Source organism: Oryza glaberrima, chromosome 3, assembly GCF_000147395.1.
Source record: "Oryza glaberrima chromosome 3, OglaRS2, whole genome shotgun sequence".
NCBI lineage: Eukaryota > Viridiplantae > Streptophyta > Magnoliopsida > Poales > Poaceae > Oryza > Oryza glaberrima.
The window spans coordinates 25242176-25357258 of NC_068328.1; the positions used below are offsets into that span (position 1 = coordinate 25242176).

Genomic DNA, 115083 nt, shown 5'->3' on the forward strand with positions numbered 1-115083 from the left:
GTCTTGAGCTCTCGTGTAGAATGTGTACCCATTGATCTCATATCCCTAGAATGTCGTGATCGAGCCAGATGGTCCCCTCGCCAGCAAGGCCAGTTGTTGGTACCCATGAGATGTTGTCGCACCCACGCGGGGAAATTATCAATGTGATGCCATGTAATCCATGCAACGGACTTACCGATGTTTTTGGCGCGAACTAGAGCCAAGTGCTCCTCGATGTAAGGAGACACCAATGAACATTGTTACAGAACCGTGAAATGGGCTTTACCAAATAAATTGTTGTCTACCCACATTATTGCTTTCTTTCCGAGAGTCCCCTTTCCCCATAGTCTCCCTTCATGGCGTGATTCAGGCACCCCGATTGGGCGAAGGTCTTCAATAAATTCTACGCAGAATTCAATGACCTGCTTCGTTCCATACCCCTTGGCGATGCTTGCCTCTGGACGAGCACGGTTACGAACATACTTCTTCAGAACGCCCATGTACCTCTCGAAAGGAAACATGTTGTGTTGGTACACAGGCCCGAGAATACCGATCTCTTTGACAAGGTGACAAAGCAGATGCGTCATGATATTAAAAAATGAAGGTGGAAATATCAACTCAAAGCTGACAAGACATTGCACCACATCATTCTGAAGGGCTTCTAACCTATCCGGATCGATGACCTTCTGCGAAATTGCGTTCATGAAAGAACATAGCTTTGTTATTGTTGCCCGGACATTGTCTGGGAGGATACCCCTTATTATAACTGGTAGCAGTTGTGCCATCAACACGTGATAGTCATGAGACTTTAGGTTTGTGAACTTCTTCTCCTTCGTGCTTATTATTCGCTTTATATTCGTGGAGTATCCAGATGGTACCTTGATGCTCTCCAAGCATTGAAACATACTTTCCTTCACTGCCTTGCGAAGAGTGTAGCTGGCTGGACTCAAGTAATGGCTTCCTTTCTCCTTTGGTTCCGGGTGAAGGTCACCGCGTTGTTCCATATGCTTCAGATCATTACGTGCTTCCAGTGTATCTTTCGACTTTCCATATACACCTAGGAAGCCAAGAAGGTTTACACAAAGATTCTTAGTGAGGTGCATCACGTCGATTGCGTGGCAGACGTCCAAGAATTCCCAATAGGGTAACACCCAAAATATAGAGTTCTTTTTCCATATCGTCGCGTGACCATCTTTGCTCTCTATAGGCTGGCTGCCAGGCCCCTTTCCAAACACTACTTTAAGATCTTTAACCATAGCAAACACTATTTTCCCGCTGCGATGTTTAGGCTTTGTACGGTGATCCGCCTTATGTTCAAAGTGCTTGCCTTTCTTCCGTACCGGGTGGTTGGCTGTAAGGAATCGACGATGACCCATGTACACAACCTTCCTACAGTGCTTAAGATACGTACTTTCTGTTTCATCCATACAGTGAGTGCAAGCCTTGTACCCCTTGTTGGACTGCCCGGATACGTTGCTAAGTGCAGGCCAATCGTTGATGGTTACGAACAGCAGAGTTGGTAGGTTAAACTCCTCCTGGTTGTCCTCATTCCACACGGGGACACCTTCCTTCTTCCACAATAGTTTAAGATCTTCGACCAGTGGTCTTAGGTACGCATCGATGTCATTACCAGGTTGCTTGGGTCCTTGAATTATAATCGGCATCATTATGTACTTCCTCTTCATGCATAGCCACGGGGGAAGGTTGTAGATACACATCGTAACTGGCCAACTGCTATGGCCGCTGCTCATCTCTCCAAAAGGATTCATGCCATCCGTACTTAAACCAAACCGTATGTTTCGTGCGTCCTTTCCAAAGTCTTTAAATTTTCTGTCGATGTTTCGCCACTGCGAATCATCGGCGGGGTGTCTCAACATCCCGTCCTGTTGACGCTCTTCAGCGTGCCATCGCATCATTCTAGCATTTCGCGTTGTTCCTGAACAAACGCCTTAGCCGTGGTATTATAGGAAAATACCACATCACGTTAGCAGGAATTCACTTCTTCATTAGCTGCCCGTCAACTTCTCCTGGATCATCTCGTCTAATCTTGTATCGTAGTGCTTTGCAAACAGGGCATGCTTCTAGGTTCTCGTACTCCTCACCGCGATATAGGATTCAATCATTCGGACATGCATGAATCTTCTGAACTTCCAGTCCTAGAGGGCAGACTATCTTCTTAGCCTCGTACGTTGTCTCGGGCAACTTGTTTCCCTCCAGAAGAATGTTCTTGACGAGTTTCAATAAATCGCCAAATGCCTTGTCACTAACACCATTTTTTGCCTTCCATTGCAAGAACTCCAGAGTGGTTTCCAACTTTTTGTGCCCCTGCTCGCAACCTGGGTACAACGACGTTCTGTGGTCCTCTAACATATGCTCCAATTTATGGGCCTCCTTTTCACTTTCACAGTCCTCCTTAGCGTCCTGCAACATCTGACCAAGATCATCCGCAGTGTCGTTATCGTCAGCATCCCTGTCCACCTCGCCCGTTTGATTTCCTTCAAATCCAGCATACTGAGCCCAGTCCAGAATGTTCTTGTCCTCCACTTCATCTTCTTCCATTTCAACCCATTGCTCACCGTGGGATGTCCAACAATTATAGCTTAGCATGAACCCCGACTCAAACAAGTGGAAATGAATAGTCCTGGATGCAGAATACTCCTTCTAGTTCTTACACTTATTGCATGGACAACAAATAAAACCCTTATGCTTGTTAGCTTCGGCCACTCTCAAAAAATATTGCACGCCATCGATAAACTCTTTGGACCACCGTCAATGTACATCCATTGCCGATCCATCTACATGAAATGAAAAAATCGTACATAAATAAATTTTCGTACAATAATAACAGTCATACAATAATGATAAAATAATTAAAACTCTTTCAACAGTCATACAATAATGACATATCATTACTCATACAATTAATAATTACAAAATAATCTAACAAACAATTCTTATTTATTATTTTTGAAGTTCTAAACTAATATTAATGTTGTACTTATTTTAATTTTCAATTTAGTTTGTTTTCTATTTTTTAAGATTAATTTTCATTATATTTTAAACTATGAGAATAAAACTTCTTTAAGTAAACAAACAATATTTCTATATATTTTTCTTCCCCACACAAATTTTCTCCCTCATCAACTTACAACAAAGTTTTGGAGAAAAAAAATGTGTGAAACATAGCTCCAAAAGTAATATAACAACAAAAAAACATTGGAGAATGAAGTTACTAATCTTTTAGGCACCTCCGATTTGTATATAATTACTAAAAAAGTTTCACAAGAAATTTTTGGCATGACCTCCCCTCTTTTTAGGAGAAATTTTGAAGCTTTCTCGGATTGGAGGAGGAAGAAGATATATATAAATGGGTGGATCTTTAGTCCCGGTTGGTAACAACACCAACCGACACCAACCGGGACTAAAGATCCCGGGAGGCCTGACAAGGCCTGACATCTTTAGAACCGGAACTAAAGATGATCTTTAGTCCCAGTTTTTAGTGAAACCGGGACTATTGTGAATTTCGGCCGACCGACCAAAGATGGTTTCTCCACCGGTGGCATACGGGTATCGAATATATATGAGCGTCATCGTGGGCTTGGTCTCTGGGTAATGATGCAGGTGTGTAGGCCTCAGCGAACTCCACACATCATTAATTCTGTGCTGCCCTGGCCGCCGCGATAACAGCAGTGACGACTGCTGCACCGGTGAAAGCAACGGGGCAGCTGCACTCCTGTTCGGCCTCGGCCCTCACCGGTGACGTGCATGCCAGCGTTGGCTCTCCAATCAACGGCAGGTTGGCTATGGTCAGGGAGGCAGGGAGTCTCGGTAGATCGATGTGCGAGACTAACTAATTAAGCGTAGTGGAGGAGAGGCGAGGAGGAGGAGCACGAACGCATATTGTGCCACGCCTGCGCGAGGGATCGCGGGTACACGGCCGGTACGATCTGGATATGCATAAGAACGCGGGAGTCATGCGCGGTCGACGCAGACGCGAACGACGCGCCCGAGAAAGAAATAGGAGGGTCGGACGACGGATGAAAAGAAAAGGTTGAGAACAAAACCGCTTTCAATTTTTATAATACTAGCTAAATGCCAGTACGTTGCAACGGAAAAAAAACTAAAATTATGCTAAAATTAAATTATGGTTTATTTTTTTTATCTAACACATATTTTTCAGGTGGACCTGGTAGATAACCTGTTTGAAACGGTCTGTTTTATGTCCACCAACGTTCAACATCCTTTAAAGTTTTGCAGGAAAAAAAGCTCTCACACCATATAAAATGGGTTTAGTGGCATAATATCTATGGCCTACATATTGTCACTCGTCTTATATCCATTTACCATGACCTCATCGCATCAAATTCGATAGAGATGATAATAAAATGCACGAAAAAAGAGAAAAAAGAGAACATGGTCGACAGGGTAGTCGAGTGAGGTGGCGATGTGGAAGAAGTCAAGAAGAGATGTTGGTTGTTTGATGGTAGCACACTGAAGGCCACATCGTTTGGCGATTATAAGCATAAGTGAAATGATATATTTACAAATAAAAAATAATTTGCATAAAACTTTTATATTCGTGTTCTTAACGATCTAAAAGTAAAGGCTGAAAAATAAACTACGAAAAAATTCCCAAAATCAACTTTAAATTTAAGATTGAAAGTTTAAACTTTAATTGATAAGCACAAGTATAAGTGAAAAGATGAGGCCGTGAATCTTACCCGGGGAGAGTGAGGGGAGGGCAGACCTAGGTTTACGAGACAAGGATGGTATCTAAGGTTTTGTTTACTAGCATTGGTAGCTAATTTTGATCACAATTTAGAATTATGATGATGAGCGTCCGAAAAATAATTACATCCTAATTAAATAGCTGAAGGATATATATCACACGTTGAAAAACAACATTCGTTTTTTGGTGAAAAGAATCTGCACCGGATGGGTCTATTGCAGTACACAAAATAAACGTGCACGGGTGGAGAAACCATCTTTCGTCGGTCGGGCTATTTCCACAATAGTCCCGGTTGTAATAAAAACCGGGACTAAAGGTAACGGGCATATTTGATCTTTAGTCCCGGTTGGTAACACCAACCTGAACTAAATATCATCTTTAGTCCCGGTTCAAATGCTGTCAGGGCTTGTCAGGCCCCCCAGGATCTTTAGTACTGGTTGGTGACACCAACCGGGACTAAAGTCCCACCCCTTTATATATTCTTCTTCCTCCTCCAGCCCGAGCAAGCTTCAAACTTTCTTCAAAAAAGAGGGGAGGTCATGCTAAAATTTATAGTGAATTTATTTTGGTGATTATATACAAATCGGAGGTGCCTAAAAGGTTAGCAACTTCATCCTCCAATGTTATTTTTTGTCATATTACATTTGGAGCTATGTTTTGCACACTTTTTGTCTCCAAAATTTTGTTGTAAGTTGATGAGAGAGAAATCTTGTGTGGGAAAAGAAAGAATATATAGAAATTTTGTTTATTTGCTAAATAAGGTTTTATAAAATAGTTGAGTAGGAAAATATAGTGAAAGTTAATCTTAAATAAAAGAAAACAAACTAAATTGAAAATTAAAAGAATTTAAAACTTCAAAAATAATAAATAAGAATTATTTGGTGGAATATTTTATAATTTTTGTATGAATAATGATATGTCATTATTGTATGACTGTTGAAAGAGTTTGTGATTATTTTATCATTATTGTATGACTGTCATTATTGTACGAATGATTATTTGTGTACGATTTTTTTTTCATTTCATGTAGATGGATCGGCAATGTATGTACGCTGACCGGCGGTCCAACGAGTTTATTGACTGCGTGCATTATTTTTTGAGAGTGGCCGAAGCTAACAAGCAGAAGGGTTTTATTTGTTGTCCATGCAATAAGTGTAAGAAACAGAAGGAGTATTCTGCATCCAGGACTATTCATTTCCACTTGTTTGATTGTATCCTATATCGCGGTAAGGAATACGAGAACCTAGAAGCATGCCCTGTTTGTAAAGCACTACGATACAAGATTAGACGAGATAATCCAGGTGAGGTTGACGGGTAGCTAACGAAGAAGAGAATTCATGCTAAGGTGATGTGGTATTTCCCTATAATACCACGGCTAAGGCGTTTGTTCAGGAATAAGGGGAATGCTAGAATGATGCGTTGGCACGCTGAAGAACGTCAACAGGACGGGATGCTGAGACACCCCATAGATGGTTCGCAGTGGCGAAACATCGACAGAAAATTTAAAGATTTTGGAAAGGACGCACGAAACATACGGTTTGGTTTAAGTACGGATGGCATGAATTCTTTTGGAGAGATGAGCAACGGCCATAGCACTTGGCCCGTTACGATGTGTATCTACAACCTCCCCACTTGGCTATGCATGAAGAAGAAGTACATAATGATGCCGATTATTATTCAAGGCCCCAAGCAACCTGGTAACGACATCGATGTGTTCCTAAGACCACTGGTCGAAGATCATAAACTGTTGTGGAAGAACGAAGGTGTCCCCGTGTGGGACGAAGACAAAAAGGAGGAGTTTAACCTACGAGCGCTGCTGTTCATAACCATCAACGATTGGCCTGCACTTAGCAACCTATCCGGGTAGTCCAACAAGGGGTACAACGCTTGCACTCACTGTATAGATGAAACAGAAAGTACGTATCTTAAGCACTGTAGGAAGGTTGTGTACATGGGTCATCGTCGATTTCTTGCTGCAGACCACCCAGTACGGAAGAAAGGCAAGCACTTTGAACATAAGGCAGACCACCGTACAAAGCCTAAACATCGCAGCGGGAAAATAGTGTTTGCTATGGTGAAAGATCTTAAAGTAGTGTTTGGAAAGGGGCCTGGCAGCCAGCCTACAGAGAGCGAAGATGGTCACGCGGCGATGTGGAAAAAAAACTCCATATTTTGGGAGTTACCCTATTGGGAATTCTTGGACGTCCGCCACGCAATCGACGTGATGCACCTCACTAAGAACCTTTGCGTAAACCTTCTTGGCTTCCTAGATGTATATGGAAAGTCGAAAGATACACTGGAAGCACGTAATGATCTGAAGCATATGGAACAACGCGGCGACCTTCACCCGGAACCAAAGGAGAAAGGCAGCCTTTACTTGAGTCCAGCCAGCTACACTCTTAGCAAGGCAGAGAAGGAAAGTATGTTTCAATGCTTGGAGAGCATCAAGGTACCATCTGGATACTCCACGAATATAAAGCGAATAATAAGCACGAAGGAGAAGAAGTTCACAAACCTAAAGTCTCATGACTATCACGTGTTAATGACACAACTGCTACCAGTTATAATAAGGGGTATCCTCCCAGACAATGTCCGGGCAACAATAACAAAGCTATGTTCTTTCATGAACGCAATTTCGCAGAAGGTCATCGATCCGGATAGGTTAGAAGCCCTTCAGAATGATGTGGTGCAATGTCTTGTCAGCTTTGAGTTGATATTTCCACCTTTATTTTTCAATATAATGACGCATCTGCTCCTGCACTTAGTCAAAGAGATCGGTATTCTCGGGCCTGTGTTCCTACACAACATGTTTCCTTATGAGAGGTACATGGGCGTTCTGAAGAAGTATGTTCGTAACCGTGCTCGTCCAGAGGCAAGCATCGCCAAGGGGTATGGAACAGAGGAGGTCATTGAATTCTGCATATAATTTATTGAAGACCTTCGCCCAATCGGGATACCTGAATCACGCTATAAAGGGAGACTACGAGGAAAGGGGACTCTCGGAAGGAAAGCAATAATGACGGTAGACAACATTTTGTTCCGTAAAGCCCATTTCACTGTTTTACAACAATCTTCATTAGTGGTTCCTTACATCGAGGAGCACTTGGCTCTAGTTCGCTCCAGAAACATCGGTAAGTCCGATGCATGGATTACACGGTATCACATTGATAGTTTCCCCGTATGGCTGCGACAACATCTCATGGGTAACGAGACGATTAACCAGCAACTTGCCTTCCTGGCGAGGGGTCCATCTGGCTCGATCGCGACATTCCAGGGATATGAGATCAATGGGTACACATTCTACACAAGAGCCCAAGACATGAAGAGCACGAACCAGAACAGTGTTGTTCGTATCGATGCCATGGGACACGATGGTACAACTGGCATGTATTACGGTGCCATCGAGGAGATATGGGAACTTGACTATGGACCTCTCAAGGTCCCTCTGTTCTGGTGCCAATGGGTTTGGTTGACTGGTGGAGGCGTAACGATTTATGACAGTGGGATGACAACGGTTGCCCTTAACAAGGTTGGATACTCGGACGAACCATTTGTCCTTGCCAATGATGTAATGTCACGACCGGAAATAACCCAACGGGCGTTCCTTACGTGCGTGTATTATTCCTTGTCCCAGGAGGCAAGGTACACCAAAAGTTGGTACAATTCAGAGTTTAACAAGCGGAAGCGTAAGTAATTAATTTATTACATGGGCGGCGAAGGCCCAGCACACAAGAAGACAAACGAAAAACAACGGAAGACTAGGGCGACGACCACAGGTGTTTGACGGCAGGCACGAGCTAGACACCAAAGCCTTCATCTTCCAGGAACTCCTCTTCTGGGTTTGGGAAAAATTGAGCAAGACTGAGTACAACCACCGTACTCAACAAGACACACCCATAAGTGCAGAATAAATGCAAGGGAATAAAGGAGGTTATAATATAAGGGTTTAGGGTTTGCGGTAAACAGCATTAAAAGACACTTAGTTGCTCAAAGCTATTTTGTAAGCACGATCCTAGAGCTATACGAGGTTATTAATCAAGGCCGTGAACCCACACGAACCTGCCTTAACCCAAGGCCTACGATGATTCAGATCGAACTGGCAACCCGACCCTGGGTCCCAGCTCGTCCCAAGCCAACCCAGGCCAACCATTCCACATTTTAGTTGTTAAGCAGGTTTTAAGAATTAAAACACTAACTTGGGTACATTGCTCGGCTTGCCCATAACCGAGGACGCGGCTATTCGAATAGGTTATACTCTGATCAGAGGTGTACATCTTTACCCACAAGACAGATCTTTCTCACGTGTAACCACGTGCCACATACCACCACGGTATACGGACGGAAGACGTGACATAGTTTCCAACCCATCGTAGCCATAGACAAGAGTACCGACCCAACCCCACCTACGGCCGGAACCCCCGGGACAGGTAGGCAGGACTGAGCCCCTAGCAACAGGACACCAGCCCTGTGCCATGACATCTCGACTACTGAGCCGCAGCTCGTGTAGCCTTCATTTGCCCTAGAGATGTCCATCGACCCTCGACTTCGTCCATCTCCATCCGTGTACTTTTGTTTATAACCAGACTGAGCCACAAACTAAGCCTTACCCACTAGACATGTGAAAGTACGGTAGTGCTTTGCAACAGAGGCCCGAAGACCGATCCTTATATGGCCGAGGTGCTACTATCAAAACCATGCACCCCGAGCCCAGCCTAAAACCATTTTGAGGGTTTTGAATAGAGGGGGAGGTGTGAATCCAATTCCACAATAATTCAACCATTCCATAATGTCCAGGTGATGAGAATATTCTCAAAGTCTAGAGTTGTAAAACCACCTAATGTTGCCTAATTAACCAGCGAAGCATCTACCTAAATTCATACTAGTGGTATCATAAATAGAGTACCCACTAGTTGGGGTTTTGTTTATTCTAGGGTGAACAAGGTAATAATAACAATAACAACAATAATAAGGTCATAACAAAGGTAAATGGGCATGGCTAAACAAAACAGTGATAACGCGGGAATTTAAGTAAAGCGGTAATGCAATAATTTTAAATCAAAATAATTTTATAAACTGGGATTCAATATGTTCAAGGATGATGTGACTTGCCTTGCTCACTTTCCCAAACGTCGGCTTCAACCTCCACGAAGAGCGGATCTTCCGAAGCTGCAGTGTCTACACGACCAACGGAAAAGAAAAGGCTTTTACTCTAATAAACTCCATATAACAAGCAGGAACAGAGCACAAAAATGGGTTCTTGACTTCTTAAGGAAAAATTAGAGACTTGAATGGTCCAATTCCGAGTTCAAATGGCCAAGTTATGGCCATTTGAAGTTTATATGCTCTTTAAAAGAATATTTGCGAATTTCTTCATTTAAATTTTAATTTAAAAAGGTTTATTGCGTCAGCCGAGGGGGAGGGGTGCGCGGACCGGGTCCACGGGAGTGGGCCCCACGCGGCAGCCTCACGGTCCACGGTGGACCGGGCACACCCGGGCTCGCACCGGCCGGTGCCGTGGGCCCCACGCGTCAGCCGCACCCGAGGGCGTGGGCGGCTGACGGCCGGGCCCCACGCGGCAGCCACTCGGCACGCCCGAAGGCGGCCATGCCGGCGCGGCCGGCGGGAGGTGGCGCCCGCGCCCCTATGGTCGCCGGCGGCGGCCATAGGGACGGCGGAGCGGCGGCCGAGAGAGGGGAGGGAGAGGGGGAAACGAGGCGGCGGTCCACGGCTCACACCGAGGCGACGGTGGCAATGGAGGAGGCTCCCGGAGTGGAGGAAGGCGGCGGCGCGGCTCAGGTCGACGGGGACGGCGGCGCTCCGGCGGTCGGCGAGCTCGACGAGGGGGTGGACGGGGACGGCGATGGTGCGGCGAAGCCGAAGGAGGCGGCACCAAGGCGGGAGGCGCTCCGGGGCGACGACGGCGGCGGACTGGAGCTCGGCAGCGGCGGTAGAGAGAGAGAGCGATGGCGCGAGCTCGATTCCGGCGAGGAGAAGGCGCGACAAAGGGTCGAAATGGGTGAAGGAAGTGCGGGGAGGGTTTAAATAGGGTTGGAAGGGGGAGAGAGCGGCCGGGGAGGAAGGAAACCGGCGCGGGAGGTCCGGCGGCCATCAATGGCGCCGGCGAGATTTGCGGGGCCAAATCCGCCCGTTTAAACGCGAGAGAGAGAGGGAAAAATGGGGGGAAGGGGAGAGGGGATCACGGGGAGTATTTCCCCCCACTTTATTGCACGCGGGGACGGCGGGATGCGGCGGATTTGGCGGCGGCGGCGGCGCTTGGCGCGGGCGGGGCGGCGGGAGCGGCGGGAGGACAGGGATGACAGGTGGGCCCCACCCGTCAGCGAGGGTGGCGGGCGGGCCCGACCGTCAGCGGCGCGCGCGCGGGGAGAGAGGCCAAATGGGCCGCGGGGGAGAGGAGAGAGAGAGAGGGGGAAGAGAGAGATGGGCCGAGCCGGCCCAAGGGAGGGAAGGGGGACTTTTTAGGGTTTTTCTTTTTATAAAACCTTTTTAACTTTGTTTATTTCTTAATAATTATTATTTATGCTCTGAAAATTCCACTAAAATTTATTTAAACATTTTAGGCTTTTAGGAAATATACAAAAAACCTCTAAGCCTTAATTGACTTTTAACTTTGCACATTTTAATTTTTGAAGGCTTTCACAAGGATTTTAATTATTCTAGGCATAATTTAAAGGATATATTTTAGAGTCGTTTTGGGACGTGACAAACCTACCCACCTTAAATGGAATCTCGACCCCGAGATTCGGAAGAACTGGCGAAGAGACCAGGATGGGCTGCCTTCAGCTCGTCTTCACGTTCCCAAGTAGCTTCTTCCTCGGCATGGTTGCTCCATTGAACCTTGCAAAAACGGATTACCCGGTTCCTGGTCCTGTGCTCCATGGTGTCCAGGATTTTCACTGGTCTCTCCACGTAGGTCAAGTCTTCGCGAACTTCAATTTATTCTGAGTCGGCCTGCTCGGACGGCACTCGAAGGCATTTCTTGAGTTGCGACACATGGAACACATCATGCACGTTGCCCAATGAGGCGGGCAGCTCCAACTGGTAAGCTACTTCTCCGCGTCGAGCAATAATGCGGAAAGGACCCACAAACCTAGGTGCGAGCTTCCCTTTTGTCTGAAACCGGTGTACACCCCGCAATGGCGTGACCCGAAGGTACACAAAATCATCCACTGCGAATTCTAGGTTACGGCGTCGGTTATCTGCATAGCTCTTCTGCCGGGACTGTGCCACCTTTAGATTATCCCGAATGGTTCTGACTTTAGCTTCAGCTTCTCTCAGGATATCAGTCCCGAACACTTGGCTTTCCCCGACTTGGTCCCACAATAGTGGTATCCGGCATTTGCGGCCATACAACGCTTCATAAGGTGCCATTTGTATGCTGGCTTGGTAACTGTTATTGTAGGAGAACTCGGCATAGGGGAGACTCTTATCCCAGGTCTTTCCAAAATCTAGAACATAGGCACGGAGCATATCTTCTAAGACCTGATTCAGACGCTCAGTCTGTCCATCGGTTTGCGGGTGATACGCGGTGCTGAAATTTAATCGGGTACCCAACTCTTCTTGGAGCTTCTTCCAAAAATGAGAGGTGAACTGGCTTCCCCGATCAGATACAGTTTTCTTGGGAACGCCATGAAGACTTACGATCCTAGCGAAGTAGAGTTCAGCTAGTTTGTTCCCCCCATAGGTGGTCTTCACAGGAATAAACCAAGCTACCTTGGTTAGTCGGTCCACGACTACCCATATAGAATCATATCCGCCTTGGGTTTTTGGAAGTCCGGTGATGAAATCCATCCCAATTTCATCCCATTTCCATTCTGGTACTTGTAGAGGTTGGAGAAGTCCGGCCGGTCGTTGGTGCTCGGCTTTGACACGCTGGCACACATCACAAAGGACCACGAACTCTGCAATTTCCCGCTTCATACTAACCCACCAGTATTTCTCTTTCAAATCTAAGTACATCTTCGTACTGCCAGGGTAGATGGAATAAGGACTTTCGTGAGCTTCCTGAAGTATCAGCTGTTTAAGTTCCTTGTCGTCCGGAACGCATACCCGATTTCCGTTCCATAGGGTTTCATGTTCATCTTCTATGAAACCAGCGGCTTTACCCTGTTTCATATTCTTGAGGATCCCATGCATATCTGGATCATTCTTCTGAGCCTCGCGGATTTGGTCGAGCAAGGTAGGCTTGGCTTCCAGAGTAGCCAAGAATCCATAGCTCACGATGCTTAGGTTCAGGGCTTCCAACTGTTGATTAAGCTCCGGTGGAATGCCGCAGACGCCAAGAGTGTTGCAATCGCTTTTTCGACTTAGGGCGTCTGCGACCACGTTGGCCTTACCAGGGTGATAGTGGATTCCCACATCATAATCCTTGATGAGCTCTAACCATCTTCTCTGCTGAAGATTCAGATCCGACTGAGTGAAGATGTATTTCAAACTCTTATGATCAGTATATATTTCACAGCGATTCCCAATGAGATAGTGCCGCCAAATCTTTAGAGCATGAACCACAGCGGCCAACTCCAAATCATGGGTAGGGTAGTTGCCTTCATGAGGCCGAAGCTGCCGGGAGGCATAGGCTACCACGTGGCCTTCCTGCATGAGCACGCACCCCAATCCTTGGCGCGAAGCGTCACAGTACACCAGGAAGTCTTCGCGAGTATCCGGTAAGATTAACACTGGCGAGGAAACCAGCTTTTCTTTGAGAGTTTGGAACGCCTTCTCGCATTGCGGGCTCCACACAAATTTTTCTTCCTTCTTCAACAACTGCATCATGGGTCTGGCAATTTTGGAGAAATTCTCGATGAATCTTCGGTAGTACCCGGCCAAACGCAAAAAGCTGCGGACTTGAGTGACTGTCTTGGGTTGCTTCCAATCAGTGACGGCGGTCACCGTTTCGGGATCCATAGCAACTCCTTTGGCAGATATCACGTGCCCTAAGAACTTGACTCCGGACAACCAGAACTCACACTTGCTAAGCTTGGCATACAATTGATGTTCCCGCAACTTTCCCAACACCAGACGGAGATGCTGCTGATGGTCTTCCTCTGACTGTGAGTAAACCAGGATGTCGTCAATGAAAACCACAACAAACTTATCCAAGTATTCCATGAACACTTTGTTCATTAAGTTCATGAAGAAGGCATGCGCATTGGTCAGACCGAACGACATCACCGTGAATTCATACAGTCCATAACGCGTGGTGAACACGGTCTTCGGGATATCTTCTTCACGAATACGCAATTGGTGATATCCGGAGCGAAGATCGATTTTTGAAAAGACGGTGGCACCTTTAAGCTGGTCGAACAAATCATCGATCCAGGGAAGAGGGTACTTGTTTTTGATAGTAACTTCATTGAGAGCTCTGTAGTCAACGCACATCCTCTTTGTCTTGTCTTTCTTCTCCACAAAAATCACGGGAGCACCCCAGGGGGAAGTGCTCGGCCGTATATACCCTTTTTCTTTCAACTCTTCCAACTGTTTCTTGACTTCGGCCAGTTCATTTGCTGCCATACGGTAGGGTCGCTTGTACAGAGGAGTGGTTCCTGGAGCAAGATCTATCCGGAACTCAATCTCTCGCTTGGGCGGCATGCTGGGTAGTTCTTCCGGAAACACATCTCCGAACTCACTGACGATGGGTATTTCAGACAGTCCTATCTGATGAAGTTCTGAACTGCCGGCAGAGGTTGGGGGTGCAAAGAAAACAACCGGTTGATCAGGCCCTCGGTACAGAGTGACAGTGCGCCTTGCGCAATCCACTACACCTTGGAATTGAGCCAACCAATTCATCCCAAGGATCACATCCAAATTCTTGGTGTCCAGAAGAATCAAATCCGAGGGGAAGGGAATTCCCTGGATTTCTATAGGAACGGCAGGGCTATAATACTTTGCTGTCATAACCCCTCCAAGGGTGGTGATGAGCAGAGGGTTCCTAAGCCTTTCAACCCCCAACTAATTTCTCCCCACGAATGACACAGATATAAACGAGTGGGAAGCTCCAGAGTCGAACAAAATGGTAGCAGGAATAGAATGAATGAGGAACGTACCAACGATGACGTGCAGAGTCGTCAGCACATCCTCGGCACTCACGTGGTTCACACGACCCCGAATGACATCCTTACCACCGTTGTTGGGGCGGGGAGGCGCTTGGCCTTGCTGGCGCCTCGGCTTTGGGCATTTATCCGCAAAGTGCCCGGGCTCGAAGCAGTTGAAGCACAGACGCTGCTGACCTTGAGCATCTCTACGGCCTTGACCAGGCTGCACAACTGGCGCAGGAGGACGGGGCGCACGGGTCCCTTGCTGACTCTGTTGTTGCTGCGGCTGTGGGACGCGCACCACAAATTGAGGTCAGGGTGCGGAGCGGGGTTGCTGCTGCTGTTGCGAGGAGGATCCCCCTGGATAGGGATTGGTGTAGCGGACCCTTTGGTTAGCCCCCTGTTGATTGCGGAAATTTGCCAAGCGACGCTTGTGCGACTCCAGTTCCTTGTGCTTGGCTTCCAAGCGGATGCTCTTGTCCACCAAACGCTGGAAATCCGGATAATCCCCGGAGACCAGACGCACGGACAGCTCAGGGTCCATGCCTGCCAAGAACTTCTCCTGCTTCTCCTCATCTTCACGAACATCCTCTGGGGCATATCGGGCCAAGTTGTTAAACTCATGCAAATACTCCATCACAGAGCGGTTGCCTTGCTTCAACTCTTGGAATTCCCTTTTCTTGAGGACCATGACTCCGGCGGGCACATGGGTCCTCCGGAAAGCGGCGGTGAAGCGGGCCCAGGAGATAGGCTGCCCCTCTGGCTGCGTAGCCTGTAAGTGGTCCCACCATAGAGATGCGGGCCCCTGCAGCTGGTGGGTGGCAAAGATGACTTTCTCCTTGTCATTGCACTGCATGGTATCCAACTTTTTCCCCACAGCATGCAACCAATCCAAAGCATCAACGGGGTTATTGGAGCTAGAGAAGGTAGGCGGGCGGATGCGGAGGAACTCGGCGAATTTAGAATGTTGCGGGGGTGGTGGTGGAGGTGGAGCATTATGCTATGGCGGATTTTGGATGTGGTGGAGGAAAGCAGCCATCATGTTGGCCTGCTGGGCAAGGATTTGGGTGAGGATGAGGTTAGTGTCAGGTGGTGGTGGTGGTGGCGGGGGAGGAGGTGGAGGTGGGCTGCCTTGGTTGTTGTGGTTGCTGCCTTCGGGGTGACTGCCTTCACCGGTAGCAGCACTTCTCCTGGTTGTCACCATCTGAAAATCCCACACAGAACCAGCAAACAAAGAGAGCTGACTATTAAAACTAACCACCCACGACTACCATAATTCTTGAATTTATTTCTGCTATTAAATTGGTTCATTAAGGTTCAAGTTGCTTAAGCAAATAAAATAAAGACAGGCTCCGACACAGTTATACCACACACCGGTATAACCATGCCCCACACGACTCAAGCAGAGAAACAAACGAGAAGAGCACACGCGCAAGCCTACTAACTGCTCGTCTACTTCTGCAACAGGCCAGGGCGAAAGGTGAGCAGCAGCGCATCCTCCGTGCTACCAACGCCAGAGGCTCCCTCCTCCTGAGGAGCCACGGGCGCGGGCTCGGCACGAGGGGTCTCGACGAAGCAGGTCCACGCCAGGGACTGACGAACAAGCTCAGGCCTGGAGGTACTCTTGCGGGCGGTGATCTTCAGGGTGCGGCAGACGCAGCGGCGCTTGGGGCGATAGACCTCTCCCTGGGCGATCCTGAGCTGACACAGCTGCGCCTCCACCGCGTCCAAGTCCTTCTTCAGCTGCAGATTCTCCTGACGCAGCTCCAGGATCTTCAGGTTGTTCTCGACCAACCCGCGGCGCACCATATGATGGAAGTCGATACGGGCCGCGTTGTACGCCTCCACCATGCGCGCCAGGTGCATGATGGTAGCGTCATCCTCCGAGCTAGCATCCCTGAAGGTGGCGTAGTCGCGGGCTCCTCCTCGACGAGGGTGGTAGCGGTAGGGCGAGTGCTGCAACTCGTCCGGGTAGCGCTGGTGAAGAGTGCCGATGGCGAGGAGTGCGGCGTTCTGGCAAGCGGTGGAGAAGGAATCTCCACCCGCGGTGACTGCCAACGAAGTCCGCTCGGGAGAGCCGGTGAGGATCACTGCAGTGACCTCCCAAGCAGCGTGGGGCTCTGCATCGTCACCCTCCTGCTCCGGGAGCTGCTTGCCCTGGTACTCCACTCCATGCGGATACCCCAGGACAACGCACATGCCCCGCAGCTCCAAAACAAAGCCAGTCAGGTCCAGGCCACGACGGTTGATGCTGCCGGCCATCTACAAGCAAAGACAAAAGAGAAAAAGAAATAAACATTTTAGAGATCAGCTTTTGATGCTAAATGAAGCAGCAAGACGGAGAGAGACTAGAGGATTTTCACAAATAAGAAAGGATTTTTATTTCGAAAATATTGCTAAAGCTTGGGGTCTAAGGCTCGTCCTAGGGTCAATGGGGCTCTGATACCAACTTGTCACGACCGGAAATAACCCAACGGGCGTTCCTTACATGAGTGTATTATTCCTTGTCCCAGGAGGCAAGGTACACCAAAAGTTGGTACAATTCAAAGTTTAACAAGCGGAAGCGTAAGTAATTAATTTATTACATAGGCGGCGAAGGCCCAGCACACAAGAAGACAAACGAAAAACAGCGGAAGACTAGGGCGACGACCACAGGCGCTTGACGGCAGGCACGAGCTAGACACCAAAGCCTTCATCTTCCTGGAACTCCTCTTCTGGGTTTGGGAAAAATTGAGCAAGACTGAGTACAACCACCGTACTCAACAAGATACACCCATAAGTGCAGAATAAATGCAAGGGAGTACAAGGGGGTTATAATATAAGGGGTTAGGGTTTGCGGTAAACAGCATTAAAAGACACTTAGTTGCTCAAAGCTATTTTGTAAGCACGATCTTAGAGCTATACGAGGTTATTAATCAAGGCCGTGAACCCACACGAACCTGCCTTAACCCAAGGCCTACGATGATTCAGACCGAACTGGCAACCCGACCCTGGGTCCCAGCTCGTCCCAAGCCAACCTAGGCCAACCATTCCACATTTTAGTTGTTAAGCAGGTTTTAAGAATTAAAACACTAACATGGGTACATTGCTCGGCTTGCCCATAACCGAGGGCGCGGCTATTCGAATAGGTTATACTCTGATCAGAGGTGTACATCTTTACCCACAAGACACATCTTTCTCACGTGTAACCACGTGCCACATACCACCACGGTATACGGATGGAAGACGTGATATAGTTTCCAACCCATCCTAGCCATAGACAAGAGTACCGACCCAACCCCACCTACGGCCGGAACCCCCGGGACAGGTAGGCAGGACTGAGCCCCTAGCAGCAGGACACCAGCCCTGTGCCATGACATCTCGACTACCGAGCGCAGCTCGTGTAGCCTTCATTTGCCCTAGAGATGTCCATTGACCCCCGACTTCGTCCATCTCCATCCGTGTACTTTTGTTTATAACCAGACTGAGCCACAAACTAAGCCTTACCCACTAGACATGTGGAAGTACGGTAGTGCTTTGCAACAGAGGCCCGAAGACCGATCCTTATATGGCCGAGGTGCTATTATCAAAACCATGCACCCCGAGCCCAGTCTAAAACCATTTTGAGGGTTTTGAATAGAGGGGGAGGTGTGAATCCAATTCCACAATAATTCAACCATTCCATAATGTCTAGGTGATGAGAATATTCCCAAAGTCTAGAGTTGTAAAACCACCTAATGTTGCCTAATTAACCAGCGAAGCATCTACCTAAATTCATATTAGTGGTACCATAAATAAAGTACCTACTAGTTGGGGTTTTGTTTATTCTAGGGTGAACATGGTAATAATAACAATAACAACAATAATAAGGTCATAACAAAGGTAAATGGGCATGGCTAAACAAAACAGTGATAACGCGGGAATTTAAGTAAAGCGGTAATGCAATAATTTTAAATCAAAATAATTTTATAAACTGGGATTCAATATGTTCAAGGATGATGTGACTTGCCTTGCTCACTTTCCCAAACGTCGGCTTCAACCTCCACGAAGAGCGGATCTTCCGAAGCTGCAGTGTCTACACGACCAACGGAAAAGAAAAGGCTTTTACTCTAATAAACTCCATATAACAAGCAGGAACAAAGCACAAAAATGGGTTCTTGACTTCTTAAAGAAAAATTAGAGACTTGAATGGTCCAATTCCGAGTTCAAATGGCCATGTTATGGCCATTTGAAGTTTATATGCTCTTTAAAAGAATATTTGCGAATTTCTTCATTTAAATTTTAATTTAAAAAGGTTTATTGCGTCAGCCGAGGGGGAGGGGTGCGCGGACCGGGTCCACGGGAGTGGGCCCCACGCGGCAGCCTCACGGTCCACGGTGGACCGGGCACACCCGGGCTCGCACCGGCCGGCGCCGTGGGCCCCACGCGTCAGCCGCACCCGAGGGCGCGGGCGGCTGACGGCCGGGCCCCACGCGGCAGCCACTCGGCACGCCCGAAGGCGGCCATGCCGGCGCGGCCAGCGGGAGGTGGCGCCCGCGCCCCTATGGTCGCCGGCGGCGGCCATAGGGACGGCGGAGCGGCGGCCGAGAGAGGGGAGGGAGAGGGGGAAACGAGGCGGCAGTCCACGGCTCACCCCGAGGCGACGGCGGCGATGGAGGAGGCGCCCGGAGCGGAGGAAGGCGGCGGCGCGGCTCGGGTCGACGGGGACGGCGGCGCTCCGGCGGTCGGCGAGCTCGACGAGGGGGTGGACGGGGACGGCGACGGTGCGGCGAAGCCGAAGGAGGTGGCACCAAGGCGGGAGGCGCTCCGGGGCGACGACGGCGGCGGACCGGAGCTCGGCGGCGGCGGCGGAGAGAAAGAGCGACGGCGCGAGCTCGATTCCGGCGAGGAGAAGGCGCGGCAAAGGGTGGAAACGGGCGAAGGAAGTGCGGGGAGGGTTTAAATAGGGTTGGAAGGGGGAGAGAGCGGCCGGGGAGGAAGGAAACCGGCGCAGGAGGTCCGGCCGCCATCAATGGCGCCGGCGAGATTTGCGGGGGCAAATCCGCCCGTTTGAACGCGAGAGAGAGAGAGGGAAAAATGGGGGGAAAGGGAGAGAGGATCACGGGGAGTATTTTCCCCCACTTTATTGCACGCGGGGACGGCGGGATGCGGCGGATTTGGCGGCGGCGGCGGCGCTTGGCGCGGGCGGGGCGGCGGGAGCGGCGGGAGGACAGGGATGACAGGTGGGCCCCACCCGTCAGCGAGGGTGGCGGGCGGGCCCGCCCATCAGCGGCGCGCGCGCGGGGAGGGAGGCCGAATGGGCCGCGAGGGAGAGGAGAGAGAGAGAGGGGGAAGAGGGAGATGGGCCGAGCCGGCCCAAGGGAGGGAAGGGGGACTTTTTAGGGTTTTTCTTTTTATAAAACCTTTTTAACTTTGTTTATTTCTTAATATTATTATTTGTGCTCTAAAATTCCACTAAAATTTATTTACATATTTTAGGCTTTTAGGAAATATACAAAAAACCTCTAAGCCTTAATTGACTTTTAACTTTGCACATTTTAATTTTTGAAGGCTTTCACAAGGATTTTAATTATTCTAGGTATAATTTAAAGGATATATTTTAGAGTCGTTTTGGGACGTGACATGTAACGAAAGTTTTTTTACGTGAAGGACATGTCTAGCAAAGGAAAGAAGGGCAAACGGCCTAACGAGCCGAAGCGCCACGTGGTTCTCCCAGGCAAAAGAAAAATCGTCGGAGTAGAGGACAAGACTGATGAGGATTACGATCAGTTTGATGGGCAACCCCCTTTCACAGTGACGATTGACCCTAGCATCCTCCTATCAAATGAAGACACCCCTTACTCACGTAGCGATCACAAGGAACAATAGTGAGGAGAAAGTACGTGCGGACAACCGTCACCGCCGATGTATTGCCGTAATTGTTGTAAACTATTTTGGATGTATTGAATATGCTAGTTATATATGATTATTAACAAATTTAAATCATGCATATGCTAGGTATATATAATTATTAGAATTTTTAAAAGTTTTAAATCATGCATGTGGTATTTACATATGTTAATTAGAATTTTTAACAATTTAATATCATGCATATGCTAATTATATATGCTTATTAGAATTTTTAAAACTTTTAAATCATGCATGTGGGATTTACATATGTTAATTAGAATTTTTAACAATTTAATATCATGCATATGCTAATTATATATGATTATTAGAATTTTTATTAATTTTAAACCATGCATGTGGTATTTACATAGGTTAATTAGAATTTTTAACAATTTAATATCATGCATATGCTAATTATATATGATTATTAACAAATTTAAATCATGGATATGCTAGGTATATATAATTATTAGAATTTTTAAAAGTTTTAAATCATGCATGTGGTATTTACATATGTTAATTCGAATTTTTAACAATTTAATATCATGCATATGCTAATTATATATGCTTATTAGAATTTTTAAAACTTTTAAATCATGCATGTGGGATTTACATATGTTAATTAGAATTTTTAACAATTTAATATCAAGCATATGCTAATTATATATGATTATTAGAATTTTTATTAATTTTAAATCATGCATGTGGTATTTACATAGGTTAATTAGAATTTTTAACAATTTAATATCATGCATATGCTAATTATATATGATTATTAGAATTTTTAACAATTTTAAATCATTCACGTGCTTATTATATATTATCCACTTAATTTACTACAAACAACAATAATTTTTCGAAGGTTTTGTCATTAATTTTTCGACTTTAAATAATTTTAATACATTATTTACTATTTTAGAAACACATATGCAACGAAATTCAATATTCAGTGCTATTATCTTTAGTCCCGGTTCTTAACCCTAACCGGGTTTAAAAAGAATTTGGAAATAGCGGGAAAATATACTCCTAGATCTTTAGTCCCGGTTGGTGAGAACAACCGGGAGTATTTACTCCCGGTTGTTCTCACCAACCGGGACTAAAGATCTAGGAGTATATATACTCCCGATGCGCCCTCGTCTTCTCCACCAACACTTAGAAGTTTTTCCTCCGATCCGCGTCTCCTTCGCCGCCACTGCCTAGGCATCCCCGCGCCAACGCCACCATCGTCTCGCAGTCCTCGCCGCCTCTGCCTCCGTCGCCGACGCCGCCGCCGCATCTCTCGGGTGAGAGCCACCGCTGCCTCTCTCTCTCGATCTCGATCTCTCTCTCTCTCTAAACCGCCGCCGCCTAGCTCGTTGCCGACGCCGCCGCCGACGTAGACGCGCCGATGCCGACCCCTCCTCCGCCTCCCGCCGATGCCAACCCCGACTTCCACGCGGCCGCCACCGCCGACGCCGCCGCGTCCACGCGGCCGCCACGGCGACGCCGCCGACGCCCCCGCCTCGAGCTCGCCATGCCGCCGCGCCGCCACGCCGCGTCCACGCCGCTGCCCCCGCCTTGAGCTCGCCACGCCGCCACGCCGCCCCATCGCCGCCACGCCGCCGCTCCGCTGCCGCCACGGCTGCCCGAACGTGAACGAGGAGGGGAACATGGAGAGGGATGCGGAAGGGAACGTGAACGAACACGAACGACGTAAACGAACGCGAACGAACATGAACGAAACGCGAACGAATGCGAACGAACGTGAACGAAACGTAAACGAACGCGAACGACGTGAACGAACGTGATTGAAACGCGAACGAACGCGAACGAACCTGAACGAAATATGAACGAACGCGAACGAACGTGAACGAAACACGAACGAACGTGAACGAACGCGAACGAGCAAGAGCGAGAATGCACTTGAACTAAAAGTGTGAGAACGAACGCGAGCGAAACGTGTACGAACGAGATAATTAAACTATTGTTGAACTTAGCATATATATATGATTATATATACTTGAAAACGTGAAATACATTATATGTTCCTTTGCGTTTAGACTAATACATTTTTTTTGCATGTTGCAGAGAAGACGTCATCGTCGTCTTCCCTCAAGCCGAAGTGGTAGCTAGCCCTCGAAGGAATTCGCGCAGGCAAGTGATGTAAAGATGTGATTGTTAGAGATATAATATAAGATTGTTAGATTTCTAATATAAGATTATTAGATTATTAGAGTTAGCATATGTGAGTGTTAGAGATTATTACATTATTAGACTTAGCATATTTGAGTGTTAGAGATAGTTAGAGATTTAATATAAGATTATTAGAGGTTTAATATACGAAACTTAATTAGACTTAGCATATGTGAGTGTTAGAGATTGTTACAGATTTAATATAAGATTATTAGAAGTTTAATATACGAAACTTAATTAGACTTAGCATATTTGATTGTTAGAGATTGTTAGAGATTTAATATAAGATTATTAGAGATGTAATATTCGAAACTTAATTAGACTTAGCATATATGATTATCTAGGGTTCTAATACACGACACTTAGACTTAGCATATATGATTATTTGAGTTTTAATACAAGATTAGTAGAGTTTTAATATTACGCTTAGTAAATATTTCTTGTATGAACAGATGGCTGATCGCGATGAGGAACAGATACTGTACGATACAATCGCAGAGGGAAGCAGCTAGTACTGGAACGAAGAAGAGGGGAACGAGGATCCAAACCAGTACTTGAACGAAGAGGGGAACATGGAGAGGGATGCAGAGGGGAATGAGGAGGGGAACGTGGAGAGGGATGCGGAGGGGAACAAGGAGGAGGCTAGTGGAAGTTATCCCTCCGCTGAACAGAAGAGGGCACGCGGACAACGAGGTGCCGCGAAGAAGATAGAGGGTCGGCACATCATAACTGAGGTGGACGCAGACGACCGACCTAGTGCCCCGGCAGAAGCAGCCAAGAATTTTGTACGCCACAGCGGTTGGGTTGTGAGGGATAACGTGCCTGTCAGCAAGGTGTACTGGCGCAGAACAAGGGCACGCGGGGATAATGACAGCTTTGTCCCGGAATCAGAGAAAGAGATGCTGTGGACCACAATGCTCGAGACGTTCATGCTCCCTGCGAGTACGGAGAACATAGTGAAACAGTGGACTCTTAAGAAAATGGCATAACAGTTCCAGAGCTTCAAGGGAGATCTGTACAAGAAATACATCCTGAAGGGACTAACACCGAACTTCGACGTATTCCCAAAGCTAAGGGATCATTGGGACAAGTTCGTTGCTTACAAGACAGGGCAACAAGGGCAAGTGATGATGGCCAAAAACAAGGAAAATGCTGCCAAGAAGAAGTACCATCATCACTTGGGGTCAGGCGGCTATAGCGTCGCAATGCCGAAGTAGGAGGAGATGGAGGCAGGCTTGATTGAGAGGGGTATCGAACCGACCACCGCTAAATGGCCGGATCGATCGAAGTTCTGGTACTATGCTCACGGTGGAACGCTTAACCCAGTTGATGGCTCCCTGGTCTTCAGCGATCAGATACGCGAGGCTGCTAGTCGACTAATGGACGCAGTGGAAGCCTCTTCTCAGGGCACGTTCCGACCCGACAGAGAGAAAGACGAGCTGTCACTCGCCTACAGACTCCCGAGCATCCAAGACGAACACGAGCGAAAGGCGTGATTCCCTGGAAGATTGGATTCAAGGAGGACATCCACACGTACAGGAGTCGGATAAGGAGCAAGAGAGATACCGAGGCGAAGAATGCAGATCTTGAGTACAGGGTATCGAGCTACGAGCTCAGCATGCAAGAGGAGGTGGCCCAGAAGGTGGATGAACGCATGGCAGCACATCGGTCACACGATCCCCAGCCGTACATACCTCCTCCAATGGTCAGCCCATCAGGCAATCGTAGCAGCTGTGCCTCAACGGGGCAGGTAGGATCACATAGCATGGACGCCATGCAAACCCAGGACGAAACCACCTGTCGCGTTGATGAGATCACGCAACGGACACCATGTGAGCTGCATATTCCCTTCAAGAACTTATCAATCAAGGTATGCTCGATGTAATATATGATTTTTGACTTGTACTTTCCGCAAGTTGCTGCTTAGGTTGATTACTAATAGATAACCTCTCATCACGTGAAGGTGGCATCGGGAATGACCATCCCAACGGACATTTCAGGGACTTACCACTGCAGATCGATTCCAGCAGGATACTCGAGGGTGGAAGTTGAGCTGTTGGAAGCCGTGTACGAGGACCTCGAGTTGGACTACCCAGGAGGAGACGGTGAGACGCATCTACGAGACATAGGCCACGCCATTATACTATGGCGCAAGCGGTACATCATCCTCCCTGGGCGACAAGCGGCATCTCATGCACCATCTCCTCCGGCTCCTCCGCCACGTCCTCCTGCACCATCTCCTCCGTCTCCTCCGCCTCCTCCACCTCCACCTCCACTGTGTCCGCCTACACCTCCCAAGACAAGGTCTCGCCAAGCTCCACCTCCTGCCAGCACAAGGGCAACGAAGAAGGCCAAAGTTGACACCACCAAAAACAAGGAACCGCCGTACGATTGCAGTCAAGAGGAGCTTGACGCTTATGTGGCAGGAGAAGTGAAGAGGCAACTCAAGCCTCGGAGTCCTGAAAAGAAGATACCTATTGACCCGAGCGTGATGAATTTCTTCAAGGGAATGTCCACCACAAACAAGGAGGCCTTAAAGCTATCGGACTAGGACCGAACACTTAGGAAAGCCTATTACAAGAAGTCCAAACCAGTTCCTCAGCTCGGAGAACAACCAAACCAAGTGGTCGAGCCATTGGTGACCGGCGAAGACTTTGGCATAACGGATTTCATTTCGGACACCGGTATAACTGTGGCTCAGTTGGTTGGAGGCGCACCAATCCCGAAGGCGGAAGTGGCATACAAGTTTGAACTCGATAAACCGCTTGTCAGGCCTGAGCAATTGCAGTCCCTACCGACACAAATGTACAAATTCCATGAATGGTACATGGAAATGAGCGCCAAGGGTAGAGAGATGTTTGGAGCGAGGATCAGAAACCCTGACTTCTTGCAAGGAGAAGATGTTCTATGGATCCATTTCAAGGATGTCTTCGATCTGTACCATCTGGACGCCCTCGACGTCTCTCTTCTTAGCGCATGGATTTTGTAAGTATCTTTGAGTTCGATTTGTTTCATTCAATAATTAGCTCCTGGCATATATGTAAGCAATAATAATTTCCTTTCATTGTTGTAGAATGGAGATTCAAAGGGCCTAACGGCGGCGGGTTTACGATACTGGGTTCATTGACCCTCGGAAAATCAACACCGAAATGCTCGACAAGTACAAGAAAGACACAGAGGACAATCTCGTCCATCTCCTAACGCAGCAGCATTTCAAGACGTTCATACTATTGCCGTACAACACAAAGTGAGTTTTTATTGTTGTTTGAACAAATTTCATTCCCATACATATAACATGTACATTCTAATATTTATCTCATCTCACGCATATTCCAGATTCCACTGGGTCCTGTTCTTTTTCGACTTGGACGCATGCAGAGTCACTGTGTATGACTCAATGAATAAAGAGGAGAAGGTTTTTGACAAGGTCTTCCAACTGATAGATAGGTAATATAATGCCATCTATTCCAAAGTCGCGGAACTCTGTTGCTATTACGTTGATCTCGGATAATAATTAATTAATCATAGCTTGCAACTGCACATGTAGGGCTTGGGATCGGTTCTGTCAATTGGTCCGCGGGACTTGGAAAGAAAAACTTGGACGGAGGTTTCATTTTCCAGTGAGTACATGCATGATCCAAAATTATATTGAATTGAATCTCTAATTACAGTTAATATAAAGAGTATATTAAATCGCTCATCGTTTCTCATGTAGTGTGCAAAGCAGGACCAGGGAACTAACTTATGCGGCTACTACGTATGCGAGTATGCCCACTGCCTATCAAACCAAATATACACCACATGAGAGCTCGATGTACGTATACATAAACCATTCAAAATTTCATTGCGTGTCGATTTGTTAAGTTGTTTATTAATTTCATATATTGATATGTCATTATTTTTCGAATCATAGCGTATTCACATAAGGGAAAATCTCCCACACAAGGATTTTATCATGGCTATTCAAGAACAACTGATGAGGTTCATCAACGAAGAAGTCCTTAATCCCGATGATGAATTCTACTATGACGGATCGACAATCCATAACGTCGGTCCTTCCTCTTCTGATGTAACACCGGCGTCGAAGTCGTAGCTATAGCTAGCGAGCAAATGAATTGTACTATACATGCATGTATATATATATATATTTATATATGTACGTATATTTACTTTAGTTTTAATATATATTTTGGTAACATATATGCACATAAAATGTTAAGTGCTTTAAATTATAGATATGTGTGTAATATATGTATTTATACATATACACATACGCACATACATACATACATACATACATACATACATACATATATATATATATATATATATATATATATATATATATATATATATATATATATATATATATATATATATAATCAACCATGCAGCAAATAGGGCCATGCAAATAAAAAAAATGGTACCAACCGAGACTAAAGATGGATCAGCCAGCCATGTGGCTGACCGATCTTTAGTCCCGGTTCGTGTTACCAACCGGGACTAAAGATCGATCTTTAGTCCCGGTTATTTCACCCGGGACTAAAGATCGCTATCTTTAGTCCCGGATTCGTAGTCCCGGTTGGACAACCGGGACTAAGGGGGGTTACGAACCGGGACTACAAACGGTTTCTCCACCAGTGGTGCATATACATGAGATCCGCGTGTTTAAAATTCGATGCATTTTGCATTTGGATGTGTGGAAAATTCTTGAATCAAACTCAAACAAATCTGAACGTAGGAGGCCAGCCCAAAATAGGCTGAGAACTGTGTTATGTAGGATGAGAAGATGGCTTTGTATTCATCGAGACATCACATAATAGGGAGCTGCCAATCTCGCATTACACCTACAACGTTCTGAATCAATCACGAGCCCATCGTCTTCTCGCGGACTGAGTCGGACAACTGCCATGTGTGCATTGCGAACCGATATAGATACAGAGTCGGATGACAATCATTTTTAATTTTTTTTAAATGAGTGTATCAAATCTCTTCTTTTCAACCTCAATATATGCTAAAGAACGTAGAAATATATATATATATATATATATATATATATATATATATATATATATATATATATATATATATATATATATATATATATATATATATATATGTATGTATGTATTTATTTATTTATTTATTTATTTATTTATTTATTGAAGTGGAGAAAGTGTGAACAAATGTATACATATCTAGTTGTATCACCTGGGACGATGGAATCATTGGTGTAGTAATATTTTTATATGTTAGGGGAGCCAATAGTACCATTCTTAAAATCTACTAAGGCCTTGTTTAGATTTCAACTTTTTTCTTTAAACTTTTAACTTTTTTGTCACATCGAATTTTCCTACACACAAACTTCCAACTTTTCCGTCACATCGTTCCAATTTCTTCAAACTTCCAATTTTAACGTGAAACTGAACACAGCCTAAATTCATCCCAAAATAACTACAATTATCTCAAAATAAGTGTAATTCTATAGGACTATTTGACCTTTATTTAAATTTCTCGCTACTCTGGCCCCTATCTATACTCCCACTCTCAGCCACATGTCAACCCCACGTTTAGGGTCTATTTGGATCCAGTGACTAAATTTTGATTCCTATCTTCCATCAGATATTTAGACACTAATTAAAAATATTAAATATGGACTGATCAATCAGAGACTGTCAAAACACCACCTAACGCCCAGTTTGAAGGCATCGCACATCCGTAACTGTCAAAACACACATCACTTTATAAGAGAGAATGATCAATCAGAGAGTTCAATCGTACTATATATTGCAAACTCCGTTGGCAAGGAGTAGAGGCATGCACGGATCGATCGGCTCCCGCTCACCAAGTATTGACGACATTAAGCCGCATGGGATTGAAGTTTTTGGACAAAACGATGGGAGTCAGGTACGTACTCTCAATGACTCAATCCAATACTCCTCAACTGGTGTTTGAATCTCCTGAAAATGAAGATAAAGATAAAGATTAAGTATTTCACGTAAAACGAGGTATTAATAACGTATGATTAATTGAGTTTTAATTATTATAAACTTGAAAAATGGATTAGTCTAATATTTTAGAGCAACTTTCATATATAAAGTTTTCGCACGAGACACACCGTTTAGCAGTTTTAAAAGCGTGCTGCGAGTATCCAAAATTTAATTACCATCTTAAAATTAAAATAGTTTTCGCCCTAAATTATTTAACAAAAGTTAAGGTTTAAAAAAACTATAGTGTCATTTATTAAATGATCTGTGGTAGATAGTGGGATTGCCAATGAGTGTACGATAAAGATAATTTTAAATTGAAGGCAACTAATTGATATGATAAAAAAAAACTCTAAAGTAAGGAACAAGTTTTTTGGATAAATTTTAAAAGCTAAAACATTTTTTTTTGGGTGGGGGTATCATACTATTATGGCTACAGGACAATGCTGATGCTGATGCTTTGATTAGAATCTTGCTACGAATCTTCAGGGATTTGTTGGCCTAGTCTTCGAAGATACTCATAGGGTAGGATTTACGTGTCTGCGTTCATAGAGGTGAGTATACGTGCGTTCTGAGTGTCTATGTTGTGTTATACTGTGTAATTTTTTTTTAAAAAAAAACTTGCTACGAGAATGACAGGCCGCCGGCTCGTATGTCCCTTTACATACTAGAGCCAGCCAGTCCAAACATTAGTACATTACCACTCATATAGTTGGCCGCGAGTCGCCGTCACAGCTAGCTCTCAGGATCAACTCAGATTGGCCGTGAGTCGGGGTCATAGCTAGGTCTCAACACACCAACAGGTCCCTAGATATGTTTGTCGATAACTATATATAGAACCGACAGAAATTAAATTAATCGTTGGTCACACCAGCAGGAACAGGCAACATCTCCAACGAATATGATGGGCCTAGCTAGGGCCCAGCGCCCTCTAGGGCTAACGATCTGCTCTTCTTGCACATACACACACAAAAATATAATAATTTTGTGTTTTCACTAGTCGCCTGATTTTTCACTTACTCCATAGGGACTAGCTAAAAAACTGTCGAGTGTTTTTTAGGAAAACTTTCAAATCTAACTATAGTATATAATTTCACTAGAACTATACTATAATAATAATAACTGGTACACATATTTATTAAAATAATATATGCAACTTTATATCTAATTTATATAGAGATAACAATATAGTTATAGTGTAGTTACACTACAGTTACAATATAATTAAAATGTAATTATAGTGTAGCTATAATATAACTAGCATATAACTGGAATGCAATTTAGATGTAACATGAACAAATTTATCATAAACATGTGATGATGTGGCTAGCTTGTGAAAAGAGGGTTTAGATCCAGTAGCAAAATATCTCAGTACAAATCTTAAAGCGGAATCGACGGCCTAAAAATTTTGACAGTTTTCACTCAAGAAAACTGTCGAGTTTCGTACTCGTTATCAAGTATAGTCACGTAAATTTCCATAAAAACAGTAATTTTCAGTGCAACGAGTAGAGGCATGTATGAGTTATTTGGAAAATGAGACTACGTTGCTGTAATATTATTGAAAGTAAATGTATATTTTTTAAAAAAAATTGTTAGTATTTATTAATTAAGCTAATAGTGTGCATAGGATACATACCTATATTAGTGTGAGTGTTATTTATATTATCTAGTTCTCAAGAAGTGATTGATAGGTGAAAGGGCCTGTAGCCTAGTGGTTACAAGAGCCTCAGTAGCACCTGAGGTCCTGAGTTCGATTTCCCATGGGAGCGAATGTTTCAGGATTTAACGGCGTTGTGCTTTCAGTGGTAGGCGACGTACCCGTTGACAGCGAGGCGCCTGTGGTGACTTCGTCAATCTCTCCAGAATTTGCCGGCCCAGTCTTCGAAGATGCTCATAGGGGTAGGGTTTGCGTACGTGTGTTCATAGGGGGTGAGTGCGTGTGCGTTGTGAGTGTCTGCGTTGTAGTTAGGTTTCTTGTGTTGGAATTAGCCCACCCAAGTTTAATTCTTATACTTGATATGGGTGCTTGTATTTACGACTAATTATTTTTTTCAGTGGTAGACGACTATACCTATCAACAACGAGATGCTCGTGATGACTTCGTTAGTTTCAAAGTTGTTTTCCCCAGCCCCAATATAATAGAACTGTCCAAACTCATGCATATGCTATAGTTTTTGGGTTCATACTTTTCCAGTTTGGGTTAAAACCTATAACCACCAACAAATTGGATGTTGTCCGATTCGAGTTTAAGATTCTCCGATTGACGGAAAGTTGCATTTGTGCAACTAAATATTAAAGCAAGTACTATAGTAAGCATCCAAGTGCAAGCTACGAGATATCACATATGATTAAAATGTGAGGTAGAGGAGAGAGGAGAGGAGAGAGAAAGAACCAACCCTTATGCAAGAGGAAACCTCTCCACAAACTTCAAGGTGGAAAAGAGAAAGAGTAGTGTGTATTGGATGAAAGTAGATAAACTAAAAGGTTATAGGCAATGTCTTGGAGGTAGTGTTTTAGAGGCAATACATTGTATAAACTACCTCTCTTAATTGATTAATTGATGATATCACTATAAAATAACTGTCTTGTAGAGATATTTTTCTAGTACTATAAAGACTTTTTTAAATGCCTCTACAATATTATAGAGGTATTTTGAAGAATGTTTTGCAAGTGTCTTTTGGCGAATTATCTCTAGAAGAGAAGAGGCGTTTCATAAAATGTCTCTATAAAACTTTCTAATATGCATAAAATTGTGCAGCAACTATAACAAATCAATGTAAAAAGAGAAAAAAAATTATTAACCCTTGCCAATCCTCTTGAGTAGATAATATTTATCCTCAATGCCCCCAAACATCTTAAATTTATGCCGGTACTTGTAAAGATATGCCTTGCGTTAGTTATATCTCGTTGCTTAGCATATATTAATATATCTAGTTGCTTAGCATATACCCCTCCATCCTAAAATATAAGAATTTTTAGCATAGTGATAAGTCAAACATTTTAAACTTTGACCATTAATAGCAAAAAAATAAAAAAGATCAATCATATAAAATTGATGTTACTAGATTTATTATTAAACAAACTATCATAATATGCAACTTTTTTTATTTAAAACATCTTACTTATATAAATATTGTTGGTCAAAGTAGCATCTCGGAGACCGTGTCAGGTCCAAGAATGCTTATATTTTAAGACGGATGGAGTAGTAATATATATTTGAAAAGTATCTCTATAAAAGTTACAACGTATGCCTAAGCAAAAGCCCTACATATCAGGTAAATTTTAAAGTGGCGTGGGTTTTTTCTGCAAAATTGCACGCTGGTGCGAGGTGGGAGCGCTCGGCTCCATCCTGAGCATCCCCATCAAGGATCGGATCTGAGCATTTTGAGTATTGTTTGCGTTCACCTAATATGTTGTCATATATAACGCCCACCTTAAATTCCGCATCAGTCCGCTCCACATGTATGTTAAGCTGTCTACTTTCATATATAGCACTTAAGCTGACTATCACTCCCACTTAAACTTTTAATATGATACTAATTAAATCACCTACTAATCTTAAACTTCTAAATATATCGGCTTAAACCACACCATTGGTTATCACATGCTTCAAATAGGTTAGGTCGTTACATATATAACTTTAAAACCTGGCGAAATTAGTTCGTTTTTTACTTATAAAAGGTACTGTCCCGAGGTACCATGCATAGCTTAAGTGTTTTTTTTAATAATAGAAATAAATCTCAGCCTTTACATCCAAAGAAGCTAGAGCTATAACCCCTTACTACAAAATTCTCTCAAGAGAGCAGAATATTCCAACAACATCAAAACAAAACCAAGTAAAAAATTATTGAAATCTATTTGTAAATCTCCATCCGTAGTTGGTGAAAATAATCTAAATAACCCGTAACTTCTAAAATCTGCATAGCTTAAACTTTTAACGTGTGGTACCTATTAGTACGTTTGTGTTGAGTACTGAGAAGATACAGCATATCTATATCTTTTTGGTGACAAAAATATCCTGAGGAATTCAATTTTCATTTCATAGAGATCGATTTATTGAACAAACAAAATCAATAAGTCGGTCGTTATATATAGTTGGATGGACAGACAGCATGAAAATACACACAAGAAGCTTTCACGATATTCTCTCCGTCTCAAAATATATTAAGAAGCTAGTATTAGATAGAATATTTTATAACACTACGAATATGTACAGACGATATATGAGTTCTTTTAGAAGTATGCGTGCATGATACACACTCAATTTGGCTTGTTTGCAATTTAGTTTGGCGTACTATTAGCTATAGTGCTGTACCGTTGCCATGTCTAAATCATCACGTCCTTTTACGTCTTAATTTGGTGTGTGTGTCTATATATATATATACTCAATACGTTTGTGTTGAGTACTGAGAAGATACAGTATATCTATATCTTTTTGGTGACAAAAATACCCTGAGGAATTCAATTTTCATTTCATAGAGATCGATTTATTGAACAAACAAAATCAATAAGTCGGTCGTTATATATAGCTGGATGGACAGACAGCATGAAAATACACACAAGAAGCTTTCACGATATTCTCTCCGTCTCAAAATATAAGAAGCTAGTATTAGATAGAATATTTTATAATACTACGAATATGTACAGACGATATATGAGTTCTTTTAGAAGTATGCGTGCATGATACACACTCAATTTGGCTTGTTTGCAATTTAGTTTGGCGTACTATTAGCTATAGTGCTGTACCGTTGCCATGTCTAAATCATCACGTCCTTTTACGTCTTAATTTGGTGTGTGTGTGTCTCTCTCTCTCTATATATATATATATAATATATATAATATGCGTGCGTGTATTAAGTTGCGGTGTACTTATTGTTGGAATGACGGAGTATATAAGAATTTGGTATTCAAATATTTAATCATATAAACAAAAATATGTTTTGCGTGAAGAAAAAATAGTATTACGATTTGTTTCGAAAAACCTCTAGGTTTTCGGGCAAAATTAATGTTTCAAGCTGAAACCCCATGTTTAAACTTATACATTTATTTTTTTCGTATATTTATGCATAATAATTGCAGCAAAATAATAAGAGGTATTTCTAAGTAAATATATACATGTTAGCCTTATTTAACGAGCATCAATATGATTGTTTATATATATACGTATAAGTAACTGATTAATGTGTAACTATTAGTAGTCAGATTGTGTCGTGGTTTCTCAATCGTGCAATGTAAGAGTAGGAAGAAATAAAGTATATACGAGTGATATATATTTTGAGTCTACTAATGTGAATATATACTAAAAATGTTGTATAAAATAATGAAATTATGATATTTAATGTAAACATGGGATTTCTAGAAACATTTTACCTCATACCCTAGGGTTTCTCGAAACAAATCATAATACATGCACTACTGGAGAAGTGATCTTTGTTGGGTCGGATGATTTCCACAATAATTAGAACCGGGACTAAAGATTGTTTTTAGTCTCGGTTAAAAAAATTTTGATCTTTAGTCCCGGTTGGTGTTTCCAACCAGGACTACGGTTCATCCAATATCAGAGGCATGTCAGGGGGCCGAGGATCTTTATTCCCAGTTGATACTACCACTTTAGTCCCGGTTGGTAGTAACAACCGGGACTAAAAATCTATCTTTAGTCCCGGTTGGTAACTCCAACTGGGAGTAAATATTTTCTCCCATCTCTGATTGGTTAAGTCCCAACAAGATATTTAGATAAGATCGGATCATGCCCTCTCCTCCTCCCCTCAGATCAGATCCCCTTCCTCCTCCATTGCCCTCTCCTCCTCCCCTTCCTCCTCCTCTTCTCCCGTCTCCTCCCCCTCCTCCCCTCCCATACGGCGGCCGGTGGGCAGGCGGCCAGCGGCAGCAGGCGGCGGCGGCCGGCGCGCATGCATGGAGGCGGCCGGGCGGCGTCCTTTTTTTAATAATTTGTGATTCACTGAGATGTATAGTTTCTTTTTTTAGAATTTGTGATTCATTACATGGATCTGAGATGTATAATCTGTGGTGTATTTGATTTGTATGTAATTTTTTTAAGGATTTGTGATGTATTTGATTCGTTTGTATAAATAACTTAGAATTTGTGATGTAAATGATTTGGAATTTGGGATTTGTGATGTGAATGATTTGAGATGTTACTTTGAATTGGGGATTTAGGGTATGATTTGGGATATGCATCCCACTTGATTTGAGAGAAAATATAGGGATTAACCCTGGCCAGTAGCAAAGAAACAATGAAAAAAAAAAGGGACCAACCGGGACGTGGCTCGGTCATCTTTAGTCCCGGTTGGTAACACCAACCGGGACTAAAGATGGAGCTTTACTCCCGGGTATTTGAACCGGGACTAAAGACCACCGTCTTTAGTCCCGTATTCTTCCTCCTGGTTCGCTACCCGGAAGTAAAGGGGGTAAATTAACAAAACCGGTACTCCTGATTAGCTTTGGATTCATTAGACAATAAATTAACAAAACCCGCCCTCTTCTGAAATCGGCACTATATAGCAGTCTAATGAATCCAAATTAGACTGCTATATAGTGCCGATTTCAGAAGAGGGCGGGTTTTGTTTTAAGTTAGAGCACCTTTGAATCGCAGGATTGAAAAAACGGAGGAATAGGAAAAACAAAGGATTATGATAGGAATGCAAGTGTAAAACAGAAGGGGTGTTTGGATCCCAGCCATTAAATGCCATAGCTATTGTATTTTCACCATGCTACAGTGTTTTATGAGGCGGACAAAATGTCCGCCACAGGACCTGTGGCGAGCCACGCCGTGGCGTGGCATTCGAAGCCACCAACCAAGCAGCCCCAGAGTATTGCAAAATATAGGAAAAATACAGGAATGACCGTTCGATTGGACCGTAGAAAAAAATAAAGGAACCAGATGAGAGAGATAGACTCAAAGAATATTTTTCAAGAGGTTAGGCCCCCTTTGATTCAAATGAATATCATAGGAATTTTAGAGGATTTCATTCCTATAGGAATTTTTCCTATATAGCCCTTTGAATCAAAAAAATGGATCCTATGTACTCCTATGAAATTTCTATGGAATGCCTAATATCATGCAAGTTTCGAAGGAATTCTAATATGAGGTTCTACCGTATGGAAATTTTCCTTTGAGTCTTTATCTCTTCTCTAATTCCTGTGTTTTTCCTGCGGTCCAATCAAATGGTCATTGCTGTATTTTCCTGTGTTTTGCAATCCTCTGTTTTACACTTACATTGATATCAAAATCCTGCGTTTTTCCTATTCTACGTTTTCTCAATCCTACGATTCAAAGGCGCCCTTAGAGTGGATGTTAAATTTCCTACGTTTTTCCTCTAGAATCGTAGGAATAGAAAAGTTTCGTACGTTTTTCTTTTTTTCATTCTCACGAATTAAAGGCATCAATGGTATAGGATTTCAATTCCTGTGGTTTTCCTCTATTTTTTCTCCAATTCTAAGGGCCTTGTCTAGGGTGTAGAAATTTATGCTGAAATTTAATTGAACCGTGTGTCTCACAGGTGAGAAAAGCTGGCGAAAAAAAGAGGTCTACCTATAGGCTATAACGCATTCGGCAGTTCTAGCGTATGTAGTTATAACGTAACTATGTTGTAACTTCAGATTACTTATCAAAATTTGTCAGATTTTAATGGTCAATTGGTGAACTGGCGAGTAGGAGCGTGCAAGATCGAGTCCTGCGACCAGTACGGCTATTATACATGGCCATATGGCCCGAGGCCCATGCCTGGCCCGAAGCCCGTAATTTTGGCCCGATGCAAGCATGGCATGGCCCGACTGGGGTCGTGCCCTTGCCGGCCCGGCCCAACAGCCGGGCTGCGCCTGGGCTGCACCCTCGGCACGGCGGGCCGGCCCGATCAAATAAGAAAATATAGGGATTCAAAATAGACTAATATAATCGTATAAGGCAAGGCCCAAGACAAGAGGTATATAAAATAGTCTTATTTTCCAGCCATTTAACACAACCCGCAGAGTTGAGGGACCAAAAATAGACTTTTTCTGTGAGCAACCACAATGGACCTTCGTGCCTTCAAGCCTGCCCGGCATGGCCCGAGTAGTATTGGGCTGTGCCTGGGCCGTGTATGCCACCCGTGGGCTGGCACAACATGGCCTGGTGCGACGGTCGGGCCGTGCCGGCCCGACAAGCCTCGGCCCAGTCACGGCCGTGCCGTGCCGGGCGGTCCAGATGGCCATCTATAACAGCTATGCCGCACAGTCACATTGTTTGTTTTTTTCATCTTGATTATGGTACTGGAGGCAGGGTTGTATTTCCAAATAAATACCGAATTATTTCAGTGGTCGTTGGAATTTGAAGAATTTCGGTGGCTTTTTGCATGAAATTATTTGAAAATTTAACATACTTTTGACTGAATCTGAATTAGTTTTCATCAAATTCACAAAAAATTGAAAAAAAATCGAAATTTTGAGACGACATATTGGCTTGTCCAATTGCCCGGGGGGTCCGAAATATCACACCCTGACTCAAGGTGCACTTCTACCGTGGTTTCACAGGTACATGTCGAATCATGGTTATTCAATAGGCTATCTGATACATATTCTGTTGAATTTTGGTTGCTCGACATGATGCTAAAAGTTACAATTTTTGCATTTTTTCCATTAAAATCGTATATTTCTATTAAAAAATCAGCATGTGGCATTCGAGCAGCTTCAGACCTTGAGCAACATATATGTAGGCCCTCGGCAGTGTTCACCTTGGACCCGTTAATTTGGATCCCTTCAATCGGGCTCAGCGGCGGAGCCAAGGCCGGTTAGCATGGGCAGGTGCCCGGGCTTCACTGCATGCAACCATTTGGTAGACACGTAATACTATGTAATTGTTTGGAAAACTAGCTAATCAAAATCATGTACAAACCAATGAAGCCATATTAGCAAGAGAATTAGCAAAGCAATTAAGCCTCACTATATCAGATGTGTTCGTGTCAACGCACTAGTACAGATTCGGACATCCTTGGCAAATTAACCATCCGTGTCGGGCTAATGCGACCCGTTTCAAACTACTCATATCTAACGGTTCAAATTAAAAGTATCTCGGTCAAATAGTATCCTGTTTAAGGTATAACTACTGGGGATGACCTGTCACCGATATAAAATCATCTTTATCGGATCATAGTTCTAACACGTCACAGATGACTTATAACGGGTCACAATCATGCCCTATCTCATGGATAACATGTTATTCGTGACGAGTGTAATGAGATGACCCGTCAAAGATGAGAGCACTCATCCGTGACGGGTCTTAATTACTACCCTTCACGTATAACGTTACCCGTGAAGGATGGTAGTTACGAACCATCACTGATGAGGGAAAATTCAAATTTTTAAAATTTTCAAACAATATCAGATAGAGACATACCTTATATGAAAGTTGTAGATCTCGATGAGATCTATAACTTTAAAAGTGACAACATTTAAATTTGAGATAGTTTACATGTCTAAATATGCATTATAAGTGGTCAAATTTGTTATAAAAACATTATTTTGAATTTTTCAAATGATCTTGGATGGAGACATGGCTTATATCAAAGTCAAAGAATTTGATGAGATCTACAACTTTCTAATTGATAAAATTTTCATTCAAGATTGTTTTCATCCCCGAATATGTGTTACAGATGATGCGATCTATTTATAAAATATTTTGTGTTTGTCAAACGACCTTGGGTGGAGACATACCCTAAACTAAAGTTATAGAACTCGATAAGATCTGCAATTTTATGTAAAATCAAAGGTGTTTTTGATTGTTATTCTGTGATGAATAATTGGCATTAGCGTTTATTGGTTTTGATATTTGGAATTTATTTATGAAGTGGTTTTGGAGATGATTGCATTTCACAGGTGATCTGCTATGTTTTGGGTCCGGTCAGACCGGTGTTGATTGAGCGGTCAGACCGGCTAGCCCGCGGTCTGACCGGCCGACGCTGTGTTAGTTTTGGTTTCGGGTTGTTTGTTTGGATATCCATGATTGTTTCATGGTTATGGCTTCTAGATGGATACTATGCGTATGTAATACTGTTGTTTGTAAAATCAAAAGTGTTTTTGATTATTATTCTGTGATGAACAATTGGCATTGTAGATTATTGGTTTTGTTATTTGGAATTTATTCACGAAGTGGTTTTGAAGATGGTTGGATTTACAGGTGAATCGCAGGTTTATTATTTTATGTGACCGGTCAGACCGGGCAGTGGTTGCCGGTCAGACCGGCGGTATGCGCGCGGTCAGACCGGCCGGCCCGTGGTCTGACCGGCCGACGCTGTGTCGGTTTCAGTTTCGGGTTGTTTCTTTGGATATCCGTGATTGTTTCATGGTTATGGCTTCTAGATGGATACTATACGTATGTAATACTGTTGTTTGCTAACAATGAGTCAAGTTGGAGATAGCTTGGTATCGAAATATGGTTTCTTTGTTTGTTTGTTTCGGCGGTCTAACCGGCGACACACTGGCGGTCAGACCGGCGGCATAGCGGCAGTCAGACCGGCGGTGTAAGGACGGTCAAACCGGCGACAACAGCAGGTGCGGCAGGCGACTTTGGCGGTTCGACCGATCGATCTACATCGGTCAGACCGACGTTCATCAAGCGGTCAGACCAGCGCAACTTCGGTCAGACCGCGATCCATCGAATTCGAGGGTAACTTTTATTTCCGCTAAAAGTTTTTGGTTTTTAGGTATATCAACCATTCACCCCCCCCCCTCTGGTTAGCTTAGTTCTTGTGATTCGATCCTACAAGTGGTATCAGAGCCACGTTTGCTCTTTTTGATCTTTACCGATCTTGAGTTTTTGCCATGGCTACTTCTAATAAGTTTTCAACTAAGCCTCATGTTTTCTATGGAACGGATTTTTCTCATTGGTTTAGTAGGATGCAATCTTACATTATGGCTGAGAATTTATGATATTTGGAGAAAAGTTTCTCATCCTTATGTGATTCCTGAAGTTATTAATACTCCTGCTGCAAAAACTGAGTTTGAACTAAATTGCAAAGCTTGCAATATTCTTTTGAGTGGGATTTCTCGTTCGGATTATGATCGTGTTTCTCATCTTCAAACTGCTCATGAGATTTGGATTGCTTTGAGTAATTTTCATCAGGGTACAAATAACATTAAACAACTTCGTCGTGATCTCTTCAAAAAGGAGTACATTAAATTTGAGATAAAACCTGGAGAAGCTTTGGATGACTATCTTTCTAGGTTTAATAAAATTTTGAGTGATCTTAGATCTGTTGATTCTTCTTATGATGCTAATTATCCACAATCTGAGATTTCTCGTCACTTTTTGAATGGTCTTGATATGTCTATTTGGAAGATGAAAGTTACATCTATCCAGGAGTATGTTAACATGTCTACTTTGACTTTGGATTCGCTTTACACTAAACTAAAAACTCATGAGATGAATATTCTTTCTCTTAAAGGTGATTCTAAGTCTAGTGCTTTGGTTTCGTCTACAACTTCTTTGGATGTTGGTGCTTCTTCATCGAAGTCTTCTGTTCTTGCTTTATTTAATGCCATGTCCGATGATCAGTTCGAGGAGGAGGACTTGGTTTTGCTATCTAACAAATTTTCTCGAGCTATGAAAAATGTTAGGAACAGGAAAAGAGGAGAACCGAATCGTTGTTTTGAGTGTGGTGCACTTGATCATCTTCGCTCGCATTGTCCTAAGCTTGGGAGAGGCAAGAAGGAAGATGATGTAAGAGTCAAAGAAGATGACGTGAACAAGAAGAAGAACATGAAGGAGAAGGAGAAGAAGAGGCATTGCATGTAGTGGCTAATTCAAGAATTAATAAAAGTTTTTGATGAACCAGAAGATAAAGATGAGAGCAAAGGTAAGCAAGTTGTTGATCTAGCTTTTATTGCTCGTAATGCAAGTTCTGATGTTGATGAATCTGATGATGATAATGAAGAAAAGCTTAGTTATGATCAATTAGAATATGCTGCTTATAAATTTGCTAAGAAACTTCAAACATGTTCTATTGTGCTTGATGAGAAGGATCATTCTATTGAGATTCTTAATGCTGAAATTGCTAGATTAAAATCTTTGATTCCTAATAATGATAATTGTCAATCTTGTGAAGTTTTATTTTCTGAAATTAATGCTTTGCGAGATATCAATTCTGTTAATTGCAAGAAATTGGAATTTGAGATTGAAAAATCTAAAAAGTTGGAGTCTTCTTTTGCTCTTGGATTTGCTTTACATGCTCGTGTTGTTGATGAGTTGATTTTGACAAAGAACGTTTTGAAAATATACAAAGTTGCTTTTTGTGCAAGTTCTTTGGTCAATGCTTCATGTGTGAATAAACTAAAACAAAACAATGGTGTTTTGATTTCTCAAGACTTGTTCAAAGTGTGTTTTGAATGAGATGAAGTTGCAAGATGCTTTAGGGCGTGTTAAACACATGGAAGAGATTGTTAAACAAGATGAGGTGTTTTCTTGCTCAACTTGTAGAAAACAAAAAGGTCTTTTGGATGCTTGCAAAAATTGTGCTGTTCTTACATAAGAGGTTTCTTATTTGAAAAGCTCTTTGGAAAGATTTTCTGATGGTAAAACGAACCTCAACATGATTCTTGATCAATCCAAAGTTAGCACAAATAATCATGGTTTAGGTTTTGATTCTTATGCTCATCATACTAGACATCCTCCTACTGTTTTGGGTGTTGCTAGGAGAGGTGAAATTTTGATTGAATCTGAGCCTAAGAACACTGTGTTTAAATCTGCTGGCATCATGTCTTCTTTGAATGCATCTTCTTCAAAATCAAATGTTGTGAATGCAAAACCTTCTGTTGTTGCAAAACCATCAATTTCAAAACCATCTACTTCACAAACTTGTCGTGAGAAGTACACTTGTTCTTTTTGTGGAAAAGATGGACATTTGGTTGGTTTTTGTTTTAGACTTGCCCATAAACAGAAAAAGGAAAGAGAAATTGCTTTTGCAAAACGACGTTGGCAAAAATCGGGTTTTAATTCGAAGAGCACGGTTAGACCGACATTGTCCAGTCGGTCAGACCGACCAGCGGTCAGACCGCAGTTGAACCGGCAGTCAGACCGGTTGCCAGGCCCGGTCAGACCGCAGGCACAGCGGCGGTCAGACCGGCCTCGGGGCAAGTTTTCGCACAATTCAAATCAGACTTTTGTGAAGCGTCAAGGTAAGTTTTCAGGTAAGTCTGATTCTGATTTTGTTAGTGCATTTGTACCTACTGGTTGTACTGGTCGTGTGACTCAGTGTTGGATTCCAAAATTTCTTATTTCTAACCCCAACACGGAGGCCTCGACATCTTCTTGTTTTTAGGTATTTTGGTGGCATACTCCCCATGTGCGTTCAATGTTGAGATGACGATTGCTTTTCAAGGAAACATCACTTTACTTTTGGATTGACATAATTTTGTTCTACTCTCTAGTTTATTAGCTTTTTCATATGCTAGTATTTGAGATAGTAGCTTTGGTTAATACTAATGGATGTATGTCAATTTTGAAAGTATTGGTGATATGTTTGGCTATTGGATGTCTTTTTCAAAAAATTTTATTTCTTCTTGATTTTTGTTCGAGGAGAATTGGAGGTTATTCTGAGGGGGAGTTAGTGCTTATTCGTGAATTCTTTTGGCATGGTTTGAGGGGGAGTTTTTACCTCATGGTTTTATCAAGCAATAATATGGCAATGAAAAAATTGAGAAAAGAGAGCTTTGTTCTATACATATGGTATTTTCTTGTTCATATTAGCAATACTTTGAAGATTTATTTGTCTCTAGTATAGCTTGTATGTATTCTAGTCTTTTCATGAGATTTAGATTTTGCTTTTAAGGGAGATGATGCATGACACTTAAATTCTATACTTGAATTAAGCAAATATGCAATGTTGATTCTAGCATATGGTTTGATTTATAAATGCACTATATATATGCTTTATTGACTTGTTATTCCTCAAATAGCTTTAATTGCTCATTGTGAAAAAGAGAATAAAAGATATGAAAAAAATGAATACCGAATCCTTGGAAACAGTCTTGACGACAAGGACGTATTCAATATGAGCAAAATAATGGGTGCCGAATCCCTGGAAATAGTCTTGACGACAGGGACGTACCCGGAATAAAAGAGAAAAATATGAGCAAAAAGGCTCAAGGAAAAAGTTAAAAAATTCTCTTGTTTTGTGCTAAAGGATATATGAGAAAGAGTGATAAATGCAATAGGTATATGTGTTTAGTGTTTATTCTTCAACCTATGTGCTTGTTAAGATGTTGCATTATAAATCGTATGAAATCATGAATTTTGATTGTTGATTCAAGCTTAATTGTAAAATCTTTGGTTCATGGTTATACTTTAATACATGCTTGTTATATTATAGATGCGTTTATCTTCTTTTTATTGCAACACATGACTTGATATGCTATATGTATGTTAAGCTTTTATACTTTAATAAACATAATTCCTATGCTTGATGAAATCATTATCAAAAGGAGGAGAAGAGATGAGTTTTGGGGAGAAGAGATACGTAGTTTTCGGAGAAGAGATGAGTTTTGGAGTTTTTGAGAAGGGCATGTTGCATGTTTTTGGTTCAATTGAGAATTTCTTTCGAATTTCTTTCTTTTAAAAAGGGGGAGAAGTTTTCTTTTGGATTTTTGAGAATTTCTTTCTTTTAAAAAGGGGGAGAAGTTTTCTTTTAGATTTTTGAGCACGATGTGTACATTTGTACGAAGTGTGCTTTTTACCACTTTTGTTTTTATTTTTCGAAACATCAAAACATTTTTAATGGGTTTGCCAATGCGTTCATCAAGGGGGAGATTGTAAAATCAAAGGTGTTTTTGATTATTATTCTGTGATGAACAATTGGCATTGGAGATTATTGGTTTTGTTATTTGGAATTTATTCACGAAGTGGTTTTGAAGATGGTTGGATTTACAGGTGAATTGCAGGTTTATTATTTTATGTGACCGGTCAGACCGGGCAGTGGTTGCCGGTCAGACCGGCGGTATGCACGTGGTCAGACCGGCCAGCCCGCGGTCTGACCGGCCGACGCTGTGTCGGTTTCGGTTTCGGGTTATTTCTTTGGATATCCGTGATTGTTTCATGGTTATGGCTTCTAGATGGATACTATACGTATGTAATACTGTTGTTTGCTAACAATGAGTCAAGTTAGAGATAGCTTGGTCTCGGAATATGGTTTCTTTGTTTGTTTCATGTATAGGTGACTCGATGCCTCGGGAGAGTATTTGCGGTGATGGACCGGGAGTCGGCTTGGTGGTAAGACGATGTCCGTGGTGGTCAGATATCATGCGGGATACTAAGGCTAGAGTTGATGCATGTGGTTGATGGAGATTCCATATGGCATACGATAGAGGTATTGTGTGCGTATGGGATGCGAAGTCGAATTTGGAAGGAGTCCAAATTTGGTATGATTGGTTATGTAGAGTTTGTTTCTTGTACTAGGAGGTTTCCTATGGGGATTAGGACTCTTAGTATGAGTTTGGTTCGTGGCTTTAGGCTGCTTACCTCATGTATAAATAGAGGGGGAGCGTGAGGCTTCCCGGTATCTCTTTTGTGTCGCTTTTCATAGCGTTGTGTTTTAGGGTTTTGAGTTTAGTCGACATTTTTGTAAGGAGTGCTGTTGTTGCACTTTGTAAACACAGAGAGAAGTAACCAGCGACACACCGGCGGTCAGACCGGCGGCACACCGGCGGTCAGACCGGCGGCGTAAGGGCGGTCAAACCGACGGCGGCAGCAGGTGCGGCAGGCGACTTCGGCGGTTCGACCGATCGATCTACATCGGTCAGACCGGTGCAACAACTTCGGTCAGACCGCGATCCATCGAATTCGAGGGTAACTTTTATTTCTGCTAAAAGTTTTTGGTTTTGGGTATATCAACCATTCACCCCCCCCCCCTCTGGTTGGCTTAGTTCTTGTGATTCGATCCTGCATTGTTTGCTACTAATGAGTCAAGTTGGGGATAGCTTGGTCTCGGAATATGGTTTCTTTGTTTGTTCTATGTGTAGGTGACTCGAGATGCCGGGAGAGTATTTGCGGTGATGGATCGAGAGTCGACTTGGTGGTAAGGCGATGTTCGTGGTGGTCAGATATCATGCGGGATACTAAGGCTAGAGTTCAACGCACGTGGTTGGTGAAGATTCCATATGGCATACGATGGAGGTATTGTGTGCGTATGGGATGCGGAGTCGAATTTGGAAGGAGTCTAAATTTGGTATGATGGTTATGTAAAGTTTGTTTCTTGTACTAGAGGGTTTCCTAGGGTGATTAGGACTTCTAGTATGAGTTTGGTTCGTGGCTTTAGGCTGTCTACCTCGGGTATAAATAGAGGGGGTGCGTGAGGCTTCCCGGTATCGCTTTTGAGAGCAATTGAGTTGATAGTTTAGTTAGGGTTTCAAGTTTAGTCGAAATTTTTGTAAGGAGTGCTGTTGGTGCACTTTGTAAACACAGAGAGAAGTAATAAAGTTGTCATCTACTTTAAGAGTTCTTCGATTTGTGTTTCATCTAACCGACGACATACCGGAGGTCAGACCGGCGGCAGCGGCGGTTAGACCGACGGAGGAGAGGCGGTCAGACCGGCTTCGACTTCAGGTGCGACAGGCGATCTTCAGGCGTTTGAACCGGGCGATCAACACCGGTCAGACCGGCGGCACAAGCGCGGTCAGACCGGCAGATCAACCTCGTTCAGTCCGATCTACATCGAATTTGAGGGTAACTTTTATTTCCGCTAAAAGTTTGGATTTTTTGGTATACCAACCATTCAGCCCCCCCCCCCTCTGGTTGGTTTAGTTCTTGTGATTCGATCCTACAAGTGGTATCAGAGCCTCGTTTTCTTCTTTGGATTTTAATCGATCTAGAGTTTTTTTTGCCATGGCTCATAAGTTTACAACTAAGCCTCATGTTTTCGATGAAACGGGTTTTTCTTATTGGTGTAGTAAGATGCAATCTTATATTCAGGCTGAGGATTATGATGTTTGGCAAAAGGTTGCATAGCCATATGTGATTCCCGAACAGATTGACATTGCTTTGAAAACTGAGTTTAATAATAATTGCAAAGCTCGCAATATTCTTTTGAGTGGAATTTCTCGTTCGGATTTTGATCGTGTTTCACATCTTAAAACTGCACATGAGATTTGGAATGCTTTGAGTAATTTTCATCAAGGAACAAATAATATTAAAGAACTTCGTCGAGATCTTTTCAAAAAGGAATATATTAAATTTGAGATGAAACCTGGAGAAGCTTTGGATGACTATCTTTCTAGGTTTAACAAAATTTTAAGTGATCTTAGATCTGTTGATTCTTCTTATGATGCTAATTATACACAATCTGAGATTTCTCGCCACTTTTTGAATGGTCTTGACATGTTTATTTGGGAGATGAAAGTTACATCTATCCAGGAGTATGTTAACATGTCTACTTTGACTTTGGATTCGCTTTACACTAAACTAAAAACTCATGAGATGAATATTCTTTCTCTTAAAGGTGATTCTAAGTCTAGTGCTTTGGTTTCGTCTACAACTTCTTTGGATGTTGGTGCTTCTTCATCGAAGTCTTCTGTTCTTGCTTTATTTAATGCCATGTCCGATGATCAACTCGAATAGTTCGAGGAGGAGGACTTGGTTTTGGTTGCTAACAAAGTTTTTCGAGCTATGAATAGTGCCAGGAACAGGAAAAGAGGCGGTCCTAAACGTTGCTTTGGGTGTGGTGCCCTTGATCATCTTCGTTCATATTGTCCTAAGCTTGGGAGAGGCAAGAAGGAATAAAATAGTAGAGTCAAAGAGGTTGAAGTGGACAAGAAGAAGAACACGAATGAGAAGAAGAAGAATTGCATGCAGTGGTTAATCCAACAACTCATAGCAGCTTTTGATGAATCGGAAAATGAAGACGAGAGCAAAGGTAAACAAGTTGTTGATCTAGCTTTTATTGCTCGTAATGCAAGTTCTGATGTTGATGAATCTGATAGGATAGTGAAGAAAAGCTTAGTTATGATCAATTAGAACATGCTGCTTACAAATTTGCTAAGAAAATTCAAACATGTTCTACTATGCTTGATGAGAAGGATCACACTATTGAGATTCTAAATGCCGAAATTGCTAGATTAAAATCTTCGATTCCTGATGATGATGATTGCAAATCTTGTGAAGTTTTATTTTCTGAAATTAATGCTTTGCGAGATGTCAATTCTGTTAATTGCAAGAAATTAGAATCTGAGATTGAAAAATCTAGAAAGTTGGAATCTTCTTTTGCTCTTGGATTTTCTTTACATGCTCGAGTTGTTGATGAATTGATTTTGACAAAGAATGTTTTGAAAAAATACAAAGTGGCTTTTTGTGCAAGTTCTTTGGTCAATGCTTCATGTGCAAATAAGGCAAAACAAAACAATGGTGTTTTGATTTCTCAAGATTGTTCGAAGTGTATTTTGAATGAGATGAAGTTAAAAGATGCTTTAGGGCGTGTTAAATACATGGAAGAAATTGTTAAACAAGATGAGGTGTTTTCTTACTCAACTTGTAGAAAACAAAAAGGTCTTTTGGATGCTTGCAAAACTTGTGCTACTCTTACTCTGGAGGTTTCTTATTTGAAAAGTTCTTTCAAAGATTTTCTTATGGTAAAAAGAACCTCAACATGATTCTTGATCAGGTTAGCACATATAATCGAGGTTTAGATTTTGATCCTTATGCTTATCATACTAGACATCCTCCTACTGTTTTGAGTGCTGCTAGGAGAGATGAAATTTTGATTGAAACTGAGCCTAAGAATACTATGTTTAAATCTGTTGGCATTATGTCTACATTGAATGCATCTTCTTCAAAATCTATTGTTGTGCATGCGAAACCTTCTGTTGATGCAAAACCATTGATTTCAAAACCATCTACTTCACAAACGTGTCGTAAGAAGTACACTTGTTCTTTTTCTGGAAAAGATGGACATTTGGTTGGTTTTTGTTTTAGACTTGCCCACAAACAGAAAAAGAAAAGAGAAATTGCTTTTGCAAAACGACGGTGGCGAAAATTGGGTTTTAATTCGAGGAGCACGGTTAGACCGACGTTGTCCAGTCAGTCAGACCGGTTGCCAGGCCCAGTCAAACCGCAGGTACAGCAGCGGTCAGACCGGCCTCGGGGCAATTTTGCGCGAAATTCAAATCAGACTTTTATGAAGCGAAAAGGTAATTTTTCAGGTAAGTCTGATTCTGATTTTGATTGTGCATATGTACCTCATGGTTTTATCAAGCAAAAATATGACAATGAAAAAAAATTGAGAAAAAAAGAGCTTTATTCTATACATATGGTGTTTTCTTGTGCATGCTAGCAATACTTTGAAGGGTTATTTGTCTCTAGCATAGTTTGTATGTATTCTAGTCTTTTCATGAGATTTAGATTTTGCTTTTAAGGGAGATGATACATGATACTTAAATTCTATACTTGAATTAAGCAAATATGCAATGTTGATGCTAGCATATGGTTTGATCTATAAATGCTATATATATATATATATATATATTCTTTATTGAATTGTTATTCCTCATATAGCTTTAATTGCTCATTGTGACAAGAGAAGAAAAATATGAAAAAAAAATGAATACCGAATCCTTGAAACAATCTTGACGACAAGGACGTATTCGATGTGAGCAAAATATGGGTGCCGAATCTCTGGAAACAATCTTGACGATAGGGACGTGCCCGGAATAAAAGAGAAAAATATGAGCAAAAAGGCTCAAGAAAAAGAAAAAGTAAAAATTCTCTTGTTTGTTTTGTGCTGAAAGCTAATTTGAGAAAGGGTGATAAATGCAATAGGTATATGTGTTTAGCGTTTATTTTTCAACCTATGTGCTTGTTAAGATGTTGCATTTTAAATCTTTGGTTCATGATTATACTTTAATGCATGCTTGCTATATTATAGATCGGTTCATCTTTTTTTTATTGCAACACATGACATGATATGCTATATGTATACTAAGCTCTTATACATTAATGAACATAATTTCTATGCTTGATGAAATCATTGTCAAAAGGGGGAAAAGTAAGGTGAAAATTTTTTGGAGTAGCAAATGAGTTGAGAAGAGCCATGTTGTTTTTGGTTCGATTGGAAATTTCTTTCTTTTCAAAAGTGAGAGAAGTTTTCTTTTGGATTTTTTAGCACGATGTGTACATTTATACGAAGTGTGCTTTTTACCACTTTTGTTTTTATTTTTTCAAACACCAAAACATTTTTAATGGGTTTGCCAATATGTTCATCAAGGGGGAGATTGTAAATCAAAGGTGTTTTTGATTGTTATTCTGTGATGAACAATTGGCATTAGCGTTTATTGGCTTCGATATTTGGAATTTATTTACGAAGTGGTTTTGGAGACGATTGCATTTCACAAGTGATCTGCTATGTTTTGGGTCCGGTCAGACCGGGCAATGTGTGCCGGTCGGACCGGTGATGATTGAGCGGTCAGACCGGCCAGCCCGCGGTCTGACCGGCCGACGCTGTGTCAGTTTTGGTTTCGGGTTGTTTGTTTGGATATTCGTGATTGTTTCATGGTTATGGCTTCTAGATGGATAATATGCGTATCTAATACTGTTGTTTGCTACTAATGAGTCAAGTTGGGGATAGCTTGGTCCCGGAATATGGTTTCTTTGTTTGTTCTATGTGTAGGTGACTCGAGATGTCGGGAGAGTATTTGCGGTGATGGATTGGGAGTCGACTTGGTGGTAAGGCGATGTTCGTGGTGGTCAGATATCATGCGGGATACTAAGACTAGAGTTCAATGCACGTGGTTGGTGAAGATTCCATATGGCATACGATGGAGGTATTGTGTGCGTATGGGATGCGGAGTCGAATTTGGAAGGAGTCCAAATTTGGTATGATGGTTATGTAAAGTTTGTTTCTTGTACTAGAGGGTTTCCTAGGGTGATTAGGACTTCTAGTATGAGTTTGGTTCGTGGCTTTAGGCTGCCTACCTCGGGTATAAATAGAGGGGAGCGTGAGGCTTCCCGGTATCGCTTTTGAGAGCAATTGAGTTGATAGTTTAGTTAGGGTTTCAAGTTTAGTCGAAATTTTTGTAAGGAGTGCTGTTGGTGCACTTTGTAAACACAGAGAGAAGTAATAAAGTTGTCATCTACTTTAAGAGTTCCTCGATTTGTGTTTCATCGGGTTCGGCAGTCTAACCGACGACATACCGGCGGTCAAACCGGCGGCAGTGGCGATCAGACCGACGGAGGAGAGGCGGTCAGACCGGCTATGACTTCAGGCGCGGCAGGCAATCTTCAGGCGTTTGAACCAGGCGATCAACACCGGTCAGACCAGTGGCACAAGCGCGGTCAGACCGACAGATCAACCTCGTTCAGTCCGGTCTACATCAAATTTCAGGGTAACTTTTATTTCCGCTAAATGTTTGGGTTTTTGGGTATACTAACCATTCACCCCCCCCCCCCCCCCCTCTCTGGTTGGTTTAGTTCTTGTGATTCGATCCTACATTTTATAGTTGAAAGTATTCTCATTTGAAGTCATCTATAGTTTCAAATGTGTATTTCATATTTGTACAAGAATAGTTAAAAGAATAACATCTGATTACCTAACAACGATATACGGTCTATAGGTGAGATGATAAGATTGGTTTTTATGTGTTAAGAGGTCTTAGGTTCGAAGTCCACATATAACATGCATGCAAATATCAATTAAAAAATTATGAATATCTAGCTAGTGATGTGTGATCATGGTTGGAATATGAGAGTCATCCGTGATAGTCTTTTATTTATGCATGACAAAGATTACTGCTATCGGTAAATGGCTGTCCGTCCAACACAGATGAGTTTTCACATCACTGACCAACAGTTCATAACCAAGTCGCTCACCAAAACAAATGAGGGTTTCCGCACGACACAGATGATCCGATCTGCACTAGTGACGGTAAATTATATGGATTAGTGTGTACAACTATCTATTATTAAGTTTGTCCAGGTTTAAAAAAAATGCTGAATCCGCCACTAACTTGGTTGGACCTGATGCTTGATGCACGATGGCACTTGCCGCTGATGACCTTGTGTACTCCGTGCTCTGTGCATGTGTGCAGCAGAACGTGAAAAATGCTACCAGAGGGAACAACTGTCGGGATTAGGGCATGAAGTACGGTATGTTTTCAGGGCGGCAAAAAGCTGAGCGCAGAGTGCTTCAGTCATCAGGGACGATCAAATGATGCTTTAATTTGATCGCGATCGATCATTGGTTGAGAAAACAAACCTACGCTCCTATCCTAGTCCCAGAAAATCAATTAAAGTGACAAAGGCCACCTAAGATGATATATCAGGAACTATCGCACAGTCGTAGCATGCTACCATGCTACCAACCTCGAAAAATAAATCTAAAAAGTCATAAAAATACGAAAAAAAAAATGAGATGTGCAATACTATAAGTCTATAACATGCACCATCTTATCACTGTTAATGGCAAAATTTGGTATATAGCCATTAGTCGGACCGGGTCAAAGGGAGTAATTCACACTGTAAGACTGTTTGGATAGCTTTAGATTTGTTTTTGGTAATAGCTGTCGTAATTAGGCATATTTATGGTTTTCCTTTTCATTTTAAGAGATAAATCTCTAGCCGATCAAGTCGTGTTCGAATGGGACTTAGTTAGGTCAAGGGTATCAGTATAAGTGCCCCCAAAGTCAACATGAAAATTAAAGTTTTTGGTTGGCTGTTTCTCATGGACAGAGTGAACACTAGAGACTTGTTGGATAGAAAACATTGTGCTCCCTTGAGCGCATCGATTTCTTGTTCGTTGTGTCAGGAGAATGCAAGAGAAACCAGGGAGTATCTGTTCTTTGATTGCGCCTTCAGTAAAGGGTGTTGGAATAGGCTAGGATGGTGTTGGAACACGTCATTGGAGTTTAATCAAATGCTACACTCCCAGCGCTCCTCTTTCTCCCATCACGGTTTCATGGAATTGTTCCTTCTGGCTGCTTGAAACATCTGGAAGGAGAGAAACGGTCTGATCTTTCAAGGGATTCAGCCCTCTATTACAAGTTGGCTGGCCAATCTCAAGTCGGATCTGAGCCTACATTTAATTAGGTTCAGGAAAAGTGATCGCCCCTTAGTGCAATCATGGATTGGTCATTTGTAATCTTCGTTCTTCTTTTCTTTCCCTCTTGTTCCTTTGTTTTCTTTTCTCTCTGTAAATTTTTTCGGTTATTAATTTAAATCATACCGTGGGGGCCTCCCTCACTGTTTTTTTCTGTTCAAAAAAAATATAAGTGCCTACAATCATTATGACGATATCAACAGTTTAATATACAACTCTCAGTGCATCGTTACCTTTTACTTTTGATGAGTTCTTATTTTCAAGCGGGGCTGCATTGGTTCGATCTCCAGTGAGAAAGTAAGTTCTATCAATTTCGTTTGTATAGGCTTAGTTAGGACTTAATTGGTTGAGTACGATATTCTAATTAAATTACTACAAACGTTCCTTATCTGTTATATCGGCTCTTTCCTTGATTGCATTGCTTTTTGGGTAGATTTGATATATCTATTACTTTGCATAGAATCTATCAGTTTGATTAAATCTACTTATTTTATCAATCCCATGTTGTGTCAGCTTGGTCCGATATATTAGATTGTAGATAATTAAGTAAATTTCATTAAGATTTATAGGTTCTATCCAAGGTTTCATTGGAGTTCTAGCCGATAAGTTATCTTATTTCAATTTCTGAGTATTACATCGGCTTATACTTAATCTAATACATTCATTATCTACTCTACTTATCTATCTACTTACACCTAAGTTGTTCTGTAATTTTTAGTATCATTAAAATTTTTTATTTCTATGCGAAATAACTGAAGGGAGTAGAAGAGAAAATTGTGGTTGGGAAGATTATACTAGTAGCAAAAAGCCAGTCCTAACTAAATCAACACACAATTACCTCAACCTTCTACCATCCATCATATCAGGCAAGTCGAGGAGATTCAGCCTTATCTATAGATAAGGCTAATCCCTTTTTTCTTCCTTCAATATTTTAGTTTTAATCAGTTCATGAAAAAAATTATACTATTAATTTATTCTTATCCATAATGGATTTATTTGGGCCAATACAAGAAATTCTTGTGCTATTTGGGGATTTATTCTTCGCCAATCAGTATCATGTCAAGATTCATCAAAATAATTTTGAAGAAGAGGAACAAACATTGTCTTCAACAACACTCATCCACTTATTGACATTAGTACATATGAATCTTCATAAGCAATCTTCTTGCTAATGATTAATTTCTTCTGAAACCTTTCTAGAACGAATCCACTTCTATAGGAAGATGGAACATTTTGGGGTAATGTACCCTGCTTTTCAAAAAAAACATATAGGTCTTGTTCGTTTCCACTGCAAGGAGTGGATGAAATTTTGGATTTTTGTGGCATGTTTTTCAAACTGCCAAACGGTGCGTTTCGTGCAAAAAAAAAACTTTATATATAAAGTTGTTCTAAAATATCATATTAATCCATTTTTCAAGTTTGTGATAATTAAAACTCAATTAATCATACGTTATTACCACTTCATTTTATGTGAAACACTTAATCTTCATCTTCATCTTTAGGAGATTCAAACACCACCATAGTTCGGTATCTGAGCCTGCCCACTTGCTAGTTAGGAAAAATAATTGTTTCGTTCCGTGGGCTTCTTTCACTGCTATCTTAACGCTCGCTTTACGAGTGCAACCAATGAAAAATTCCAGGATTGCTTTAGTATTGACTCACCATACACATCTTCTACCTCATCACTGTCAATGGTGTAGCTGATGTGTCATGCTAGGTATCTCTTATTGGCCATTTTTTATTTCTAGCTGGTAGAGGTATTTCCAAAGTTCATCCTTTATTTAGCTCAACATGCCATTTATGCTAGTTAATTGTTCACATTGTTACTATCAAAGAGCCTAATAGAGAAGAAAGAGTAGCTTTTGCAGAGCTGGGAAAATGTGCCGAAGAGAGTGGTTTATGCTTCCGGGCTTACAGACCTTGCTAACTTCATTTGGTAGTATAGTTGTGAATTTTTGAACTTTTTTTGCTTTGCCCAATAGAGGATCAGTAACTGTGTCCAAGTCCATATTCAACATCCAATACCATTTCAAGTATTGGAGCCACTTCTGCATTTGATTCCAAGCCTATCAATGGATAAATGGAATGAGTCGTGTCAAGGCAACGGAGTGGTTCACGACTACTGTTTCCGTGGCGAATTTGATTTTTTTAGCTTTGACCAAGTATGTAGAAAAATGCAATAACATTTCTAATATCAAAATATATTCAATGCTAAATTTTATGAAACTAATTTAGTGTTATATATGTGATTAATTTGAACTTTGACTTAAAAAAGTCAAACGACTTATAGTATGAAACAAGTTATAAACTCCCACCATTTTTTAATTTATGTTGTCGTTGGCTTTTTTAAAAATACGTTTAACCATTCGTTTTATTCAGAAAATTTATGTAACTATCATTTATCTTATTATGACTTGATTTATCAACAAATAATTTTGACCATGACTTAATATTTTTATATATTCACGAAAAATTTGAATAAGACGACTAGTCAAATATTTGCCAAAAAGTTCACAGCGTCATATATTAAAAAGGATGTAGCATAAGTTTTGTAGTAATTACTATGTAATTATATTTTAATTATATTATAGTTCTATTTTAAAATTTTTAAATAAAATACTATCAAATTTTGTATAGTTACTCATTAATTTGTTACATACTGGATTTCCAGGATTAGCTCACAACTAAGCCTTCTATCGATTTGAGGAACTTTACGGAAAATATTACGAAATTTGAGCTAATTCCTGTAAAAAAAAAAAAAAAAAAAAAAACGTGTTGTTGGTCATCCAGAGTTGGACAGACAGCGCCTTCCTTATCCTAAGCACACACCATCCAAAACCTCCTCCACGCTCTCTCTCTCCATGGCTGCCGCCGCCGCTTCGCTGCTCCACCTCGCCACCTCCGCCTGCTCCCCACCGCGCGTCAGGCTCGTCTGCCCCACCACCGGCCGGCGATCGCCGCTGCGCGCGGCTCCGGCGCCGCCGCCGCCGCGGGCGTACAAGGTGACGATCGAGCACGGCGGCGAGTCGCGGGTGGTGGAGGTGGAGGAGGGCGAGACCATCCTGTCGCGGGCGCTCGACGAGGGCATCGACGTGCCGCACGACTGCAAGCTCGGCGTGTGCATGACGTGCCCGGCGCGCCTCGTCGCCGGCGAGGTGGACCAGAGCGACGGCATGCTCAGCGACGACGTCGTGGCGCAGGGCTACGCGCTGCTCTGCGCCTCCTACCCGCGCTCCGACTGCACCATCCGCGTCATCCCCGAGGACGAGCTGCTCAAGGTCCAGCTCGCCACCGCCGACGACTGAGGCACATCGCGCGCCCGCCGCCGCCGCCGTCGCCGGCGTGTGTGTCATCTCCGGCTAGCTTGTACAACTTTTTTCCCCTCAAGTGGTATTTCCCGAGATATTTGTGACAATTGCTCCTTTGCCTAGCTAGTTGTTTCAGTTGTGATAATGTAGTATCTACTATTTTTGTTTTAAGCATTATGTAGGATACATAGTATTATTTCTATCTTTTTCATATTCTAAGAGACGAACAACAAAAGGGTAGCAGAAAAAAAGGAGAAAATAATTAGCCAATTAAGAAGCAAAACATTTTAACTTGGAGATATATTTTAGTGCAATCCAGTAACATATAGAGCTATATTACAGCATGGAGCAGTTCATTCAGTATAAAGCTCCGAATTTATTCATGGAGATATCATGGACATGTTCCTAACAACATGCAGTTTGCGTCTCCATGTTTGCTAGCCCACGCCCAATGCCTGAAACCAAACATCATGTCATCCATACTGATTTTGGTGCATTAGATAATCTTGTAATGCGTATCATTTTTAAGAACTAAAGAAGAAAGAGTTGAACAGAATAATGAAATGTGATGTGTGCTATAGAAGCTCTCAGCTGGAAAGAGTTGAACAGGATAACGAAATGTGATGTGCTATAGAAGCTCTCAGCTGGATTTCTAACATCAGATATGATATGTAACTACTACCAGAACATGAAAATGGTGTTGCAGAGCACTGATGTTACTTACACGACTGTTACAGCAAGCAAATCATGCTCCGCAATTACATATCGCCTGTGCCTGAGCTTGTAACTTCTAGGCCATTGCCTGTAACAGGACAAAACTGTATAAGCAATCGTAGAGTTATGTTTGTCACACGAAAGCATTACATAAAGATGTTATCAATTTTAATTCAAGTTCTGTTTCATAGCTGAGAACTCAGAATTGCTATCTTGAGTCACAGTCAGGAAGGTGACTACTTTTTTGATACAATAGGAAGGTGAGTGGGTGACTATTTGCAGTCCATAAACTTCTGCATTCAGTCATGCAGAAATGACTAGTGAAAACACGCATGACAAGAGCTATTGAGCTAATACCGGTAAAGCCTTTGGATAAGACATGAGTCACACACCACTAAACCAGTCGCATTTTTGCAAGTTGAAGGAGAACAAATAGGAGCAAACATTTCGACGATTGGTGTCACATGCACAAGCTATTGGCTTGCTAGTATGCCACTCTGTTTCAAGCTTACAGTATCAGCTAGTTGTACTGGAGATCAGCACATCACCAGACAGAGCAAGCACTTCTATCATTAGAATATACTTGCTACATTCACATGATGGAGAAAATGGCACCAGGAAACTTTCTACAGAAGTAGTCAGGGTTATGAAATACTTTTAGCAAATCGTAGATTTCCACAGAATTCTTGTAAGAAATACATGATATGATAGCATTCTTTGAAATTACAGAAAATAATCTAACACTAGTTAGAAGGCAATGCCAACCAGATACTGACTAAAACAAGTGAATTTCTGTCTTGAGCTTATCTTAAATCATTAGACAGATTGCTATCTATTGGTGGTTTTTAAGCAAACTCTGGTACATTGTGGGAACTAATACCAGTGAATTTTCAGAATCTATTCCAAAGAGTGTGTACTACTTTAATGACTAATGACAACAGATATCTAGTGACATTGTCCTTGATTACTACAAGCTGCTTAAAAAGAGAGACAGAAAAGTAATTACAGAATATCTTACTACACTATGATCAATTTGATTACAACCAACAAGCATCAACAATGAATAGATAGGCATATGCCGCAGAGAACAAATGTGTAATTTAACAAATCCTAAAAATCATGGCATAATAAGATAGTATAGCTAATATCACTGAACTTCTCTATTAGAAGCAGCCCGTAAAACATACCAAATCGCAATAAAATTCTGCATTTTGACTGCACATCATCATAGGGATGTTATCTGTAATGGACTAGTAAACCCTACACGGTCCTCCATCAGAATTCAGAACTATGCTGCATATTAAGCAACAATAGAATTTCAATATATATTACGATTTTTACCCCCAGAAACACCACATATCAGCCTTTTGTAGCTTCTATTGCTGTAATGCCAAGAATAACTTCTTATCAAGTTTTATTTTCTGACACGTTGTTTAATTTCGATACACCTGGAAAACGCTAGTGAATTTATACTAGAAACTATATGATCGAAATGATAAATTGCATACAGACTTACGGGATGGTAGCTGCCAGAACTAGAACTCTGGCATTATGCAGGCAAACAAGCGACACTCAAATGCAACAGACACGTGATTGGAGGCAACATTCTAGGACCTTCATTGACAGAATAGTATCGGATTTCTATACCAGAAAAGCCTAAACATGGCACTGTGATTCCACTGAAACTCACAATAATTCTGTTTCCGAACATCTAGGAGAGCCACATAATTGTATTCCCAATTTCCATCAAGAACCCCAAGTCTAAACATAGCACAAACAAACAAACGCAAGGTTGAAAATTGTGAGGTTCCCAAGTTGTTTACTCCAACTAAGATACGCAACAGAGCTACCTACCACAGAGCTGCAACAGGTAACCAGAATGCCCCAATTTCTCATCATTGCAAGCACAAATGCCAATCAATCGCCCAGGAGCAGAATCAATAAATACCCGGAGCCTCTGGGATCCAAAGGGGCGCTCACCATCGGGGTCGAAGAAGAAGACCTGGCGCGTGCGCCCGTCGGGCTGCGTCTTCTCGAACACGTCCGTGCCCCGGGCCTTCAGCCCGGCGAGGAACCCGTCGTAGTCGGCGACGGAGAAGGCGAGGTGGTGGCGCCTGGGCAGCTGCGCGGGCGGGGCGCCCGCGGCGCCCGGGGCGACGGCCGCGGGCGCCGCCGCGGGGTCGCGCTCGATGATGTGGAGCGCGACGCCGGGCGTCCCCGGGAGGCGGAGCCAGGCGACCTGGAAGGCCGGGTAGTTCGGGGAGGCGACCCGCTCGAAGCCGAGCACCTCCTCGTAGAAGGCGGCGAGGCGGCGCACGTCGTCGGTCTCCCGCGCGACGTGGTTGAGCTGCAGCGTGGCCATCGCGGCGAGAGAGCAGAGAGGGAGAGAGAGCGGAGCGCGGCGTAGGCGGAAGAAGAGTGAGAGGAGAGGACGGCAATGTGTAGTGCCGCGCACCGCACACGTGTGCGCTACTCGAAGAGAGGAGGGGGTTCGAGCGCAGTGTCACATATTTACAGAGTATTAACATCTTTATGAAAGAGAGAGTATAAACGAAAAAATAATTAATTACACGGATTGCGTGTAAATTATGAGACGAATCTTTTAAGCCTAAATACACTATAATTTGACAATGTTGTGCTACAGTAAACATTTGCTAATGACGGATTAATTAGGCTTAATAAATTCGTCTCGCGGTTTACATACGGATTTTGTAATTTGTTTTGTTATTAGACTACGTTTAATACTTCAAATGTGTGCCCGTATATCCGATGTGACACGCCAAAATTTTACACCCCTAATCTAAACACAACCTCAGTTTTGTTTATCTACTTCGTGTTTGTGTTGGTGTTTATCCCTATGAACGCTTACTAGACACTTCCAAAAGATTGGATCGGCATACCTTAAGATTAATGAAGTCAGCGTTCACAATACGTGCAATCACCTATATGAACACAACCTTACCCCTACCCTATAAATAGTTTTCGAAAGAATGCATTGGTATATCTTAAAATTAACGAAGTACGAACATCCCATTGTCGATAAATACATAATTAACCATAAATACAAACACCCCTGTTAAATTAGGACTTAAACCTAAATAAGCTAATTTCACCCAAAAAAACCCTAATTAGTTGAGCCACGTCCACTTCGTTATTGATTGATGAGTTTTTAAGGTCTTGCCAAATTAATCGTGTAGAATCGTAGTTGAATATAACAAGTCGTGGAATCGTAGTTGAATCCTGGCAGAATTTGTGGAAAACAGAAGTTCTAGTCATAAAAAAGACAGTAAAATGTAGTAAACGACTATTAAAGGTCAAGGATTGTTCCACTCATCTTTGGAGGACATTGTCATTACATAGAGGGGATGAGAATTGCTCTCATTCATTTTACATTAATAGTAGCTCATAATTACAATTCCGTTAAGAGGAAAATCGCTTTCGGAGATTTCTCCTCAGCTTACAATTAACACATACATCCATCAACAAGCATGGATATGGAATGCTGCAAGATGTTCATCAGCTTCATTCATTCAGGTATCACGGCCTTGTGTTGCGTCCACGGTGACCTATCTATCTTTTGCCTCCCCATCTCCTCTTGAAGTTGCGCTCATCATCGCTTGAATCCTCGTAAGTAAGGTTCCTGGAACTGTGACTGGACCTCGCTCTGCTGTGCCTGTCACCACCGGTTGGAGATGAATCCTCGTAAGTAAGCTTCCTGGAACTGTACCTGGACCTCGCTCTGCTGTGCCTGTCACCACCGGTTGGAGATGGAGAAGACGCGCGCATTCTCTTGCTGCTGCGGTGATCCTCGGCGTAATCACTAGAGCGGTGATCCTCGACGTAATCAATGGAGCGCCTATGGTCCCTCCTGTCAGAGCTTGACCTGCTGGTCTTGTAACTGGGATCGGTGCCATGAGAAGAGCTCAGACGCTGGTTACGCTCTGATGATCGAGACTGATTGGCAGGTTCAGGTTCTTTGGGCTTCGCCGCCAGCCTTGGACGTGCAGCGTCTTCGTTTGCCCGGTGAATCATAGATTGAGTTTCCCAGCTGAAGATGACGAATAAACGAACTGTTAAGTGTTGAAATGGAAAGAGGGGTTCTACATGACTGACAGCCAAGTGTAATATAGGGAAACTAAAATGCAACCTTTCTAAGAATCTCTTGACCAAATTGTTCTATTAGTTAATTTTGTCGTCATTTTACTATTAGTACTGGTGAGATAACAAGTCTGATAACATACATACCAGTGAGTATTTGCCAAATTGCCTTGCATTGCTGATGGAAATTGCAGTGGCATGTTGCCGATGGAATTGACACCATAAGGGCCCATCGGATAGCCACCATAAGGCATGCCCGCTGGGCCGTACATGTAAGGATCGGTTAACCAAGGATACCCACTGACGTAAGGGTTGCAATACGCAGGGTCAAATGGAATGCTGTAACCATAGTTAGCATTGTTAGGATGAACAATTTTAGTTGAATCTGCCTTCTTGCGCTTCTTCAATTGATCAGTCTTGGAAGCTTTGGGTTCCATGGTTCCTGAAATAGTGGCCGGCTTTGAAGTGGAGTCAGTTACATCTTTTAATCTGGCATCAGCAGTTGGTACAATCTTCTCTACCAATATCCCTGCAGAATTGCCTTCATCTCTCACTTCGAGATCAACACCTGTTGTCAATTTATGCTCAAGACGGCTAAAATGTTCTGTAGCAACTTGGAGGCCAGCATCAGGAGCAGCTGATGATATGTGGTGATCCTTAGATTGCTTTTCCAAGGCAGCTGAAGGAGTTTGGCTTGCTGAATTAGGATCCACGTTGCTGCCTGAAGAGCTCCTGTGCTTCCCTGTACCACTAGTGATGCTGCTAGCCCTTGTTGCCAGCATATTGCTGATTGTGCTCCGAAGTGTTTGGTTGGGAATCAGGTCATCTGCAAGAACCTTGACTCCACAAATGCACTTGGATTGTGTAATGATGTAATCACGAATGCCTGAGAGAAGAACAACACAGTTATTAGCTATGCAGTTGAGGACAGGCAGGAAATGCTATCACAGAGACCGCTGTTATTAAACTATTACCGTTGAAAACATGTTTAAGCATGTATTTAGACAAAGTTTTGAGTATTGGTAAATTACTAAATGTTTATATTTGTCTTGGAAAGTACTTAACAGTGCTATAATTTTATCGAGTTTTACAAATATAGTACTCCCTCTGTTCTTTTATGTATGACGTTGTTTAGTTCAATTTTGAACTAACCAACATCATATATTGAAGGATGGAGGTCGTACAACAATAACTTTCGTAATTTTTCCTGTCAAATACCACGTCAATGTCCAAAACAACATGCTTCTGTGACTAATTTGAAGCATGACTAGCCACATTTCGAATATCAAAGTAATGACATTGTTCATATCCACAGCAAAGAGTTAAGGAGAAATACAGAATTTACTCACATTTATCACAGAAACTGTCGAAGCAGCACTTGCTTGTCAACACCGCATCTGCCATCACTTTATTACATAGCCGGCAATGGAGCTCAGCTGGCAAGTCGTCAACAACACTCACAGATGCAGCTGGGGCAAGAGCTGATGGAATGCCATCAATAGGACATGCAGATACTTCTGGCACAAGAGTATGGGGCTTCTTGTAATCGTCAAATTTGGGATCACCAATGGTCGGGCAATGGTGAATAAAATGCCCTGGAATTCGGCATCTGTAGCAGACATAGCCAGATGGAGGTGTCTTTCTCTCCTGTTGGCAATGTTGAATGAAATGGCCTAGAACTCCACAGCTGCGGCACACATAGCCTGGTGGAGGTGTCTCCCCTTCGACCGGTCCATGACCTTCAGTTATAATAGATAGATATGTCAAAACAAATGCAGCGCAATCATATAATTTACATAACAACAATACAAAGCAAATCATTAGAGTTCTGGCATCAGAAAATGGTGAGGAACTGTCTAGCTTAACCAATGATAAGTTCAAGTGAAAAATGCCATTACAATGTGCATGACCATTTGTCTCATAACAAATCAACAACCATGATTTTTTCCATTTTTTAACCAACTTAGTGTCCATATCATAATCATAACTGGGACAACAGAACATAAATCTGAACCAAAGAGGATTCCAGCATTACCATAACGTCCTGACGTAAACCTTCCACCAGTCTGTCCTCTTTTAGATGGCTTGTCTTCCCTGCATGCACCAAGATACGAGGCTGTCATTAGGAAGGTGCCAGAAAAAATTGATACCTGTGAGGAAAGAAAATAAGATGCACTAACCATTTGAGTTCAGCTGCATCAATTATAGATGCGATTGCAGCATCCTCATCCTGTACTTCTGTAGAGGAACAAGATTTTGAGGTTGATTCAGTAATCTCTGACTTGTTTGAAGCTATAGCACCATCTTCTATAACTTCCCGCCTGCAACTAAGCCCACAATGCCAAGTATTAGCATATACAAACAAACCTCTCCTCAGCTGATTCAGATTCAATCCAAGCACTTGAAGTAAAATCTCAAATAAAAGATTGTGGAGAAGACATACGAGGAGAACAAGACGATTTTCTCTGATTGTTGCCCAGAAGTTCGGCGGACCAACACAGTCGAGTTCTGCGGTATCATGGCATTTTCATCTAGAAATTCTGTTTTGAGAAACAAACACAGAAAACAGAAATGTCAAAAGCATTGCACTCAAACAATACTCCTTTTATTGGTGAAACGAAGTCTTCTCATGTACAAGATGCGCTTAAACAACAAAACTGAACTGTCCAGATGAAATTAAAGAATATTTTAGTAATAGATCACAAAACTGGGAATTTTGTGGGAACAACTGAGGTGTAATCCTTGTGAAATCTGGGTTCACGTACAGGATGGCAAAAGAAGACAGGATGGTGGAAGTACAATTTGCAAGTACAAACCTTCCACAAGGATTACTGGACAAGATGTACAAAAAAAAAAAGAAAGGAAAGTGATATGGCAAAACCTCTCATCCAGGAACAAGCTCACTGAAAAAAAAAACTTATATGGACATATCTCGTCAACTGGCGAAAAGATGAGGCCATCTTCCACTGCAATAATAATGTGCTAACACCTGTGTCCGAGTACAGTATCTTAAGCACGTAAAATGGACCTCCATTACAATCACAAAACAGGATTTCATCCTCTCTAAAATACAAATTAGGATGTCACAGGGATACAGAAACATTGACCATCAGATGGGAATCAGTGACACGCAAAACTGATAGCCAATGCCATTACTGGAACATTTCAACAACAACATAGGAAGAAACATAATAAAACCATCTAATAAGAATTCATGAAATGGGGGAAAATAATAATCAGGGTTGTAATAACATATTTAGGCATGTCGAACATGCACAGACTGAAATGAGCTTACACTTAATATCATTATATTGACAAAGCATAAAGATCATTAAAAACATCTGAATAGCATTGGTATGAGTCCCAATATTGCATTCAGATCAACCGAACAACAGAATATGATCAACACATAGGAGTGCCTAATAGAACTAACACATATCTAGATTCCTAATTCATATCTTGCAAGAACGTTCAATTCCTAATTCTGATCACCTTACAATAATTACTAGTTACTAATAATCAGATTGACACTTTGCCCAACACTTAGACCTAGTTAAACTTAGATAGTTACATTGAGTAGGATATATAAAATAAGTTTGTTTCACATCAGCAAAATATTGGGAACTTGGATGCATGCAGAATAATAGCTAATGGGCACAATTTTTATTACTTATGATGGACGAAGTGCTCCGCACACAAGAACGCAAGTTTTCCTAAAGGTTACAGCAAGAATTAATAATCGACAGAGGCGCTAATATGCCAGCATTCTTCATTGAGAAGAAATGCTGGGTACAATGCCCTGACTCAGTCCTAATTGGTAAAATCATGAACCAATATTATCCTACAGGCTAAAAAGATAATCCATATGGACAAAAGAAAAAAAATACTATTCCAAGTATTATCCAATTCCCAGCTTTGTGATCATACAATGATTTGTTTCAGTGATTCAAGCCAATTAACAGGAAACTGATGCGGTTACGGATAAACGAATGCGTTGTACAGATAGTTAACTACCTTCGCCGGTCTGGGCGTTGGAGAGGACAATATCTTCTCTGGGGCCGCGGCCACGGGTGCGGCCACGGCCATGTTTGTCGCTCGTCAAGATGAGCTGCTTGAGTTCAGAAACAAAGACAAAAGAATGGGGCACGGGCACAGAAATAGTTTCCTTTGAACTCTTATATTTGTAATACACAACACCCATGGTGTTGATATCAAGTTTTTTTTTCCCCTTCTCGCCTCTCTTCTGCACAATTATTTTTTTTTCTTTCGGCGAGAGAGGCTGAGACTTTTTCCCTCAGATATCAAAATACACAAATAATACACAGAGATAGAGAGTTACAGATCGAATCGATCTACGGGGGGAATCGCGTCGATCGGCGGCCGGCGTGTCCCTTCGCCGCCGAGGAGGAAGAAGACGAACCCCGCGCGAGTGAGTCCCGAGTCCCGACGAAGGAGGCCTGCCCGGAGTCGGAACGCGAGAGGCGGGCGGAGTAGAGGAAGGCGCCGAGTCGAGGCGATGGCGGGGAGGGGGGGGGGCGAGCGCGCGCGGGCGGGCGGTCGACTTCCGCCGGCGTCGCTGGCCCGGATGCGGATGCGGATGCGGAGGCGGAGGCGGAGTCCTCGCCGGAGGCGGCCGGAGAGCTAGGGTTTCCGTCGCGTTCGCCGAATAGAAGGGGAATTTGGGGGGGGGGTAGAATTTGGGGGAGAAATCCGCGAGCTGCGTGGAGTTGGAGTCGGTGGCGGTTTATAGGCGGCTCTGGCGCGATAACGCGTGAAGGGAAGGAATCCGACGCGGTCACGTCTCTTGGCCTCTGCTTCCGTTTCCGTGGCCACGAAGGTTCTAGCTTTCGGTGTGCTGGAAAAAGTGATCTATCGTGTGTGCGCAATACTCGCCGACGGCACCCCAGTGTTGCGGATGTTTGTGCGGTCGCGACCGGCTCGTTACTGGGCCATGGTGGGCTCGCGCGACGTGTGGACTGACGACATTTTGTTTGCGATTTGATTTTTTTTGGATATTGCTTTTTACTATAAAAAATGTATTTGCAGCGTGTGAATGATATTTTAATTTTATTATTCTTATACGGTTTAGCTAGTACAAAATTCACTGTAGAAATCTGCTTGGATATTTCTTTTTAGAAAATCATCAGCTGCAATTAGGAGTTCGACTTTTATCTCAAGTTAGTATGCAAGTTTTTTTAAAGAAATTTGAGTAAATTGCGCTCGTGATATATAAACTTGTGTGGTGGGTGCAAATAGGTACAACAACTTGCAAATTGATCGTCCTAGTACAGTAACTTGACTAATATGTGCGAATTTGGCTAAAATTGTCAATGCAAACCAAAGCGTTGTAAAACATCACAAACATATGGCATAACAGATTACATGTATGACCATGTTTTGGATATCTTATTTAGAATCCAAAGAAAAAGAGAAATTAGATGTGTAAAATTTTCATTTTTGATGCATAGAAAAGAATTTATTTCATGTCTTGGAAAAAAATTGTCCTCTATACAACTCGTATAATGTCGGGACCAGGAAAATTTGGTCCATGCCATATCCTCCTGGAAAATTCATTTTATTTTTCATTATCAGACACTCCATTTCACCGAAAACTTGTTTTAAAAGTTTATTTTCATGGTTGGACATTGATAATTGTTTCACTTTCGTCAATCTAAATATTGAAAGTATCAAGTGAATAGTAATTACATATTTTGTCAATCCAAAATTTGATGTGTAATAAAAAATTACTCATCAAAATGTACCATATTAGATTAATTTTGCTTGGAGAGATCGTTCTGGTCCAGGTTCACATGGACTTATCAAGTTGATGTATCGAAATGATCAATTTACAAGTTGTTGTACTTATTTACACCCACCACATAAGTTTATGTACCGTGAGCGCAAAAGAAGATAAATGTTTCACACGTGTATGATCGTTTTAGAATGGTCATTTCATTCATACTGCTGCATGCGAGGATAACTTGGCATGCTTACGTGGCATTTTTTGTGTGTCCAAGGACTATATTAACCTAAATAATTAATTTGGAGGATTTGTTTGGACGATTTGAAACATAGAGGACTGAAATGAGCCCGAAGCGAAACTTCAAGGACCATATTGGCTATTCACCCTTTTTATTAATAACCTAGCAAAGTATTCCTACGTTGCAATGGATGAAGTCAACAATAATTGCATACATGGATGATTATAAGAAATATATCGATACTAACTCAAAATAAAATTATATTTTACATATTACTAAGTTTATTTGTCTTGATTAGGTCACAAATATTAGTAGTTACTTTATTCCAAAACTTTAGTGATTTTATTTTGGAATCCATAGTGAAATCAAATTGCATTTTTTTAAAAAAAAATAATCAAAGCTAGCTTTGTTTGGCATTTGCGAGCTTCATGGCTGAAATTAATTTGACAATCTTTCTCTGACAAGCTGCATGAGTTCATTTTATTTGACATTGATGTCCTGAAATTGATATGAATATCAGATGGTGTTTAAGGAAAAGTACTTAACTAAACTATTTTATTTTAGTAAGTCATATTTGGATCCTTAAACTCCCATGAGATTAGTAGTTATATTGATTATTGACGTAATTTCTATGAATCTGCATGTCCAAATTGATAGCATTAGCAAAAAAGGGCTGCATGCGCAGAAAGTAAAATATGAAGCTAGTGCTAGTGCTGGCCATATTTATATGCTGAAAATCATCTAGAGTATTTAGTCACTGTTTACATCCCATCCCATAATTTTTCACACTATCATATCAAACGTTTAAACATCTATGGGAAGTATTAAATATAGGCTTAAAAATAACTAATCGCACAGATTGCGACTAATTTGCGAGACGAATCTTTTAAGCCTAATTGCTCCATGATTTGACAATGTGGTGCTACAGTAAACATTTTCTAATGACAGATTAATTAGGCTTAATAAATTAATCTCGTAGTTTACAGGCGGAATCTGTAATTTATTTTTGTTATTCGTCTATTAATACTTCAAATATGCGTCCGTATATCCGATGTGACACGCCAAAATTTTACACGAATCTAAATACCCCCTTATTAGTCAAATCTTTGAAGCTGCATGATAAATCTAGAATTCAGCCTTACAACGGAAGTCCTTCGAATCAAGCCTGTGTCTGGCATGATCATATCACGCAACTGAATAATTGTTTTTTCCATTGCCTTGCAAAGAGAAGCCAAACCCAGGCGAGCACCTGACAGAGAGACACATGCAGGTAAACCTGTTGTTGCTATGTCTCGAATTAGGGCCTTCCCAAACTTGTCACATCGAATATTTTAATATATACATGGAGTATTAAATGTAGAAAAAATTAATTATACAGTTCGCCAGGAAATTGCGAGACGAATCTTTTAAGCTTAATTGCGCCATGATTTGATAATATGGTGCTACAATAAATATTTGCTAATGATGAATTAATTAAGTTTAATAAATTCATCTCGCAGTTTCCTGGCGGAATCTATAATTTATTTTGTTATTAGACTACATTTAATATTTTAAATGTGTGTCCGTAATCCGATGTGACATAAAGGGGTAAATTTTTTTTTGCCAACTATACAGTCCCTTATTCCTGTCCTTTGGTAAGAGAGGATTTTAGCATTGCATCAAAGCGCAGAAGCAAATCTTCCTTTGCAAGGGGAAATCAAACGTGACCAACGTGTAGGATTCACGGGAACAAACGAAAACAAAACCAAAAGAACGAGATGCATCGCGCTGTGTCATGATCAAGAAAGCAAGACCCTTCACATGGCACTCTGCTCCCGTTGCATTCTGCTGATTTCATCTGTCACCGCCGCCTGCCGGTGGCCAAGTTCAGGCCACGACCAACATGTTCCAGATCACAGCAAGCGTGAGCAACGCATATGCGCGAGCTTTTGGAAAGCAAAGCGCGATAGTTTTAAGGTTACATATACCAGCGAATTAAATGTTCCGTCTCAACTATCGGAGTAGTGGGAAACGATGGGTGCGGTGACGAGGTATAGATGGCCATATCCTCCGAGGCCCATGGCCTGGCCCGAAGCACGCCATTTTGGTCCGGCCCAAACACGATACGGTCCGACTGGGGTCATGTCTATGCCGGCCCGGCCCGACCCAACAGCCGGGTCGTGCTTGGGCTGCACCCTCGGCACGGTGGGCCAGCCTGGCATGGCTCGATCAAATAAAAAATATATATGGATGCAAAATCTATAACTAATATAAATATTCGTATTTTTCCGGTCGTCACATCATAGTTTTGTCCCGCTTCGTCCACGTACGCAATCCGATTCGGTTAGCAATACCATGGAAAAAAATTGCAAAAAAGAAAAATCGCCCCCCTCCCCCCAAAATCCCAATCGAAATCCAATCAAACCCCCGAAAAAAATCCCAATCGGAGTTCAATCACACAAACAAAATCGAAGAAAGCATGATGCATGTACACATATATATCCAAATAAAAACAAAAAATTAGATCGAAGGGGGTCGCCGCCACCGCCGTCGTCGCCGAACCACCGCCGTCGGCGCCGCAGAGACGGCTGGCCGCCGGCGGCTCCCCTCCTGCTGGATCTGGTGGAGGGGAGAGTGCCGCTGCCACTGGGACGCCGACAGGCCGCCGCCGCCTCACCTCCCGCTAGATCCGCCGCCGCCGCCGCCGGCGGAGGGTGCTGGCGGAGGGGAGAGCACCGCCGCCGCCTCCCCTTCCGCTAGATCCGCCGCTGGTGGTAGGGGAGGGCTCCACCACCGCCACTCGCGGGGCGCCTCCCCTCCCGCTAGATCCATCGCCGGTGGTGGGGGCCCCTCCCGCTAGAGCCGTCGCCGCCACCGCCGTCGGTGGTGGGGGAGGGCTCCGCCGCTGCCGCCGCCGCCGCTCGCGGGAGGAGGGGCGCCGTCGCCGCCGCCACTCGGGGCGCTGAGGGGAGGGCGGTGAAGAGAGAGATGGGAGGGAAGGAAATGGACTAGGGTTTCGGCGGCTGAGGGAGGGTGTTTTGTTTCCCCGATATCGACGCTCGGCCGTCCGATCAAAACCCTAGAGATCGGACGGCCAGCGTTGGCTAGGCCGAAATCGGCCCAAGAGGGATCGAGAGTGAGGCCACTTTTCCGGCCCAAGCCCAGGATGCGGCCTGGGGAGGAGAAGTGCCCCCGCGCGTGCGCAAAAGGCTGTGGGCCGATTGGCAGGGCCGGAAATAAGTCTATATTAGGTCCCTCGGGCCGGAAAAAAGAGAGGTTCATTTTTAGTGCTTTATTTTTTTCAGAAGCATTTACAATTATACTTATTGAATGTGTTTATTTCTAAGTAAACCTAAAAGGAAGGATTTTTTTTCTTTTTCCAGTTAAATAATTATTAAATGATGTTTGCATTATTAAAATTAGTAATTAAGCTCTGAAAATTCCAATAAGATTCCAAAGAGCGTAACTAATCATGGAGAATTCAATAAAATTAAATTTAACCATGTCATTTTATTTCTCACACTTGCTTTACTTGTAAATTTATTTAATTATACACATACCTACTTAAAAATACCAAATATTTCAGCGAATTTATATTTTAATTAATTGCATATTTTTCTGATCTGTACGCTTCCCGGTGCAACGCACGGGCACTTTTGCTAAACCAAACAATACTTTTGGTCAATATACACACTCCGTAATCACCCGGTGCAACGCACGGGCACTTCTGCTAGTAGACTTAAATAACCGTACACGGCAAGGCCAAAAGAGGAGAAATACAAATTAGACTCATTTTCCACTTTGACTCCCTTAAAAGTGACCCGAATCTAATTCATGACCCTCAACCGTAAAACCGGATAGGTCGACTCCCCGAACTATTGAAACCAGTGCAATTTGACTCCCTTAGTGGTTTTGGAGGGCGGTTTTGCTGATATGGCGCTGACGTGGCGATGTTGACCTAGTCTTTGTCCCACGTGGTGCTTATGTGGCAGCAATAAGTCCACTTTGACTCCCTTAAAAGTGACCCGAATCTAATTCATGACCCTCAACCATAAAACCAGATAGGACGACTCCCGAACTATTGAAACCAGTGCAATTTGACTCCCTTAGTGGTTTTGGAGGGCGGTTTTGCTGATATGGAGCTGACGTGGCAATGTTGACCTAGTCTTCGTCCCACTTTTTTAAGGGACTCAAAGTGGACTTATTCCTTGGAACACAGCCCACAGAGTTGAGAGATGAAAAATAGACTTTCTCTGTAGAGAAGCACGATGGGCTATCGTGCCTTCGGGCCGGTCCGGCACAGCCCGAATGGTATTGGGCCATGCCTGGGCCGTGTATGCCGCCCGTAGGCTGGCACGGCATGGCCTGCGCATGTTGGTCGGGCCATGCTGGCCCGACTAGCCTCGGCCCAGGCATGGTCGGGCTTGGGCCGTGCCGTGCCAGGCGGCCCAGTTGGCCATCTATATGATCAGGTGGTGCCTCTAGCTTGGGGATATCATTCTCGAGGGCAATTGGTTGCGCTTTCGTTTGCGTTCTGGAATCGGCGAGGCCTATCTCTGAACGAGCCAAGCTCAAGTGAGCTTAAGTGCTTAGGCTCAAGCTTGATATAAACTCGAACCGAGTCTATACTAACATCGAGTTTACGGTTAGGCTTGGGCTTGGCTCGAACGAGCCTCGAGCCTAATCGAGCTTGCTCAAAAACAATAAAATACAAGCTCATTTATAAGGGAACATAGCCTATGTACATAAGCTTTCTGTACACACTAATTAACAAATGTCATAAAAAATTAAAAAAAATTGTAGTTCTTGTAGTACTATCTATGGAACACACACTGACACAAAACTAATGACAGCTGACACAGTGGCGGAACTATGTGTAAGTTGTGTGGTCGATTGACCCTGCAGTTTTTTTCACTATTACCCTTACTAGTCTTAAATTTTCCATATAAATCCATTTATATTTACATAAATAACCCCACTAAAATATCAAGTAATAATAATTGATTGTAGAGTAAATTTAAGCCAAAATATAGGGATAGGTTTTGTGGGGTTTGCTTCATTAGAGCAGGTACAATAGCAGGCTATTAGCTAGTTATAAACATATTTTAATGAGATAAACGATGAGAGAGAAAAGCAGCGGGCTATAGATCTGTAGCCAGCTGTAGCATGGTGTTAACGACCAAATTTGGTAATCTGAGTATCGGAGATGAAGAAGGAATCGAAACGGAGTTCGAGATGGAGATCGTCCCGGAAACAGAGTAAAGATCGGCTAAAGTCTGAATCGGCTGTGATCAGGATCGGCAGAGTCTAAATTGGACAGGGTTAGCTGATTGAGCTGAATCCGACAATATGACATGGCATATGTTGTCGGGTTAGGTTGATGTACTTCACAATGATTGCCACACATGGATAGAGTCCTGAGAAGGCAACTGTATCTATTAATTATGATATTTTATGTAATTTCCTTAGAGATTTGTTTCGGCAATAGTCTGCCGCAAAGACTTATGGTATCTTAGAGTTTGTTAGAGATAAGAGTCGTGTAACATATTTTATAATCTCGGGTATAAATAGACCCCGAGCCCCATGTAATCAAAACAACACACGTTCAATACAATCTCGGCGCATCGCCACCCTTTTACTTACGTTTTGTTTCGACGAGTTCTTACTTTCGGGTTGAGATGCATCGGTTTCGATCTTCAACAAGAGGTAAAACTTGTTATGGCGGCTTGCGTTCTCGGGATTAGTGCTTCCATCTTTATGATACTCTAATCTTGCTTACGTAATTCGTCGAGTTATCATATATCTTACATAATCTTTGGCAATATCACTATCTAACCTTCAATCGGCTAACGTCTGTTACTGGAAGGCATCCAATTAGGTTATATACCGACATTGATTTAGATTATATAAGATATCTACCACTCTATGACACATTGAACAGCTTGATTGTCTAGATATTGCCATTCTTTTCATACTTATAGCTGCATCAGTTGAGTTTGATCTTATGAGTCGTGATTAGAATCTCAATCTCTAGCCTGCTTTTGGCTGCTGATTAGGGTAGCATCGGGGTTTCAGCCAATCTTACCTGATTTAACTACTTTTCTCTTATATGCTTGATTGACACGTTAAATCTGCCTTTATATTAAGATCTTGTTGCATTTAAGTATATTAGGCTTTTGTTTGGTATATTCTACTTGCTTTGATATCTTAATATGGAGTACTATTGGAGTATTAATCGATACATGCTAGATCTATCTGATCGGCTATGCTATAAACATATATAGTCTCATTGTTAATATATATTTCGATCTAAGTGATTTATACTGTCTCGGCATGGTAACCGATCTATCCCAATCACTTGATTTAAGCATATATCGACATAAGGATTATATATTGTTAATATCTATAGCCGATCGAATAGATTTAGCTCTTTGTTACTTATTTATGATTGCCGATCGATCCACATATGACATCGGCTTAGAGATAAATGATATGTCATCGGCAACTAGCCGATCGGCTATCGTTTATGGATTTAACCACGGTCTCTTTGTCTTTATTTCTTGTTGATTGCAGGATCAAATCAACTGGCACGCTCATACACCTAAAGGCAAGTTTTTGGACCTGCACTGGAGTTAAGCAGATCTCCCAGGTCTCGTGTTTTTACATCAACATACGGACTCCAAGACACAATGTGTGTATGACAGGTGGGACTATATATTAATAGTATAGTAAGCAACTATTGTATGAATTGGTTATTAGATTCGCTATAGATAAATTGAAGGTAGTAGTGGGCTGTACTATTAAACTTGCTCTTAGGTAAGGGTGCATCATTCATTGTTCTTTTTAGTTTCAATTTAAACCTACGGCTTAATTTTTTGTTTCATGTCTTACGGTGCTCTTTTAGGGTGAAGCTGAATTTTTCTATGCTGGCCAAGGCCACAACCTCATACGAAGCCCTGATTGGATTCTGCTTAGGCTTCTTCGACTGCAGCTTGCAGTGATCGCATTTGCTGCCATCTTCTACAGAATCAACGAAGCAACCGTGGACAGAAGGACCGAACTGCTTCTTTTATCTTTTGTTTTGTCCTTCTCAAAAAAATGCTAGGACCTTTATGTAATTCATCCAATCACATGGAGTTGTCATGTAAAATTGGCTATGTACCCGGTCTTTGGTCTTTTTTTTTAAAAAAAAAAAAAGACTTACGGCTTAATTAGCTAGGGTTTTCATTGATAAGGGTTATGGTTTTTTCTTTACAATTTGGAGCTCAAATTAGCTCAAAATTGTGGCCAAGATTTTAATATATGAAGATTCACATTATAAAGTGTATTCATCCCTCGAGGGAATATCCCCTTATTTCATGTATACCATCTAAATAGTCATAAAAAAATTTAAAATAAATTGATAAAATAGATTAATAAGAAATATATCACTCTACAAATATGCAAGTTAAAATTCAACTTCTACAAATTATAACAAAATAAAAAATATAATTACGAATTTACAATAACTATTTTCATTTTTTTTGCTAAAAGTTGAATTTGGCATTGCAAGTCTGTGGAGTGATATATTTCATATTAATCTATCTTGTTATTTTTTTAAAAAAAAATTGGTAACTATTTACAACATAACGAGTGGACATCCTCTCGCGAGGGATAATAATCCATATCCGATTCACATGGTTATTCCATTATATGCGTGGCTTAAAAGATGGGGATTATGTGCTACTCCCTCTATTTCATATTATAATTCGTTTCGACTTTGGTCAAAAAGTCAAACTACTCCAAGTTTACTTAAGTTTGTAGAAAAAAATAGTAACATTTTTAACCCAAGATAAATATATTCAATTATAGATTTTATAAAAATAATTTGGTGCTGCAAATACAACTATATTTATCTACAAACTTATCTAACTTAGAGTAGTTTGACTTTGATTAAAGTTAAAACGAATTATAAAGTGGGACGGAGGGAATAGTTCTTAGTGTGACCCCAATCTAGTTGACTAGTTGTTCTAAAAGATTTAAGTATAACCCGACTACTGAAATGAATGCTAAGGACAAAGCCTAAACATCCAAGCCTAACCCTGGCGCTGATGGAGTGATGATGGGTGGACTGTTGCGACACCTAGGCATGGTCGCGGCAAGGCACAGAAACAAACATTGAACCAGACTAGACGCTTGCGACCAATTGTCTCAAGGTTTTCAGTGTCAAGTTTCATCAACTTGTGTTGCTAGCTAGGTTTCTATTAGGGGTTATGATTATGATGATAACAAAATGTACAACCTGTCTGTAAGGTCTGAAACATCGTTTTGGAGTAATTCACACTTGAAGTGGGCTATACTATTGTGTACTTGCTACATTCACGGTGAATTCTTGTTTATCATGCCTGAAAAAACGTCAGCCATCGATATTTCTCTGCTCGTTTCTGCTTATAACATATAAATGGGCGAACCAATGGATGTGCAAGTACCCCGATCTCCTGAAACGGTGCGAACTTTTAAAAACACTTACTATACTAAATTTCTTGGAATATTACATTAAATTTACTTTTTAAAAACTTATACTCCCTCGAAAAAAACAGCAAAAGACAAATTAACATAGACGAGAAAAAATGATATATACGCTTCTCATTAAATAACAGCTCGTTTGGTTGGAGGGAGTTTGAGAGTGGGAATGGGAGTTTAGGAGATTGAGCATTTTAATCTCTAGTTTGGTTAGAGGGCTTGGGAATTTCAGAGGGACTGGGATGGGGAATTAATCTATCCAACTCCCACTGATCCCATCCCTGGGGGACCCTGTTAATTCACGAGACTTGATGGGAATCAGCTGTAATCTCTAATATAAACCAAACAAGACATAGGGAATAAAAATCCAACTCCCATGACTAATCCCACTTTAAACTCCCTCCTCTAACTCACATTCCCCTTCCCTGCTCTTACCAAACAGGCAGTAAGGAATGATTAAATTGAGTAAATTCTATGTGTATCCCTAAAAACTCACTCAATCCCTTTCATACCTGATAAAACCTGAGTTCCACTCGACACTCAAGGTTGTTGTTGGCCCGATCTTTCGGTGAGTTGAAGATAACTACGATTTGGGAGAAATGTTGACGACCCGACTACAACTATACTAGACGTTGTTGTGTTGCGCCTTAGCGATCGATACACCTCTCCGTTGGTTCTTGATCTTGCCGGTGCAGATGAACCTTATTCCTGCAAGCAAATCGAAGAAACAAGTAAGAACAAGATAAAAGCAATCTGATATTGCAGATAGAAATTGAATACAAATGATAAGTTGGGATTCTGTAACGAGTAAACCGGCGATCTAACCGATCACGGGATTACACGGCAAAGTAGTAAAGCTAAACTTTAATCTAAACAAAACCCAAGAAACCCTGAAGGGGTACCAAGCTATTTATGGAGATGGGAGGATCCTAGGTCATCCTCCACCTGGTTTGGGGCGCACCCCACATGGGCCCCACTTGGGCTGGGGTCCCAGACGAAGTTACAAGCCCATAGGCCCATTACAGGTGACGTAGCACCTTGTTCCATCAATCGCGCATGACTGAGAAGGAATTTGGCAGTGAGGTTGGATCTGTTGGAATGACGACTCCGAAAGCTTTCCATCAAGTACTCATGGACCCAAAACGGAGCTCATATGCACATTTGGCGACCATTTGAATTCATCACAGTAGCAGGTGGCCGAATTGGATTCCAGAATTTGGACGGCCTGATCTTGAAGTGTTCTTCTTGATCCATGATGTGAGCAACTGTTGTATCCATGGTAGCCATGGTCACATCATCCTCCCATTCTTCACGGAAAACCGTCCTCGGTTTTTCCATATGGTGCTCTTCACATAGTCCATTCAAAATAACCTGTTTCATCCAATCAAAACTAGAGAAACTCGAAATAGTGTGATTAGCAACAACATGTTTCTCTAAATCCGAACAAATGAAAACTCTATGCACCAAATATATTCCTCTATCATTATATTCGCCAAAGATATGAAAAATAGCATTAGCTGGACATGGCAAATCAGATTTAGCAAATAATTTCTCCTCCAAATTATCGAGCTCACAAAAATCATCAAACTGAACATAGCCCAAAGTATTTAAAGAAGTTATCAATTTGCGTTCCTCAACATCATTAGCAATGTGAACAACATGCTTAAAATCAGCACACAATGAAACACTAGAAATAGCATTCTCCTTCACTAGTTGTGGCATGGATATAAGTGAAGTATTATTACACAACTCTTCTTTATCACAAGGAACAACAATTAAATCAACTTGTGACAAAGGCATCTCAGCAATTGGTTCCACTAATGGTTGCTCTAGTATAGCATGAAAAGTGGAAATGTGTAGCTCACCTTGAGTATACTCACCTTCATTTGTCTCAGCACCATTTAATTTACCTTGCAAACTATTTTCAGATATCGCGGGTGCTTCATGCTTCTCCCTTTTCTTCTCAATGACATCATTATACTCCGTTTGTTGAATGTTCTGAACTCCCTGCAAAACGTTAGCAACAGGAGACACAAAAGATTGCTCCTCGTTTGTTTGCGCATCATCATTGTACAAGGATATAGGAGATTCAAAAACATGAGAAAAATCACATTGTTCATGTTTTCTCGCATTTGACATGATCTTACTGTCAATGCTGCGAGCAAGCATGAATAGGTGCCCAATATAATTATATGTCACATTAGCAAGCATAACCTGAATTTTAGAATTAAGCCCATTGAAAAATCTACGCATTGTGTTTTCATTGCACTCTTTTAGACCATTGTAGATCATACAAACTTTAAATTCATGAATATACTCCCTAACAGTTCTATCATCTTATTTCAGATGTTCTAATTTCTCCCGAAGAGTACATTTGTAATAAGAACTCACAAAGCGTTTTCTCATCATGGTTTTGCATTCATCCCAAGTTTCAGGTTTGTTACTAATAAAACTCCACCAAAAGAGAGCAGAAGAGGTAAACTTATTACTAGCAGCCTTAATCATTTGAGCATCAGAAAAATCATGTATATCAAATTCATTGTCTACTGCTAGCTCCCAATCAATATAAGCAACAGAATCATACTTCCCATCATAGAATGGTAACTTAGATTCAACTTGTGCAAAATTATAGTCATGTACCTCATATGCATTGCGTGGAGAAGTTGTCATATCTTGTCGACAGTGAAGAAGCCGATGTTCTCATATTCCCATGTGCAATCCTGCATGGTTAGTAGCAAACAAGAAACATACACAAGAATATGCACGCTCCTATCAACTACTAGGTAGTGGAAGCTCCAATATCACACACACTCAAGCTTTTTACCAAGCTCTTACAAGTTCTTACCGAAGCAAGCGGAATGGTGACGTACACCGACTCAACCAAGCATCCCAATGGAGTTTGAATGTATCAATGCCTTAGCAAACACTTGTTGTACGGCTGCAATCAAATCTGTGGAGCTCTGGTAGGCTTAAATATGTAGCAAAGGAATAGCAAATGCTCAAATCAGAGATTACAAAGTTGAATGATCATTCAAAGTCAAGTACCGTGCTGGTCCTAGACTAGAACATATTAGAGACGGTGCTAATCCTAGGTTAGAACGTATTAGAGACACGAGCCTACACACAAACGATACAATAAGATAACACCAGAAACAACTCAAGCACACTCTGATATATGAAACCAAACTCAAAGATACAACTGATTTTTTCTCTCTTTGCCTTCTTTCTTTCCTTTATTTTTTCTTGGTACGGCTTTTTTCTCTCTTCTTTTTTATGCACCTTTCTGCCTTTTTTTTCTTTTCTATTTTTTTAACAAAAACCGACTCAAGGACCTCAATGTAAGATTACAGGGACTCAAATGTAAATAAAAAATTACAGGGATTGAAGTGTAAAAGTCTGAACCCAAAAATTGAAATTATACAAAAACGGAATATTGAATTTATACCGGTTCCGTTTTTCCAAACAGATCTCGAAACCGACACAAAACAAATTTTTACCAAGGTGTTACAGAAGTGGGAGCGGGACGTGACTACAAGCAGAAATCGGACTCGGCCACAAAGGGCGACAACAGGAAGGATGCGGCAGGCGTCCGGATTTGGTGAGAGAAAAAAAAAGAAACTGATTTTCAATCAATCTGATCTATTTCTTTCCAGATTAAACTCTCATACTTCTAAAAACAGATTTGGAAATTTTCTTCCTCCTCACTCGCGCACAACAGGACAACAAGAGCACGGGAACCATACAACCGAAACCCTAGATGCAACCCCACAACTCCAAAAATGACCGACCACAACTCCAAAAATGACCGACAGAAACTTCTGAAAACTAGAAAAATAGAACCGTGGCAGCGAGCCAATTCCATTTCCGTAGGTCCCAAAGACAACAAGAACACGGCGGCGGCGATAACAGTGGTACTAGACATGACAAGAACTCGAAATTCTAACCGTACTACACACTAAGACTAGCAGCATGACTCGACAATGCAACATAAAACTCAACAACGCAAAAACTGAAAAGAACAATGTAATAGCATAATATGGCTAGGCAAATGATACAATTTTTTTTTGTCTGGCTATTTTCTGGTTATGGGTAGAAAAAAAACTCACCGAGCAACGAAAGCTCTGATACCACCTGATGAACCCTGAATTCTACTCGACACTCAAGGCTGTTGTTGGCCCGATCTTTTGGTGAGTTGAAGATAACTATGATTTGGGAGAAACGTTGACGACTCGACTACAACCGTACTAGATGTTGTTGTGTTGCGGCTTAGCGATCGATACACCTCTCTGTTGGTTGTTGATCTTACCGGTGTAGATCAACCTTATTCCTGCAAGCAAATCGAAGAAACAAGCAAGAAGAAGATAAAAGCAATCTGATATTGCAGATAGGAATTGAATACAAATGATAAGTTGGGGTTCCGTAACGAGTAAACGGGTGATCTAACCGATCACGGGATTACATGGCAAAGTAGTAAAGCTAAACTTTAATCTAAACAAAACCCAAGAAACCCTGAAGGGGTACCAAGCTATTTATGGAGATGGGAGGATCCTAGGTCATCCTCCACCTGGTTTGGGGCGCACCCCACATGGGCCCCACTTGGGCCAGTGTCCCAGACGAAGTTACAAGCCCATAGGCCCATTACAGGTGATGTAGCACCTTGCTCCATCAATTGCGCATGACTGAGAAGGAATCTGGCAGTGAGGTTGGATCCGTTGGAATGACGACTTCGAGAGCTTTCCATCAAGTACTCACGGACCCAAAACGGAGCTCGTATGCACATTTGGTGGCCATTTTAATTAAGCACAGTAGCAGGTGGCCGAATTGGATTTCAGAATTTGGACGGCCTGATCTTGAAGTGTTCTTCTTGATTCATGATGTGAGCAACGGTTGTATCCATGGTAGCCATGGTCACATCAATAACCCTAAAATTTACTCGATCCTTTCTATACCCCTAAAATTTTAACTTTATCCCTTTCATGCCCCTACCGTTACATTTTCCTTCATTTCACTATTACGTTTGTTTGCAAATGTATTTTTTTACCCTTGATGCTTTAGGTTTGAATATAAGCGTGAAAAACGATTGAAAATTTTATTTGAGTGCACAGTACGTGCATTTTATGAAACTAATGAGACTAAATAATTAGTGCAGAAAATTTTGACATAAATTTTAAAAATAACACAAATGTAATAAATTAAAGTTTTTATTTGAAATTTTAATTGGACAATGGATTTTTTTTATCAGGAGCATTCATAAAAAAAATATATTGTGAGCATTGGTCGTTCTATCTTTGTAGGAATGCTCCTCTTTTTTATGACTTTTTTAAAAAATAAATACATATTTTTTATTTCATTATCTAAAAATAAATTTTGTGATAAGTAATGATAGCACAACAAACTCATAACTATAATAGTCTCAAGCGACAAACTTTTACATTTTTAATAATATAATTAATAATTTCTATGTTCATCCAAACGGTAAAATAATCATTTTTATAGAAATTAGACTGTCAACTAACGGTCAACTGACGGCAGGGGCATAGAAGGGATCAAAATCAAATTTTGGGGTATACAATGAAATAAGCAAAATTCAGGGGCCTTGATAGGATTAGCTTAAAATTCAGGGGTATACAAGAGATTTTCTCAAAGAAATTTGTATGAGAAATGATTTGAGGGGAAGTAGTACTCATATATAATTTTATTCTGATAAAACTTTAAATGCTAGAAGTGTTCTTTTTCATAACTGTTTCTTCAAAATATATATACATTTAAAGTTTAAAGTCCTTTAAATGATACGAAAACTTTAAATGAAAGGTTAGTTGGAAAGCAAGTATTATATGATGCAGGTGGTCTATCGAACTCCTAAGGTCCCACCTGCATGCACACACATCCCAAGTTCTTAATATTTTGAACTCTGTCGAATGTTTGTCTAATAACTGTTGTTTAATAGAGTACTAAATTTACGATTTCAGACCATCAACACATTTTTATAAATTGTCATTAAATTTGTATTATTTCCAAAAAAAATCCATTGTTGATGGCACTTTTTTTTTGCAGAGACCAGATAAGCAGTAATTGGGTGGTGGTCCGAGACCATACAGCGGCGGTGCTGCCTGTTTTCATGGAAGTTCGTCAGACATTTCGCAACTGCAGAGGAGGTAGAGTTACTAGCTAGAGCGCCGAGAGGGGCTGGCACTAAAGCGCGGAATGGATTCGTAAACCATGTATTCTGGAGTCGGATTGTATTTTCGCGGTGACTCAATTGCAAGATATAAAAGAGGATAATGATGGCCTTCGGGCGACCGGGCGGGAGAGAAAAAATCGGTCGCTCCCTCCGCCCCCGCCCCCACACACACGCTGGTGTTGTTGGCCCCATCACAATACCTACAATACATGCCCCCACCTGCAACAAATCAACCACATATTTTGAAAACCATCTATTAAGGGAATTTTGTTTTGTTTTTTTTTCCACCAAGAATGTTTCACCTAGTGTACTCACAATGTTTCACTATGTATGGATCTAATTAATATGTTGCACCCTTTTGTCGTAAAAAAATTGCAACTTTATCTGGCTTTGTTTATTATTTTCAGCTTGTTAATCCATATATGGACTATTATGCATGTAATTATATTTTCTTGCTCGTAAGAATTTTCAACAAAACATATTTTTTTTAGTTTTATGTTAGAACATTATTTTCTTTAAAAAAAATAGATGTGTGAATTGTTAATATTGATCTAGTGTTGAAAAAGTGATTCATAAATGTAAGAAAAAAACGCTCAACTAACCAATTAGATGGCCCCACACTATATTAAAATTCATGTGGCGTCGCATTCACAAGGTAGGAGTAACAAATATGGCGTAAACATATTAATTAGATGATAAAACATAAAATATAACTAATTTTTTTTAATTTTTTCATAAAATTTTTAAAAAAGACGGACTGTGAAACATTGGACACGATAACACCGATGTATTTATTTTGGGATGGAGATAGTGACAGAGATGTGTACACACTTCACTAGGAACCTCGTAAGTATATCTCAAATCAAACGTACCAGACACGAATATATTGGAAACATGGCCACCAGATTTAATTACTAGAGATATTGAAATATACTCCCTCCGTCCTATAATATAAAGGATTTTGAGTTTTTGCTTGCAATGTTTGACCACTCGTCTTATTCAAATTTTTTTGAAATTATTATTTATTTTATTTGTGACTTCCTTTATTACTTTAAGCACAACTTTTCGTTTTTTATATTTAAAAAAAATTGAATAAGACGAGTGGTCAAACGTTGCAATCAAAAACTCAAAATCACTTATATTGTGGAACGGAGGGAATAGTAAATTACATCAAAACCAAAGTACGATCGCGGTCGGTGGGGTCGTTTTTTTCTTTTTTTGTAAGACTATAATCAACGGGGTCAATTTGGAGTAAACCCAGCACCGCTGACAATGAGGCTTCAATACAGAATAAGCAACGAGGTGCAACTGAAACAAGAATATCTGGAACCGGATGCATACGGCGCATCTGGTGTACATCGTTCACGGGGTAAACTGGTACCGGTGTCTTGTTTATTTGATCGGTATCTTTATATTCGTGTTCGTGGTGATTGGTAAGTGGTAACACCTCCTATCGTAAATAAGATATTTTTTTTTGCAACTAAAAATATCATCAAGGCACTATTAATTACTACCCGTATCCCATAATAATTGTATTTCTAATATTCAAATTTGTCCTAAAATAATTATCATAGTAGAGTACTAATTGTCCCATCAATCACTTCTCATTTAAATTTCTTCCAATTTTACCCTTTATCACTCTTACAATCTTACCTATACACCATTTAATAAGGGGGCACCATAATCTTTCTTCTCAAACCTTAATACATGCTAAACAATTTAGAATTACAATTATATTGAAACTAAGCTCGTAATACATACAAAATGAGCGGAAAAAGATATGTGTATTAGACACATTTTCTTTCCCAGGGATATTTATTACTACAAAGTTCACTAAATGTGAAACGTTAAATGATTCGAATTTAAAGCCTACAAAATGTAGAAAATTATAACATTTGTAAACCATTTTGAAGAAAAGATTAACTACATTGTTTTTTAAAGATAAATAAAAAAATATTTCAAGAAAAAATAATATAAAAGTTTAAACACATTAATTAAGCATTCTAACTACTAAATTTCTGACCAAAGGGAGTATCCGTTATTACAAAGCTCACGACTTAGTAATTAACAAGTTTCTAATCAAAAGGGGATATCAATTATGGCTACATCGAATATGTAGGATTTTCAAAACACAAGGGTAGAGAAAAAAAAAGTAGGATTCGAGTGCCTTGATATCTTTAATCATATATATATATATATATATATATATATATATATATATATATATATATATATATATATATATATATATATATATATATATATATATATATATATATATATATACACACACACACACACACACACATAAGAAAAAACATAGAAAAATTACATAAAATAATATTTGGGTTGAACACACGAAAAATATATGAATCAGAAGATAGATATATATAAATATTTTTTTATAAGAGGTTGAACCTTATATATATTGAAAATTCTCCAAAATTTGTATGATTTAAGATAACTGAAGAAATTTCAACGAAATATGGTAGCAGTTAAAATAAAATATTTTATATACTGTACAGTCAATTATTCTATATTAAGCTCCTACAACATATTAATATTTTATATCAAACTGTAGCTCTCCTTAGTTCGATGCTCAAGAATCTCTAGAAAGTTGTTTAATACAGTCACTTGGAATCACCACCAAATTAATTGTGTTTAGATTCCTTCACGTGCGGCCTTCCACTTGTGGAGGTTCCTTCTAACAGGTTTCTCAATTTGGTTACGCCATATTTGTCAATACTCCCTCCGTTCCAAAATATAATAAATTAAAATTAGATGAGATATTTTCTAATACAATATATTTGGATAGATTTTCTATCCAGATACATTATACTAGGAAACATCTTATCCAATCTTAGATTCTTGTAATTTAGGACGGAGGTAGTAGAAAATTAGAGCGAAAACCCCGGTCAAAAAAATTAGAGTGAAAACTTATGATTTTTGTACCGTCAGATACACTTTGAGATTCGTGATGGGAAACTTGTCACGCGAGGAGACGAGGAAGCGAACTGGTGATGACACAACCACATCTGTAGCCAACGGAATATTTAACTATTTATCATTATTAGATATGACCTTAAGCATTTGCTATCTGAACATATTAGAGACAAATGGTTAAATATCATATCTAAAATTAGCAAATAGTTAAATGTTCCATAGCCAATGGTACCACGCGTTCTTTTTTTAATAGTATACATTACTGTTGTAATTATAATATAATTATATTACAATTTACGTTTAAAAGTTTTCTAAAAAAATGGAATGTTGTACTGCTAGTCCCCTCCCAAATATGCCACAATTGAACCAAATTTTCCTAACTGCTTATTTCATCAATTTAAACTCTTAATTGTTGGCTTCATCGACTTTTGATGATAAACATGTTAGGCTATTCCCAACCCAAGACACTAGACATAGTATCCATAAACTCCACATCATCAAGAAACTAGTACTAAACACTACTCTTCCAATGCAAACACCACTATTCCATACTTAATTAAATTTAATGCTACTTATCTCACATGATGTCTTGGATGTTGTGTAGAAACCATGTCTCATGCAAGATATGGTTTCTTTCTCTTTACTCATTTATTCACTTGCTACATCATTTTTCATCTTAGGTGGCAGCTTATTTAATACTATGGACGTCATCCTAGTCATTGGGTTGGAAATGTGTTAGTAATATGCTCTAGAGGCAATCATAGAGATGATTGTATCACATACTATGTTTACATATTTATCCGACATTGTTCCTTAAAATAGAGTACTCATTATTGGTTAATGAATATGTGATTCTTTCATGAGACTTTTTATGTTATGTGTTGCTATTTCTAAAGGATCCCTGATCAAATATCATATGTGGAACAAATATGTTTAGATGATCAGCACATGTATTAATTGATGATCATGTCTCATAGATCATGGTATAGAGATACCAAATTAATAATGTGGACACAAGTTGGTGAATATGTTGTTGGATAGACCCAACATGAGACACTGCAAGAGCCATATGTGTTGTGTCATCAGTGATCTCATTTAGTGTTGGTGTTGAATCCTTAGACCTGAGATTATCATGGTTCTCAACATGTGTAGTAGCTTACTTAGGGACTGTTAAACGCTACTCCGTAATTGGGTAGTTATAAAAGTAGTTTTCGGGTATGCTATGAAACATGTAGTGGGATATGAATAATCAAGATGGGATTTGCCCCTCCTATGGAGAGATATCTCTGGGCCCCTCGATGTTGTAGATTATGGAAGTGCATGGCCATGCCAAAGGTGATTGAGCACTCAATCACAAGTTATATAATCTATTAACAGGTTCGAGTGAATGATTGAGCTATTAGAGGATGGCACATATCTAGCCTTGAGCTTAATCGATATCGTGAGGCAAAGGGGTTCATACAAGTATACACTAGAGATTCAGCCGATATGATCTTTATATATGCCCGGTGGGTCAATATGTTCTGTTAGGGGCCGCTGTTGACGCGTGGACCGAAAAGGAGTTTTCGGGTTACAGCCGAGTATACGAGTATACATGAACCTCCAGGGTCGCACGCTTAATGGGCTGGAATAAGAGGATTGGATGGAGATCCAATATGAGCTTAATTCGGATAGGGATCCGAATATGAGTCCTATAGGCCTTGGAGGCCCGAGTGATGGATTTTATATATTCGTGAGGGGTGTGACCGGCGGATATAATTGCATCACATGAGAAACCCTAGCCGTCACTTCCCTCCCCAAGCAAAACCCTAGCCGCGCGCAGGTGCTAGCACATCTGCGCGTGGCGTTCCGTCCCTATACGTGTGGATACCGGTAGAGGCGCCGCTGGTTTGCGGTGCTGATCGGCGTGGGAGTACGGCGAGGAGAACGTACGAGGAGGAGAAGGTCGAGCCGGTGCGATCGACTACTTCCTCTACATCGACGCGCACTACGTCGCGAGAGTTCCTTCGACTTCTCAGCGTCTTCTTCCGCAGCGCAGCACGTCAAGTGGTAACGATATATGATCTAATACTTGCATGGTTCCTGGTTTACGCGATAAAAAATTTTGATTTATTCTATAGTAGCCTACGCGTATCCCAACAAAATGGTCTTAAGAGATTTTCAAAGATAGAGCCCATCATTTTAGTCCCATCATTTCAAAGATATCGCACTGGTGGTCACCAGGGAGAGAGGGGGAGACCGAGAGCAAGAGGGGAGATGGAAAGCACTAGCTGATGATTTTTATTCCCATCGGCTCCGCTATAGCTTGATGAATGAGCTCGGCTTGGCTGCTATTTTGTACCGGTTTACCTAAACAACCGGCTGTGGTGATATGACATTATGTTACTGTTAGTTCATTTAAAAAAATTAGGTACTAATTAATGACCTTATATCAAGTTTTTATATTCTCGTGGCATGCAGGGGTGTAAAGTCCCTGTCATTACCAGTTTTTACCTAACATACACCATTGGGACAATACTAACAACGTATTATGTAGTAGTCGTGTTATTTTTATATTATTTGTATATAGGCCACTTGCTATTGAGATTCACTGTGACAGCAGAATTTTTTTTTTTTTATCGAACTGTGTACGTGTTATTTTTCTATGGACCACTTGCGCTATAGGTTCAGTGTAACAGCAAACATTAGTCTTTTTCTTTTCTCCAAGCAAGCTGGCTACAATGCAGCCTTCAAGATCTATATAATTGTCGATCAGTAACAACGTCCAGAGTGCAGCGCAAATAGTTACTACCTATTATGGTGAAGTTCACTGCACGCCGGGGCAAATCTGAGCTAGTGGCACCAGCGAGGGCCACACCAAATGAGCGAAAGTATCTCTCCGATATTGACAACCAACACTCTCTACGGTTCTATGCTACCGCCGTTGAGTTCTTCCAGCTATGCGCTTTCGATGGCTACAAGCCACACGATCCGGTGAAAGCCATCAGGTCCGCGCTTGCAGAGGCCTTGGTACACTACTACCCCATAGCCGGTCGGCTGAGAGAACTTCCACAAGGTAAGCTGGTAGTAGACTGCACGGCAGAAGGGGTGGTTTTCGTGGAGGCGTATGCAGACGTGCGGCTAGAGGAGCTCGGCAAGCCGCTTTTGCTGCCCTACCCGTGTGTAGAGGAGTTCTTATGTGACCCCGGCGATACTAAAGTGGTGGTCGGCAAACCATTGTTGTTTCTGCAGGTACTATATATATATATATCACTCATTTTATTTCCTTTCCCTTCAAATTTTCAATGTGGTTTACAACTTTCAGAATTAGAGACATATATAATTTTTAGGTTTTCAAGTATTTGTTAACAGGCATCTCTAGGTTATAGTTATAGTAACCCAAGATTTGAAAATATTGGGCATGCAGTTTGTTTTATATGCCTACTATATATACTATATATTTTATATGGCTTTTGGTTTCCAGTCTTGCCATATTTTTCATTGATAACATTTTATAGCCTGATTTTATTGGTAGATGTGATAGATAACATGCATAATGCTAGAATCTTTATGCAATAATTTAGAAAAATCATTTGTGTTCCTAGCCGCTATTGTGTTAATGGAATTTGTTTGGGTGTGTACGTGCCATGTAGGTGACACGACTAAAATGTGGAGGATTTGTAATTGGCCTTCATATGTGCCATAACATAAGCGATGGCTTTGGAATGGCTCATTTCATCAAAGCTGTGGGTGACATCGCACGTGGCGAAGCACTACTGACCATATCTCCTTTATGGAACAGAGAGATGCTAACTATGTGTTACCCACCCCAGATCACGCACACACATTTAGCATACGAGCCACTTCGTGATGGTGATCCTACCAATGATATAATGCAATCCACTACGTCTGACGCCATGGTAGGCCAATACTTTCTCTTTGGGCCAAGAGAGATATCTGCTATGAGAAACCATGTTCCTGTACACCTTAGGCAGTCATATACTACGTTCGAATTAATAGCTGCGGCGGTATGGAAATGCCGCACCGCTGCATTGGGTTATTCTCTCAATCAACATGTGCGTCTCATGTTCACCTTAAACTCTCGTGGCAACTGGAAACGCAACCCACCAATCCCACGAGGTTACTACGGTTGTTGTCTCGTCTTTCCTGTTGCAGAAACAACAGTGGCTGACTTGTGCGGAAACCCTCTAGGGTATGCACTTGACCTCGTTCGTAAGGCCAAATTGGAGGTGACAGATGAATACGTTAAATCAACTGTGGACTTTCTAGCATCACACAAGTGGCCATCTCTTGTTGTTGATCGAACATACATTGTATCAGACATAACATCCGTTGGAGATGACAAAATAGACTTTGGGTGGGGGAAGCGTATGGGTGGTGGCATACCAATGGCTGGAGACATCATGTCCAAGCTAATAAGCTATTTTACCAAGTGCAAGAATGCTGATGGTGAGGACTGTATTGTAGTGCCAATGTACTTGCCAAGCATAACCATGGATAGATTCGCAGCAGAGATCTCTGTTTGGTCAATGAAACAAGGAAGTAAATTCATTGTCAGCGCACTTTAGATGCATAAGGCATGCGAGGTTGCCAATGGTTATAAAAAATAGCAAATAATGTTTCATGCTATTTGAAATCAATAATAATGTCGGTCTTTAATTTATATGTATGGGTACATCTTGCATGATGTATGTAACACATGGGTATGCATGTGGAGTCATGAATAAAAGAAATTATCCATCTTCTATCACACATGCAGCCCTCATGTTTTCATATTGCAAATGTGGTTGCCCTTATTTGTTGTTCATGTATCTATAGGAGCAATATAGGTCAAAATACGGCCATACCAAGGCATCAGCAATGTGAAAATATAAGGTGATATTAAGGCTTACTATGGTCAGTCTCAAACATAGAGCATTTAAGGGCACATATAGTGTATATTAAATCTACTCCATCCGTTTTATATTATAATATGTTTTGATTTTTTTCCTAGATAAACTTATTTATGTTTGATTAAGTTTATTGAAAAATCTAGCAACATCTATAACACCAAATTAGTTTCGTTAAATCTAGCATTGAATATATTTTGATAGTATGCTTGTTTTGTGTTAGAAACATTTCTATATTTTCTATTAACTTGATCAAACTTAAAAAAGTTTGACTTAATAAAAAGTCAAAATGTCTTACAATACGAAATAGATAGAGTAGGTCTTTAAGCAATAAAATATTCTTTGTAGATTGGACACAAACATTATGAGAATGGGTTAACTCACAAACATATATCTCTAAAAACCAGTAAATTGGTAGGAGACCGATCTTTAAGCCAAAAAAAAATACAATACTTTTCAGCATACTAGGAGTAGTACGTACATTATCCAATAGTAAGTTTCATTTTTTCCTAATTGCCGAACCTACCTTAGTACCAATGGAAGGTACTACGGTATCAACAATGCATATAAAAACAGTCCTTATGATATCATAAAGTCATCCATATACATCGTGAGGGTAGTCTATGTAGAATACAATTAGGCTAGAACTGCATTCTTTATGGGACTGCTATTTAGAAACAAAAAATTTGCTCAAAGTTCACATGTAGTAACCCATTTAGTTAACTCATTTATTTGTACCCTTGGATAATTAACACGAACCATTCATATATTCAGCCATTCAATCATTCAACAGAAAACAACACATGCTAAGAGATAAAATAGATTTTTAAGGCTCCTTTTGGTATCATGGTGGATTATAATAATCTTGTTTGGTGCAATATGATATATTAATTATCAAACTCCGTACTTCGACCTATTTGTAAGCTTCCATTTACATGGAAGTTAAAAATAAGCACATCATAGAATAGCACAACCAAAAACTTAGCCTTAAAAGACCTTAGTTAACGAAACTTCTATGCCTAGTTTAGGATTGAAATTGTTAGAAACCTTAATATCTCCAAATAATGGATGGAAACCTCGACAAACTATCACATGTTTACCCACATTATTCTAGTTAAGGTACAACATGGACCACTCTAAGAAGGGGTTAAGGTACAACATGTAACCTTGGGATGAAATCATGTGCATAACCAAGTGTCACTCAAATCTTTGTAACATTGAAAGGTTGTGTTGCTTGCATGGCCTGGCCAATATTGTGGAAAGATAGACTCCTATTGTCTTTTCCAAAGATCAACAGAAGAAATTTAGAAATCTCCAATGAATAGGAGGACAAGAGCAATAGGCTGCTTTGTTGGTTTGTTGGGGAAGAAGATAAGGCCTTAGAGAGGACAAATAGGTAAAGTTGGAGTGGACTAGACTACCACTTGGTGGTATGGTGCTCTAGGTTTCTTATTTTTGCTTTTGCATCAAAAGAGTGGTTGGAAGTCCTGTCAACTCACAACTACAAAACAATTTTTCATGGCACTTACCTTTTATTTTTTTCAGGCGGACTAAAAATAATGCCACCAGTGAAAATCACATTTATTATTACCGCCAGTGAAAAATAATGCCACATGTGCCCATTCTCTGGTCCTTTGGTGGTATGTGGTCATCTATGTGAATTTGATTTTGTTACATACAAGCTATTTCTTGTAATGTGTCAGTTGATCTATAGTTCTGTACTCTCTTCATCCTAAAATTTATCTACCTTTATCTGTAAGCTATAATATGGAAAGGAGGGAGTATTGATTTATGGTTGAATTATCTTCTTTAGAAATAGCATGCATTGGTGCGGTAGCCAACAGAGCTTAATGATGCCAGCCATTTAGAGGAGACAACAATAGCAAGAGGTCGGTGAAGGGTGCCCGACATACATACATACATACATACATACATACATCCATGCATGCATGCATACATACATACATACATACATACATACATACATACATATATATATACATATATATATATATACACATATATATACACATATATATACATATATATATACACATATATATACATATACATATATATACATATACATACATATATATATACATACATACATACATACATACATACATACATACATACATATATACATACATACATATATATATAGACATATATATATATATATATATATATATATATATATATATATATATATGGGGGAATGGTTAGGGATATTCATCCATGATTTAGCTAGAATCATGAAGAAAAAACCATACTAGTCATTTTTTTTCACAATTAACAGGGAATATGTTAATGTCTAGCTAAGCTAAATAATTCTAGATGGAAACATGAAACGACAACTTAATCGTTTTCCGTTAGTATGTTTTCCGAACTGTTAAACGGTATATTTTGTGTAAAAACTTTTCATGTAAAAGTTTCTTTTAAAAAATTAAACAAATCCATTCTTCAAGTTTATAGAACTTATTACTTAATTAATCAAATATAAGGTTTTAGTATTCATGCCACTAAATAGTTAAGCCAAATGGCTCCTTCGAATGCAACCTGAGGATGTGTTATTTTCTCCCCTTTAATTCCCAACTTATACTCCCTGTTTTCTATGGGCACGCTTCCCGAACTGTTAAATGATGTGTATTTTTGTGAAACTTTTCTATAGGAAAGTTGATTTCAAAATTATATTGATCTATTGTTCAATTTTTTTAAACTAATACTTAATTAATTGTGACTAGTTTTATACAGTTCAAAAGAAACCATGAATAAACATTCATAGTAGAGATAAAAGGTGGTGAGCAAGTGATCATTGTTGGTCGTAGGAGCAAGAGAGCGGATAAGTGGTCATTAATTAGGTGGGAGCATGCTGGGAACGAATTAAAGCTTACAGGAGTTGAAGTAATTTGGTACAATAGCAATGATGGCCAAGAATTAGGCCTCAAATACCCTCGAGTTGGCCCTTGCCCTTTTAACTAGAGAACTTTTACGGTACCGTAAGTATATACTATCAATATATGATAGGATAGATTTGGTATTTGTTAAAAATCTGAAAAGGTTGTTTAGTCATTTAAAATAGAGATTTATTTCCATCGGATGAATTTTAAATCCTTCGGTTGTTTTTTTCTGGATCTCGTCATCCGTGTAATTTGAGCAATTTTTGCTTTGTAATTTGAGCTTGTAACAGCTGTTTATTTCAGCCCAACTCTATGCTGCATTGCTCCAAAAAATTGTGCTGTTAAATTGGATTCTCTAATATATCGTCTAAAGTTCGAAACGATGTTAATGGTTTTGGAGTCTGAACATTCTTCTTTCAAGGCCTTCTCTGGAAGACTGGAACTTGGGAGTTGACTTAGATAGTAGTCACAGAATTGTTCATACATTAGTTATATTGGCATGTAACCATGCTAATTACGTACATTAGTTATGCTAATTATGCTGCTCTGCCGCTGCCACCTGCCACCGCTAGTCTGCCGCTATCCTGGTCCTCGAGCGCGCCGATGATGCCGATGACGAAGGCCGTGGAGAAGGACTGCATCGCCATGCTGTTGGACACCCTGTGGAACTGGAGCGGCGCCGGGAAGAAGGCGTTCGAATCGATTTTTCAGCGCCTTGAAGATTTGGGGATTTTTAGAAGAACTAGGTTTTGGGTGAAGAAAAGGTGAGGGAAATCGAATCGATTCCCGATGACGGCGGCGCCGATTGTGGTTGTCGACGGCCGCGCAGCGCGGCGTGCTCGCAGAGGCAGTCAGCGACGGCGGTCGCCCATGCGTGCGGCTTCGAGAAAAATTCGCTTTGACTAGGCGCAAAAGGCCGGATCTGACTAGGTGAGAAACGCAAATTTACAAAATTACTCCTCCCGCAAATAGATAAAAAGACAAAAATGCCCTATTCAATTTATACTGCAGAATAATTGGGAGGAAGATCAGATGAATTTACATCGTTAGATCAAATATACTGGTAGTATATACTTCAAATAGAATGTACCGTAAAAGTCCTAAACTATTTGTACACGAATCTTAGACAACCATAGCCCACTGATTGGTGGTCCCCTGCTGTTCAACATATGTAGATATATATCTTTGGATATATCATGCTCCAAGCACATGCCATACATAATTATATCTGTAATGATTCACGTTTAGACCAACTGGCCCTCTCCAGTCTCCACATACAAGTTCATGATCTCATTCCCTACACAAAGATCAGAAAGAGAGGGAGAGATCAGAAGCCATTTGTTGGCAGTACTAAGGTCCAAGCAGACAGTGTCCCCCACCCTTGAGTAAATAAAAAGAAGATTCTTGGGGTACAACTCAAGTTAACACATACATGAATGAACATCATAATACCTGACCGGTTAAATCACCAACAGTGATGAGTGAGATGGATGATATTAGCATCACCAGTGTCTACACCCTTTCTACTTTCCAGTGTTGGATATAAATCTTTGTTTCTACCATTCACACACAAGGGTGGGTAAAAATCGCGGCGAAATACAAAGTGCAAATGTGCACTTTGCAGGGGCTTCATAATGGGCGCGTGCGCGCTAGCTGCCTAACCAGCGCAACCGCGCACGCCCCTTTCTTAGGCCTCTCCTCCTAAACGCTAATAATGCCAATTAGCATTGATGACGTTAATTATTGCTAATAATAATTGTTAGTTTTAGTTTTTTAAAAAAATCATAATTAGAACTTTTCACTCAAATTTGAAAAACTTTCAACTCGGATTTGAAACTTTCGACCCAGATTTGAAAACTTTCGACCCAGATTTGAAAACTTTCAACCCAGATTTGAAAACTTTCGACTCACATTTGAAAACTTTTAACTTGCTATTTGAAACTTTCAAGTCAAGATTTAAAAACTTTCAACTCGGATTTAAAAAAACTTTTAACTAAAGATTTAAAAACTTTCAACTCATATTCAAAGAAAATTAACTCAAATCTTAAAAACTTTCAACTAAAATTGAAAATGAAATATTCAACATCTAAATAAAAAAATCACGAAAAAAGGGCAAAAGAAAACTTAAAAATAACTTACAACGTGGATGCCGTTCGCTTCATGCATGCGCCAAGTTATGTGGGGCGTGGGCCTCGTGGGCCTAAAACACGCGCCGCCAACGCGCGCGCAAATTAGCTCTCGCGCACTTTGCATACTTGGCATGATATATTTAGGGCCCTTTGACTCGCAGGATTGAGAAAACGTAGGAATAGAAAAAATGTAGGATTTTGATAGAAATGTAAGTGTAAAACAAAGGAATGTAAAACGCATAAAAAACACAGGAATGACCGTTTGACTGAACCGTTAGGAAAACACGGGAATTGGATGAGAGAGATAGACTCAAGGAAAGTTACCAAGAGGTTGAAGCTCTTGCTAAATTTCCTCCAAAATCTCTATAGGATTGTCCATTCCATAGGAATTTCATTCAATCCTTTGTTTCAAATGGCTTTATAGAAAATTTTCCCATAGGACTGAAATCCTCTAAAATTCCTATATTTTTCCTCCAAATCGAAGGGGCCCAGTTCGTCGTCGTTTTTAACCACACATAATGTACTAACTCTACTAAAATTTGATAGTTCCAAAAGTTCTCCCACAAAAAAACTATTGAAATTTGGTAACGTTAAAAACCAAACATATTAAATGCTACCAAAATTTTGTAATGTCAAAATCTAGACAGATTTTAGTAAGATTGCTCGACAAACTGAACAATTCCTTAGTTACACCACAGAAGGTATGGGCCAAGAAGTAGACTTTTTTTTAAGAAGGGGAGTAGCTGTTTATCCGAGTGGCAAAACTTCAGGATAAAAATGCCTTTGTTTACAATTTACAGATGAGTTGAACAGATATCAGTCAAAGCCACTCAAATAAGCTGGGCCTACTAGCCCAACATTTCCTCTCTTTCAGTTAGAGCAAGGATAATAGTGGGCTATAAGTAAGCTATATGCTTATGTGGAAGAGAGAGATAAACAAAAGTGGAGTGTGTTGGCTCTTATACAAGAGCTAACTACACACAAGCTCTAAGAAATATGCATTAAATTCATAGTGAGAGAAAGAGAGAATGAAGAAAATAAAGATGACCTTATAGCCAACCTACTATACATGTTAGCTTTAACATTGACTAATAGTAAACAGTGAGCTATACTATTAAACTTGCTCTTACACTTGGGAGTACTACTCTATAGGCCTAAATGTCATTTAGAGCAAGTTTAATAGTATAGCCCACTACTAGTTTTAATTCATCTATTGCCAATCTAATAGCCAATTCATACAATAGTTACTTATTATACTATAAATATATGGTCCCACCTGTCATAAACACATTGCGTCTTGGAGTCCGTGCTGCAGCTGGCTACAGATCTGTAGCCCGCTGCTTTTCTCTCTAATCATTTATCTCATTAAAATATATTTATAGCTGGCTAATAGTTTGCTATTGTACCTGAGACAGCGTATCCAGAACCATTTTGGCTGGGCTCCAGAAAGATAATCTCTCGGTTCTATTGGCAAGCAGTGCAGGATTGTAGCTCATTAATGCCCTTGTCTCCTATTCAGCGGCCGGCTACTCCACCCCTACGAGGTAGCCACTCCCTGACAACAATTTCATCAACTAGTAGTAACCCTAGTAGAGAGAAAAAGCACCAACCCATGTCTTCCTTTTCTGCCTTCCATAGACACAAGAATGCTCAGACGTGATGATTGGGCTCCATTATTTGGTCAGCACTGTGTGGGCTCTCATGTTTGTACTGCCCTACCTTGGCTTCACTGATGGCTGCTTGTAAAAGAAAAATGTCCCTTTGTTTCCTTCTGAACAAGAGAATTCTTTTAACCTTTTCTAGTGAGTAAGAAAAGTAAAAGGAGAGGATGAAGAGAAGCTGCTCTGAATTAATCAGATGCTAGCTAGAAAGAAGAAAAGTCTGCACAAAAGCATTCAAACTAAGTTATTACTTCTACTACTTTCTCTATCCCAAAAGAAGAAAAGTATAGTATAGTTTTTAATGTGAAAGAGATAGATAATGCTCTAATCAACTTGAGTTCTTACTCCATCCGTCCCAAAATAAATATTACTCCCCCGTTATCACATATATAGTTATAAGATTCAAATTTTGTACACTATATAAGTATATATCAAAGACAACTATTCCAATGCATTGGAATCCAGGCATTTTCAACCAATTAGGTTCTTCTAAGGAGAATACAAATAATTCAGAATTTAAAAATTGAGCACTGAGATGACTGAAAGTGGATCTTTTTCTTTGGTTTTTATATTTAGTAAATAACTTAGAAATGTTTATATTTAAGATTGGATGGAGTAGCTTAATACTTTAATCTACATGGTTTCTTACCAATATTAAGGCATGTACCAAGGACCCATCAATTGGCTGATTATAATCTATAACGGCTTATGTGCGATATATCTTTAGTGACTTAAAAATCTAATGCTGAAAAAGAAACTAAGTAAAGGAAATACTGTAAAATCAGCACAAAATTAATTTTCATAGGCTTATTCTCGGTAAGCAAACGATAATGCTGCAAAACAAAAAACATGTGACAGTACTCTCTCTGGACATGTCATATGCAGGAAATCTGCGTCTGATTCATGTATACCCCGGTAAGGAGCGCGCTCACACAAGTGGCAGTTGTGCGCGTACACTGCAGAGAGCGCGCGGCTGCGGACTGTGCGTGCGTGCGGTTGGCTGCCGCGCCGCGCCGCCGGTTTCTGACGGACGGCGCCGTGTCCTCCTCCTCGTCGCTGCGGCAGCAACTACTACTGCCTCTCACAGATCGCCTGCTTCTGTCTCACACATCACATGGCCCTCTCGACACGGCGACGTGTAGGCCTGGAGCTCCACCTGATCCCCTTGTGCTGGTTGCTGCCACACGGATATGATCTGCTCCTCCTCCTCTGCTACCCTGCCCTTTTTTCTTCTCCATGCCTTGCACTGTTGCTTCCCCAACTGCTCCAACCATTCTCGGGATTGGAGGTAGTAGTACTGGAATCTCCTTTTGTGTGGGGTTTACAGCCTTACGGTTTTCCTTCTTTTTTGAGACACAGCCTTTGACAGTAACAGTTAAAAGAGCAATTGGATGCAGCACTGCACTGTAGTTGTCCTGGTTATCCATTTTATTTTTAAGCTACTATTTACATTTACAAGTACGTAAATTTAACAAATCAGACTCATATAATTAGAAATAGACTGAGAGCCCATACTTAACGAGTCATACCATATAATTAGGGAGAAATGGTGGTTACTTTTCACGTATGGACGCGCTGTGTGTTGGGATGACAGGATGAAAGGAGAATGATTCTGTTTTTAGGACAGTAGAGATATCCTGCAATAGTGAAAGATGCACAAACTTTTATCTGGAGGTCCTCAACTATGGAAGGATCCACATGAGCTTAGCTGTTTAGCCAAATCTCTGCTGATTCATATGCACCATTTCTGTACACACGCAGCACAGTAGCAAAGGTGCCGTGCAAAGTGTCCAAAATATAATCACCACCTGATATGTGTGCCCGCCGACTCGCATTGATCACTTGCCGACCCAGCTTTCTTTAGAACCAAGCAAGCAACACAAGGGGTCGCGAGAACGAACAAAAAGTGAAAAAAAAAAAGAAAAGAAGCTCATCACTACTCGCAGAGAGAAGCAACAATGGGATTACTGAGTACTGACATGGATTAGCCGTGTCTCCCCAAAGAGAAAAAAAGTTAGACGGGGTTAATCAAGTGGCCATCGATCACCACGGTCTCTCTCTCTCTCTCTCGCTCAGCGATGATGCTCTTGGTCCGGACCAAAATACAGCAGCAGCAGCAGTACAAAGCTCTGACGCTCGGGTCCCACATCCGTCAGACCATCCGTCCGTCCGTCCAAGATTCAGGAGACGAAGCCCATCCGTTGGATGGACCAAAAGATGCCGCGGTCGATGCATATGTAAGGATGCAGATGCAGGCAGCATGCTGTCGTCGACCGACCCGATCGATCGATCGATCTGTCTCTACTGCAGCACGACATCGCCGTCTCACAGGGCACTGGAAATGATGGGTCGCCTGCCTGACCTCTCTACACAAATCTTAAGCCTAGAGACAGACACTGATATAATAATAAATAGAGATTGACCGGGATTTTGGTGCTGTTTGTTAATGGTGACCATCCGACAAAATGCTCTATCACCGTCCTCTGCGTCCTCGCTCTGCACCGACTGATTCACCACACTTCACGTTCCACCTCACCGGAGGGTAAATACAGCAATCACCGTTCCACACATTTCGTACAATTTTGCTTGTACAAAAGCTGATCAATTTCGTGCTCAAATTAATAGTACAAACCCAGCCGAAAAGCGCTCACAAAGCCAAACAAACACTCGATGTAGCAGCAGCAGCAGCAGCAATCAGCATGAGTGCCCACCATTGCTTTTTTTTTTTTTTTGGTGCCGTCTTCTCCGTGTTGTTCGTGGCACAACAGGACATGATCGATCGGTCAAAGGGTGAGGGGAGAACGAGACGACGGTGCATAAAAATCAAATGGAATGGAAGCGAGAAGGGAGAGAGGAGAGGAGCATGCATGCATCGTTACTCCAGTACGCTGCGTACAGCGGCCGGCCGCGCCACGATCTCGCTGTCTGCTGCTGCTGCTTCCAACTGCTCTCTGCTCTGCTCTGCTTCTGCTCCTCTCTTCCTCTCTAAAAAGTGTCGCCCCAACCAACCTGCCCCGTCCTAGCTAAAGCCATAGCAGTAGGCGGGCTACGCATCATCTCCCGATTTGGCAACACCCATATTGCTGCAGTGCAGTTGCAGTTGTTGCGGTTGCAGTGCAAGAGGGAGAAGAGGAGTTTCTTGGTGAGGGAGAGGGAGAGATGAGGGACGTGGTGGTGGCGGTTGGCGGCGGGACGAAGGCGGCGAGCAGGCAGCAGGGGCAGGGCGGGGTGACGTTGGCGGCGGCGGCGGCGGGGTCGGGGTCGGGGTCGGCGGCGTCGCCATGCGCGGCGTGCAAGCTGCTGCGGCGGCGGTGCGCGGCGGGGTGCGTGTTCGCGCCCTACTTCCCGCCGGGCGAGCCGCACAAGTTCGCCAACGTCCACAAGGTCTTCGGCGCCAGCAATGTCAGCAAGCTCCTCCAGGTATACCGCACGATCGCTGCTTCTTCTCTCAATCTATCGTCTTCTCTCCCTAGCTGCCATGCCATGACATGCCTTGCCTTGCCTCCTCGTGTCGTGTGTACGCACGTCTCACGAGCCCTCAATTCCCTCTGTTTCCGTCTACAATCTCTGTACCGCCTTCTTTCTCTGTATCATCGCGCTCATGCACACACAGACACAGTCGAGTTACTACCAGTTCTTGGATCTTTTTTTCCTTTTCAGTTCCGTGCCAATTCATTAGAAAGATGTGATGTTTCTTGCCATTGTTTAGCCCACAGTTTGTCAAATGTGTAGTAGTGCACAAAATTGATATCTTGTTTCGCCAGAAATGGCTTGCTTATTTTTAACATATATGGTTAAGAAAGTTTCCCCGGGCCATAACGACGATGCTAGTACTAGGGATAATATTGGTTTAGTGGTTTCGTTTGATTACGGTGTTTTCCCAACATGTAGCCTGCAATTCTCAGGAAAAAAAAAAATTGAACGAAGGCCTGATAATCTCAGAATGATATACTGTATTAGATGGTGTAATAGTAGATTCTGAATACACCGAGATTTTGACAAATTCGGCAACTATATTTTCTGTTTACTAGCAGCCAGCCTAAATTCATTTCCTGGGTATGCCAAGTTCAGAATTGAACTTTCAGAATTTTGCACTTGTTCTTCAGTTTTCACCGTGAGTGGCACATGTACTGGGCATGTGCATCAAAATAAACATGGCAAAGATCCTACTTTCACTGCCCACTGGGTCCTCATCCATGCAGCAACCCAAAGCATTTCTTATGTGCTAAAGATCACCTAGCCAAAGAAAAGAAAAAGAAAAGATTGCTTTTTTTTTTGTGAGCAAGTTCGAGTACTGCAGTGTGTTGTAGTACTAATTAAATCGACAGAGACCTCAGCATAGTGATCTCCAAACTGAACCCTCCCCCATGTGTCGAGCCGCCTGAAACAGTAGCCCATCAGTGGTGGTGTACGGCCTCGTCCTCCCAGTCTCAGCAGCCTTGGGCAGTCACCTTCACACAAGGCTCGCACATGCTGCGTAAAAAGAAAAAGAAAAAAAAGCTTTCGGCTGCACCAAACATGCAAAAATGTCCCTAAAAATCCTTCCTTCCATTCCCTTTTCTTGGAACCAGAGAGACCCCCCCAAATCGCCACCATCTTTTCTCAATTTCTTCTCCTTGGCCCTAGCCTCCTAGTAGCCTTGTCACAATGTCACTGGCTCACTGTGTGTGTGCTTGCACGATTGTCAGGTGGGAATGGACGTTTCTTCTACCTTGTCATGTACTGGTGCCTGCACAAAACCAGATCATTCAGATGTGACTTGACTGAAACTCTGCTGCTATGACAATCATATGTCTGAAACTTTGGGATTGTGGTGGAATGCAGGAGATACCGGTGCAGCACAGGGGGGACGCCGTGAGCAGCCTGGTGTACGAGGCGAACGCGCGGGTGAGGGACCCGATCTACGGCTGCGTCGGCGCCATCTCGTCGCTGCAGCAGCAGGTGGAGGCGCTGCAGGCGCAGCTGGCGCTGGCGCAGGCGGAGATGGTCAGGCTGAGGATGAGCAACGACTACATCGGCCGCCGCCTCCGGGCGCGCGGCTGCGGCGGCGGCGGCGGAGGCGGAGGCGGGAGCACCACCACCACCACCGGCTCGCCGTCGTCCATGTCGTCGCCGGCCAAGACGGCGGAGCCGGAGCCGCTCTGCAAGCCCACGCCGGAGCTGGACATGGTGGTGGACCAGCCGGACTTCGGCTTCTGGTCCTACTAGGGCTTTGATCAAGGTAGTACTACTAGCTGATTGTAGCTGTGATGATGATCAGGTGATGTTTTTGGAGTTAAGTGACAGATGGTATGGTATGGTATGGTATAGTAGTAGTTCATAGTAGAGTCAAGTGAGTAAAGTATATGGCAATGTGTGCGCAGTAGCAGCGTGACACTGGGAGGGAGGTGAACATAGGCAGAGAGGCCTCCTCCTAAACCTTCTTCTACTGGGATATATCAGGGGCTTTTTTTTTGGCTGTCCTTCTATGAGAAGGTAGAACACTGTTACAGACATTGGGTGTGCATTCACTGAGTTGTGTTATCCATTGCAAGAAACTTTGTTGCTCGTGACAATTTACTTGGTTGAAACAGCTGAACTATGCTGTGGGAAATGCAGATGGTGCTATCTATGTTTGTACAAATGTTCTTTGATTCTGGGCTTGTTTTATGACCTGTGACCCATTAGCAGAGATGTAAAATGCTTTAGTTTGATTAAGTAGATATCAGACTAATATTGCAACTTAAGGTTGCCATGAGGCTTAAATACTTTCACGATTGTATCTGCAATTTTACAAGGCTGGCTCCCATGGATAATATGGGCAACGAATTGCTACCCATTTTTTACAAATACATAAATAAAACAGACACCCTGATGTCGGACAGACCCCATCACTTCATAACCTAATGCAGGTTCATATGACCCAAAAATTGCAGCTGCATATTGGACGCCACACCTCTAGATGCAATAAGTTAATCCAATTGAATAACTTCACATTATCTGCAGTTCTTACAAGAAGTTAGCATAATTTGTCATGATAAAAATTTCTCAGCATATGAATCATGGATGGTGAAACACTTTATTTTTGTAAGAAACCTTACCAGAAGCGGGACCAATGTGAAGCATATGCTCTATGGTAAGCTTCGGTTCAGCAAGCCTTGGAAAGAGAGGTAAAGATCTTTGTTGTCTGGACCAAAGATCTCTTCAGCCTTCTTGAGAGTATCCTGGTTCAGATGTAAATATGCTATTGTAATCATGTAATGACATAATGTAATCATGTCTCATAAACTAGCCAACAGATGCAAGTGTGGTACCTCTCTTGATTGCTTATGAGCATTGAGTTCCTTGATGTTGGCTAAGAATGCTCCAAATTGTTCGTATGATAGGCGGCTCCTGGAATTATAATAGAGTTCTATCAATGATAATACATCTATCTTGGTTTCGATTTAAAATTTGAAGCGCAAGATATCAACAGACCTGGCCTGACGGAAAAATTCTTTTCCATCAATACGAGGAGTGCGACCTGAAAACCCAAGCATTATATTACATTCCATACAATAGCTTCAGAAAACATATACCTTCAGGGTTCAGGATAAATGAAACCTGGGTTGGGACGTCCCCTTGGAGGTGAGTTAGCTGCTGACGATTGCTTGCTTGAGGGGTACCATGGTGTCATGGACATGTATCCTTCAATTCGAGTTTTTGATGGTGAAGTAGTTCCAGACATCAATTTTGGTGTTGCTGTTGTAGACATTCTTCTCGGAGAAGCAGAAGTTGACATAATTTTTGGTGTAGCTTCTGGAGTAAGGCGGGGGGTGATGTGTGATGAGAGGGCATACTTCTGTATTGGAGGCTTTGACACTGTACCTAAGAGAATTAGAGAAAATTCAGTGCATGGAAACTTATGTTGCCAGAATAATTCAACAAAATCAAAACAAACAATGAGCGAAAAGCTAATAATACCTTCTTGGACTGTGCTTCCAACATCCAGAGAGGTGCTCAGTAGATTTGTTGTAGTGTGGGTGATAGAATCTCCATCTGCAATGTTCAATGAAAATATTAGTGAGAGATTGGTGCCGGACATTTTCTATGACAAATATATGAAGGGCATTCGAATAGGGCAAAACCTCCACAAGATGATGCTTTTGATGATATTGACTGATCACATGTGGTAATGTCAACCGTTTCTTGTGGCTGCTTGGGAGGATTCAGCAGAGAATCAAGCGCAAAGAACAAACATTACTACAAGCTAGAGAAGAAATAATAAAAATGGACCAATAATTGCTCATAGTCCATTATGGGATCCATTGGATGAGTAGATGAACTCACCGATGGACTATCATCACGTAGTGACTGCATCAGATGCCTCTTGAAGGACTCCAGCTGATAGAAGCAAAGCAAAGGAAAGAAAAAAACAGAATTCAGAGTGTTGTAGAGGTTAGATATTAGAAAAGACAGACTGATAAGCTGAACAAACATCTTACTCATTGCTTAAACAGCTCAAAAGAAAGTGAAAAGAAGAACAGCGCCTCATTTTTTTCAGTCCTAAAGGAGTTCTTGCATCCCACAGTGGGATTACCACTATTTTTGTGATCAACTATCCAGGGATCAACATGGATGTGAGATTGGACGGGCAGAATTCATTTCAGAAGAAAAATAACCAGCTGATGGCCAATCTTTACTTGCCTTTACATTGGCTGCAATCAGCAAAATGACCCTTCTTCGCTATCGTTATAAATGGCATTAAACATCTAACGAACTCCATACTTACTCCCTAACTCACTCCAATTTGCAGCATAAAAGCGCACTTTCCCCTGCTTCTCCTAAAATTAATCTTCATAGATAGTTCAATTAGAGGCGTCTAGTCGAAGGTGGACCATCTAATAATACACCGACAGACATCTACAAGCAAGCATTCGAACAATGAAGAAGATCAAATAAATCACCTTCTGCAGGTCCCGCGCCAGCTTCTTGGACGTCTGCGCCAACGAGTCCCGCTCCTTGCTCAGCTTAATCTGCATCCACAAAAGCAGACACCGAAATCAAATCAACAAATCGAGGGGAAATAAAAAAACATTAACACAAGAGAGCCGCGGTGGCGCCACGGACGTTATCCTCGAGCGCGGCGCGGAGCCTGGAGTTGGTCTCCTGCAGGGCGCGGTCGAGCAGCGCGACGCGCTCCCGCAGCTCCCCGTTCTCGCGGTCCTTGTCCGCGGCGGACTCCCTCAGCCGCGCCGCCTCCCGCTCCAGCCCGGTCACCCGCCCTGCCACGGCCAGCGCCGTGATGCGCCGCGCCAGATCCAGCTGCTCGTACGGGTCCCGCGGCATCACCGCCAGGACCTCGTCCGGCAGCGCGAACTCCCCCTCCGCCAGTGGCATCGTCGCCGCCGCCGCCGCCGCCGCGCCCGCGCGAGATCTCGCCCGCTCTCTGCTTGGGTTTCGCCGCCTTCGGAAGAAGGGGAGGGGAGAGGAGAGGAGAGCGCGGAGAAGGGACCACGCGACGCCGCGGAGCGCTTGGAGATTTTCGGATTTGAAATGCGGGGAGAGGGAGAGGCGGATGGGGTTGGGGGGGACAGTGCAGAGCGGCTCGGCGGCCGAAGCGAGGTTTGAAATTGTTTTTGGGGGAGAGGGCGGCCGCGTTGGCCTCGTTTCTGTTGGTGAGTGGGCGCGCGCCCGAAGTAGCAATTGTTTGAAACGACCCGCCGTGTTTCCAAGCAAACCCCCTCTAAAATAGTAGTACTTGGGTGTGTTTAGTTCACACCAAAATTGAAAGTTTGGATGAAATTAGAATGATGTGATGGAAAAGTTGAAAATTCATGTGTGTAGGAAAGTTTTAATACGATGGAAAAGTTGAAAGTTTGAAGAAAAACTTGGCCTTGCTTGGAGCAAAATTGGAAACGTTTTTTCTACGCTCCTAAGGAGTACTTAGGCTGAGTTTAGTTCCAAACTTTTTTTTCAAACTTCCAACTTTTTCATCACATCAAAACTTTCCTACACACATAGGGGCTATTTGGTTGATAGTCATAAGTTGCCACACTTTGCCACACTTGAGGTTAGGCAAGTTTAACCATGTTAGGTGAGTGTTTGGTTGGCTCCCATAAGTGTGGCAAGATTCCTCTTTGGTAATCTAGGTCCCACATGTAACTGAATCTGAAAAGTGTAGCATGGTTTCATTTTGGTGGCTAGAGTGTGGCTTAGATTTTGATGGCCTCACCTTTGGCAAGTTTAGCTAAGAGAAGTATGGTGAACCTAGGCAATGTTAGTATGTGAACCAAACAGCCCCATAAACTTCCAACTTTTACATCACATCGTTCTAATTTCAACCAAACTTCTAATTTTGACGTGAACTAAACACACCCTTACTACGTACACTATGGGTGTGTTTAGTTCCTGAAAAAAGTTGGAAATTTTAAAAAGTTGAAAGTTTATGTGTAGAAAAGTTTTTGATGTGATAGAAAGTTAGGAATAGGATGAAACTAAACACGGCCTATAACAGGTACTACACATATAATTAGAAATAGATCAAATTAACTTCAATGGACCAGGCCCATATATTTAAGAAGTGACGGTGATTATGTACTGATGCACTGAGCATGTTAGCATAAGGGGATGAAAAAAAACAACTCCGCTTTTAAGATAGTATAAGAAAAAACCATAAATGTATAGGATTTTTAAGAATTTCTCTCTTCTCCCAAAATATAAAAACCTAATTTAACTCCCTCCGTCCTTAAAAAAATATAAAAACCAGGTCCAGGTTCAGGATGGAGGGAGTACACAAGAACGTTCTGATCTGCAAATAGTTTGATTCAGATTCACCTGCTATTTTCAAGTGAAAGGATGCAAATCCCTCCTGTTGCATGCTTCCAAAACGTACATGGGATTTATGGGCCATTCGGTTCAGTTCGGTACCAAATGCAGCCAAAGCACGCCTTACACATCGAAACAATTTCCCGTGACAACATTCGACGAAAGAGAACAAAATCACAGAGCCATCGGTAAATTGTCTTGTAACAAATCCAAATCGAATATAATTTGTCAGCACAAAATTTCATTGACAAGCTACACAATTCTTTTGTAGAACACACAGGAGCGCAGCGCAAGCCTGCAATACTGCATGTTGCAGTTCCAACCTATATAGGGTACAAAAGATTTCAACAGAAAAAGCAAAATGAGATAAGCTGAAGAACATTTCTGTACAAGAATAGGCCGGGCTTGCCCATTCAGACGGTAGGGAATGTACACATGTCATGAGTAGGTACAATTCAGCAACCTTACTCAACAACGAAAAAGAAAAGAAATTAACAGATTCTGCAGCTTAACGCGGTATGTTCAGCCGACACAAGTCTGCAATGCATATTCGTCATTATCCTTTGATGGTGGAGCGGGCAACATATCAGCTTGCTTAATAACATAGGCAACTTTCGCCCAACCGCCCTCCACCAGTGTTCTTCGTCTGCAATTCCCTTCTGTTTTCCTTCCTATATTTTCTATGTTACCTGACCATTTTCATTTCGAGGTGGATCAGTGTAATCTTGACCATGATCACGGACATCTCTAAACATAGAGAAGAAAGATACTATGCCATCAGAAGCTCCGCCTCCTAGCAACCACAATAAAAGGGAACCAAATGGATTCAAGGAGCCAGAGCCTGCCGGAGCATTGCCAGGTTGCTGAGGGTTTTGATCTTGATAGTGCAGAGGATTGTTGGCCACTAACTCTGCATTTTCAATTGGTTGACCCTCTTGTTGGTTCCTGTTAGGCTCATCCGGAACCAGCAGGGCATCTGCTTCACGAGCAGCACCAAGGCCCTCATTCATTGCGCCAGGGTCCCTCATATTTACCCTTGCTATATGTAATGTTGATGTATAGATGGTTGAGGATGTGATCTGAACACCCGTTTGTTGGTGAAGGTGAGCTCGGCTTCTAATGAATCTCTGAAGGGCTGGCACCTAAAGCAACACAAGCCAAGTAAATACAATGGGGACATGGACTTTTTTTTTGTTTTGCTGTTAAACATGCATTAAATATACAATTTGTCCCCTACTTGCGTGAACCCTAATATATTTCCTCAGTGAATTGACCAAGTTCAGGTGATCATTCCAGTTTAATAAATGAAGACGAAAGCAAGGCTAGCACTAAATCCTAAGCAGTGTTCAGAAATTAGAAATGGCCTAATATCAAAGGGGAAAATATAAAAAAAAAATTGCAGGCCAAAGCAATAAACAAGCAGTAATGACTGATAAGTCCAAAATAAAGAACAGGAAATACACAGGTAAAAATGCATATTAGCATACCTCGAAGCGGTTCCAAAAATATAAAATTAGATGTTGCATGAACGCCGCGGTGGCAGAAAAGGCCAGGTAGGAGAAGCCTGATAAATACAGCAATATGCAAGTCATATATCGATAGGATATTCCAGTAGTTTCTTGCCAATATAGGTCACCAAAAAGACATATATAGTCATACCATATGTGTACGAGAAGAAGTAAATGTGGAAAACCAAGAAATACAGCAAGAAAAAGCGCGGGAAGAACTGCATTGATATAGATGTCCTCACACTGCAAAGGACACAAAATTCAGTAAATTCAGACAGACCGAATTTGCTATGCATGACAACAATTCTGATAATGCATGCTTGAAAGTTGCAAATGTTAAATGCACCTATATTATGCTCAAGTGCCTACTATTCTAATCTAATTGCTCTCTCATATGACTAAACCCTGTTTGTTTCCTCATAATTTCACATGAATAAGTTAGTAGGACAGACGCTTCACAGCACAGAAATCTCACATGATTAAAATAGTATTTCCTCGAAATAGTAAAGCATTCCAGCAATATGTATATGGAAACAGTACCTGATCATCGTAAATAGCTCACACAACCATACAAGAGTCAAAACTAGAAATGCAAGCAACTGATCATCATAGAACTCAAATAGAAAAAAGAGGATCCCAATCATTATCTGCAATGATCACAACAAAGAAATTAGTAAGATATGAGAAATCTGTTGAGTAGATACGTCTAAACAGCCACAAAATTTTCAGCTCATTAAGGAAAAAAAATATCATACCGGAACAAAAACCAATGATTCGATAACATGGACAAATATCAGTTGAAATGTGGGGAGTTGGTGGCGTGCATGATGTTGAAGCTGCACTGAAATTTTCAATGAAGAAAACAAAATATTATTTATTACCATAAGATAATATCATAATAACAAGTTGAGCATCTAGCAGGCCAAGAAACAACGTAAAGCAATAAGCACAAACCTGTGAACCTAAGCATGCGGGATTGCGTCTCTCTCAGGGTAAATGAAACAGACATGGTGGTTGTGAAAAAAACAAAGAGTGACATTAAAAGTACACCACATTTCGTCACAAAATAATCTGCACCACAAAAGTTGCAATAGATAAGATTTAAATACGCAGAAATGAAAATAAGATATGAAAGGCAACAAAATAGAATTATCAGGTGGCATGTAAGCTGTTGGAATCATCTGGTACAAATTTATAAAGCATTAAAACCACTAATAGCTGAACACATTATAAAAGTGCAGTCATTCAGGTGAACATATTTGGGATGGCAAATTTTGTAAAATCAGCACTATACAAACCTCCAAATCTTGTTGGACCTGCTGGTGGTTCATGTCCGTAACTGAGATCATAAAGCTCCTTTGTTTGAAAGTTGTATAAATAGCCTGCATATCAAACCAAAGTACAAAATTTGTGAGCTAACTAAGTTTGCGACAGTTGCATAGAACATCCTGATAGTTAAAAGTACCAAAAGCAAAATCACATCAGAAGCATACCATGACCAGGGGAGTTCACTAAGCTGTTTGTAAGTATAGTGTCATAGCCAACAATGCTGTTTATTAAAAGCTGTTGCCACCTGAAAGGTGAAAAAAGAGAGATTGGATAGCATAAGAACATAGCGGTGGGCATGAAGGAACAGTGGAGCATTATCACATTCTGCAGATACCCACTACAGAAGAAAAATGAAAGAAGACAGAACGAATGCAAAATCTTGTTTAAGTTCTCAATATAAATGACAGATTTTTAAGTAGCAATTAGATATTCCATATTTGTAACGCTAGAATTTTTATGCAGCTCTTTGAAACTCAGTAAATGTTCCAACTATTTGGGTACAAGAGCAATATAAAACAAAGATCAATAAACAAAATGAGAAAATTCCTTGCATGCCATCCAAAGTCCTTACACGCCATCCAAAGTTTATGAGTTTGTTTCCTAATATGCCATGTCGAAATTATTGTTCCATTCACCGATGCCTAAACTTCTCTTGCCTTTTTTTTTTGCCATTCTCATCATCCTGATGTTAGCAAACTGTTACATGGGCGGTAAGATGACCATTGGGCCCTCCATATCTTCTTCAACTTGTCTCCTTCCTCTTCCATTCTTTCACGCCACTTCACTGCGCCTACCTCCCCTGCAACTGCTCCCCCGGTTGCACATGCTTTCTCGATCTCGTTGCCCCACAGCACACAACCAGGCATGGAAGGCGAGGACAGCACCACCATACCATCTGTCATGGCATCACAGCAGATGCAAGCATGTGTGGTATGCAGCAATCTGAATCCATTTTTTTTCTTCATGGGCACGGAAATGAACCCCAGTCTGCAGCAGGCGTACATACGGTGCCCGTGCTCCTCCTGGCAACCCCCCTCCCCCCCCCCCCAACAAACTCTCTCTCTCTCTCCTCTCTTTAGACATAACAAAACAAAGCAAGCACTGGTATCTAGCCATACCACACATAGAATGGCCTTGCTAAGCTGCCAGTTCAACAGAGGTGGGAAGTGAGCTGCCAATCCACCATGCGGTTCACGCCATCATAACCTAGCCTCACTAGGTGAAGGGAGCAGTGATGTTGAGGCCCCTTTCGCATCCAATTTGGGAGGAACTCTCTGAATCTATGCGCAAAGAGTAATTTCACCATTATCACAAGAAAATGATAATGTTCCTAGCTGTGATTGTTGCTAGCTAACGGAAGAGCGACGTGGATGGCAAAAGAGGGCAAAAAAATTTGGTTCGATGGCATATGGTGGAATGACAGCTTCCAATGCATTTAAAGGAACTCATGAACTTTGAATGGCATCAAACAAGTAGACTTGCCAGAGCAATGAATTACACAAACATGAACTTTTGGGCAGAATCAGGACATAAAAGTTAGAATCTAATCTAAGTAGCATGAAGTAGAAAGATGTCAAGTGGAAACTTTTGGAGACAGATCTAGTGTGATATGCCCATTATGAGGAGCAAGTACTCGATAATGACCTATTTCCAAAGCAAGGATTTCGAGCAGAAATTGTGATATTTATAGTCCGAACACCATGACGAACTTTGGCCCCTTCTGAAAGCAAGAAATATCCCTGCAGGAAAGAAGGCAACATATAAGAGAGTTCTTGAAGTGAGTGATAGTTGAATTCTCCAGTCATTTCTGGCAAAAGTTGATTCTTACTTTGCTAGGGAGTTCATAAAGAAGTAATCAAGCAACTTAACAACATACTAGAACAAACATAATTAAGTTGAATAGGTGATAACAATATGCCAAAATGAACCTTACCTTCTCCACACCATATAAATAGGTAGGTTCAAATGCTTTGCTTCGTCTCTCAAACCACTGTACTGTAATAAACAACATACCACGAGAAGTTAGAGAAAATGAGACCCTTGTGAGTTGACAGCAAAGGGCAAAGATAAGAAAAGTCATATAGGCACCACTAGATCATATGACCAATTTACTGCCAGACAACATACCTATTGTTGAAACAAGATGATCCACGCTTGGTAATTGAATACCCTTGATGGTATGGAGGAAGTCATTCCAGTTTGATCTGAACTGTTGTTAAAATAATCAAGAAAAAATAACCCTCGGTAAATGAGTGCATGTTACTTTGTTTAACTAATTAAGTGATACAGATAATAAAAAGCACAAAAATCAGCATCACACAAATCATGAAAGAGTAACTTGATCAAAATAAATGTTATTTCACTGCATGGCATTTAAACATTCCTTAATCCAAAACTTGATGAATATCATTTATATGAGTAAGACATATGTTGACAAATCAATACTACTAGTCCACAATTCTCCAAGTGTTCCTCATACAGCAAGTTAGATATCAAGGTGACATGCGCCAAGCAACCACATGGACTAACTACTACTCCATTACCTACATAAATGATTCTCCCAGGTCCAACTATACAAGAATCTTTTGTAATACCAGAGTAACATAAAGGGAACATGAATGCTGAAATGATAACAATCAACTTCTCACCATTAATTGAAAAGTATTATCTGAAAGTTGTTTTATATTCCTCCAGAACGAGACAACACGAAAGTACCACTTTCTGAATAAATACATAACTGCTGCTTTAAATGATTCTTTTGCGGATAATGGATGGTATGCAGAACCCTCCACAGTTGTCTTCGAATCCGATACTCCTGAAGTGGTTGCGGTAACAGCTGTGTCAGCTGCATTCTCTGGTTGTGGTTCAAATTCCTTGTCTCCCTTCCAAGTTCTGAACATAATTTTGCTCCTTCTAGCTCCAGGACCAACCCAAGTTGACCAAAACTTAGATGCCAAAATATTGAACCTATCACCATTAACCTCTAGAATTTTCTCAGCTGAACGCCCCAGGTTCTGAAGATCCATAATGTAGGATGCACCTTTGCTGACCCATAGTCCACCACTGATTATCTACAAATTTAAAGGCAGGGAACAAACAAGTCATACCAATAGGAAACATGAGCTAGTATTGCAAGCAAGGAAAAAAAACATAAGGAATATTATCACACTTGAGTCCCAAGTGCAAAAAGGAGAAAATGTTCGACACACTTCACAGAATAGCAAAGAGTCTAACAGCAAGAAATGCAAAATAGTGACAAGCAGCAATGTGTACCTTGATTTGGACAAGTTGCGCTTCACCAAATTCAATCCCAGAAAACTCGCTTGAACAGCCAGGCTTCACATGAAAAAGGTAACTCAAAGTTGTGAGGCTACATATGCACACCAGACTATTATGGAACAAGGTAAAGGAAAAAGAAACAACCAGATAAAAAGGTTTGGCGTTTTTCTTTATTTCAAATCCAGGATATTGTTGTGTTTCTAAGTTGAACAGGAGATAGCTTTCAGCATGTAAATATATATGAATGATACTTTTTAGGAGATTTAAGGGTTGTAGTTGCATGCACTTACAAGTAAGTTATGATGTGTGCACAACGCAGTATACTTAAGACATGGAACAGAATGGTTTATCAAACTTCTATTTTGTTCTAGTTTCCACGTGGTACTAAATCAATTGCATAAGGATCAACAAACACGTCAAACTGGATGCAATCTACGTTAACACTAACACATTCCTAGAGAGTATATAATCTCGTTCATTTGAAGTGCAGTAGTATTTACCAGAATAGGAGGGGATCACTACTACAAAGTTAGCTTACGTAGCAATACCCTCATGCTTTTTCATCTCGATATGTTCACACTATAACAGAAACCATAAGCATATTCATACACATTCGAAGAAAAAAAAATCATCTTAAAGATTTCATATTAGGCAAACCAAATGCAAATTTGGCATGCTGTTTCTGGGGGAGCAATGAATAGAGGAATAGCTGGCATATCATAGTTTTACAGAAGCGTGGGACTATTCCAGAACAAGCAGTTGCAGAGAAAAACAAAAAACTAGCATACACCAAATCTGAAACAATACGGTATTGTAAGTACCTCTGCAGGACTAAGCCAGAAGGCAGGATGGCCAGGGCGTCGAATTGACAACATTGGCGAACCCAGGCCAGGGCAGTTCGCACAAAATTCGCAACACCCAGGCTAGCACGAACGCGCGCAGTACAAGCACGGGCAGAAGAGGAAGAAGGGCGAGGAGGGGCGGGATGCTCACCTGCTGCACGAAGTTGGTGTGCATGACGACGAGCAGGCAGAAGAGCGCGACGGCGCCGGCGAGGTAGAGGTACTCGAGCGCGAGGCGGATCCGCGGCGTGAGCAGCTGCGACAGCATCCCGGACAGCCGCGCGTGCACCCGCAGGAACGTCTGCTCCGGATCCATCCCCCCCCCCCCCCCCCCCCCTCCGCCCTCGCCGACGCCGACGAGCCCCAAACCCTAACCACCGCCGCGCCGCGCCGCGGGCACTCCACCTCCCCCGCCCGCCCGCCTAGGGATCGGAAAATTCGAGGCGTTCCCGATGAATCTGGCTTTAGGCGACGGTGGAATTATTCGGGGGAAATTGGGGAGTGATTTTGAATTTGTACGTTTCGCTTTCCCCCCTCTCTCTGTTCCTCGCCTCTCTGTCGTCGCACGAGCACTGCGAGCCTGCGATTATCTCTGCGAGGATTCTTTCTTGGGGAATGGGCCAAGAGGTGGGTGGGGCCCGCGCCCGCAGGAATTTTTTTTTCCTTTTTTTCCTCTGGCGCCGGCACGTTGGTTGGCCTGGCTCTGCGAGCGGTTGGCCGCTGGGATTAGGCCGCCACACGAGCGAGATTTTCTTCTTTTTTGTGTGATCGGATGGTCTCGCGTTATTTTCGGAGGAGATCGGACGGTCCAGACGTCCACTTTTTTTGCTGGCTTGGCCACCAATTTTTACCGGCGTGGACAAATTGATTTTCGCGTAGGAAGCACATAGGGTGATCGCGTCGAACTATCGGAGCAAAAAATAACTATCGTTTTATGTTGTGTGATGCTTATATTTTAAAATTTACCATTAAAATAAACGGTTGGTTTGTTTTAAGAGATGTGGTTAGTGCAAATACCCTTATACATTGTATATTGTCAATTTCAATTATGTACAACATAAGTTTAAAAAAGGAGCAGTTTTACATCCTCAAGGAGCTATGGTATCATTTTTTTTATTGTAAATTTGGTATCTCTTAATACCTAGATACTATTAGGTAATAAATTTTACATTAAATTTTTGATGTATCATAATACCTCATCAAGAATCGTAAAATTTCCCTTAAAAAAAGTTAAGTTTAGCAACCACTTAAATGTTCAAGCATAATTATACCAAACGAGATCATCATAATTTGGGATAACGCTAGCCGGACCTGAAAAGCTGGTGGTGAACAGCTCGGCATGAAATTTAGAAGTGTTTTTTGCTGGTGGATGCAACCTGATAATTGGTGATAAGATCAATTAATCTTCTTTCTTAAGTTCAGTAGCAATGCTTGAAGCGCTATCAGGAAAAGAGAATTGCAACATTTAGGAAAAGAAAACAAAAGAGAGCTTTTTATCTCGAAGGATACGAGGTGGTGGGCTGGTTTCCTTCCGGGAACAGATCAAAGTGGGCCTCTTTCCCCGTGTTGGATATAGGCTGTGTTCGGTGGGAGTTTCCAGCTATTTCTTATTTTTCGCGCGCATGCTTTTTAAACTGTTAAAATGTACAGTTTTTTAAAAATTTCTATGCGAAAGTTGCTTAAAAAATTATATTAATCTATTTTTAAAAAAAATAGCTAAAACTTAATTAATCACGCGCTAAACACTACTTCATTTTGCGTGCGGGGAGTGAGCCATAGACGTGTTAGACCCAAACATTAAACGGTATTAGGCACTACTATTTGCATTGGAAATAAGTTATTTTTCAATTTGACGTGAAGTCTTAAATTCATTTCTCAAAAAAAAAAAAGACATAACGTGTCTTTCAACTCCACAATGTAAACTTGATTCCAAGATGGTTGACGATTTCTGCTAAGGTGATATCTATGTGGCTAGTTTGATTGGGGTTATCATCTCACATGTTGTTGATGTGGCACTTGCAATCATAAAATGTCGGTAGGATCCACATGTCAGTGATTATATGGTTAAAAAAATAAAAAAAATACAATGGGTCCCATCTTTTTTTCCTTTCTCTTCTCTTCTTTCTTTCTTGCTTCTTCTCCTCGTTCCCTTCTATTCTTCTTGGATTTTTTTTTAGTGTACCTTTTTCTCGCTCACGTGCCCAGGACAGACGCCGGCGCGGTGGCGGGAAGCGACAGAGGAGAGGCAGCACAGAAAGGGGTCGCCGTGGGCTGGCGTGGCCGAGCGCCGCAACGCCCTGGTTTGGTCAGGGCGCTGGTGGCAAGTAGGCCCGTTGGGCGGCGGCACAGCAGTGGGTGGATCCGTGGATGGGCAGAGCGAGGAGGTTGCTCGCCCTTATTGGTAGCTCGGGAGGAATAAACGGCCACACGACGATAGCCCTGAATCAAGGCGAAGACGGTGGCATGCTCCGGTAGCATCCCTGAGCAGTCGAAGGCGGCGTGAGCTCCATGCAATAGCATCGACCTCGATGCCAACTAGCTCCATTGTGAATTTGTGACATCCAGATTGGTGTCTAGAGTGAGCTGGCCTTCGACAGTGCACCTCGCATGTCGTCATCCAAGTCGTTTGTCACGTGTCGAACCTAGCAACAGGGCAACCATGTCGATGCTGCCGCCAAACTCCTCCCTCCCGCTAGTGGCTGCGATGTACAACCCGCCGCGTCCCTCCTCTTCGCCACTGCTCCCCAACCGTCTGGACCCACGCGTCTGGAAAATGAATATTTTTACATGCGAGCAGCCCAACCGTACAGAATAAACATTTTTCCGTGTGGTCGGATTAAGTGGACCGCAATTATCCCGTGCGGTCAAATTATATCGAATTATATCGCCCGCACACAACAAAAAAAAAAAACCCAAAAATAAAAAAAAACGCGAACATCGTCGACTGCCCGCATCCGGCCGCCGCTGCGAGCCGTTGAGCCTGCCCGCCTCCCCCGAGCTCTACGGCGAAACTCGTGAAACTACTACAGAAACTCGTCAACGAGCGGAGGAGAAACTTATCGCCGTTGCCGTCGCGAGCCCGCCCACCGCCGCCAGTTGCGTAGGCTCCCGCCTCGCCTGGCCGTCGCCTCGCGCGCCGCTCGCTGCTTGCCGCTCCTTCGCCGAGCAACGCGCTGCCGCGGCCGCCGCGCTGTCCGCCGCCCG

At 41.6% G+C, this 115083-nt stretch overlaps 7 protein-coding genes across 10 annotated transcripts; 3 read left to right on the forward strand and 4 right to left on the reverse strand.

Moving 5' to 3' along the window:
• Positions 1-54655: 54655 nt before the first annotated feature.
• Positions 54656-55307, forward strand: LOC127765075 (ferredoxin C 1, chloroplastic). The gene has a single exon (XM_052289878.1). It carries the CDS (start codon positions 54709-54711, stop codon positions 55150-55152), a length of 444 nt encoding a protein of 147 aa, XP_052145838.1. The 5' UTR covers positions 54656-54708; the 3' UTR covers positions 55153-55307.
• Positions 55308-55425: 118 nt separating this feature from the next.
• Positions 55426-58401, reverse strand: LOC127765076 (glyoxylase I 4). Its single transcript, XM_052289879.1, has 3 exons — positions 57850-58401; positions 55880-55957; positions 55426-55610 (listed from the first exon to the last, which is right to left on the reverse strand). Exons 1-2 carry the CDS (start codon positions 58229-58231, stop codon positions 55914-55916), a joined length of 426 nt encoding a protein of 141 aa, XP_052145839.1. The 5' UTR covers positions 58232-58401; the 3' UTR covers positions 55426-55610; positions 55880-55913.
• Positions 58402-59176: 775 nt separating this feature from the next.
• LOC127767312 (E3 ubiquitin ligase PARAQUAT TOLERANCE 3-like) lies at positions 59177-64671 on the reverse strand. Of its 2 annotated transcripts, none has more exons than XM_052292601.1 (7): positions 63982-64671; positions 62411-62507; positions 62148-62288; positions 62003-62061; positions 61317-61706; positions 60115-60853; positions 59177-59917 (listed from the first exon to the last, which is right to left on the reverse strand). In XM_052292601.1, exons 1-7 carry the CDS (start codon positions 64166-64168, stop codon positions 59440-59442), a joined length of 2091 nt encoding a protein of 696 aa, XP_052148561.1. In that variant the 5' UTR covers positions 64169-64671; the 3' UTR covers positions 59177-59439. The 2 variants fall into 2 exon arrangements, with proteins under 2 accessions (XP_052148561.1, XP_052148560.1); XM_052292600.1 differs by having other exon boundaries at positions 62148-62294.
• Positions 64672-86349: 21678 nt separating this feature from the next.
• Positions 86350-88208, forward strand: LOC127768760 (acyl transferase 1-like). The gene is made up of 2 exons (XM_052294395.1): positions 86350-86784; positions 87186-88208. Exons 1-2 carry the CDS (start codon positions 86350-86352, stop codon positions 88119-88121), a joined length of 1371 nt encoding a protein of 456 aa, XP_052150355.1. The 3' UTR covers positions 88122-88208.
• Positions 88209-97969: 9761 nt separating this feature from the next.
• LOC127768511 (LOB domain-containing protein 4-like) lies at positions 97970-100750 on the forward strand. The gene is made up of 2 exons (XM_052294107.1): positions 97970-98555; positions 99960-100750. The coding sequence occupies exons 1-2, from the start codon at positions 98295-98297 to the stop codon at positions 100341-100343; spliced, it is 645 nt and encodes a 214-aa protein (XP_052150067.1). The 5' UTR covers positions 97970-98294; the 3' UTR covers positions 100344-100750.
• Positions 100751-100855: 105 nt separating this feature from the next.
• Positions 100856-103739, reverse strand: LOC127768510 (uncharacterized protein At4g15545). 2 transcript variants are annotated; one of them, XM_052294106.1, is made up of 10 exons: positions 103224-103739; positions 103061-103129; positions 102444-102497; positions 102242-102308; positions 102078-102152; positions 101718-101975; positions 101592-101637; positions 101429-101507; positions 101216-101338; positions 100856-101114 (listed from the first exon to the last, which is right to left on the reverse strand). In XM_052294106.1, exons 1-9 carry the CDS (start codon positions 103491-103493, stop codon positions 101246-101248), a joined length of 1011 nt encoding a protein of 336 aa, XP_052150066.1. In that variant the 5' UTR covers positions 103494-103739; the 3' UTR covers positions 100856-101114; positions 101216-101245. The 2 variants fall into 2 exon arrangements, with proteins under 2 accessions (XP_052150066.1, XP_052150065.1); XM_052294105.1 differs by having other exon boundaries at positions 100858-101114; positions 101718-101981; positions 103224-103731.
• A 1375-nt stretch (positions 103740-105114) lies between these two features.
• LOC127767448 (membralin-like protein At1g60995) lies at positions 105115-112207 on the reverse strand. 2 transcript variants are annotated; one of them, XM_052292791.1, is made up of 14 exons: positions 112031-112207; positions 111032-111094; positions 110407-110829; positions 109886-109967; positions 109692-109753; positions 109403-109497; positions 107923-108002; positions 107728-107811; positions 107384-107500; positions 107185-107270; positions 106970-107076; positions 106581-106672; positions 106409-106485; positions 105115-106063 (listed from the first exon to the last, which is right to left on the reverse strand). In XM_052292791.1, the coding sequence occupies exons 1-14, from the start codon at positions 112193-112195 to the stop codon at positions 105602-105604; spliced, it is 1995 nt and encodes a 664-aa protein (XP_052148751.1). In that variant the 5' UTR covers positions 112196-112207; the 3' UTR covers positions 105115-105601. The 2 variants fall into 2 exon arrangements, with proteins under 2 accessions (XP_052148751.1, XP_052148752.1); XM_052292792.1 differs by having other exon boundaries at positions 111859-112156.
• Positions 112208-115083: the final 2876 nt, after the last annotated feature.

Excerpts from the sequence above, each read along its gene's own strand:
- LOC127765075 (XM_052289878.1), top strand. The coding sequence starts at position 54,709 with ATGGCTGCCGCCGCCGCTTCGCTGCTCCACCTCGCCACCTCCGCCTGC.
- LOC127765076 (XM_052289879.1), bottom strand. The coding sequence starts at position 58,231 with ATGGCCACGCTGCAGCTCAACCACGTCGCGCGGGAGACCGACGACGTG. Across the intron at positions 55,958-57,849 it reads CTTCTTCTTCGACCCCGATG|GCAATGGCCTAGAAGTTACA; the intron begins GTGAGCGCCCCT and ends GTCCTGTTACAG.
- LOC127767312 (XM_052292600.1), bottom strand. The coding sequence starts at position 64,168 with ATGGGTGTTGTGTATTACAAATATAAGAGTTCAAAGGAAACTATTTCT. Across the intron at positions 62,062-62,147 it reads GATGCAGCTGAACTCAAATG|GGAAGACAAGCCATCTAAAA; the intron begins GTTAGTGCATCT and ends TGGTGCATGCAG. Across the intron at positions 61,707-62,002 it reads GTTTACGTCAGGACGTTATG|GTCATGGACCGGTCGAAGGG; the intron begins GTAATGCTGGAA and ends TTATAACTGAAG.
- LOC127768760 (XM_052294395.1), top strand. The coding sequence starts at position 86,350 with ATGGTGAAGTTCACTGCACGCCGGGGCAAATCTGAGCTAGTGGCACCA. Across the intron at positions 86,785-87,185 it reads AACCATTGTTGTTTCTGCAG|GTGACACGACTAAAATGTGG; the intron begins GTACTATATATA and ends CGTGCCATGTAG.
- LOC127768511 (XM_052294107.1), top strand. The coding sequence starts at position 98,295 with ATGAGGGACGTGGTGGTGGCGGTTGGCGGCGGGACGAAGGCGGCGAGC. Across the intron at positions 98,556-99,959 it reads ATGTCAGCAAGCTCCTCCAG|GAGATACCGGTGCAGCACAG; the intron begins GTATACCGCACG and ends GGTGGAATGCAG.
- LOC127768510 (XM_052294105.1), bottom strand. The coding sequence starts at position 103,493 with ATGCCACTGGCGGAGGGGGAGTTCGCGCTGCCGGACGAGGTCCTGGCG. Across the intron at positions 101,982-102,077 it reads TGGAAGCACAGTCCAAGAAG|GTACAGTGTCAAAGCCTCCA; the intron begins GTATTATTAGCT and ends TAATTCTCTTAG. Across the intron at positions 101,339-101,428 it reads CTCATAAGCAATCAAGAGAG|GATACTCTCAAGAAGGCTGA; the intron begins GTACCACACTTG and ends CATCTGAACCAG.
- LOC127767448 (XM_052292791.1), bottom strand. The coding sequence starts at position 112,195 with ATGGATCCGGAGCAGACGTTCCTGCGGGTGCACGCGCGGCTGTCCGGG. Across the intron at positions 106,673-106,969 it reads GAGCTATTTACGATGATCAG|TGTGAGGACATCTATATCAA; the intron begins GTACTGTTTCCA and ends TGTCCTTTGCAG. Across the intron at positions 106,486-106,580 it reads CTTCTTCTCGTACACATATG|GCTTCTCCTACCTGGCCTTT; the intron begins GTATGACTATAT and ends TGTATTTATCAG.